This window comes from Corvus kubaryi, unplaced genomic scaffold (assembly GCF_017639235.1).
Source record: "Corvus kubaryi isolate FWS band 111438036 unplaced genomic scaffold, C.kubaryi_AGA036_p1.0 75, whole genome shotgun sequence".
In the NCBI taxonomy this organism is placed as follows: Eukaryota; Metazoa; Chordata; class Aves; order Passeriformes; family Corvidae; genus Corvus; species Corvus kubaryi.
In genome coordinates this window covers 645,676-757,816 of record NW_024582062.1, presented here as the reverse complement: position 1 = coordinate 757,816, position 112,141 = coordinate 645,676, and the positions used below count along the sequence as shown (strand labels likewise).

The window sequence follows — 112,141 nt, the reverse complement described above, 5'->3', positions numbered from 1 at the left end:
GGAAGGAAGGAAGGAAGGAAGGAAGGAAGGAAGGAAGGAAGGAACTGGGATGTCATTCCTGGTTTCAGCATGGATCCAGGTGCATCAGTCCAGCTGATGGGATGTCCAGGATCCTGGGGACACCACCCAGGCTTGAGGGGGTCCTTTTTATGGACAGGGTTCCCCATTGTCAGGATATTTTCTCAGTTTCTATGCAGATCAGCTGTCATGGATGTTCTTTCAGACCTTTCTGGAAATGGGTCAGAGGCTTTGTGGATCACTGGTGACCTTGATTCCCCTTATAATCCCTGCCTAATTCCCAGCCTTATTCCTGCACTTGTGCTGTGCTTGTCTCCAGGAGCATGAACAAGGATGTTTGTCCCAGGATAGTGCTGCCCTACCTCCACATGGCCCCTTCTCCAGCCACATCTTTTTCTTTCTCATGGCGCGTTATCAACAATCCCTGCCTGTTATTACCAACAGCCCTTGGCTGGCTCCACAGCCACCCTGCTCTCAGTGTTTGAGACATACACATTTATTTCCTGGAATTCTGCATCCCAGGGGCTCCAGTGGAACCTTCCAGAGCTGCGGGAAGGGGCAGGTTATGGAGCCCTCCAGGTGATCCCAGGGGAGTTGAGAAACCCCAGAACCGCAAGCACTCCTTACCAGCTCATCAAAGGCTGGCAGGGTCGTGGGTTTCCCTGTCCTTGGCTTTAATTTAGAATCACAGACAATTCTGGATTGGAAGGGACCTCCAAGGGGGTCCTCCATCGAGTCCAGTTCTTGAATGGCCTGTACAGGGATTGAAGCCACAACTTTGGCATTATCAGGACCATGCTCCAACCAACTGGGCTGATTTCACTTAATTCCTTTGTTTTAAGCATCATCCCTGGATCTTGGTGGTGAGTCTGACCCTGGAGTACAGGGGCTGTGTCTGAGCTGAGCCTATTCCAACAGCAGCAGCCGCTGGAATTGTGCCCCGAGTGCCAGGAGGTGGGGGCGATGTGTCTGTGAGGGTCTGTCTGCAGTCATGGGGGACAAAAATCTTCCTCAGGAGCCAGCAAGAGCTGAAAAATCTCCCTGAGAGGCTGAAACTGAATTTCCAGTTGCTGCCCTCTTACATTTTCATGATGTGGGATGGTTTTTTGGGAGCAGGGGACAGAGGTGTTGGGGTTTGTTTGTTGTGGTGTTTTTCTTGGTTTTGTTTGGGTTTTTTTCCCCACAAACAAAAGCCTCTAAGTTGGATACATGGAGAAGAGGACATAGATTTCCTTTGAAGCTTGACCTGTTAATTGCCCTCCTGTATTTCTAAAGTGAAAGTTGTTTCTCTCAAGGTTTTCACAAGCTCTTTTCTGTTGTGAACAAACTCTGGGGTTTGGGGCTGAATTATTAAAATGGCTGCATCAAGTATGTGCGGCCTTTTTTTTAAGTTAGGTGATTCTTAAGCTGCACCTGTAAACTATTTGAGCTTCATTGCATTCAGCTTGCCTTTAATTATGCAGGTATGGCATCTTTTGAAGTATTTTTGCTTTTCTGTGTGGTGCCTGGAAGGAGCAAACTGGGATCTGTGGCACTGAGCTCTGTGATTGACTTTCTCTCTCACCTGTTGTAACAATCCTGTGCCTTTTTACCCACCCATGACTAATTTCAACAGTTTTGAAGAGGCATTAAAATCTATAACAAAGTTTGCACAAAGGGTTCCTTGTATGGCAATTATACATTGTTTGTTATCGAATAGATTAATTATGTTGAGGCAGCAGTGAGTTCCTGTACTGGCCCTACTGTTGAGGAATACAGGTACCAGGGGACTTATGCCATGTGGGTTGAGGAGTTTTTTGTGTATCGTCAGTTTACTTATGTAGCAGTTTGAAGTCCTGTCACCCTTACTTGGCTCTTCTCAACAACTTTCATGCCTTGAAAACATGGAGCATTAGATGGGGAGGGTGGTGCTGAATCATGTGCTTTGGTAAGGGCCCGGGGGTTTTTATTTCAAAGTACTCTTTGTAAACTCATATTTTGCTACTTTGGTGAGGGAGTGGTGAAGTTTGGAATGGATGGTGTCACTAAATTAGTGACCACATCAGAACTAGGCCAGTCTGCACTGCTTCCAGAGAAACGAAGCCATGTGTCAAGGCGAGGTCATCTGCTGACCCTGAGAAACGAGTTTAATATTGTTCTTAGACCACAAGGAATTTCCACTTATTGTAAGGCTGTCAGGCTGTTTCTGCCCTCCCTGTCAGAGGGACATGAACTTTGTGTGTGCAGACACACTGTAATGGAGTTTTGGGCACTCTGATGATACAGATTATAAAAATAATAAATTGTGAGAATGACTCCTAGACCTGAGGCAGCTCAGATGTATCAAAGCCATGGCACTGAGGTTCTTTGTCAGGTCAAAAATGATAAAGTTAAGGTTTACAGGAAACATTTGTTCTGCTCCATTAGCAGAGTCTTAGGCACATCCTAAGTCACTCTCACGGAGGCAGGGAGTGCCAGCAGGTGGGAATGGAAGTGTGGATTCTGGGGCGTCCAAGGTTAAACACCAAAGGGAGCAGCAGCTGCTCAATGGAGCAGGGACAGCTCGGCAGGTTTGGTTTGTGCCCCGTTCTGAAGTTGTGCCCAGTCATTGAGAAGCCCATCAAATACACTTTGTGTTGCCCTGGAGAGTGTTGGGAACAGTCCTGAGCACAGCAGGAAAACAAGGAGAGCCTGCCAGTAACGCGTGTTCCGGGCAGTTCTTCCAGCAGTTTGCATCACCAATGCCGAGCTCTGACGTGTGGAATCAAGAGGTGCTGTGAGGGTGTTCACAGAGCAGTGCACTGCACAGCAGGGGGAATGTCAGGAGTTCTTGTCACCCATTTTTTTGGGCACAGGGGCAGGAGGGGTTGGGAAGCTGTAGATTACCAGGGAAAGGGAAAATACTCAGCAGCTTCTGAGCACAACCTTGGCTGTATTCTGCAGGATGAGTTGCTTATGGATGCACAAAGGTCTGTGGATCAGGGAATCCTGTTCTCTGAAGAGCAGCAGTAGCGCATCTTGATACCCTCCAGCCTTTCCTCTACTGACTTTATGGGATTTGGGGTGAGAAAAGCCCTTTAGGATCGCCCTGCTCGTGTTCTGTGTCACTGCAGCTACTGCTCTGTGCCTTGAAAAATTTAGATTTATCTGTCAGGTTCCTTTTGAGGGTCTTGAGCTGCAGAAATGAGGTGATGGGCATACTGGGTTAAGTGGTATCTTGCAGGCTGTGGATGTGGGAACTTTGTGCCAGTCCCCTGGCCAGGGCTGCCAGGGGAATCAGGGATCCATTATAAGCCACTCTAGAAGTGTTGCATCCTTGTAAGAGTGAGAGGGTGCAAAGGAGGTGGGGGTGCAGGCGGGGTGCCATCCAGCCTTGGGAAGGCTGATAAGCTGGAACACCATGTCAGGCAACGTTGCTGACTGTAGGGCTTTTGTGTTTGCTCCTGTTGAAGTTTAGAGCATAAATAATGATTATCTGTGCAGTGCTCGGGCTCTGGTCTGTGCTTGGCCCTGTGTCCCAGCCCCCTCTCCCCTCGGCAGGGTCAGGGAGAAGGGAATTAGAGGCGGTGTCTTTGGCTGACACAAACCCGCTGGGGAGGGATGAGAGGAAGGGGGTCTTGGGGGCTGGGTTCAGAGCAAGGTTAGCCAAATATTGGATAAATTAAGCAAGAGAAACAGACAGCTCAGCTTGCAGTGAACTTTTCACCCAGCTAACCTGTTCCTCACCCTGCCTTGCACAGGTGGAGTGCGACTGGAGCACAACCCTTGCTCTCCCTGCCTCCCTTCTTGCTGTGGTAAGGCATGGCCAAGGGGAGAGCATGAACTGTTTTGAATCCAAGAAATATCATAGTTCTGATTTTCATCTTAAGAACCCTGAAGTTAACACCACTAATTGCAGAGGGGTTAGTCCATATTCGCTGCAGGGTAAAGGAGGACTGATAATTACTGGTCATAGAGGATTGGGAAGAAATTCCATGCTGGTCAGGGCAAGGAACAAATGTGAGTGTCTAAACAGGGATGATTAGAGATTCTTTGTGGGAAAACACAAGACTGGTGGGAATTCTGCTGTTTATTTCTCTGACTTTTCTTCTGCATTTGCAGTGCAAGTAAATACAAATAATTGCTGACAGATGTTGTAAAAACATAGCATTATGCTAACCATTAAGGTTAACTTTTTTTGGTTAATAATAGATGCTGATAATTCAACATGGTGTACTTGTCTCAAACTCACATCACCTTGTTGAAATGGGCTGTGCTCCAGAGGCACGTGTGGAACAAGTGCTGGACTTCTTCTCTTGACCCTTCCCTAAATCCCCATTGTCTCCACTCCCTTCTCTCCAGAAATCTCCAAGAAAATTAAAGTTCCTGGATTTTAAGTAGTTGTTCCATCACAATCAGTGCACAGTGGTGAGGCCTGAAGTTTTTGCTCTTCTTTCTTAGACCGTATCTCTGGTTTGTGGTGTGACAGATTTGTTGGAGAGCAATACCTTGTATTGCTTCAATCTTGGGCTGAAAACCACTGTGTTGAAATTGCAACTCTCAAGTTCTGTAATCTTCCTTTTCCCTTTTCTCTCATCATAGGTAAGGAAGGTCTGAAACCAATAGCAGCTCTCTAATGCACAGTATTTCCAGGAGTCCTATATTTTTCTCTGTGTGTGCCTAAATTCCATAAAACTCCAAAAAGTAAAAAAAATTTCTTGTAAAGCCCTCTTAAGAACTCTTAATGGCAATGCACTAGATGCTGGGAACTGTGCGTCTGAAAAGGGAAGAGCAATCTGGAGATAATCCCCGACTTTAGGAAGCAATGAGCCTTCCTGGAACACTGAATAATTTCAGCTTTGCCTCCTGCTCTGCTCCACACACAGGGATGGTTTCCACCCCCATTTTGGATCTGGGAAGTTCTTGGAACTACCTGTAAATGTCTGTTCACACCCAGCTCTTCAGCCACTGCCAGGTTTAGGTGACTGGCTGCAAAGCAGCACTGACAGCATCCAGTATTTTGCCCACAGGTGAGAAGCAAACATGGATTGGGTGCAGAAGGTGTTTTATGTTGGCAGAAAAGGGCCATGGTTCTGCAGTTTGGGAAAAGGGGGTGTGTTAAGTGGAAGGTGTGGAAAAAGGGACTGTGATGTGGTTACTGTTGAGTTCCTGAGCCTGCTGATGCTACTGGTTGTTGATCAGTTTTTCTTCCGAGTTTTTCTTCTCCTGCAGTTGTTTAAGAAGATAAAAGGAGTTCAGACGTGCACAAGGCAGCACCACCTCTGCTGCCCCTTCCCCTGCAAGGACAGGAGCTCTTGGGCAGGTTTGGTGAACCCAGAGAACAGATTCTGTTCAAACTCACTCTGTTGTTTGCGTGGTTTGGGCTGTTGTGTTGTTGCTCTGGTTTGGTTTTGTTTTCTCAGGACGGTTCTGGCCAGCTGATTTTACAACCTGTAGCTTCAAATGCAAATTCCACCCCCGGGGAGGGGACGGGGCAATGACAAGGTCAGTGGTCATCAGATAAGTGAGGCTACTCCTTCTCCAGCAGTTCAGGCAGATTCATCAGAGCTTCAAGTAACATCATAATCTTGCCAAAGACAAATTTGCCTGACCAATCTGTCAGAGTGTATATTCTCCACAAAACTTGCTCCCTTTTCAATGTGTTGGTGAAGCTTCCCAGACCTGTTTGGCCAGTCATGTTGTGGCTCCAAACCCTTGTCATGGCAGGCTGGCAGTTTCTACTGTATTTTTTATTGCCCCTTGAGTGACATCATTTAATGATGAGTCTCTGAGATGATTCATACCAAAAAAGATCTAATAATTGTTACCAGTTATTCAGATCAGTGTTACTGATTTCCCGCATCCTCCCACTGGTCCCTTGAGCTCCCCCACCCACTCGTTTTTCCTAATATTTCCCAGACTTTCTGGCTGTAGGCTCAGTATGCCCTCTTCTGTGTTAAGGTGTAAGTGTCTGGCTCTTCCCAGAGGAACATTTAGGGCTTGGCTGCAGCAGCTTGCATGGGCAGATGTGAGCTGGAATGGAACTGGGAGGTAAAGGGACCACTGGCAGCTCCAGGGAAGCGTCACACAGTGTTTGCAGCACATCCCTGCTCCCTGTGCTGTGCTGGCATTGCTGGCAGGCTCTGAGGTGGCCAGTTCAAAGCTGGCTGAGTGCTGTATCTGCAGGCTACAGGGCTGGGGTCACAGGACCGGGCTGGGATCTCTGGAGCAGTTTGCACAGGACCAGCTCCACACTCCACCAAGGCTCCCGCCAGGAGCAGCCTCATGTGCTGCCACTACGGTTCCTGTGGTTGTCTCTTATCTCACTAATAAAGTTCTTCAACTCATGAGGCTCATTTCTCCAGCACTGTGAGTTGGAATCTACATTGTGCAGTGATTTGTGTGGTCCATACAAACAGCTGCCATTGAGAGGAGTGGGTTTTTCAAGCAGCTCCTCAGTCTGGCCCCTTTTCCTCATCATGTTCTCTTTTCGCATCCTGGTCAAGCATTTTTGCTTGATCTTTGAGTCCCTTCAACATCTGTATTCTCATTTTATTAACTTATTTACTCAGTCTCTCTCTAGTGATTTCTTCTATTGGTAGAAATACACTTGGTTTTGCCCAGAGTGAGTTGGATCTAGAGCCCAGTGATGGAAAAGGGTTCTAGGTACCCACAATGAAATATTTGAGGATGCACTGACATTATGGCAGCTGAAGCTATGAAGTTGATTTTGGAGCTATTTTTTGGCTGTGTTACTGTCTTCTGCAAGGCCTTAAAGAAACTAGGTATACAGATCTACAGAGCTGTCTTAAGCAAGGGAAACAGCTTCACCTTTCCTATTTATTAGGTCCAGGGGTGGATTTTTGGTCCGACTGTTGGTTGTTGGGGGGTGGGAGAGTCAGTAGTTTGAAATTTGTGCTGTCAAAAATTCTTGTACAGGAAGTAAGGAACCCCTTCTGTTGTGGAGCTCATTTGTTCGCTCTTGCTGGTAGGGGCTGGAATGGCAAGAACCAAAAATTAGAGTGTTCTCCCCAGTATTTGCAGGAAGTTCTTTACTTTGCAGACAGTGGGAAGGGAGAATGAAGGGATATTGAGGAAACAGGACACAGAGACAAGGTCTCAGTTAGTGGAGGACCTCTTTGGATGACTAAAAAAACTTCGGTTCATTTCCTAGACTCCAGTTTTTTAAAGGAAAAACCCCTTTTGTTTGAGGTTTTCCAATAGAGGAGATACGAGCATATTGAATGTTTAGAATATTAAAGAAAGGTATCTAACATGAAATCCCAGCCTCACACAGGATTCCTGGATATTCTAGTGAATTTACGGGTTATTTTGGTGCAAATAAGTAAGATGATTTCAAGGCCTGTGCCTTGTTGGTCCTGATTCTGCAGCCTGTGAAGTTCAGCCCCCAGAGAATTTTCTTCTGGAGAGGACTTGGTGTAGCCACCCCTGCGGCTGGGCTGTACCGCTGTTCCCTTCGGGGGGAGGAGCCCTGTGTTGGCCCAGCAGACTGAGCTCCCACAAAAGAGCAACAGAGCTGCCTCTTTCCTCCTTTCTGGAAGAGCGAGTGGATTTATGGCTGTTCTTGTGCGTGCAGTAAAGTTGGCACCGCAGCCCCTCCTGCGTCAGCAGTAGGGCAGTTGAGGGGAAGAAAAGCTTGGAGTAACTTTGCTGTGTTATTTATTATCACTTTGCAGCCCCCTGGAAAATGAACTTTAGAAACTCGTGGGCCGATGGTAACGGCGAACACTGGGAAAAGCCCAGGAATCAGCAAATCCATTGTGTTGCGCTGACAGAAAGATACTGTTACAACACACTTTAGCTGCCAACTTGCTGCAGTCACTCAATCCATCACGGTGGGCTGTGGGATCACAAGCCAGTGAAACTCAGCCTGGCGTGTTATTTTAGTCTTACATGGACTGTGAGATAAACGGGGCATGAACCGGCCCCCTGGCAGGGGGTCGACCCCCGGCGCCCTCATTAAAGTGCCAATCAAAAAGAGTAATGGAAGGGGGAATGGAAAACTGGCTCCTCCAGCCTCGCACTATGCTCAGTCCCAGCAACTTGCACAAGCCAAGGGAAACATTTCTGTTCTGAACAGAAGCCAGGCCTCCAGAAATGCTCCCTGCTCGTCTTGGAGTTCTGAGGCTCCTCCGGTGTCATGTGGTGGAAACCTGTCCCCCATGGCTGGCTGTAAGCACAGGGAAGGTACTCGCTGGGTGCACTCTGGAAAGGTGTGGATGTGCTTTTTGTGGGTGCACAGGCCCTGGGACTGTGTCCGTGGTCACTCAGTGATGGGTTTTCTGTCAGAAGTGGCGCCTAGTTCAGTATTTGTGTGTGCAAAGGTGCAGTGAAACCTCCTCTCTGCCGCAGCACTGCCACCCTCCTGGGAGCCTCAGCAGCTGGTTGGTCTGTCCGAAGTGTGGATTTGGATTCCTGTCCTTTGTGGGGAGATTATTTCCACTGGAACCCACAGCAAATTGACACTGGATAATCTTGGAGTGAATACAGACATAAGGCTGAGGCACACAAGCAGTGCTGAGCTGTCACTGTACCCCTGAGCTCTGCTTTGACAATGGGTGCTGGCCTTTGAGATTGGGACAGTTCCCAGCACTGCTGTGGGAATTCCTGGATGGCCTGAGATGTGTTCTGGATGAGGTATAAATACATATTCTTCTGCATGTTGATTTCCCTCTGGTGTGTGCTCAAAGGAGAGGCAAAAAGGTGTCTGTGGGAAGAAAGGTGAGTGAAGTTGTACGTGTAATGTGGATTTTTAGTGTTTGAAATCAGGAAGCTGAAAGTGGGCGAGTTGGCTCTTAAACTTGCTTATAAATGAGATAAATGCTTATAAACCTCTTATAAATGAGAGCTCTGGTGTGCTCTCAGTGTGATTATGACCTTGGCTGCTGTTTATTTTTGCTCACAAGGTTTTGTCAACAGCACAGAATTTCTCCAGGTAGATTGGTCTGGTTTAAAATAAATTTTTAATGGAGAGGGTCAGCAGGATCAGTTGGGATTAGAGTTAGTGAAGCAAAATGTATGAACAGTAACAACAAAGAATGACGACTGTGAGAATGGAACCTCCTGCCACAAAACAAGGTGGTCCCATGTGAAGGTGACATCTTATTGTCTACTGAGGCTGGTACAGATTAGAGGCACCCAATACAGGGAGGAAGGAAATGTATCCAGGTCTGGAGCCCTCAGCACAGGAAAGACATGGAGCAGGTCCAGAGGAGGCCACAGAGATGCTCCAAAGGCTGGAACCCCTCTGGAGCCAGGCTGGGAGAGCTGGGGGTTACCCGCCTGGAGTAGAGAAGGCTCCAGGGAAACCTTAGAGCCCTTCCAGTATTTCAAAAGGCCTTACTAGAAAGATGAGGACATACTTTTTAACAGGGTCTGCAGCCATAGGAGAAGGGGAAATGGTTTTAACGTAAAGGAGAGTAAACTCAGACCATATAAGGAAGAAAATTTTACAGCGAAGGTGAGGGACAGTCACAGGTTGCCCAGAGCAGTGGTAGATGCCCCATCCATGAAACATCCAAGCCAAACAATTTTATGACTATAAGTAGCATGATTGGAGTCAGCTTTGTACTGAGCCAGGTCAGAAATAATGATTGTACCCATTTATACACAAAATTCTAGAACATTTGCATGTCTGAACTGGGGGCCTAAGGATGCTGTCTCTGGATAATCCTTTGAATGATCATGTAACTGCTATTACACCAGAAATTAAGATATTACACCAGAAATTAAGATGTGTTCTGGCATAGAAGGTAGCGCTGAATAGAATCTTCACATTTCTGGGATGTTTACCTCAAATACTTTTTCCTCCATGCTTTGAGATTCAAAGAAATCCTGAAAAAGGATTAATGGAAGGGCTTAGAATTGCCCATTGGCAGAGGGAAGACAGAGGTGATGCTCCTGCTGCTGGAGCTGCTGAAAGGGCCTGGCCTTGCCAAAAGAAGGCTGGGGGAGAGTCTTGTCATGCAAATGGTGGGTTACTTGTAAAAATTATTTTATTTTTTTCCTCCCATTAAACCTGCATGCAGGCACAGGTTTTTGCTACATCATTACTTTGATACCCAGTGGTTTGTACGGCTGGATGTCGATTGTTTGCCAAAGGCCTTGGAGCAACAGTCCTTAGGAATGGTGAGTCACCCTCCCAGAGCAGAGCAAATGTTTGCTTTTGCAGTGTCTGGAGGGCTGAGGGATAGATGGTATGATGGATTTCTCCTTTATTTGTTAGAATTCCTCTACAGCTGCAGCATGCAGGGGACTTTTTTTGCTGGCATTTTCAGAACCCATTGTTCTGCAGCTCCCGTCCACAGCCCTTGTCCTTTGGGTGACCCAGCCATTTATCCAAAATGGAAATGCACATGGAAGCTGTTTACTTGGCCCGTGGCCTTTCAAAGCTTTTGAGTCAGCCCAGAGCAGGCCTGAGATACAGGGTTGCTCTTACCCACACTTTGTGGAGGGCACAGTGTCGGGCAGTGGAGTGTCAGCTAAAGGGAAGAAAACCCAAAAACCCACACACACACCAACACTGTGTAACACTGTGTTATGTATAAATTATGTATTACTGGCACAGGGTGGGGAGGCCCTGGCACACATTCCCAGAGAAGCTGTGGCTGCCCCTGGATCCCTGGCAGTGTCCAAGGCCAGGCTGAACGGGGCTTGGAGCAACCTGGGATAGTGGAAGGTGGCCCTGCCCGTGGCAGGGGAGGATGGGATGGTCTTTTAAGGTCCTTTCCAGCTCAAACCAATCTGGGATTCTGGGATTCTGATGCTCTGCTCATCATGAGTGTCCCCAGGCCCTGAGCAGAGCTGACCTCTCTAATGGAACTGCAGTTTGTACCCACAGCATTTGTATTTCTGGCCAAAATGTGCAGTAGTTCTACTGAGCAAAACAATATGACTGTTTTTCCCCCCAGTGTTTGTCAGTGGTTAATGAGTAACCTTTTCTTTCTGGCAGGAATCCTTGTCAGATTCTGCCCTCTCCTGCACCGAGGTACAAGCAGGGCTGGTCAAAGACCCAGCTGGGGCTGGGTTTGCCTCACATTCTCCCACTCCAGAAAATCTGCTGCTGGAGAACCATGGAAACTCCATGGTTAGGTCAAACTGCTCCCAGTCCTGTTAACAAAACATTTTCTCGGCCAGGGATTGTTCTGGCAGGGGAAGGCAGGTGGGTTTGTGCTGCCCGGAGCCCTCTGTCAAAGCTGTCAGACCATTTGGGAGGCCACCAGCAGCTGTTAGAAATGGGCTGCAAGAAAGTCAAACCTGTAACATAGGGGGAGTTAGAAGTGCTTTGTCCCAGCGCTGCATTTGATAAAATTAAGCATCATAACATGGAGTAAGAGTGAGCTGTCAAGCTGGAATGCTGCAGCAATCTGGACTGGAATCTGAAGCTCTGGGCACATTTTATTATTTTATTTTATTTTAACTATTGTTTGTTTTATATTTTCTATTTTATTTTATTTTATTGTATTTATTTTCTGAAAAATATGATTGTTCTTTCTTTGCAACAACCCTGCCTTTAGGAAGGTGGAATAGAGGAGTTTGGAACAGAGCCTTTGCTTTTCAAGAGAATTTTGAAGTGTATCTACATTTGGGGGTGGGTGTATATATTGAAGGAGTACAGAAGCATACACATGCACAGTGTTACTGTCAGAAGAAAACTTGTATAAGTGGAGTTTGAGCAGCTCTTAATTAAAATGTGCTTTAATTTTGCTTTGTTGGGATTTTTAAAAATATCTGTGCAGCAACCTGTAATCTAAAGAGAGTATATTCACTGAAACCTGCTTTTTCAGTGTGAGGTACCAGAGGTGAAGTCATTGTGAGAAGCAGGTTCCTCTGAGAAGAAAAACAGAGCAAGGGCTGAGAGGATTTGTCAGCCCAGTGGGTTGTGCCCTGGAGGAAGCAGGTTCGGACTAAACTCTGCTTTAGAGAGAAAAAGAAGTTAAAAAAAATATATAGTTGGGCTAAGATGTTATGAAGTATTTTATTGAAGAGAAAATAGATAAATGTTGAAAAGCATCACGCAGTCTAGGAAATGAGATAGTGAAGAGATCAAAAGGTCCCTGTCACTGGGAAATGGCTGATTATTGCTCTGGTTTGAGATGGGGCCCATTTAGTCACTTAGCTTCTCCCCACAAAAATGTAAACACTGCACTGCTTTGGAAAACAGCCTTTGGGACTGGAGCTGCTCAGATGGCTCATCACACTGAGTTATTTGGACTGTCAAGAGCAGAGGGGAGGGAAGGGTGTTGTTCACATTTGCTCCGTGTTCCCATCACTGCAGGAACCCCTCAAGCTGTAGGAGCTGTTGGGAACAGGATCACTGATGATCCAGCAATGATAGCAAGGAAAAGGGGTTTTCCCTGTGAACATGCCACAGATGCAGAAGGACACCCAGAACTTCATCCCTGGTTTCAGAGCCTGAAAGTATCTTTTTTCCAGTTACTTTCATGTCTTGAGATAGTGAGGACAGTCCCTGTCTCAGGAGTGGGCAGACAAGTTATGCCTGTGTCCTGAGTCAGACTTGGTGACAGGGTCAGTTAGTGGGGTCGGGTGGGGGTGTTCCCAGCAGGGACAGTGTGGACACAGCCCCTGGATTTGTTCACCTTTGCAGGAGCACTGGAGTGAAACTATGGGCCAGGGAAAAGGGCAAGGGAGGAGAGGACAGGAGGAGAGGGCAGGGCATTAAAGGGGAGAAAAGGGGAGGGCAGGAAAAGGGGGAGAAGGACAGCAAAGAAGAGGAAAGGTGGAAAGGATGGAGAAAAGGGAGGACAGGACAGGATGTGACAGGTCAGTAAAGGGGACGAGAGGACTGGGAAAACAGGCAAGGAAAGGGAAGGAGAGTAGAGAAGGAAGATACGGACAGGTGTCATTTCCTCACGTGTCATTTCCATGCTGTGTTGAGTCTCTTTACCAGTTAGAGACAGTTCTTCCTTCCTGCCCCTGCTGAGGTGTTATTTCATCTACTCTTTATTGCACCTTGAAGCTGGACAGGTTTTTTCACACAAATAGCTCTCTGAGTTCACGGCCAAGAGTGCAACTGTTCAATGACTGCTCTGGTGTTTGTACATCATGTCCTTATGGATGGTTACAGACCCCAAGTACTCCATCCATCCCTGGAAATGCTCAACACAGCAGTGAACTACTCCTGTTTTCCCTCCCCACTTTCAGCAGCCAAGTATTTTACAAGAGCTCAGAACTGGTTTCATTCTAACCTTCAGCACCAAAATATCCCCATGTGTCTTCATGAAAGGACTTTACCTTCAAATTACTTTACCTTTTAAAGCTCTACTTACACTGAGTCAAAAGGTTTACAAAATAACACTTTAAAATTTAGGTTACTCGGCAGTTACAGGAGAGTTGTGTGTTCATACCCAAGCCTGGCACCTCCAGGAAGTAAATGTGACACTGAGGGTTCCAGTTCCTGTGGGTTAACATGCTGAAGAGCACTCATTCCTCCCTCTTCAGTGTGGTTACAGTTAATGAGACAAATACTGATGTGATGTACAACACCGGAAAAAAAAACCAACTTGTTATTTTTATTATTTAGAAGTTTACTTCTGAAGATGTTGATAAGCCCAACAAGCTGGTGATCTCCTCTCCCCTCACCCTTCCTCCACCTGAGGGAAGGAAAAATCTGAAGTTAAAGATTCAATTTCCAAGGCTGCTCACTTCAACTACTTCAAAGCCAAGTCAGAAATAGGGGCCTTGAGATGCAGACTGTGAATGTAAAACTGAATCCTCCCTGTATTATTTACCAAAATGCAATTTTTTGTTAAAAAAGAGGCTGACATTTCAGTGCAAGGTCTCCTGTATTTACCTATATTAGTGACTTAAGAGAAGAAACAACAAAAAGCCCACCAAACAACCCAACCAATGCCCCCTAATCACAGTGTTAATGCACCCTAATCATGGTGTTAAAGCTCCAAACCATGGGACACCTGTGCTTCAACAGCTGAAATTAATTCATCATTTTATTTTTTAAAGGTTTATCTACATTCCTGCACTGGGATAATCAGTTTTCTCAAGGAAAAGAAAAAGACAGAGAGAGAGAAGGGCTTGTGTCAGGTAGTGCAGTATGACTCAGTAGAGCTCCTTTAATTTCTTTACACAGTAAACAGACTCATATTTATACCAACACCTGCTGCCGGTCATATTTACATGGACACGTGTACATATATACATGTTAGCAAAATACAGGGCTTCTCCCAGACCCAAAGCTGTGTCAGCTACACCTCTGTTATACAACTGGTGCATAAAAAAGAAAAGCCACCTCTTTTGTTTTCTCTAAATACTAAAATTATGTTTTTTCCTTCTCTAGTCATACAATTCTAGCTCCAGCCTGGTACTTGCAGCTCTTTGTGGCAGTGAGGAAGTGGATTTTCAAGAGTCCAGCTCGAGTTGCTCTTGATTTTCACTGAGTCTCAGCATCAGCTGCTGCTCATAATACAGGCTCTTTGCATAGTTGATTTCTTGGGACAGCTTTACTGCCAGAGCTTCCGATTTCACTTTCACCTGCAGAAAGAAAGGGAATTTTTCTTAATGTGCTCCTGCTGTCAGCTAAAACAGAATAGATTTTAGACTTGAAGTAAGGGACAGAAAGGTTTCAGTGGAGTTTCCTTCTCAGCACTGAGGCTGGAGTAAGGAAGAAGAGAGAGGGAGCACCAGGTGCACACATATTCAAGGGTGAGAGCAGGAACACTGTGCCCTATCTGAGGTTATTTCCTTTGCCTCCCCTCCCACCTTTTATCTTGCTGGTCTGTTTGGAATGTGAACTGACTTGGGTCAGGGGTGAGCTTGTAACTGGGCCTGTAGGACAGCCCCCAAGCAACTACTGTAATGGCACAAAACATAAACACTGGTTCCATCGTTAGAGATCTCACAGTAAAAAAATACTACATGTAGGAGAAGATTAAACAGACAGCAAAGTACCCAAGTTCCATTTATGTGGTAAAGTTAAAAGCCTTTCACAGGTAAATACAAGTTTCTTCCTGTTACTTTCCTGCCTGCAGAAATATTTTAGAGTTTTCCTTTCTTCAGCTTTCTCAGGAGTTTAGGGAGCCACTTCTACAGTCACTGAAACCTGGGCAGCAGCTGTTTTCAGTGCTGACAGAACAAAGCCTGTGACTAAAACACTTTGGTCACAAGGGGAGCACAAGGAGAAAGGGGTGCCAGCTCCTCACCATGGGCCGCTGTTGGGAGGGGCCTGGCATGGCCACACCGCTGCTCGTGTTCACAGCCTTCTTGGTGAGCTGGATGTACACATTCCCGTGGTCCTTGGACACCAGGCAGTGGTACAGGTCATCATACCTGACCTCCAGGAATATGGAATCTCTGTCTGTGCAGTCTCCACTCTTCAGGAAATACACGGCCTTGGAGGAGATGAGCACACAGTAGCTGTCAATGTTCTCCACGGCGATGAAACTGCAACAAAGGAGAAAACATCATTAGCTTAAAGCTGAAAATAGCAAATTAAGCATTGTCTTCACCTGTTCTGTGACCTTCAGAAGTCCGTCAGAAAATGCAGTAGTGCAACATGTACAATTCATCTGTATTTAATTTAAACCGTTTAGAAATGGAGCTGATAAAGGACACTCTCACCTAGTTATAAAAAGATCATGCTGTAAATCAAATATTAGTGCTGCCTGCCTGGCCACCAGCTGTGGGCATTACAGGGACACATAAAAGTGTCCTTTGACAAGGCTTAGGAACAGTAATTTCCTTGCTCTGGAGGACTGCCAAGTCCTAATGCTGAAGTTTAATTGCAACTAACTTCAGTTCTGGAGCTAGCACGTGAAAGGTTTGCAGACATTTATGACAAGAGCATTATCCTGTAACCCTCCTGTGCTTCCCTCCTCCCCACACCTCCCTGCCTTCAAAACCAAAACCAAGTTGAACCTGCTGCCAGGATCAGTAACAGAAAAGAGAAATTAGCTGTTTAACATGGGGTGAGAGGTTAAGCAGCAAGCAGGTTTCCCCAGGGAGATTAGACTGAGTGATGAATAGGAAGAGGGAGAGAAGAGTGAGTTAGGAATATTGAGAGTTATGATGGCTGAAAAGGCTGGTGTGTAAAAGAATAACTGTTAGGTGCAAAAGTGAAGTGGAAGTTGAACACACAAATGCTTCTCCCCCACTTCTGATTTACTACTGAAATGAGCCTCATTAGTGGGGCTTTTAAAATGCTGAAAAAATCAGCAACTTGAATGTGAAATCATAGCTGAGTAATAGAGTAGTGCTAAATAGAGTAATAAAGTTCTGCCAACAGCCCCCAGGGTTGACATGCATCTGTAAAGGAGGATTCTCCTACTGTCAGGCAGCTTCCCAATTGCTGCCCTCTGAGCCACTGCTCGTACAAACCTGCCTGCTGCCCTCACATCCTGCAGAATCCTCCACTGGCTTAGAAATCAGTGACCTTTGTCACTACTTGATGTTTCTGGTAAACAGAAAAGTTCCCCATCTCCAAACCCACCCTTGGCTCTACCAGTTAAATAACACTGTGCACAAACTGCTTCGAGCTGTAGCCAAATAAACCCAGAGCTATAAAAGGTATGTTAATAGCCAAAAATATGGCAAGAGGTCAGGCCATGGTTTCTTTTTGTGGTATAAAAGGATAACTCCAGTAATTCTGTATTCCCAGTCCTCTCAAAGACACTGCTCTGCACTGAAATTACCCTTCCCTCTGTGCTGTGTCCCTGCCCTCGCTCCCCTCACACTGGGAAAGGTGCACACACCAACTCCAGCCCACACTGTAATGTCAGTGCTGAGAAGGGCACAACCAGCCTCATTAAAAAGGGCCTGCAATGTGCTTTGCCCAGCTCTGCCCTTGGATGAAGCTCCAGGATGGGATAAATGAACTGTGTTCCTTTAAGTAAAACAAACTGGGAGAAAAGTGGATTTCAGCTTAGAGGAACCCAGGTGAAAGACAACATTAACAGAGTTCCGGAAACCAGCAGCTGCCCCGCAGTTTTCCATCGGAGTTCAAACGCTTCGGGGCAAGGTTCTGCCTTTGAAATTAGCTAAATAGGATGGAGAGTGACATTTTTTATGAAGTGTCACAGAAAACTTAATTTAAACCCAGAGCAGCAGTACAGCTGCAGAGGAACAGCCTGATGCCCTGGACAGGCACATCAAACACAAGTGTTTGAGGGAGGCCCCGAATCCAACAGGGTCACAATGCCACTGAGCACACCACAGGGAGAAATGGGGCACTGACAGCTGCTCTCAAGTCCAGGGGCAGCACCTGGGCACTGACCATGGGTTGCATTTGCTCTGTAAAAACACCACATGATGCATGTACTTCTCCTTACAAGACTTTTACTGGTGGTATATATTCTGAGGAATGGAAACAGAGGTCAGTGAGTTAACAGAGAAGCCCAGAAACATTAGCTAATTTGTAGTTCAGGCTCTACATTTTGTTCTAAGTTTGAGTCATGCATCATTACCTTTGCTCTTGCCAACTGTTACTTTCTTCTCAGTGTCTAGTTCTTAAAACAGGTATTTTTAACCTTTTCAGATACTACTGCAAGATAGAACTTTTTTTTTTTTAAACCCATACAGCTACACTATTATCTCAAATTAATAAAATGAAAAATTAAATGAAACATGATCCAGTAGAACAAAGTAGAAGCAACCAGATCTCTGGAGAATTTGTGGAGTTTTTAACAACATCAGGAAGTAATTACACTATATTTTCCAGAAGTGAAACAGCAAGCCTAACTGGAAAAAAATGTGGAAACATTTAGTTAGAACAGTAGAGCAAGGTATTAAACCCCCTTTTATGGATTTAACTCTGAAGAAAAATATGCAAATAATCAGGTCTTTAAATGTGTTTCTGATTATGATCCTAGGATAAAAGTCAGAGGCATAATTTTGTACTTATTTTCCATGACAAGAAACACTGTGTTCCTGTTGAATGGTGTTCCTAATGGTGAGAGTCACAGTGAATGAACTGCGTGACTTGATGACAAAGGCCACTGCTCTGCTATGGGCTACACTGGTGATTTTTTTTGGTCACAAATTGCTCTTTCCAGTCTCCCTGCCTAAGAGCCAGACTGAATAGGCACAAAGATCCTGAAAGGAGATGGAAACGGGATACCCCAAGTGTGAACTCACAGGGCCACAATAAGTGCCAGATTGCAAACTCTTCCTCAGGCAGAACCTGAAGTGGCACATGGAGCCTGCCCAGTGACACTGGTGACACCAAGTGACCCTGCTGAACCTGCACCTCCCTCTGCCAGGTCCACCATCAGCAGTTCCGACCCTTTGCCTTGGCAGATGCTCTGATGGGTGACAGACAGAGCATCTGACACCTTCCCCTGACACAGGTGATCAGTAACTGTGGTGGAGATCGGGCAAGTGATGAATTCTGCCTTTAGACCCCAGTCCAACAAACTGACATCCCCTGTAGAATAACAGAATAATTGGGGTTGGAAAAGCCCTCTGAGACCATCAAATCCAACTGTTCCTCCAGCACTGCCCAGGCCACCACTAACCCATGTCCCCGAGTGCCACATCCACATGGCTTTTAAATCCCTCCAGGAATGGTGACTGCACTACTGCCCTGGGCAGCTGTGCCACAGCTTTATGACTTTCCATGAATAAATTTACCCCAATATCCAACCTAAAACTCCCCTGGTGCGACTTCAGGCCGTTTCCTCTCATCCTGTCCCTTGTTCCTGTCACCTGTTCTGTGACAGAAGAGCCTGACTGGCTTCCCCCTCCTGCCAGGGAGTTGTGGAGAGCCAGAAGGTCCCCCATGAGCCTCCTTTTCTCCAGGCTGAGCCCCCCCAGCTCCCTCACACACTCCTGGTGTTCCAGACCCAGCTCTGTTCCCTTCCCTGGACACGCTCCAGCCCCTCAATGTCTTTGTTGTGGTGAGGGCCCAGAACTGAGTATGTGTCTGTGTGCGAAGCAGTTTTAGATGTGAAGACATGATGGCAGCAAACAGAACAGAAGTACTCTGTGTAAGTGGCTATGTACTCACAACTCATCCTGGATGTTGTCTGTCAGTTTGAAGAGCTGCTCCTGTCCCTCTGCTTGGCTCTCCAGGTAGCGGGGCAGGAGCCCCTGGGGTCCCCTGCAACACCGGGGCTTCCGCACTCGCTCTGCCTGGGTCCTGCAGCAAGAGACACACAGAGATCACCTGGTGCAGCCTTTTCTTCCACTGACACCTGTCTGCACACAGAGTTCTAGTCATTTTGAAATATGAGGTGTGACAAAGCCTTCAAAAATCCCAGATCTTCACCCGCATGGCATGTAGATCCTGCAAGACTTGGCTCTGGAAGATACGGTGTCTACTCATACATTTCTATGAGACACACAACCATACAATAATAAAAATAGAAGGATTTTGTCTACAAGGAAGGGGCAAGTAGTTAAATTAGTAGGAAGAAGTAACCTGAGCAGAGTATACTCTCTGAAGATCTGAGGATGTATTTATCAGGAGTTTTACTGATTTGACAGTTTTTTCTCACTGCTCTAGAGAAAGTAAGAGTGCACCAATGGACAGCGCCAGGAGACTGCAAACTCTATGGTTATGGAAATAGGAACATACAGTTAAATTAAGACAGAAGAAAAATCCCCATTAATTAGGGTCCCCACAGCAGGGTTTAACATACTTTACCCTTCTGTATGTTTATTAAAAATGACAATAATAAAGATACACATGTGCGGGCTGACAGCCATCGGAGGTTGATATTGGCCACAGCATTGCAGAACTGCAGGCTCGGTTCCTTCCTTAGCAGTATTTTGTCAAAAAATAATACTCTGAATTCCTTCAAGCTCCTGGAACGCCCCACCCCTGAAGAATTGTGTTACAGGCTCCCAAACCCTGCTTCATTCCCTGTCCCTTCCGAGCAGCATCGCTCTGGGGCTGCTCCATGATATTTCACAGCTCTTCCAGGCTATTGCTGTTACAAATTTCCCGGCCAAATGCACCATTTTGGATTAGTGCTCTCCCTTCCCATCCTGACTCTTTTTAAAAACCCTGCACAAGGAACTCCAGCCTCCAGGGACAGGAAGAAGGTCCCACAGAGCATTACCTTTGCTTTTGAAGCTGCCCACCACCAGGAGAGAGCACTCACCTTCTGGGCTCCATGATCTGCAGATGTTTTCTCTGGAGCCTCATTTCCTTGTCACCTTTCCCCCCCTCAGCACTCCTGTCTCACACCTGAAGCCTGAGCACCCTTTTAAAATTTGTTTTCCTTCAAGTTTTTGACAACCCTGAATGCAGTGGTTAGAGCTGTGCTATTAAAGTACTTTGGATCTGAAGCAAGTCTTCTCTCCTGCCCCTTAAATTCCTTGGACATAAGCAAGATTCACCTGCACCAGATACAGCATTCTTGTCTTTCTGAACCTACACAAGAGGTGAACAAACATGTGCCTGTTTTTACCTATTAGACTCTTATAAAGCAGTAAAAAAAAGTGTTTGCTTCTGTGAATGCAAAATATTAAAACAAAGTTCCAAAGAGATTAAAGAATTCCAACCAGTATAATTCACATCTTGCTGCTTGTCCTACTTACTAACTTCCAAAAGCAGGAAAATAGCAAAAGATCACTAATCTAAGAAGCCCCTGTTGACTGTTAAAACCTCTCTATGCCACCTCTTGACAAGTTCAAAGAGCGACTGTCTGCAGCCTAAGGAGGGTTTTAGTTAACAGTGGCCAATCAATAATGTTTTGCTGAGACACTTTCCATTCTGCATTCAGGAAGGCTGGATAACTGGGACAGAGCAGCTGCACTGTGCAGTGGGTTTTACATGAACCATCCTTCAGACAAACACTCCCCTGTGCCAGCCTCTCTAATATTCTGTAGTACCTTGAGAAGAGGGATCTGAAGCACTGCAAGCAAGACCACCCTAAAAATGGGGATAGAACAGGGCCTTTTAACCCCATAGGGCCTTTTAACCCCATAGACTCTGTAACTACAGGGAACACTGGTTTCTAACGTCTGGCTCAAAGCAGGTCAGAGAGGAAGTACGACTGCTAAAAAGGCACAGGATACCAAATGGATTTCTGAAGGTTTGGCAATTTCTGAGCCAAGGTTTTATGTTTTGGTTTTGTTTTTAAATGAAGAAGCACCGTAGAGTACAAGTTCAGTGTTCACCCTGCCTTCCACGCTCAGACACTGATCCTGGTGATAACAGATCATTCCCTTCTTGTTGGTAAGGCCAGCAGTTCTCCAACCCAATGCCACTGGTGCTGGACCTAAACTGCATTGATTTAGTCCATCACCCCCTTGGCAAACTGCTGTGTTTGGTCTGCACAGCTAAAAACATTCCACACCATTTGATTTTTTTTAATCTAAAAATTTGTTCTACTGTCTCAAGTTACATTCTGTAAATAATAAGCAACCCTGGTGAAATCCCAAAAGCTGCAGATTTGTCAAGCGGAGCGGACGGCAGTGCCCACATCTGGGTTCCATTACCCAGGCACTCAGCAGATCTGCTGATTCCTTTTTAATAAGCACACAAAGGCAATACAAGACAGGAATGCCCTCACGTCTGCCCGGCACAGCAGGGAATGGTGCTGCTGGATGGAGGCACAAAGGGCTGGGAGAGGGTGTTGGGAGGTTGAGATGAACACTGCAGCCCTGTCCTGCTCCAAGCTGAGCACCGGAGCTCTCACCCCAGCTGACTCTGCTCACTGGAACCAGTGCCTGGCATTGACTGGTTGGCTGGCATTTGCTGAGCAGTTCACAGAATCCTTGGGATTCAGCTGGCCAGTTTTAAGCCAGAAGTTTTGTAATCAAACACATCACCAACCTGATGAAGAAAGCGGTCAGGTATTAGTGGGGATAATTACTGACCAACTTAGGTTGAGAAAACTCTCCAAGAAACACCACATTTTCCAGAATCACCTGTCCTTGTTCCTTCACTCCATGTTCGCCCCTATCAGGTACCTACCCCATCAGGTTCCCACCATCAGGTCTGTAGATGTGATTCCTGCAGAGGTGCATAAACACACAGTGGCTTTGAGAACAACAACTGTTACTCATCTTTGAGGGTCTCTTGGACCTCAGAAATTTCCCTGAAGTGTATCCTGAGTACCTTGACAAAAACACTGAATATCAAAAGACATTGATCCGTTAAAAGAAACCACCCCTCTTCTAAAATGATTTAGAAATTATTTACAAATTTACATCTTTCTGTTTCCTGAGTATCACACCCAGAATAATTATTCATAATAATACAACTTTAGGAAATGTAGCGACTTCTGAGAAAAACCAACACGGACAAAACCCCATGACCAACACAGTAATCACTGGATTTCATTTAAAATCTGTATCTGGGGCATTTCTCATCTAGATAAGAGAACAGCACTGGCAACCACAGATCTGTTCAAAAACCCAACCTGAGCATGGACACCCCAAATCTTGCACAAACAACAGCTCTAAGTGCAAGGAGATGGAATTCTGGCACCTGGAACCAGTATTTAATGGACCAGGCTCCTCACAGACTGGACCTGCTGCAGCATCTGCCTGCCAGCCAAGCCCCATGGCCACACCTTGGGGTGCTCCTGGTCATGGGCTCCCTCCCAAGGGATCCTTCAGCCCCAGAGCTACCCCCAAAACTCTCAAGGAATCAGTTTCTTCAGCCACACCCAGTTCTTGCTGCCAAAACTTCAGCAACTGTCACCACCTCATTATTCCAGCCCACTTAAGCAGTAACTTGCTGGTTCTGGTACAGTTAAAATTCAGTGTTTCCATTGTAAACTCTTTTTTTTTTCAGGTTTAAAGCCTGCTCTGGGCTGTAGCTTGGCATACTGACTTTCAGCCTGGGAATGATTTTTATCCCCTTGAAATAATTATAAAACAACCTTAATTCAAACAAAGGAAAATGGCAGGTAATGTAAGACACAATTCAAAAGCTGCTGGCATTTTCAAGAAAAAATAAAATCAAAGTATTACTGGCTCTGGAAAAAGTCTGCTTCCTAAATACAGGGAGTGCTTTGTCTGAGGAGGCTTCAGTGCATTTCAGACATTAAAAGTGACATGATCTGATAAGTTAAGGGAGGAATAACCTTTATCTTCTACCATAAAATACACAATTAAAATACCTGATCCACTTGCTTGAGTTTCAGACTGACTTGCACCTGCAGCCTTCCATGAGGATCACCATCCCACGCACATGATTTCCATGAAATGCAGAATGAGGACGGTGGTTGTGCCACAGACATGATGGGAGGACACTGTGCAAAAAACACTTGGGAGCGCCAGAACCAATTAAATGCTGAACAATGTATGCCCTTAAAAATTGAGTTGAAAACTCAGCCATCACAGTGACAAATTCTCAGTGCTGCAGCCATAGCTTGGGAACACATGGATAACAAACGAAAACAAACATGTGCCACTTGTGATGGGGTCTGTAGTGCACATCACACCTCTGCACAGCACTAAAGATCCACTATTTCCACAATTCTTTCCTCACTGATGCACTTAACTTTGTTTCATGTGCTGAACCCATGTGATGAGCAAGAATATTCCCTGAATTTACTGAGCAGAAGGGGAGAGATAGCACAATTTTGATGTGCCAGCTCTCAGCATCTGAGAAATTTAATGCCTTGGGCCTAACTTCAGGCAAACGTGGCAATCTAGATTCCCTGTTCCCTGGTGATTCTACTGGTGCTCTGTTTCAAGGGGTCAGTGCACCCTGTGCCGGACCTTGGGGTGCAGTTCCCAACAGGCAGGTCACACTGCCTGATCCGAGATCTGGCACAGCCATGGGATTTATTTGCTGGTTCCAACGCAGATGCTGTTAAGGTGTGTTAAAGTGCACACACGGTGGAGTCAGTTGAGTGCTGGATTTGGCATCAGAATGTCTCAGTTAGATGCAAGAATGTGTAAAATCACGAGCCAGACAGCTCCCTGCTGACTGCAGATCTGAGGAAGCTCATATGCACCGTTTATTCCAGCAAATGCATGGAATATATTGTGCTTGTTAAACATGTTCCCAAAATGCTAGTTTCAGGCAGAAACATGCAAATAAATGGTGCCTAGGGTTAAAACCTCCCACTTACAGTCAAATCCCTCCTCTTTGGAGGGATCTCCCAGCTCAGATGCTGCAGACCTTTAGCTGACCCGACATGCCTTTAGGAGAGTACAGCATGCTCAAGGAACAACTGTTTATCATGGAGGTTGTTCCTGCCAGTTTCTTGAGATAGAGCTTTTCTCCCCCCTCCCTTTTCTTTTGTACACCAGATCAAAACAAAATTGAGAATTATTCCTTGGGTTTACAACCTCACCAGGCTCCAAGTTCAAAAGGAATTGAGAAGAGATTAATTAAGACACAACTTAATTATGACATCCATATTACAAATCCAGCATTTGGACAAGGTGTTTGAGCTTGCACTGTAGGCAAAGCACTGACACCAGCTGCACCCAGGGTATCAACCTCTGGCACTTGCCCCACCTCTGCCTGTCACAGTTGTGCAGCAAAACCCGCATTTTCTCAAGCACTTTGGCAACATCAAGCTTAAGAAGTTGACAAAACGTAACACTGCCATCGTAGTTTCCAGTTTCTCCTTGACTTTTACTGTACTCATTACAGGGATATCTGCAGCTGTCGTCTTAAAAAGTTTCTTGTCTAACCAATGTGTTGAAAAATGCTCCCATTCGCCTTCTGACTTGATGTAAAAGATAGTTCTTAGCAGGAATTTCCTGCAAACACCTGTCTGAGAACAGAAGCTGAACATGCCTTAGTGAAACCAAAGTGCCCAGGGCCATAACACTGCTCAGCCTCAGGGTACTGTGGCTTTAAAATATTAAATACTGTCTGCTGCCAGGCAGGGCCCATAGCAAATGGAGCATTGCTCTTATGTCTGTGCCCATGGAATTCCAGATTGGTTTGGGCTGGAAGGGGCCTTAAAGCTCATCCCGTTCTACCCCCTGCCGTGGGCAGGGACACCTTCTCCTATCCCAGGTTGCTCCAAGCCCTGTCCAACCTGGCATTAGACACTGTCAGGGACAGGGAGTCACGTTTATAATGGTCCCATCATTGCTGGTCAAGCAATACCCAGTTGTAGCAAATGCAAACACAGTGACTTTACTTTGAGTATAAAATACTTCAATCTAACAGAAATGCTTCCATGTTGTATTCCTGCCTTTCTGGGAAAGCAAATCTGCTTTGGGGGAAAAAAAAAAACCAGGGGTCCTGCCCAGCATCAGGACAGTGACTCTGGCTGTGCATGAAGGACTGTGTCAATCAACTCTAACGACTGGATGTTTCTTCTCTTTCCAACCCTCCTTTTAAACTTCTCAGTTACTACAACTGGGGCTGCAACAGGTACAGCAAAGTGCTCCAGCACAAACCTCACCCAACAAAAAGCTACTCATGAGGTTTGTTTGATTTTTAAAGTTCACAGTTGCAAGAACAATTCAGATCAACTGGCTGTACTTACAAAACTGATAAAGAGCATTCCACATGTTAACAGCAACATTAGGTGAAAAAATTATCTATAAAAATACCAGCCACGTGCTAAATGAGGTGACATCAAGGCAATAAATAGCTCCATCTGTATGAAACAGTTTGCAGAACAACCCAGAAGACGTATCTGAACAAAAAAGTAACTATGGATGAAGCAGTGCTGAAAAAAAAGTGGGTTGGATTTCTTTTTTTGGTTAAAAAAAAAGATCAGTTTTACATATTTTTCTGCAATCACTTTATAAATCTGCTGCACATTAGAAATCAGACACACATGTATGTTTTTCAAGTACAGAAAGTCGAAGGTTTACATTTTAATAGCAAAGTGCCTATTTGTGAATGGCAGCAGTGTATATTACAGGCAGTGTGAGAGGGTTAAACAGGACAGCCTCGACTCTTTATAAACTTTTGCCCTCTGGATATGTACTCATTGGCTGCTGTACAAGACTCGAGCTGTATTACACGCCTTAACGATATGGTTCAACTGTCGGTCAGGCTCGGGGCTGGCGCTGGGCCAGACCGCAATCAATGGGACACAAACCTCCCCCTTTCAGATCATCACGAAGGCTCATATTATCTCCTTTTTGTCGTGCTGGTTAAATTTATGGAGCAGAACCCCGAAGCTGCATTCCTTGGCCTGGGCCGGCCCACGCGGGCCTCCCTTTGTTTGGTACTGTAAGGAGCGTGCTTTGGAGGATTGTGGGGTTGTTAGTTCAGGCACTGACTGTTTGCTCATGACTGAAATGAAAAGAGTTCAGGGGAAGGGCAAAAGGACAGCACAAGTGTAAAACCCCATCCCAGCAGGCCCTGGGCTCCCATCTACCGCTCCGGCCTGGGAGTGAACACAAAACCTCACGTTAATGACAAAGGGGAAAGCCTCTCTAGTAACAGGTAAACAGCCCGGCTGCACCTGAGCAGCACCTCGAGCTCTCCTGCTTTCAGGCAAGCCTGCAATTGCTACATAAAGATGAACCTCGACTAAGCTGGCTTAAAACACTGCTTAGAAGTGGTATTAGTTTAAAAGCAATGCTGTATCTCTTTGTTTGAAAATAAAACCCATCAGTGCACACAGCCACACAGTTTACTATTTCCACCACTTTAAACACATGGAATAACCTCAGAGAACCCGGTATTTACGATGTAGCATGGAATTCTAATAAGACACAAAAATGAATGGAAATACAGTACAGAGAGAAGATTTTCATTTTGTCTAAAATGGGCATTTCTTACATCTTTATACTTGGTCTGAGGATGAAAAAAATGCACCTCTGGGTAAGCTCAGACACTCTCTACTCAAAGCTTTGTTCCTGTCATAAATAAAGGGCACTTCTTGATCCCACTCCTGACACCATTCTCATTCCAAATCCAAAAGACAGCACTGTAACACCTACAGAGAAGAAATTAGCTCTATACTAGCTGAAACCAGGGCAAGATCACAAACTAAGGATGTAAGAAACCTCGAGTGTGATCTCAAAGGAAAAGCACCAGGAGCAAAGGCAAATGGAAAGACTCAATTCCAAATCCACACAAGAGAAGCAAATACATACATGGGAAACCCCAAGGACTCTCAGTGTTGTGTAAGAATAGAAGGTGCCTGTGGACTCATTCTTCAGCATGGATATTCAAAAAATATCCACCCTTACCTTCATCATTATTAAGACATTCCCAAGAAGCCACTCCAGACCTGCTGTACCAGACTTCACCCCTGTGGTCCCAGCACAGCTGTCTCTGTCCAGCAGGTCACACAGTCACTGCACTGGTGAGCAGCTCCTGTCACTTGTGCCTTAGAAATAAGAACATAAACAAACCCTACACTCCTATTGCACTACACCAGTTTCATCTTTCCTGCTATTTTTATGAACTGAAAATCCTAGAAAAAGGGCTAGAAGAGATTATGAAAACTCACAGAATGTATGAGATGTTTCTCAGTGCCAGAGCCCAAGCCCGACACTGGCCACAGCCTGATGGGCTGTCCCAGTACATTCCAGCAGACACGGCTGGCTTGAATAAGCCTTTGTTCTTTCCTGGTGGGCAGACGCTCCCTACTTATCCCACCTCGTTCTGAGCAGGCAGATTTGTGAATTGGAACTGCGAACTCTTTACGGCCCAGTCTTCGATGACTTTTTAGTAGGTTCTGCAGATGGTCATGCATGAATATAATTTTTTTTTCTTTTCCAAAGACTCTCCAATTCTATTCTAGGAGGCAGCAATGCAGACTAATTAAATCTGCAGCTCTCTGGAATTGTTTCCACCCAAGGCAAGTGTTACACAGAATACATGAAACAGCAGCATCCTTTAGCAGAGATGCTGTGATCTAAAAAAATCACATGAATGCCTGAAAACAGGAAACATGCAAAACAGGAAGAAGTGTTTCTTTTACTTTTTGGTCTTTGTGTCCTAAAGCTTTGGATGAAATAGAAGATAATTAGAACATGCAGGCTCTAGAAATACAAGTATTTCCAGAAGACATAAAACTTTTTCCCTGTCTAGCTGCATTCCTTTGAGTTAACAGCTAAATACTGTGAAGTGGGCACACAGAATAAGAATTCCACTTTGTGAAGCAAATATTTCATGTCATGTGAAGTTCAAGTATCCAACAAAGGATTTATCTGCTCTTTTCAGAAGGAAGTTCATAATTGCTTCTATTTCTGATGGACTACACCGGACCAACGTTAGAGTGTCTTGGATTTAACTGAACTGGAAGACATTAGTCACCTACTGCAAATGTCTGTGTGTCCTAAGAAACTTTCCCATGGCCTCCAGAAGTGTTGCACTGGAAAGGGAGCAAGTTCTGTACCCATGATGTCTGTTTTCAGCCAGCTCTCCTTTCCTACCTGACGAGACTAACACCAAGCAATGCATTTCCCTCGCTAATGTGCACCTTTTCCAGACCAGTTACCGCATACAGTAACATCAAGCTGAATCTGAACCCAGATTTCTGCATTCAACCCAGCCCAGGCAACGGTTTAAGTCTAACAGGAGCTGGACATGGCTCACTGCATGCAGCACCTTTCACCAGGGATGGAAAGGCTCCTGCCCTTACTTGTAACATATTTGGAGGGTGTGGAGGCCACCACAGTAAGAACTCTGCATTCATTCATCCTTTTGAAATTATTTATTGCTATTAATGAATGGATATCTAAAGAAAAAGACGATTTAACATTTTATGCTTGGGTAACTCCTCAGCATTGCTCACTTCAATGTTTTCCATTTTCATGATCTGTCCTCCCCTTGCAACATTCCCTTCCGGTGCCTCTGTCCCTTGAGCAGAGTCTGAAAGCATCCAGGGTATCTTTCTGCCCTCAAATATCAAGTTAAACACTAATGTTCTAGTGGGAAATCCTTCTTACTCACAGAATAGATGCTGGGATTTAGAATGACAGCCAGTCTCTCACAAAGTCTCCCTGTTTAATGCCAACGGACATGTCACCACTGGAGAACCCAGTGCCTGCACAGTTTTCTTAAGCCAGGTTTTTGTTCAGTTTAATACATTTTCTGAAGGTAAAGCAAAAAGGCTTAAACAGTAAAAGTTACACAAGCCTTAACTAAAGATTTAGCCCTCCTTGTTGGAATTTGTTGGAACCATCTACAGCTTCTTTCTTAAATGTAGGGTGCATGAAACGCCAGAGGTACAACGCGAGGGAGCTGAACAGCCTCAGCAACTTAAACCCTTGAGCTTGAAAAAGTGTCTTTTTACAAACAGATAACAGGGCTGTTTGGGGGTTTTCCTGTCTCAGACACTGCTACTCTAAGTCTAGCTCGTAAGCCCCAGAGACTAATCAAGGTAACATATGTAAAGTGTGAGACCTGTATGATTAAACATTGCCCAATGCAAGCCCATAATTGCTTATTTTTTTCCAAAAACCTCCTATTACATAAAAATACTCCTATAGGCAGATATGAAAGGAACCACATCTATATAATATTAATGTAGGGTTATGTTGCTTCTCTAGGTTCAAACACCATGAGTTTTACTTCCTTCCAAATAGTTAAACTGAGTCAAGTTCAGAAAAGAGAACAATGACAACTGAGTATTTAGTAGTGCTGATCCCTAGGAACAGCCTCCTGGAAACATTATTCAGACATACAGTGGGTATTTGCAGTAATGCACAAAAATGTGTTAAGAGTTTGGGCACCAATCCCACTCAACCCTCTAAAAAGGAAAGGGAGAGGGATGTGTCAGTGCAGTTTGGGTTCTCCAAACCATCTGACTTTTACTGCGCACAAACAATGGACAGTGTATTGTTCTAGAAACTGTGACACTTTTATACATGAGGCTCTAGGATTACAGACTGCGTAATAAAATATGATTAAGCAAACTCAATGTTTTAAAACTTCATCTTTCTTTTACTGTATCCTGTGGATTACAAAAGAAACCCAATGAAAACTAACTACATGCATCATTTCTTCAGCCATGCATAGCAAATCCTGTTTTATTGTGAAGAACAGAGCCTGTAAGTCCCAAGAAATTATCCTTCAGCTCTTTGTTCCAGGAGGGAGGGCAAAGGGAACAAACTGTGAGATGCCCAGCCTGTCAGTGCTGGTGGAGGACACAAAAAAAAAGGAAAGAAAAGCTGCCTCCCTGTATTTCATTCTCACACAGAGGTACTCAGGCTTGACTTCACTTTCCTTTATTTCTATAATTTTTTTAGAAAATTTTGAAAAATTTTGAAAAAACTTTGAAAATTTTATTTTTATTTCTTCAAATACTAAGTTTTATTAGCCACTGTATGAGTACGTTGAGCTTCCGAAGTGCAGGGAAATGTGGGGTGGCATCGCACCCCATCCTCAGTTCTCCTAACTTTGGGCACTCCAGAACAGTCATCACAAGCCTCAGCTGCTTGAATTCCTTCCAAAAAGCTTTAAGGGGAAGTTGATTTTCCCCTTAGGAAGAGTGAGCATGCAAAGCAATCTTGACAGATTCCACTCCCAGGCAAACATAATCACTACTTGACTGACAAAAAGCGCTACTAGTTTCTTGATGCACAGCATAAGACTTGTGCAAAATGAGATCTGAGTAGAAACAAGAAAAAAAACTAACACATTCTTACAGAGAGCTATAGAAAAGAGAACCAACTAGAAGCCAGAAGTGTCTTATGAAAGAAGCACTCCTTGAATAGAAAAAGGAACAGAGAACCACTTTCTGTTCATTCTAAAGGCAGCTTCATTTATTTAGAAATCATTTTAAGTCTTAGATGATGGATTACTGCATCTTTCTAGTTTAGAAACTAAATTAGCTGAGGTGCATTTTCAGAAAGAAATTAAGGTTTTGAGATTAAATCAGCCACACTGAAAAGAAACAGGGCTGCATTTGGGGAACTGCTTCTCCCACAAGGAAATCCACATTTACTTATGCAACAAGCAAGAGCAGACACTTCAAGAACAGTGCCAGTATCTCCAAATGAACTACAGAAAGCTACCAGTGATAAAATAAAACTTAACAGAAGAATACTGAGCAGGTGAGACTGGTCACAGAAGAAGAAGCATCTACTGAGGTGCTGCTAAATGTGTAGACACAAACCCAGGTTTGCTTAACTACAAGGATCTAGTGATATAAAACTACATTTGGAGGACAAATTAAGAAGCACTTAAAACCCCAGGGAGGACACTGAAGTACTGAAGGACCTGAAGAGGTCAGAAATATGACAGGAAATTAAATGGGGTTCAACCTACAACATTGCATTTCTGGGGAAAAATAACCCAGAACACAAATGTGAAATGACAAGGAGATACCTGCAAAGCAGTAAAATCAAACAAAACATACAGAAAACCTCTTGGGGCAAAACAGCAAGCAGAAAAATAGGCATCAGTTTGCAATGGGATATGGCAGTAAAACCATGACAATTCTGGGTGGCTTGCAGAGCACAGCTTGTCCCAGAGCAGAGGAATGACGGGCCCTTTTCACACCACAGTGATGGGAACCTGCAGATGGGGAATTTCAAAGCATCTCCACAAAAGCAGGGGAACAATCTGGATATCAGCTAATGACAGAAGAATGTAAACCACAAAATCCAGTTGGACAGTAACTGAGCATGGGAGGCTGAGCTGACACTGAGGAAAAGCCCATGGCTACAGCTGTGCAACAAGGACAAATCTGCTCAAAGAAAACAGATTATCATGAAGACCTGTTATCCCACTGGGAGAAAGAAAATAGGATGTGAAGGAAATCACACTGCTGAAGTAATTAATTGATTAGACTGATAAATACATTTTTTTCTCTGGCTTCTAGGAAAATCTCAGGAAGGGCTTACCAGGAGAATAACAACATCCCCTTGACCAGAATCATGGCCCATACATGACTGACATTATTGTAAAGAGTTGTAAAGTCAGAGCTAGATCAAGTCCAAGGTCAGGACCAAATCTGAGGCACATACAGAAGTGTAAAGGTTCAAGCAATATATACTGTAAAACCTGAGAACCTCGTGGCAATATATTGGCTGAGTTGGTCTCCATACAATTATGTACATATTTCCTACTTCTCCTTGGTGTCACTGATACTCATGCTCTCAACCACACTACTTTTGACCTCACAAGGCAAATCACGGCTAACAGAGAGATGCATGCAAAAAGGCAAAAAAAATCAAATTAAATCACCTTCTTTTGACATTGTGTCAAACTTTGCAACCTCACTGCACAACTCCAAGTGATGAGCAAAGGAACAACTAGCACAGGCTGCTGCTTTCCACATGAAGTACATTTAAAAGAATAAAATATTTACATAACAATCTTCTGTGACCATTAATGGCTTTCCAATCTCAAACTATTCTTTACTAATAACAGTCTACTTCATGGACAGAATTCGTCAGAATTGAGGAGGTCATGGAGTTATCTCCTTACTTCTAATTTTCACATCATGACTCAAAAAAGAACACAAACCCTTGCAGCAACAGTCCAAGAATAATCTTAAACTTGCACTGACCTGGCAGAAGCCTGAAAGAAAGCCATAAAGAGAGTTTCCTGTACTAATTCTTAGGTTAGACACACATCTAAATATAAACGTTCTTTACTTGTGCTGTACCAGGATGTAAAACACGTTTCTAAGCGAGAGCTCTCCAAGCATATCCAGAGACATAACAGCTTTCCTGTTTTGAACTGGGCTTTAAAGACTTTTGGCAGTATATGAAAAATATGGAAATAATCAGAACTGTTGTATGTAACACTGGAGTACTTGGAACACATAAAACCCACTCAATAAAGGTATCAAATCATAGACATTAACTGTTTATAAATTAGAGGTATACTGCACTTTCACCAACTGCTTTATGCTCTCTTCTGCATTAAATTTAGAAGTAGTAGGGCAGCTTTATGATTAGATAGTAAGTTTGTAAGATTAGCCTTTAAAAAGTCCAGTCTAAAGTCAGATTTAAAAATATTTTCTTGCACTTTAAACCAATCACCTTTGAAACTACCCCCTTAAGGTCTAAACCCATCACCTGTGCCTCAGCCATGCTGATCTGGCTCCCTGTTCCCAACACATGGCGTGTGCCAGCTGCAGGAGTTCCAACACAAATCAACACATTTCAAGACAAAAAAGACTCATATCCATGTAGCCTGATCACAGGAACACATGCTGCAGACTGTTGATTGCATTCATGAACTTTGCTGGAATTAAACTATGTCTTTTAGGAAAGCCAACAACCTCAATTAAAATTCTTCATCCCACTCAAATCTGATCCAATGGTTAAAGTCAAGCAGCTGAAATTCAGAGCTTTTTTTAAAATTCAACCATGTAATTAGAGAATTGCAATGGGCCTGTAATTTACAGTTACATATCCTGCTATTTAAATGCAACTGCAATTAACTGGCTGAGTCAGCTTTGCAGCAGCACCAGGAGCGTGCACAGGGTAAGGTCACACAGCTCTTGTCACGCTTATGAACTCAGTCTTCAGGTGTGCAAAACTACACTGGAGACCAGCTCCTCCCATGCACATTCAGTCACATCCATCAGGGAAGGCTGCTCTTGTGTGCCGAGCTTGGAAGAGCCAACACAGCCCAGCACACTCCAACCGGAGCCAGCAGCTCGGGCTTGGAACGTTATTCTCCTCTGATTCCAAACCACACATACTTGAGCAGTTACAAACGCGGCAGGGGGATAGTGGTACACGGCAGCCCAGAAAACAGACAAACCCTTTGTTGTGTGGGGCTTTTTAAACCCCTAAAAGAACAATTTGGCTCCTTCATTATATAAGTACATAAAACCCACACACCAAACAAAACATGAGTGCAAGGTTGCTTACAGATGGAGGTGGCATTTTGGTCCCACCCCACTCCTTACACTACCTACATGTTCTCAAGTACATTTGTTTAGCTAAAAAAAGTTTTGATCGGACTTTTGTAGACTGGAGAACTGTAGTAACTGAGTAACCTTGAGAAAGGTCGGGGCTTTTTTCCCTTTTTTTTTTTTTTTTTCCTTTCCTCTTGTAAAAGGTTGTTGGGTCAGAAACTCAACTGTGTGTAGATAAAATAAAATAAAATAAAATAAAATAAAATAAAATAAAATAAAATCAGTAAAAAATAAGATAAAATAAAATCATTTTACAGTGCTCATGCATGACAAAAGGATTTCAAAATCTAGTGGAAGCAAAAGCATGGTTCAGCTCATCTGTCCTAACCTCTTCTCTGAACTGACAGTTAGCAAGGCAAAGAGAAATATTTCCCAAAGGAAATACAAGCCCAAGATCAGGCTGGCTGGAGACCCTCTTGCCCTCTCTCTCCTGGCTGGTGTCCAGTTTGGCAACTATTGGTAACACCTACTGCATACAGGCTGTATCTCACAGAAGCGTGTCAAAACAAGAATTTTAAGAGTATTTTTATCTTGAAACAAATTACAATAGACACACAGCTCAACCAGACATCCAGCTAACAGCACAGCCAGGTGTGCTTCTCCCCACCTTTACATAAATCAGTCAACCTGTACAGTCACAAAATTAAGACATGTGCAAGCGAAACACTGGATGCGTTTTCTCAGGGATGCACTGAGAGTTCTCATTTAATTTTGTGCATGCAAATATACTTACCAAATTTCAATCCTTGACCTCTTGGTTTTACAAATCAGGGTAAGTCCCAAATATGTAATACATACATGTACAAACTTCCATTTTCAGAACAAAGCCCACCTAAGGTCATTCTTCAGGCTTCCTTCAACTCACTCACACTTAAACTTATTTTTTACTGAAACCCTGATGTAGACCCTTCAGAATCCAAGAGCGGCATAATAAAACACAGGAAATGGAAAAGCCAAATGGGAAGACAAAACAAGCAGAAAACCCAGCATTTTTCAGACATTTTTCACCAAGCTTTCTGACAATAAAACCTGCTTAGGGTTTTCTTTCACTTCTTCAGCAGACGGGTCTAGTGTACATAGAACAGGACTTCTTGGCATAGTAATACAAAGCAAACTTTTGGCCACAAAGAGCACAAAAACTCTTCTCTCAGAGCAGCCCTTTCAGAACTTGGCCCTTTCCCTCTGCCACACTCACAGTCAGTGCTAATGAACATTTATTTATTTTAAGCAAAACCATCATTACTTTGCTGAGGCCACATTACACCAGTAACTGAGCACAGGAAGAAGCCAAAGCATCTGTCCTGACGTGCTGATCCCTCACACAGAGGAGGATGGTCCCATGCACATAAGGGCACACAGCCACTCCCTTTCATAACTGAGAATTTTGCACAAAATGAAAATTAGAAAATAGTGACACTATATTGATGACAGAACTCTTCAAACCTTTCAAGAGCTGTTTTTCTACAGTGAAATGAAAACTGGAGGTAGAGCAAGGAGAACTCCTTCATTTCAACTCTGTGTGAGGATTTAGTGGTAGAAGTTTAACCTTACTACCATACAGCCTTTCTAAAACCTTTGCTTTATCTAATGCTGTAGCTTAATAATTCCTGTTTTACGTTGCAGATTTTTCGGGCAAATTTCACTCTTGTTAGAGTATCAACAAATGCCATCTATCAAACAAAAAGCAAATGGAATTAAATGGGCTGATAACAGCTTATGTTAACCTTGATTATTGTTGCTTTGCTTGCAGAAAGACAATCGGTTCAGAAGTTGCAGCAGGCACTGATACACAGTTTTATAGTATTATTCACTAGAAATCCCAACTGGTGGCTGACCTGGGGCCGCTCAGGGTCGCAGTGTCCCTCACTGCCTGTGCGGTTTCCGACGCGAAATCCAGCGCTCCTGCCACAGGTTTGGTGACAGTGCCCACCAGCCCCTTCCCCAGGCCGGATATGAAACCACTGACCCCTCCTTCTGTTTTCACACCTTCCACTGTCGACGTTATGACACTTGTCAATCCTCCAATGATACCTGGCAAAGACAAGAGCAGCAGAGAAGTCCAGAATTACTGGCTCTAGAACGTACAGAACCTCATCCACCTGACGGCTCTCTGTCTACAGAGTTTATTGTGCATTTAATTTAATACACACTGTTTCAAACTTAATTACATTAACCAGTAACTTTACTTTGTATGTAGTATACACATGCATATGTACAGACAATAATATCCCATAGAAAAATATTTAATTCATCACTAAATATATGTATTTAAAAATATTTCTATACTGGTTCACTTCCAGCAGCACTTACCAAGAGTCCTCATCCATTGCACAGGTTAACTGGTTACTTAGGATGTGACTAAATTCTATCACCACGAAAGCTGGTACAACTTGAGACAGAAAACAGTAGAATGCATTTCTCCACTGGACGAAGTCAATTATTTTAAACTGGCACTTTAAGTGTCTTTAAAGTCAGTTTCAATGACTAACTGTGATGCTGCCAACAGATATTTTTGTGCACATTTCCCTTCCTGCAAACATCAGTGCTCTGAGAAATCAAGCACCTACTGAAGTTTCAAAAGACTTGGAACAGTTCACATTGTCTGAGAACACACTTTAGAGATTTCATATCTCCGTGATTAAAAGATAGTTTCTAGTGCCCTGGCTCAAGCACTCACCTGCCCAGCTTCCAGCAGGCAAGGGCTCCTCTGAGGTCTGTAACTCAAGTACAGACCACGCAAATCTCAACAGCCAAACTCAAAAAGCACAAAGTATTTAAATCTCTCCTCTTGAGTAACTATAGTTTATGATTAAATCCTGTCTGTTGAAATGTAGTAATTAGCAGTTCCTTTCTTTTTTCAAAAAACTGAATGGGAAGCATTTAAAAATGCCACAGACTTAGGATTAGAACAGCCACACTAATTACTGGATAATACAACACAGTTAAGTGCTTTCATAATGGACTTTTCAGCAAAGACTCACATATTTTGGATTTCCCGTGTTTCTACCAATTTATGTCAGACTGTACAGCACACTGGTGTGAGAGGAACCTTTCATGATCCATTTCATACCTACAGTGTCTCTGTATGACCAAAGCAAAAAGACTTTTCTCAGCATAGAAAAGATCCTCTTTTACTGAAAGCCAAATCAGCTTTGCACAGGCTGCAACAGTTACACTGTGAGAATAATATTTAAACAAACTGAGTCAAGATGATGCAAAATATAAATATTTGATTTAAACTTGGCTTGTATTGATTTAACGTTCTTCAACAGATAAATCATGAACTAAATCGATGTGAAGTTCTGGCCAAATTAAAACTAGTCCACTGCCTTTTATACAAGTCCATGTCTCTAGTTCTTAGTACACTGAAAAAAACCACGAAATAACCCAACTGGTGAAATGTAACTTTAAACTGATGTACTGATTCCAAGGAAACTCAGGTTTCTGGAACTAAAAGCAAACATAAGAAAGCTACAACCCAGCCATACTAACATTTTATTTTAATGTCTGGCCCTCAAAAAAACCCTGTGTATTTCATGCTTCTACAAAGAAATGGATGTTCTGGATGAATTTTCTTTGCAATTTCATTTTAATTTGCAAAAAAAAAATTTACTTCCAGTTACATGTGAAAAGCCCTGATTAAATGTAGTTTCTGTTGACTTGAAAACCAAACAAATGCCCCCCCCCGACCTGCCAGTACTGAAACTCAAGCATAAAGCCTCTGATAGCTCCACTGCCCAGGCTTCCAGCAAACACGCAGCAGTAACAATCACTGTTCTTTGCAATCTGATCATCCCTTTTAAGAGAGAAATGAATTGAGATTACAGCTAAGGATTACCATGTGCAAGTCCATGGATTCCAGCTACAAGGTGTTCTCCACTGGTTGCAGCATGATATCGGATGTATTCCCGCTCCGTCTGATGTCTGTTATCCATGGTCTTTCCCAAACCATCTGACAAAGTCCCAGCAAACTGCAAGAGAAGAACCTTTTCCGTTATTAAAAGAACAAAAGCTGTTTCTCCTAAGTAGATTCATTGCAGAAAATACCTAAATCCTACTTGTGAAATGCACATTTATACAAATCATTTTGATACATAACGAAATCTGTCCAATCCTTTTGCCATGGAGAACGCTCAGAACTACATCAACACATACAACGGTGGTGACAAGGAGGTGCACCAATTACTGTGGCCAAGCCAAAACAAACCAAGTCTGTGAAAGATGTACCAAAAGCAATGCCAATGACCCAACTGCGACCCCTCAAAACCTCAAAGGAATGCTATTTAGATACAAAGCTTTTCCTCTGAAAAAATATGTGCAAAGCTTCAAGGCAAATATGCCTGTCATGAAACTAAAACATTTTTAAGAGTGAATTAAATTCTTTTTAGTAACTCAGGGTAGAAGTGGCTGTGTTGTAGAAGGAGTGGGAGCCAGGCCACACTCACAGCATGACATGGGGAGATCCCTGACAGGATTCCAAGCTGTGCTGGGAGGTGTTGTCCTGGTTTAAAGGACAGGTGTCTGCCAAGGAAGACGGGAACCTCCCTCGGAATGGAAAATATGACCCCCTTTTCCTCCAAATTATTCTAACTTTGAAATTACAGGGCTTTCAGGCAAAGATATGGGAAAAGGAATAACAGTTCTTTACTAGCATGTATAACAAGGCAAGTAACAACAACAACAGCAGCAACAACAAACAGAACCAGAGACCCAGTGCCGGCCTCTATCGGCCGCAGGCGCTTCCCCCTCGGTGCAGTTCCACTCACGGCCGGCAGGGGCGCTGCTGGCTCCCGGCCGGGCAGGGCAGGTGCGGTGATTCCCCCGCGCCTGCAGGGGGCGCTGTGGCGCGAGCTCAGCTGCCTCTCCCACACATGGTAACGCCGGGCACAGCCGGCAAGAGAGAGAAAAAGGGGCTCCTGCTGCAAACTCACGGGGGAGGGAGGGATGGAGCAGGTCTCAGTGCTCCTCTGGGTCGTGAAATGAACTGGTGCAGGAACCTCGGAGCAGCAGGCTGGAACAGCAGAGGCGGGCACACACAGGGTAGTAAACAAAGCGTAGCAGAAACTCTGCGGCCGCACCAGGAGCCGCAGGGGTCGGGCGGACAGAGGGTGTCGGGTTGAAGTGTAGCAAGAAACCCGAAGCAGTGGTAGAAAAACAGTGGGGCTGGGCAGTGGCAGCTGGGCTCCGACAAACAGCCGGGAGATGTTCCATCGGTGGGGCTCGGAGCTTGGCGTGCCGGGTTTTTCCCCTAAGGCACCCGAGCAGATGGTGAGGGTCCTTTCCAGTGAGATCAGGTGTTGATAAGGTCCCAGTTAAACGGTCGCTCTTATGAGCGAAGCCCCAGTAGGAGAAGCAGTAAAAGACGGAACTCCGCCGTGGCAGCGAATTCTCCCCGCAACAACCGCAGCCCAGCCGTCTCCCCGACCCGAGAGCTAGAGCTAGGAGCTGAGCCCTAGAGATATCTCTCGGTATCTCTGCCCTTCCCAAGAGAAAGTCCCCCCCAGTTAAGAGGGTAGCCAACTGCACCCTTCCCAGTCCTCCTCCTCCCAGCACATCTTTTGTCTCTCTTAAGTATCATCATCATCTCCTCTTAGGCAACAAATGGGAGAAAATTCCCTGAGAGAAAGCACAAAAAAAGAAAAATCCTAACCTCCAACAAGTGTCCACAGGTACCATACTAAAGGCCCAGGGGCAACCCCGAGTGTGTGTGTGTGGAGCATTTTGACTCCTTACACTTCCCTTGAACAGTGTGGGGAGACATGCTCATGGATGAAAGGGAACATTATGTCCAAACAGGATTTGTTCCGAGAACTCTAACCATTGCTGTGTGCGAGTCAATGAAAAAGCACCAAATAAAAACGATCTACTGTGATCTGCTGACCTTTAGTCTGATGTAATTAGATAGAAACCAGAAGCCTGGTGGAAGGAGGGAGGCAAGAAAAGGAGACAGAAAACCTGAAACTTTGCCTTTATTCAGGATGTTACTATAGAAAAGGGCTCCTAGCAGGAATTTTCCTGGAATACTTTCCAAACACTAGCTGGGTTTTGATTAAATGTAGTTGGACACCTCCTGTATCACTTTCAACTACTATCAGCATTCTTACCTCCTTTCAATAAATGAACAAACTTCATCCTCTCCACCCCTGCGGAAGGAAAGATCATTTAAAGCTTTGTTGCATCTTTCACTGGGCCAGGTGCCCCAGGAATGTCACTCAGGATGCTGAAGTCCCTGGTGTCCTGCATGACTACAGCTCTTCCAGGACAAGGATTTCATTGTGTGAGGACCTGCCTATGTCTCAAGGACCATCTCCTCTGCACCCACAGCAGCTACCTTTGCAGAGGTAAAACTCCTCCGTGGCTCAGGTGTGCACCAGAGGACAACTTAGACCTGGTGTGAAACCCTGATACACTGAAGATTAAAAAAGAACTGGACAAACAGTTCATTTACGGGCCCAATGCCACAATGAAGTTCCCCTCATTTTTCTGCCATTTCTTCCAAGGCTGTGTTTCTTTTTCACTAATGACACTATGTCCCAGTTTGAAAAACTCCTTTTGAGCTTAAAGACAAACAACTCCAGTGGCTCCAATTATCTAAACAAGTAGATTTTAACAACAGGGATGAAAATGAAATCCCATGACCTTTCTTGAGACTTGATCATATGGACACTAAACAGAACATAGTGGTCAAGGTCTGAGTTACTTCTGACCTTGTTGTGAACTTAATGTAGATGCTGTGAACTTAATGTAGATGCTATTTTTAAAAAAAATTATCCTAGAAATACAAACCAACCTGAAGTTATTTATGAACTGTGTTTAAGATTAGGGGTTTTTCTGGAAAAATACTTTGCTTATGAGGATTAGAGTAGTTGCTATAGAAACTGAAAGGCTCAACAGGTCTTCAAATCAAACCTCGTTACAAGACCTGAAAATTATTTTTCAAGAACACATTTTGGAAGTTACAGTCGTGCATGACTGGACAATCAGCCAAGCAGGAATAAACCAACTTATTGATGAGAATTGGTAATGTCTCTTTACAGCTTTCCCCCCCCTGCACCCACACTGTCCAGCTCCACTACCCCAGCTCTTCCTGTGAATACAATCCAGTCTTTCCTCAAATTGCCCTTCCTCCATGACACATAATCTGACACCTAATGGTCCACAGCAGTCCTGTTTGTGTGTAGACATAATTTTAATGTAATAGTGCATTTTTCTTAGTAAGGAGGAAAAAGGAAAAAATCCCATGCACACAGTTTAAAAGTCGAACTCCATTAGCTATAAACCCAAAGTTAAACAGGGACATTTTTGTTTGTGTTATTTAGAAAATAGCACTGAATTACAGCTGTAAGCAAGATAATTTAAGGATTTTAATGTACCAAATGTACCATGAAATGTTTCCATTTTGCCCTGATTCAGGTGACAAAATCTGAACTCACAACATGTTAGTTACAAGACATGAACTTCGTGTTGAATTACTTTTTGATGCGGCTCCTCATCCCCTCTCCCCAGGACTGTTTGTTTTCTGGCCTCATTTATTAAAGACTGAAGCCAAACTTTTGTCACCATCTGCACCATTTGTACCCAAACCAAGGGGTTTCCGCAGGGAGCACAGTGAGTCAGTCCCTCCTGAGCCATTTCCAGCTGGGACCAGTCCCCTCCTGCTCTTCGGTGCAGAGTTTACCAATTAGAGGTGAAATGCCAGGGAAGATAAAACAAAGGGATGTTCCACAGGCATTAGCAAGTGATGGGAAGGGCTGCTGGGCAAGGGGGTAAAGGTTTAGACTCGTATTTGAATAAAGATTCAGACTGTGGTGTCTGAATTACCCTGATTCCTGATCTGAACCACATCCATCCATATCACCCATTACAGGTAATACCACCTGAGTGAAATACCTGCTGGGGATCACAACTTGACACTTTTTTAAACTTTTCTGTGCACCTCAGAAATACCTTCCTTGAAATGGTTTCTGAAGTCTATTTCGACTAATAGGATTGTATCTACTATACAATAGGAAAATTAAAGATTTCTAACATAAAAAACCCACAACCAACCAAACACCTGCACAACACCTCCTGTCCAGTCTGTGTAGGTTATAATCACTTTACTGAGAACAAGTTCCTCAGCAGTTACTTCTGGATCAGAAACCTAAACAAGCGTTAGAAATGTAAGCAGTTTAAGTCCAGCTTAAACTCTGAAGGGAGATTTGAACAAGCTGAAGCACAAAAGCAGGCTGCTTCCGCCCCCCTCCCCCTCCCGTCTTGCTTTTAGATACCTCCTTTGGGGAGTGCAATATCAGCTGCTGAGGTTGAGGTTTTAAGACTCCTGAAAGAGCAGAGATGGTGCCTTATTGAGGTGTTAACCCGGTTACACAGCAAATCGGCTCCAGATAAACAAAGGTGACACCAAAAGTGCGACCCACCCTTGTCTTCCTCAGCTTTTGTTAATAAGGTGTGACCTGGTAACTTCAAAGCCTACTCAAGACCATGTAAATGCCAACATAACTAAACACAACAGTCTTCGGAACAAACATGAAACTAATCAAGGGACTTGTAAAAAAACAGCTCCCCCTTCTCTACCCTAATTTTCATAATGAGTTCTTTGTCTACTTGCTGATGAAAAAAAGAAATGAGTCACTTGGTCTTTTATCTCTGCATTTTCCCCACTTCAGACATCCCTTGCCTTGAAACAGGACTGCAACACAATACATTAGTTTCAGCTAAGGGAAGTTACCTGCTTCCAGACCAAAAGGCTCCCAGTGTTTCTGGATGAAGCAAGTCTGCACAAGGCACACGTAGAAGTGGGTGTTTTATTTGTCAATTTGGCCTCTCCAGAGGGGAATAGGAGCCTTCCAGACTACTGCTTAAAAGCTCTGTCATTTCAGGTACTTAAAATATTTCAACTTACCATCAGTACATACTGTTTAATGCTTTGTCTTATCGTTTTTGCCTGGACAGAAGGAGAACCCCTCCTAAAAGCCCCAGGCAGCTGAGCATTCATCCACCTTCATTCACAAGACACCCTCTGTCTCCTCTCACCCTTTTTGTCCCCAAAGCACATGGTTCTTTCTTCATTTTCCTTCTACAGAGGGACACTGATCTTTTCTTTCAGGTCTACACTCTAAAGACACTTGGATCCCTGGTTTTCATCCCACACCGGTTCATGGAAGATATGAAGCTACTGACTGGTAACATACTGCAAGCAGAAAACATTCCCCACTGCACTTCAGCCTACCTGATCTAACATAAACTCATCCTCCTGAGAAGGGTGAAATATGACATTTTCCTCCAAATCCCAGGACACTATGCTACTGTGCACACTATCTTTGGATGAGCATGCTAACCACTCTCAGCACTTCACAATCATTGAAGATGTTAATACACTTCTGCAAGCCTGGGGCTCAGCCTCCTCCTCTGCAGACTCAAGTAAATCAATGATTCATCACTTCTTGCTTTACATTTACACAGTGTCACCAATCAATACTAACTACTCACCAAGATCTGCAAAAGCAGATTAAATACTATCTGTACAAGAAACTAATCTATTCATGTTTTGGATAATTTGCTGTGTTTGTTTTTAAAGGCACAGTAATTAAGGAAGTTTTGCCACAAAAACCTTTTACCACTGACTACATATCCCTGCTGTTTCAAGCAATAGAAGAAAAACAAAACCACCTATATATACAATGTTTGTGAACCAAAGCTGGTGCCAAACAATAAGGCTTATGGGGCACAAAAAGAATTCAAAGCAAATGGAAACTCGACTTTGGACTGCCTGTTCCCTCTAAGCCAGATGCATGAAGCACACAGCATGGAAATAAGGTTTTAGTCATCTTTTAAAGTCTTTTTAAGTTCTTGGCGCTGCCTGGTTCTCTAAGGACATCCCAAAAGGATAAATACACAATTATGACCTGAGTCCAAACATTCCATTGTAGTTCTAGCATCAGAGAATGGTACATTTACAAATATAATTGACTGAGCAAAGCAGAACATTCCAAGATGGAATGTTAAGGGCGAAAGTGATGACATTAATTCTGGATCAGTTAAAACTTCTGTGCAAACCTCACAATGAACTGTGTTTAAATCAGAAAACACAGGGTTTATTTGGTTCTCATCTTTGCTTTGCAGATGTCATTTAGAAAGGAGTTCAGTCCTTCATGTTCACTTGCCTTGTAGCAACATCATTAAAAATCACCTTTATTTCCTACAACTCTACAACCTGTTAAAGGTATTTTAGAGGAAGCCAATTTTTATGCTGTTGTCTGTCAGTAAATTAAAACAGTTCAAAATTAAGCACTTGCCTATAGAGACAAAAAGTCCTCAGAGTGTACATGTTCTAGGCTAAGGAGACATATATACATGCTGTTAGGATTTGTGGTTTAAAAGGGTCATCTTCAAACCTTGCTTCTATTCTTTGGAAAGTGCAAAAGTCAAAAAGCCATGCAGGATTCTTGGATATACACAAGGACTGGGTGCAGTGGGACAGATAAACTTGTCCAGTAAATTTGCAGCCTAAGTTTTCCTGCTTTTACTTCAACGTCTCAGGATTGATATGTATTTCTGTGACTTACCATAAAAATAACTTTTAGAGCAGCTTCTTTGCTCATCAATACATACATTGTTATAGAGTGGAAGCAGTACATATTTCGTTTTACAAACTGGCCACCAGTAAGCACAGACAACAAACAGCTTCATCCCTTCCTATCACTGTGGTCAATGGTGTATTATACTGGGACTAAAAAGTAAAATGCTTTTATTTGAAAACACAACAGGTGTTTGTTTGTCAGGTTTCAAAGGCCTACTGGTCTGAAGCTGTTCCCCAAAACACTTTTGCTATGGCTTTGGTCAGTCTCTTAAGAATTACCTGGGGCATTTTAGCAGGAAAGTTTGTGAATTCAGTTAAATTTATATGCTCTAGACTTTTACACTTTCCTTTACACATCGAGACAGACCGAAGTCAACTCTTTGATCCAGTCCTAACCAGAAAGGACAGTTCAGGCCGAGCCCCCAAAGCATTTATAACCCAGCCAAGCTGTGCAAAGAGAAACGAGTCCTGGTACTCTGAACAGCACCAACAGAGTCTTAATTTAGAAAATACTAAATCAGCAAAAAGCGATAATCAGCTTCTCATTTTCAGAGCAACATAAACTTTGACCCTCTCCAAATTACTGACAACCACGAGGAGCCGACAGCTTTTCCCACTGAACGTGCTCCTTGAGATTTCCTGCAGCATTCCCCACCCGCATTTATGTCATTTGCCCAAAGTAAAGGAGCTTTAATTAGCTCACATCTCATCGTTAACTGAGCTTCCTAATGCATCCTGACACGGGCTGCTGGCAGCCGCGGGAACCCCTGATGGGCCGGCTGTGAGGAGCCTGATTAGCCGGGTATCCCAGGGGAGCCCCGCTGTTCCCACCCCGCCATGCCCCAGGAGCTGGGTCGCTTCCCTCCGGGACCTCCTGGGAAGCCGCACCAGCAGGTGCCCGCTGGCAATAGTTTTGTGTTACAGGGCAGAATGAGTGATCCCTGCAGGAACCGCCGGCTGTTTTCACAGACACAGAAGGCAGTCAAAAGTCCACAGCATGAACTTGGAATGACCCCAATTGCAGAGTCACTGGCGGGTTCATCTGGAGGACAACTGTGCTTTATTAAACAACTAATACTCTTAACAGATAATTCCCCGCCCCCCGGCCTTAACTCTTACCAAGCCGAGTTTGTTTATTTTTTGGGAATGGAATTATTTGCCCTCCTTCACCCCCTTCCTTAAATATATCGAAAAACAGAGAGAAGGCCTGAGGAGATCCAGTGCCTTGAGTTAATAGGTAACAACAAAGTATTCAGAGGGGGCACTTTAGGTTTGGTTTTAACATCATCTTTACCAGCTCTGTTGATCTTGATTTCCAAAAGCATTTCCATCTGCGCTAACTGCAGCACTCGGGCTCTTTCCAACCAGTTTCTTTTTCTGCCATGACCACCTGTGACCACACTTGGGATCTGATAGAACCTCCTGTTTAAAAACTAACAGGTTTTCCATGTTCTACTAGATATTTTGAAGGAAACCCCATGCAAGCACATTAACTGGACCTGCCACCCCGCCCGCGTGTGTGTATGTGTGTAAATAGTGAACAACTCTGTGAGTTGTTTGGATCTTCTGGTACAGCTTGGCCTTCTCCCCTGGCCATAGAAACACTATTTTCACTTCTCAGGGATACACAGCTAAGGAACTTCAAGTTTAAGTCTGTACTATTTAACATTTTCTACAGAACTCTACAACTTTAAATACACAGTAGGGAGGTGCAGTCAGCCATTTATCAAGACTGAAATGATGAATTTCAAACCCACACCCCATTTTTTCTCCTTCAGATGCTAATGGTGATACATGGGATAGATCTGCCTGTCCGCCTGACATGTAACCACTCAAAAACTGCAGGTTAAAACGAAATTTCATTTCATCTATATAAAATATAGATGAAATAATAAGCACGGGAAATGCTTATTTCCAGTGTCACAGTTTATGACTTGGCAACTCTTTGCATACCTCATTTTAAATTCTCCTTTGCTCACTGAATTCTCCAATGAGTCAGCAAAACAGCAATGGTGCATTTTATTTTCCAGGAAAATCAGCTGGTAAACCCCATTTTTTTGAAATGAAGCTGTAAAGCAGGTGTAAAACTAAAGGCTCTCTAATCCCTCTTTTTTTCAGTTGTCAAATGGTCACCTGTACATTCCTCTATCCAGCTGTGCATCTTCATGTGTGCAGTTGCTGCATTGTTGCAGGACTCTCATTATCAACTGAGCAGTTTCTCCTGGGTAAGGCTCATTCAAAGCTGCCACCAATTTGCTTCTGAATGGGGCACACTGAGGATGTCAAGTCCACATCAAACCAGTTCTTCCCACAAAATATATCACCGTTTCTGTTCAATCTACCCATGCCCATTTCTCCACATAAAAATACACTGGAGTAAAGTGTGTTCACTTTGTGCAAGAAGCTTTGTAAAAGAAAGGCTGAATTTAACCCAAACTGAGACGAAAACTTTCAACCTGGCTGCTGGCCAGACACATTTTATCCCATGGTACAAATGAAAACCAGGAAGAACAAAATAATACTTCAAACTTCTCAAAGATGATCCTTTATCCCAAAACCTCTTTCAAAGATACTAATTACAGATACCAGATGTTCTGCACATTAAAACTGACACTTTCCATGGCTTTTGATTGCCACTAATTGGCCATAAAACTTGCTGTCTTTTCAAACTGGCAGGAAATGGGGAAATGGCCTCATCTGTAATGTTGCTCCAGTACTTAACATTTCTGCCTGGGAATTTCAATTGCTTTCCATCTCATAATCTGCACATTTTGATACAGATTCTCACTGCTCGCACGAACCTGCACATGAGCTGCTTATCTGTGGATGAAATGCAAGTTAAACTGAAGATGACCTGCAGTGCCACCTGCACAGGCTGCAGGAGCTTCTACGCTACACTGGGGAAGATTACACTGAAGAAAACACAGAAGAAGCTACATTTGACCCAAACTGTATGAATCACTTTTGTAATAGAAAAAATTATGGTAGATGCTGCTAAATCCCACTACTTCAATACCTCAACTACCCTTTGTAAGGGATGAACACCAGCTTTCCTGAATGAAAACCCAAATTCTAAACTGTAAAATTGCCCAGAAAGATGACATGTATTCCAGCCTTCCTCACCTTTATCCAGTGAGACTGACAGTAACCACACACATTCTGCTCTTAGGAGTCAAGGAGAAGAGCAGACAATCAAACAAAAATCATGAAAATATAGAATGGTAGGAAACTCAGCAAACTCAGAATCCAAACACCACCATGACCTCTCTACAGCATCACTTGATGATTCTGTTTAAGACTCTTCGGAGGAAAACACCACCATGTATTTCTTTCTCAGGCTTCATATACAAAGGCTTTTGTTAGAAGTTCCCTAACACCAAGATATTATTTTATTTACAGCTACTTCATTGGCATTTTGAGCTAATGAAGCTAGAGCTGAACTGCAGTGACTCCAAAAATGGGAGAATGGCAGTTGTTCTTGCTTCTGAATGGTATCAAAGAGGAGTGGTTGGTTACATGAACTAAGAAACTTTAAACAAAAGGGAACCATCGGCTTTGATTGTTTTAGAAAGCTTTCTGTCTGTTTTTGGGTAGAGCCTGCTCAAACTGCACCTTCCTTCTGTGCTCTGCTACAGCCACTTCTCATTGCATTTACTGCCAACTTTGTTAAAATTAACATTCATGTGAGTCAAACACTTGTTCAAGGTTTGTTTTTAAATAATCCCTTTATTACTTCCTCTTTATTTTCCATTCAGTTATCTTTATTTTCCTGTCACTGCCAACCACCTGAGATTCTGCTTTGATTTATCTTACAAGGAGGGTTAAAACTCCCATTTCCCTTTCTGTTGCTTTCATGCTTCTGTTCTACAAATGCCCAAACACTCACCTGAAACAGTATTTGCATCCTTACTAGTCCTAAAGTTTTCTTACCCGGTTCTAACATGCCACGTCTTTTCCTACCTCTGTTAAGCACCTAAGCACCTCTGCCATCAGTCTGAACTCAGCTGAAATAAACAGATGGAGTGAAAGTCCAGGGAAGAAAGGTTCATCAGCCATAAAAGAAAACAAACACCCAAATGCAATTTGTTGCAACTCCCCTCTAGGGAAGTTTTAGCATCTCAGGTGCCTGATTCTGGAAGGAAGCCTGTCTCTCAGAACCCTGCATGCTTCCAAAAAACCTAACGGGGAAATGCAGCTGTGACTGATGGTTTACCTTTCCTTAAGAAGCCTAATTAAACTGGAAACTTCAAAGTTCAATATGAAAATTAAGCTCTTTCATTAAGTTCATTAAATTATTTTTCTCAAGAGGAAGGGAAGGACACACCAATTATTTCCATCCTATATCCTAACCTCAGAGTCATAACAGAGACACTACTATGTGCTCATAATTCCTAAAAGATAGAATTCATGGTAGAACGAAATCGGCCACATTAAATACAGTACTGGCAAGCTTTGAATCTTTTCAATCCTTTACCACCAGGACTTTCACTATGTCAGCACAACACCTATTTGCCAGTAATAGATACAACCACACTTATTTTTCTATTTGGAGAACACAGGCTACAGAACAGTTTTGGTCAGCTGCTAATTCAGTGTTCAATATTCATTTCTAATTGAAACACATCTGAAACAGGAACAATTTAGGATTTAGTTCTATCATGCCTAACAGGGGAAATAAAAAAAGTGTGGATGCCAAGAATGTGTGACGTTTCTACGCATATGGCAACTACAGAAGGCTCCATTCAGAGGGAATGAAATTCCCTCAGGTGTCTATATTTAGGATCAAAGAACTTTTTAAAATACAGAACTTGGGAGTCTCCAAGGGATAAAAACTACAAAACTGTCTGTAGTGAACTTTATTTAACCTAAGGGTTTGTGCCAATTTAAATACACCACAGCTCTCCACTTGAAAGAAGGCATTACCCACTGCATGCTCAGAAATGCATGGAAAAGCCATTACAAGGATAATCAGCACAACTATAAAATAGAAAAGCAATAAAATGACAAAACCAGATACAACTCCAATAGCTTACTTCTTGATTCAGTTGAGCAGTGTTACTTTAAAAGCCATGATTATAGTATTCCTCTTCGTTTATCTACTCACACCTTAATAGCTAACTCATCTTAAAATCTAGGATAGATTTTTATTTTAGACACTTCGTAAGTCAGGTACTCAAACAACCAAAATGGAGATTTTCTCCCAACCCTCAGTGCCTGTGCAGGACACAGGCTCCTCTAGTTTTGACTCCTTTAATTACCAGATCCACAGAATAAGCTGCAAAGACAAGAGCCCTCTGTGGCACAGCTGAATCAGGTGAAAATTTATGCAGTGAAAATATACCTAAAAATACCTTCCCAGAGCACCAACAGCAAGATGAAAATGACCTATTGTTTCAGTTTTGTTTCTCTTGACTAACTCAAATTGTTTTTTCTCTCCACGTAATTTTCTTTACCAATACTTCACATATCCTAGATACACTCATAAGGCACACACAAGGTAGAACAGAAAGTAAAAGACAAAGTTCTGTGCTGTACCATGTACATAACACATCACAAACTGTACTTGAAATGCCAATTTTTTTATCATACGGACATTCTGGGCTTAATTTTCAAGCACATTTAAATGCCTGAAAGCAGTGCAACACATAAGGAAGAATTCAACCTGACTATTTGGAGCCTTTTTTACCATTGTCTTCTATGCATCAGAATGAAGATTCAACCTTTGGAAGGAAGACTCATCAAGGAGCTCCACAATGTACTACTAAGCCTTCTTAAATTACAGATTGCTCTCCTTGTTCCAAAAGGACAAATACATAAACCATATAAAAAGCTTTGAAAAGGGAACTGTGTGAGACTTGCATCACAGAGACATTTCTGATATATCAAGGAGAAAGAAAAAAAATACCTGGGAAGACATGGCGTGATTTTCAAAGGTATAAATGGGGAGCAGGCACTCAGCTCCTGTTGAATTTTGAAAGGAACTGAGCATCCAACTGCCCTTCTGCCTTTGAAAATCTTCCTTCACAAACCCCTTGGTTACAAATGACTCCAAAGTTCAAGGAATGACCTTGCCCTTGTGGGAAACAGAGGAAGGCTCGTGCCTTTTAAAGGAAGATTTATGAGACTGTTGCTGCAGATGTGACTGTGATGAGGAAACAACACTTTACAGAAAGGAAATTCTAAAGAAACATACTCTATTGGGTGGAGTGGATGGGTCACCAGAGACTACAACCACGAGGAGAAAGCATGGACAAAAGTACTCATTTGCAGACAGATACAGCTGCCTTCCAGAAGCTCAGCAAGTCTCCTATCAGACTGCCTGGATCAGCTTGTATTTGCAGTGCTGAGAATTACAGAACCACCGACTAGGAGATTGAGACAGGAATATCAACATGGCATTTTGTTTGAATTTCTTGAAATTGTGGAAAATAGGCTAATGCTGCAAACAAGATAATTATGACAGAGAATGTGCATGTCATCTTTCTTCATAGCTCAGCTCTCCGGGTCAGACCCAGCTGTGCACTTGGTGATGGTCTAGGTTTGATAATGTTAGTCTCGAGCTCTCTTTAATTATAGAGACTCTGAATCTTCTGAATCACCTTTTTCCACTAAGGAGGGGAAAAAGCAGATTTCCTTGTATACAAGTAAGTGGGAAAGGTTGTTAAAGGATGAACCATGACAATACACACATACAAAGTTACCCACTTGGAAAATGAAAATAATAGAAAGTAAAGAATTTTCACAAAACCAAACTTAGCAACACATCCTTGTGTCAAAAAAGCATTACTGCAGTTGTACCCATGAAGGGTTGTGCAGACACAACATGTATGTTTGCTCAGCATCAAGTACGGCATCAACCATGATCCAAACCTCTTCCTATTTCTAACTCCTGCCTCAGATCATCCCTCTCTTGGGCACTAAATACAGTAATTTTCACTGATATAACTGAATTCTCTCAGCTGTTATCAGGAAGGACAAAACAGTGTTCACCATGCAGAGACTTTAGAATTAAACCACAGATAAATACAAAGCAATCTAGAAATTCCTTAGTTTGTTGCTATGTGGCACAAAAACCCCCAAACCTCAAGAGTCAGCATAATTGCTATTCACATCAGCTTAATCACTTCTCAAAAATAACAGCTAACAACTCCTGTTATACTAAATAACCCCTTAAATACTCCACCTTCCTCTAGTGCTCTCTCTCTCTTCTGTATGTAGATTACATACACAATTTAACACAGCTTTGTTCATTTGCATGTAAGAGCAAATTATTTCTCATTTTGGTTAACTGTTGATTCAACCTGCAAGTATCTGTACAGCAGTAATAGGGTTTTGAGTGGTCCACTGACTCCTGTTTCTGGCATCTCTGGGATGTATAAAAAGCATTTATGAAAAACAAAATCTACATTTCAAACACCATTTTTACAAAACAAACAGGACATAAAGCAATTTAAGCATGGTCAATAGTTCTATTTGACTTCTTGCCTATTTTTTGCTTATTGTTATAGCAAACTTTATTATCACAATTTTTACCTTTGCAGCAGAGTTTGATACTCCATGAGTGACATTTCTAATGAGACCACCCACATTGCCATACTTTATAAGTCCAGTAACACCTTCTGAGACATCATTCAGTAGACCCATTGGGTTGCCAAGGAAATCCACAGAACCTAGAATCCTTGCTGCCTGACTCAGCAGCTCCTGTAAAATCAAGAGGAAGAATGAAGTATTTCTTATGGATCACATTAACATGAGCAAGGTTGATGGAAAAAAAAAAACCATCCCACCCACAACAGAAGCTTCTGCCAACCCAGGTAGGTTTACTGGAGAAAGCAACACACAAATACCAGTAAAATTAACAATAGTTTCATCTTAAAATGCAGTGTATTCTTAGAATTCTTCTGGGATACTACTTCTCCATATACCAAAGAAGCAAAACAGCACTAACACTTAATAGTCAGGAAAGAGCTCCCATATCCTTGGTGGAGAACTCCTCAACCAAGAGAAGTTCAACCTTTGCCACGACATAATCTCCATCGCACTGACCTCCTGAAAGTGTTTCAGAATGTCATTAATGATGAACTCCTGAGTTTCATATGGATGGACTCGAGTGAAAGGATCCAGATTAATCACAGCATCTTCAAATCGGATCAGAGGGAATCCCAGTGTGCTTTTCAATGCCTGAGTAAATAAAAGATATTGCCACTGTAATTCTTTTCTCTGCTTTTCATTCAGAGCATCCAAGTGAATTTACCTTTAAATGGGTAACAAACCAAAATTCTCTGAAGCTGCTGGAGTTCTCTACCACTGCAGTGTGGACACTTTGATACAGAGAGCAATCACCCACAAATCTTTTAATTTTAAGTATTGATTCCTTTTTAGCACTGTATTTCTTCAATAACTCAAGAGTCACTAACCTTCCCAAATGCAATCTGTTTCCCACACCTGATAGGAGTATTTCAAACCAAAATGTGTCTAAGATTCCATATATAACTTTGCTATACTGTTCTAATCTTCAATTAAACCAACCCTAAATGAATTTCCTTGACAAAACTGGCTATTTTCCACTCTGCTGAACTTCTGTGAAGGGATTAAATGTCAGGATGAGCTGAAGTAACATACATAATTTACTGTAAGCCTGTGGCTCATATCTTAACATTATATGGTGTACAGAAATTCTTTAAACTAGCTTTTCCCATTATTTTGCAAGGAAGAAAACTAAGATTGTCATTAGCTCATAGGCCATACGTACCTTGTACAATTTATATACAAAAAACTACATTTCAGGTGGACAAGCTGTACATCTAAAGATACACACATGAATAAAACGATTTTGGAAAAAAAATTGTAAAAAATCTAATTTTTTAAGACAGAAAGAGTCTTCTTCTTCTTCAGGTCTTTATAATGGCATCTGTACACTCACCAACATCAGACACACTGAAGAAGGCAAGAAGCCTCACACTGATATCTTTACACATTAATCACCAAAGCTGCCTGGTATAGGGAACACGAGTTTTTGTGCCATCTGCAGGCAATTAAGGCAAGTTACAGGTCTGAGTTAAGTCTGCGAGTAAGAAAAGAGCTATTTATTTTTTCAGTAAATGGATGACCAACCAGAGTAGTCCTCATTATTCACTTGGGTAGGAAGTAATTTCCTGTTTAACTATCAGATATTATATAAGGCAACTTTGTTAATACTGGTACCTAATAAAAATAATCTGTCTACACCAAATTACCAGACAGCCAAGTCCAAGCCAGAAACATCAGAGGTAGTTAGAAAAACTTCCACAAAGGCTCTACGGTGATTATTCTCTCCCTCCTACCCTGAACTTTCCTGTGCTACAGAACTGAATGGAACTCTTTCTGTGAAAGTCAATATACAGAATATGTAGGGACTGTTAACATTATGGGGGAAAAGGTATACGCCAAGTTTTCTCTTGAGAACACTGCTGACAGCTGCCAAGATGGATCCATGTGCAATCCTGTACCAAGGGTGGTAGGAAATCCAAACAAAACAGTGCACAGTGCTGGGCTCTTAAAGGCACTCACCACTAACTCTGTTTCCTCAGTCTGCATTTCAGCTAATGGCATTACAAGGGTTTTTGTGTTGAAGCTAAAGTGCAAACACATATTCAGGACTATTATTTATGCTGCTATTATTTAGTGGTAAGGACTATCACGGCTAAGGAATATCATACCTAGGAATATCACAGGCAAGGAATATCCCAGCTAGCTATTGAACTGTCCTCTGCATAAGGATTTGGTAAAAGCAATACAAGAATGCACGACTGGTGATCTTCTGGATCATCTTGGTAAGACTCCATGACAGACATTCATTACACAAAACTAAACTTCTTTAGAAGCTTTCTCATCATGATGTCCTTAATATCAAGGACAAAAAAGCCCAGCTGGTATCTCCGTTTTGGTTTTTTGAAAAGGCAGCAGCTCAGTTCCTCCAGAATAGGGAGGGTTTTTCATGGTTTGGTTGGTTGGTTTTGTTTCAGCTCTCCCACCTTGTAGGAAAGCAGTTGTATTAGCTCAGAGAGAACTGAAATATTTCTGACTGAAATGCTAAATTAATCATTTTTGAAGTGGAAACTCACTGCTGCCACTTTATTGTGTCCAGGAATTGTGCGTTCTAACACACGATTTGGGAACACTGGATGAGACTATGTTCTGGCTAGAATCTGGAATCCTTGGTTCACTTACCAACTGTGCCAGATTTATGACCATATGAATCAGTCTCAATTTACTTTAATTTTTGACCATATTGCACAGTGCTCATGCAAATTCTCCAATTCCAATGAAACAACATTTTTTGGATGAAAACACTCAGAGTTGTCCTGTATTTCTGTTCTCTAAGTTGAGTAACTTCTTATTTTATGATAGAAATTCCCTTCAAGCTCTTTACACTTCCATTATTGCAACTAAGGTCCTCTGTAAAGCAGTGAGTCATTAGGTCCAGCTGGCTGTGCTTCAACTGAAATTACAAAAATTAAGTACTATTACAGAAGAGACTGGAAATTATGCTAATTAAATGTCAGAAGTTGCTGAAACTTCTATTACTTGTAACTTAGATAATGCAAAAGTAAATGGAAACTAAAGAGTATTAAGTTAAAGCTTCTGTTCCCTTTTCTTTCTCTTTACTGGAAGCCCACTCTGAGAAGGCATTGGTGTACCTTGAGATCCAAAGGGAGCTTGTTGGAAGTGAAGACACTCAACTTGATTTGAGGCACACTGATTTTCAGATTTTCAAAGTAGTATCGTTTTTGTCCTCCGCCTTGTTCAACAACCTTCTCATGGAGGTTCTCATCATACTTTTCAACCTCTGCATCCAGACAAAACACAGGAATCAGAACCAATTAAAGATAAATAAGTATGGGGTTAGGAATGCACACTCTGTTAAGAGTTAACAATCCTCTGTACAAATAAAAACTATGTGTGACTGCTGGTGTAGCCAGCAAAATTACTCATGCCTTGTGACATGAAGTTGACCTCTGAAGCTCAAGAATTTTTGTCAGATTGCTCTGCATCTCTAAAACCTGTTAAGTGAGCTCACTTCTAATTTATCTTTATCAGCACACAGAAACAAGGAGATAACACATGACCATGCAATGTTCCTACTGTGCCGTTGTGATCTTACAGTCTGTTTTCCTCTCTCTACTTTCTCTGTAATTCCCTACGCACTCAACTAAGAATATAATGTACAAAGAAAGCTTTCAATTATTCACTACACAATGGACAAAATGCCTACATGGAAGACATCCAATAAATCAATTTACATGGAGAGTGACTCAAATTCGGTCGACATTAACAGGCTCATGTTATTTGTAAGAGCACCTGGGTGGTGTCAGGAAGCAGGGGAAAGACGAAAGATGACCAAGTCTTATGAACTCAGACTTATGAACAATAAAACATGCTGACTGTAAATGAGAAAATTATTTTTGTCTGAATCTTGGATGGCATCAGCATCAGTGGATAAACTACAAATAATGTACAGTAAGGAAAAAAAATAGCAAAAGCAACAGGGTAAACCAGAACAAAGGGCAGATTAGTTAAAAGGCTAAGAGCAAGACTCAAAATTTTTACTTCTTCCTCATCATTAGAGATCTAAGTTTGTAAGTCCTCTGTGAAATGCAATACTGTTATTTTTCCAGAGACAATTCAGAGGATAGTGTGGATTAGCAAGACAGAACTCTGGAGCATCACTTGTAGGCTTGGTCCCATTTGGAATCATGCCAAAAATAATTACTTTCTTGTGACAGTTATTATGTAATAGTACACAGGCTACTGCATAATAGAAGTGATATTTTCAATTGCCACTCCAAACCAAACATTTCATAAAGTTTCCAAAGCACAGATAAACACTAAAATAGGAGGATTAGAATAGCATCTATGAGATCAGAAGATTGAGAAGGTCTGTCTTGCCTCATTGAATGAAAGAAAACTTACATTACAATTAAAACCAGGGGTATGGATGCCACAACAAAGGTCAGACAAAATTTTCTTGCACTGAAGCAAGAGGAACTGCCCAAGGAACAAATTAACACAGATCCCACTTCTAGCCCTGGGTTAAATAAACAAACTAAACAAATCACTAAACAAAGTGGCTTGCTAAATTAATAACACAATTTCTTTTATCCCAATTTAGATGAATCCAGATACAGGAACTGAAAACGAATACTGAACTCCTTCAAGAGACAGGCTGTACTTGGGCAATCACCTGAGCTCTGCAACAGGCATTAACACCCATGAACAGCTTCACAGGGGCCACTGAAGCATTTCCAGCTCTGTTCAAGAGTGGGAGGTTCCAAACAGCCAAGAGTGTGCTGGTGTTTTCTACTTATTTTATATGCAAAGATCATAATACTTCTGTACACTGTAAATCTGGGCTGTGCAATTTTATACCACACCTGATTCCGACTGGTCGTAGCCAAAGAAACTCAACAGCTTCAGAAGTAGTTTCTCCTCAATTTGAACTGTGAACTTTCGGGCAGTGATCATCAGATGCTACAGAAATAAACAAGTCTCATTTTACAGCATTAACACCAGAAATATAATCCATGTAAGCTATTAAAAAGGACAACGTGCTCTATTCCAGTGGAATATTTCACTTAAGTGGATTTGTAGCAAGACTCCCACCTTCAAAATGTCTTTGGTAGCTTTCTTCACTTCAAGTTATCTACAACTAGTGAAGATTATTTCAATTTTCTGGAAGGCATTGTGCTTTATTACCTAATCCTAACACTTCAAAATCTTAGCTGCATTTCCAACACTGGAATCAGCTGCTTTTCAAAACAGAGTTAAAATACATGCGTGAAGACTCCAAGTGAGAAAGTAAGTCTTGACAACCAACTCAGTTTTGCTCTCACAATACATACCACAGTTGGTGGATAAATTTATAACCAACGTTTCCAAAAGGCTGCAGTGCACAGAACAGGGTTTATGCAGCAAGATAACAGCTTATCAGAGAGAATTTATAACCTTGTACTCAACTCCTGAAGAGCAAAAAACACAGATATTCTGGTTCACTGTGCTACAGTTCTCAGGAGAGAATAACTACCTTGAAAAATAAGGTCACAGACATGGACAGACAGGGGTCTGGACTGATTTTTTATATTTTTAAACATATTTATTACCCTGTTCATCACTGTGCTGTAGCTTTAAACACCACAAATGTGAGAAGGTGGACACTGTGTCCTTTAAGCTTCAGAACTGATTCAACAAAGTGTATTTCATAAACCACTGAATTCAGATTACAAGTAAAAATTAAGAACAGGAAAGGTCATTTAAGCAAAGTAATACCTATGTTGCACGAACAAAAACATTGTGGTTTACCTTGTATATATCGGTCAGTGCACTTTTACTGGGAAATTTCATGGCATTGACTTGCACAGCAGGCCCAGGGTCCAGGGGCTCATTCTCACTCATCCTGGGCGTCAGAAAGAGCATAAAAGGCCGTGTGGTGCCAATAAGTTGGTTGTCCACCTACACAGTGGACAGAAAACAGAATTGAAACTCCAGTGATATTTAGGAATTAAAGTCTCAGTCACACAGCTCTAAACATTTTTCAAACCTATTATGACTCAAAAAACCGAAGAAGACCCATGAATAAATGAATTTGTTTCAAAATGGCAAGTACCTGTATATCATGCACACTGAGCTCTAGCACCTGACTGGTCGAGAGCTGAGTGTAATGGACATTAATTCCGGTGAGGCTTGCAAACACAAGCTCTTCAGGGACTTTGCTGACCAAAGACAATCCTATTCCACCTTCCAGTTTCACAAGCACCTGAGAAAAAAAGGGGAAAAAAATCCACCACTAACAAACCAACACTGAGAAAACCTGTGATATCAAATACATATTTCTGCAAAGAAGTTATTTTTTTAGGATAATCTCCAGAGAGACTGAGCAGCATTGAATTAGTCTTAGAATCAAGAGGGTTAAGGCATATTAACCCAAATTCTGAGAAGGAGAAGTTGTAGCAGGAAAAGCTACAAGTTCATAACACGAGGTCATCATCAGGAGAAGTTACTGACCATCATCCCCCCCTGAAATGTAGAAAGGAAAATGAAAATGAAAAAGAGAAGTACTAGTTGTCATATCTTACTTCTAACTCCTGCTCTGTATCAGGATTTTTGAACTTCCGCAGATCTTGTTCCGTAACTGGAAGCTCTTCTCCTTCACTGAATGAACGATCATTTCTACGTTGGTTAAAATCCGTTATCTGAAAACAAGTGAATTACTACAAGATCCCTTTTGTATATATAAATAACAGCTACATTGTCCTACCTTAGAAAATTATCTTTTTAAAAAAATAAGGACAAGGAAAACTTCTGTAGTACCTGTTTCTGGCTTATGATATTCCCACCCCCTTCATGTCATTACAAAGGCAGTTATTCATAAGGATTTGAAGACGTAATACAGAAAAAGAGTATTTCCAGTATAAGCAAATAATGAACTAGATCCTAGTTAATGAAGGACTGTCACCTGCAGAACTCTAGTTGGCCCATCTGGGATGACTCTCACAGCCAGTATTCCTGAGCCAGGCCTCATCTTTTGGTTTGTGAACTTCTGTTCAGGTGGAACTGGCCCCAAAAGTTCAAGTGAGGTATCAGGACCTAGAACAACTTCAGCTCCATCATGAAGACCCTGTATTCCTCCCTTTGCCTGAAGAAAGAAAAAAGAGTAAGGAAAGAAAATTAACTAACTAAGTGATAGGTAAATACTTCAGATGACTATTTACATATATTAATTTAAAATTGTATTTTACTTTCCTCTCCTTATTCTTCGGAATGAAAAGAAGAGCAATCCAGAGCATTTTACTTGATATTATTAAAGTTTCTGGTAACTAATGTTTAATCAGTTGGCAGCTAAAAGAAACAGCCAAGATCAATAATTAAGTAATTGATAATTAGGTGGGTAATTGATAGTTAAGTGGGAATTAAGTATTCCCACTGCACATTTAAAACTGAAGCTATCACATCATCAAAGGACGTTGGAAAGTCCTTCCTGAAGAGTTTTCAAAAACGATAGGAAGCTTTTTAAAAGACGAACCCTGGACCTGCAGATGAGAATGTAAATCCTTACTGAGTCAACATCTAAAGACATGAATACAGAGCTTTTTTAGATGCTTCAAGTAGTTACTTACTAAGCTGCAGTAATTTGATCACGAAATGATCAATATAGTATCAGGGTACTAACTAAAAGACTTTTTTAATTTCTAATTATTAGTGCAAGATCTTCTGTTATTTGAAATTAATAAGAACATTCAAATATAAACCTAAAACATAAGCTGTTTGCACAAGTTTGCTTTGCTCTGTATTCTGAATTTGCCTCAAACCTTTTGGTTCACTTCAATACTAAGCCCAAATGACTTTGTCATCTACATCAGCAACAAACAAAACAGGTTCAACATATAATCAGTACTGACCTGGACAACAAGTCCATGGATACCACAGGCCAGCTTCCCATCCCGAAAGCTCCACGTCTGGGTCGTACTGCGTCGTCGATCCGGCCTTCTCAGCATCAAGGGCTCATACCTGCAGGGGACACTCCAGTGCTCAGAGGATGTACCTCAGCACTTTTACTCTGCACCTGGGTTAATGCTGAACATTTACTTTGTCCCAGCTCATTTTTCTAATCTCTCTTCTGAAGTGCTCTGTCTACAGTCACCTGCTGGAAAGGCATCAGCCATGCTTTTACAAGTACTTCCAAGTCACACAGGTGACCATGAGGTTTGTTTATAAAACCAGGTAAAATCCAGCTCTTTCACATGCCTTCAGAACAATGTCTTTCCCTATTCAGAGAATATCATATTAAGTATGTTTTCAAAGACACAGTTAGAAACCCCCATCAGTTTCCTGAGGAACTGCATTTCAATACCTGTTATCTGTGACAGCTGCCAGGCCTGCGATATCTAAAATCATACTGGAGTCCTCGGAGCGAGGAGAAGGTTTGTGGGGGTTATGAGGAACTGAAGAACCTTCATGGCAAAGCATTCCTGTGTCTGTCATTCTCCAGAGCTGGGATCGCTTTCCTGGCTCCTGTTGCAGAAAAATTCAACATTTAAATATAATATGGAGCAAATATTTTTTTCTGTTTTTCTATCAGAGGCTTTGAATTATAATTCTTGGAATGACTTGCATATATTTAACTTCAAAGCCCTGAATTAGAATTAGGAACTAGTTTGGATAAAGACTTCTGATTGAACTCTGATATTCAATGAATACGTAACAGCGGCTAGATGCAGAGCTGCATTTACAAGCTGTTTGCTAAACTCAGCAATATTTAAACACAGTTTCTATTTCTTAAGAGCTGCAGAAACAGATGACTTGGCTTACACTGCTCCCAAAAAGGGAGCATGTCCTACCTTGTAACTTCATGAGAATATCTAACACACAACTACCACATTCAGTTGTCTGGGAGGCATTTACAACCTTCCTTACTACTTTATTCCAATTCCCTTTTCTGTCACCTTTACCCCTATAAAAGTCTTACACGGGAAGCACTACCACAACTCAAAAAAACCCATCACTTTGGAGTCTCTCTCTACCCTTTAGAAGTTAGAACTTTTTTTTTAATGTTCTCCTACTCGCAAGCATTTGATTTTACTTCAGCACACAGCAACAATAGTATAAAACAGTAGTATAAAAAAAAAGTCAAATTGTACCTTCTTTTTCAGCAAAACTCGTTGAGTCTTTGGAGAAACATCAAGGACAAGCTCTGCATTTGCAGCATCCTTATTTGAAGTAACTGGTCTTACACTTGGCTCCTGTAACCTGGAACACCAAGAGAACAGCATCACGTTTGTTCAGAGTAGCAGCTTCTTTTGTAGAGTGAATTAGATCTGCACCAAAATTCAAACTGGAAGTTTACACTTCCAATACAGCCCATAAGACTAACATTTAAATTGGGGTTTTTTCCCCTCTTGTTAGGAATTACCAGGGCAAGCTGGTAACTTGAGTACATTCTTAAAAGGGGCTTTGATTTCTCACCAGAACTCGGAACTTCACAGGCAAAACAGATGAATTACAAAGACAGTTTTCTACCTCATATTGAGGAAAGTAACGAAGTCCTGTATCAATCTCCCAGAGCTGTTTTCAGCAGCATATAAACTAGTGCAAGCTTAATCTCACAGGCATGTTGTAAATAGGTGTGACTTGTGGTAAAGTGTCCTTTATACAACAAAGGAAATTAAGTCCCCAGAGGGGACCCCAAACATCCAGACTCTTCCGAGACCACATCGACCATACAGTGGGGTCACAGCAGATGCCAGATGCTAAATCCTTCTCACTGTGTGACAGAATAAACAGTGTCAAGCTGCACCTCTAAAGCAAAAGTACTATGTCCAAATGAGGTAAAATACACAAATTACCAACACCCAGACAACTTCAGAATCTGGCATTTCTTCTGCTAGCTACAAGGTAGACAGAAGTTTAACTCCATGTGAAAAACTCTTGAATGGCAACCATTAAGAGAATAATAATTTGATATTAATTAATTAAAGCTTAATGTGAACGTTAAAAATATTTCCATCAACAGATATAAAGAATTACCCTGAGAAAGTATATGTAGCAGCTATATAGATGAAGTTTTCATAGTAAAGCTGTTTGGCGTCTTGGAAGTCATTCATGCAGCAGACAACTTCTGAGGAGCCTGCTCCTTTCACTGTCAGCATGATGAAGGGAGGCAGGACTGGCTCATCCCATGCGTAATCCAGAGAGGTCATGGGCTTCACCTCAGTGGACAGCCTGGGCTCCACCACCCCATGCTGCTTAAACACAACTGGGACCTGTAACAGTTAGGAAGGAGGAGTTTGTTCATACAGGAATTGTTCATCACACAGACTTTTTGCTATCATTTGCTCATTTACTAGGAGTTGATGACTGAAACACGTTCAGATAACTTCTTTTTTTCCCCCCCAATCATTTCATATGTATATTCTTCCATTCAGGTCTCAATTAAATAGAGTCTTAAAGGGATGAGAAACATCATCTTTGCTTGTATCTGTCATCTGTGGTTCAAAATGTCTGCAGTCCCATGGCAGCATCTCAAACCCTGCTAATCTAAATTATGAGACTAGAACAGATTAAGTATCATCACTCTCATTGGTAATACTTCTCTTCCTTGTAAGACTTCTAAAGCACTCATGAAAGCCACAATGTTACCACTATTATTTGAAAAAGATTAAGCAGCTGTGTGCTACCAGTTTTTACTAGAACTTCAGAAAATTACAATTATTACAGACAAATACACAGACAATAATGTTTGTTTCATGACACAAGTTAGTCAGCTCCCACTTCTAATAAATACAGAAGAACTTCTACTTTTTTTACTGAAAGTAGTAAAGGGAAAAAATATGGGGCTTGGTTCTTTTACCTTAGAAAAATTGTCAATGCGGAAAGGTGGCGGTAACTGGTCGGTGTCACTGAACGCAATGCGGTACGTGGCTCCTTGAAGGGTAATTTCTACTCTTAAGAAGTAACATTTTCCCAGGGTGTCCCTGAACAAGAACACAGTAAAAGACAGGTAAACTTCTGATCTGCATTATCTGCAGTGTTAAACAGCTGCTTCTATCAAAACACAGCAGCTGCAGAAGATTTATAGGTCACAGCTACCTCATATTAATGTGGAACGAATTGTTCTTGTTGACCTCAAAGCCCCCAGACCAAATGCAGTTTGGGATATCCATTAGCCTCACACACAACAGCTGATCATAATCATTCCGTGGCCAGTGGAACACAACACTGGAACCAGGGAGGGTGGAAATATAGCCGTCAGGATTGGATGTTCCCTAGGAACAGAAATTGGTAAATAATTGGTAAATAATCCCAGCACTGAAAAATCCACTATTAACCTATACACCTCTCAGATACAAACGCAGCCATTTTTCTGTCAGGTGGATGCTGCTATTGGAATAATGAGAAAGATCCTCATAATCAGCCAACAATACTTTAAAGAACAATGCCTGCTCTTCTTGGTAAACAGTTTCTGTGACTAAGTACAATACTGTACTAAAAAGTCACCACCAGGAAGCTTCTTACCCGACCTCTGGCAAATTCCCGCTGAACAAAGGCCAGTTTGTAGCTTGATTTATTGTCTAACAGGTACCGGGGAGCGAAGGTGACCATGCAGGTGTCAATATAACGGCCTCTGCCTTTTTTAACATCAATACCTAGTAATAAAAACAAGGTGAAAATAAAGCTATTATTTACAAAAGAAAAAGACAGCTGCCACAATATATTTCAGAGAACACAAGTTACTTCTTGGGTTCCTGACATGCACTCTCTGTGCCACACCACTGACTTGCATTGGAAAATCATTTTAAATAGTAAAAGACATCTGTTACCCTGTATTTCTCAAGTACAACTTAGATACTGAAGATAACTGAAGATAAAAAAACACAAAACAATTCCCAATCACAAGTACATCAACGCAAGTAATTATTTCACTTTTAAACATATGAAAAATTCCTCGAAAATCACTGTGGAGTAACTTCCAGACTCTCAACTAATTTAAAACCAAAACCTGCTTGTACTTTATGTACACCAGGAGCACAAGGACTCCAGAAGCTGCATTCCTGCACATCAGCCTATGCAGACACTGCTAAGCAAAACCCACAGACACAGCACACGGCTGACCAGTTACAGTACACAGACACTCAAATTAATCAGAGTAATGTCATGGGATTTAAAATGCACTTGGAATTAACATATAAGGGGAATAAAAACACAGAAGCAGACAGAACAGTTTGACAATGTAGTTATTAACACTCGATGAAACGTAAAATTAAAAAGAACTGCAAACTAATTTTTAAGCTAATAAAATTTACAACAAATATATAAAATTACTTAGAATACTATCTTTTGTTTGATGATTTTCTCTGGACCCTCAAATGCCTTTAAGAAGATATGTTTCTCTGCTGCAATTGTTCTGTTTCTGGTGTCACTGACATTGTATCTCACCAAGAGTTCCACAGGATTTTCAGATGTTCCCATCAGCACCTACCAATGTTATAGATGAGGCCTGGCCGGTTTCCATGCTGGATCACCTTAAGGGCTCTGACACCACTCCCACCATCCAGGGAGAAACCCTGGCACCAGCCAGGCATGCCTTCAGGATGGATTCCTTTTCCAACCCTCATTGTGCAACTAAGGGTAAGAAGAAAACACAAAGATTTACTAATTTAAATGAAGGATCAGGTAGCAACATGATGCTGGTGATCAAACACATGCCCAGATAGAAAAAGAACATCTGTGTCTGGATATAAAAACATTTGAAGCCATGATAAATCTCTTACTGAGCGACTCATTCTGCATGTCTGCTATAAACCCTTTCAACACATTAGTAAGGTGTCAATGGCCATGTCCTGTAAAAAGCTTGGCAATTTCCAGACTGATTAATCATGACAGCATTTGTGTGTCCTTTATCTTTGAAATTTAAAACAAAAAAATTTGAAATAAATTGAGACATGACAGAATTGGCTAACCAAGCAGCTTTCAGTAGGAAATGTCTAAGAATCCAGTATGCTCAATACAGTATTAAAAAACTTAATAATTTAAGAGGTCATCTTAATATTTTCATCTTTGTAAGGTTCCTCCTGATTGCCCTTCTTACTTACAAGTTTGGCTGTTCTTTATCAGCATAACAGAACAGCAGTGGGCTGAGACTTCTAGCAAGCTCATGCTCTTCGAATTGACCAGCCGCATCTGTTTTTGCATTATCTTGTCTGAAGATAAGTGGCAATCCTTTAAGTAAACACAGAAGAAAAGAGTGTTAAACTACACATCACCTTTGTACAAATTAACATGAGAATGGTAAAAATTTCAAATTAAGGAACAACCCAAAATATTTTTGTTGTAGTATTAGCCATTACTGTGCATTACTGTGCATCTAGTTTTTCATCTAACCTGCTTAAAACAGCTGCTCACAGCTGCAGATCATGATACTGGCCCATGCAGACCTGAAAGTGCCAGTGGAAGTTCACACAGACTCACTGCAATTCAGACCCGTTGCCTTCTCAAGGTATCTCGGTCTTCGAAAACCACAAATTTTAACAGTGATCTAATCTATATTGATTTATTTAGAGGTACAATAGCTCATGTTTGAAAATCTGTAATACAGCAACCCAATGGCTAAGTTATCTCCTGTAACATGCATCAAACAGTAGCTGCTGGCACTATTAAAAATATAAATTCCTGCAACCTTTATTCCTCTTAAATAGTGTTTAAAAGCTTTATTTGGCTAGAAAGCAAATCAAAATACTACAGGAAAACCTTATTTCCCACTTCGTTACAACAAAACTTGCCTGTTTTGTTGATTAACCAATACGGAGCTGAAATTAGTATTTTTAGAGAGCCCTCAGCACGACACACAATCCGTATGGTCAGATTTAGCAGCCGCTTATTGACATCGTACAATCGCATCCGCACCATGTAGTTTTGTGTCCCAGGAGGAATCAACAGCTCTTTGCAGATTGGGAAGTTTTCTAGCAATACCCCTATGAAACAAAACAAAGCAGAGCAAAATAAAACATCACCCACACAAACATGAGTTTTTGATAAGCACTGAAGTTGGTGTTTCATGTAACTTGATCTTCCTGAATATTTCATGGAGCTCACCCTGATCAACTTTTAAATATACCCACTATGGTAAACTCTGACCTCATGAAGAAATGCCTCAATTTAAGTCACAAACAGCAAAACAAGTTCTGTAAGGGACCCTGATTAGGGCTAATTATTGCTTCAGGCATTACAGGTCTAACCAGTGTTGAATAACTCCATACATACTCTCAACACCAATTATTTCTGTCAGAAAGAAAAGAGCAAAACCACCCAAAACATTAGGAACTTATTTGATTTATTCCCCTCTTTACCACTGTTCTCTCCAGTTTCCACTCTCAGGAAAACCAGAGCTGAACAAGGAATATCCTAAGTGACAGCTGACAGATTTGGGGGAATGATGGCAGTATTGGGTTGGTTTTTTTCCAGTGTGTACACTTCGTTACTAAAAATAAGAAGCCCTGCAACCCAATGAAACCATCATTTAAATGCTTTCTATTTTTCCATTTTTCCATTCTGTGCCATAGTTCCTTGCAGAAACAAGTTCCCTGGAGGTACAGAGAGGAGCAGCAAATAGTCCCTGAGCAAGAGCCTTACCAAGCTCAATGTTCTGGGCTGTGTCAGCCGTGTGCAAGGCAGCCTCTTTGCCAGGCTTCAGTGTCCCACTGATGGGCAAACCCTTCACGTAGAATTCCAGCTCACAAGGCAGCAGGTTGCAGATTACCACCGTTGGCAGGAGATAAATGGTATGCCCAGGCTGCCTGAAAATCTGCTTAGCACTGTCAGAGAATATGCTGGAAGGCATGTAATCTGGGTAATTTTCTTTCTTTATAGCCACACAAAACCTGGGAATGCCAACATACATGAGAAGTCAATGAATTTGACACAATAATTAAACCCTGTCTTTCCATATTGCACTAAGTCCTCAAAGATGCTCTAACTTCAGGATTGATGAGAAAAACAGTATTTAGAGTTGTTCTCCACATAATCACTTTGCAGCTCATTATAAGGTACTTTGTATTTATATCTGACGTTAAGACAACATGAGTTTTCTGATTTTAATCGAAGACTTAATTTAGTTCCCCAAAAACTGGTCTATTTAGAGACCTAACAGAAAATGGCTATTAGAGATTGCCACCTTTAAAACCAACTTTCATAAACTTGCAAAAGCATGTTCTTTACTACTACTATTAAAAACAGATTTTTAACTATTGAAGTAAACTATAATCATGTACTTAAACATAAATGCTGAATGTGTCCTTCTTCCCAGTAGATATATCTTTGCTCTGACCACTTGACACTTCAGTTTTTCATTAGTTAAGGTAAAAAATTGAGTTGGTAAACTTTCATTTTAAATAATTAGTTTATTTTCCTCCCTGTGATACATTCAAAAACAGTGTATTAGGAAATGAACTATGAAACTGACATAGAGCAGTAACCATATGGTGTGCAAAGGTCATTTCCTGACACAACTTCATAATCCCTATCCTAGTATTTCCTAAATTCAGAGCAACCCTAAAGCAATCATATCAGAAAACTACAAAATTCCATTAAGTCCTCACTATGCAGAGAAATTTTGGCCTCAGAACCGAGCACAGGACATTGAGGATAAAGAGTAAGTATTTGTGAACACTCTTTTGGCAAACCCCTCATTACCCTCAGTGAGACAGAGTAGTTAATTTAATGTAAGTTCACATTCTATTTTCTAACTTTCTCTTTTTTTTACAATAAATATTCATAGTGTGCTTTATATTCTCAGAGGTTTAACAGCACTGTCAGAAGGGCTTCCAGGAGCCCTGCAGAAACAGAGCAGCTACACTTCACTGCTTCACTGCAGATCCAATAAAACATCCCACTAAACTGCAGCAGCTTTCATCTCTAAGCATTCTCTTTCCTGTTATTTACTTTCACAGGATTTCATTTATCAGAGCTTACAGAAAAAGAACTGGGCTTTAATTACCTGAAAAACCGGCTGTTTTCGGACTCCATGGAATGACACTCCCTCTTGCTGCTGCACACCTCTGCTGCCTTCTGGACGTTAGTCCAGTGAATCGGAGCCTTACAGAAGAACACTCCCATTCCTTTGGGCCTGGCTTGCAAACGCCAGGATGTGAGATGTAATGGAATAGCAAAGGAATCTCCTGGCATAACTGCTGGAAGGACTACAGGCTCTGCAACCAGAGAAGAAATCACACATATTAAAAGAGGCCCCTTTACTGAAAACAGTAAAATTTTGAAGTAGTAAGTCTCAAATTTTTAATGCAACACGTTTAATTTTAATATAAATCACTTCCTGCTTTATTCATGTTTCAAACACCAACCTGGTATTTTCAGCTCTATTAACAATCTGGCAGCAGACTAATGTCAGCGTGTAAATCTGAAACAGCCTAAAAACTTGTTGGTATTCCAATTCTTTAGTGAAAACGCTTGTTTCAAAAAACCTCGTTCTACAAACATTCTGGGTACATTACCAGCATATCATTACATTTCTACTCTAAACCTTTGCATGGTAACAGCAAAACCTTCCAGACTGCTGCTGTAAGAGACAACTTTGCTACATACAGAAATAAGTTTTAGTCTTTACAGAATGTCAGCTTTCCCTGTTTATCCGAACAGCAACAAAAAATCCTACTGGGCTCTCTAGTTCACCTTGCTGACTGTTTTCTTCTTAACCTGACCCATTTCCTGTCCAGGGAGGTCTATTCTGGTATGAAACATTACAGATGGTGGTGAATCTTCCTGGGGAGGAAGCTGAACTCCCCACAGTATATAGGGACTGCTATAGGAACATGGGTCACAGGAGTTTACAGCACTTACTGTCAGGGGCAGAAGGACTGTCCAGTCGCAGTTCCATTGGAGATTCCAGCTTGTTCTTCACCATCAAGGCTGAGCGCACTGTTATCACCTTCCGGGCGCTCCCCTCCATGGTAACTTCAAACACCACACGAACTGGAGGCAATGAAGAAAACTGGAAGATATTTAAAAGCATTAAAAAGCTCAGGTAATGAATATATCTAGAAGAGGGACACCTCCCTTATGAAGCACTAACTGCTGGAGAAAAATTTGCCAACTGAATCCAACCATGTGCAACTCATAAGGTGTATAAATAGTTTCATAATGGTGCTTTATAATCCTGTACCTCCTCCTCAAAGAACAGTAAAATTATGAAAAAGCAATTCCACACATCACTAACTCTGTTACGTTTCTCAAAATGATGCAAGTTCAAATAAGAGCAATATAGATCCTAAGAGGTGAACTTTACACATCATCTTTCTATTATATTATTTAATAAATCCATGTAGTTTGAAGTCTAAGACTCATAAAATTACCGATCACTCACCACTCCTATCTGTCAAAACTGAAAAATAAGGTAGAGCTTTCTTAAAATATTCATGCTTTCTTCACTCACAGCTGCCCTTCTACTGTGGTGTTTTACCTTGTACATTACACAAAGCCATGGCCACTTTGATCCTGAAAACAACATTTAATATGCGTTTACATGCTAGAATTCACATATTAGAATTTAAGACCCATTTTTCAAACATTTATACTGGTGAGGAATGGTAAGTCATAAGTATTTGTTCTGATTTGAAAGTGCATTTTGTTTGCCTAAATTTTGTTTCCTTTCTATTGAAAAGGTTCTAGAAGGATGGAAAAGCCAGTTCACTTGTAGAGTTACCCTACTCTTACTTAAGTAGCTCTCAAAAAAATGAAAATATATACTCACGTAGACTTGTGGATGTATTATATTTGTTCTACTTATTGGGCTTCCAAGCTGGGAGGAAAGTAAACAAGAAGGTTAAAGAAGTTAAACTTTTAAGATGCTGCTCTCAGCTCTAATACAAAACTTTACTACAGAAGAATAAACTTTCATCACATTGTGTTTCTGATCTTCAGTGCAACTTGGAATCACATCAGAACTAGATTAGCAAAGCCTGTTTGTAATACTGCTTTGCAAAGAAATGAAGCTTAAGGAGGTTTTGTTGTAAAGAAAAATTCTACAGGAAATGTTGCTGGACAGCAATTCTCATTAATTTGCATCCTTTTCCTTCAACATTCAAGTTACAGAGAGATGATCCTTTTTATGCTTCAATATAAAAACTCAGAAACAATTCAAGTAAGAGACCACTGGCTCTTGTCAGCAGTATCAAATCAAATTTAATTCTGTTTTATATCAAGAAGATCTCAACCTCCTATTTGTCCAGTGCTCAACAACTAGCTAGTCTCAGTAGCTAGTCTCTGAACTTAGCTAGTCTTGAAATCCACAAGACCATTTTTATCAGTGAGCCTCCACCAAATGCCAGCCTGCTGATTATTACAACTGCATTTTCCCTTCATGACAAGTGTATTTTGTCTACAGAGCCACATACTTCAAAAACAATCTCCAGGCTTACAGGAAATTGCCAGTGTTGTTTATTTTAAGCAAATTAAATACATGAAAAGCATTCTTGCAATAAAAGAAATAAAAGTAGCTGCTGAAATGCTGCGTTGATTTAAAGCTCAGTCTCCACGAGCGCATGGCCTGTCACTAATACATTCATTCTGTCACTGGAAGCTCTGCCTGCCAAGGACAGATTAACTGATGACTGCTCTGGCTGTGGTTTGGTTACACAGTATTGCCAGTTAGGAAGCCAGCATCTCCAAGCTCTCCCAACCCAGGCTAACTGGAAAGAGGACAATCTCATACAACAGATGCTTTGAGATTAAAATCTTGCAGACATCATTACTCTTACATGACATATTCTTTTAAAACACTCAAAATCAGAACTTACAGTAGAAGAGGAGGAGTTCTTATCTGGTGCAGCATATCGGAAAAATGTTCCAACTTTGTCTACAGACACTGGACTCACTTCTTCCCAGCCATTTACTCTCACTTGCAACTGATGAATCCTTAGATCATGTGTGTGTCTACCAGGTTAGATCAAGTTAAATTACTATTAAGCATTGTTATACAGAGTAAACACCAAACAGTTCAAACCACAAACATCCTATGGATTCTCATAAAAGAATCTCACTGAAGCATTAAAAAGTCTCAAGTTTTTCCATTTCATGGATAGATGGACCTGATTTTATGTCTAATTACTGCACCTTCCCGAAGGAACACACAGACACATAACTATATCACAAAAAAAAAAAAAAAAAAAGCATGCTACACATTTGTTAACAAGCTCTAGTTCTTACCTTTGATAACAACCAACACTGCCCCAACAGTCCTTTAAAATAAAGGACATTGATTTGTAACTGAGACCCCCAAGTCCTTCTAAAAGCTTATAATGATCCAACTCAGATAAAGGAATAGCTTCCACCAATAGCAACAGTTGCTGCTTTACCAGAGAAATTATAATTTCACTCTATACAAGAGTATTAAAAATAAACACTAAACATTAACAGGAGATTTTGAAGAAATCCACTTCTAATGTGACACCTGCCAGCGCCCTCACAACTATGAACCTGTGTGTTCCATACACGAGACTGTCAGAACATCTCATGGCCTGGTCCCTTCACCTGTGTCTGAGTTTTCCTCTGGCTTCAAACTCAAATGGAACCTCTTCCCCAGTGATAACCTCTTGCCATTCACTGACGTTATGGGCATCATCCAGCAACGTCCCATTTTCCTCAGGAACAACACCTGGACTCCCACTGTGAGATAGGGCAGCCCTGTGAAGAGAATCACAGCATTTTACAAACTGACTACTTCAAGTTGACTACTTCAAGTTAGTCCTGCAATGAACACAATCACACCATGAATGTACGTGACTGGTTTCCACACTCTGCTGGGTCTCTTGAAAAACAGAATCTTTTGTTTAATAATAAAACTATCTCAGCGTCAAAGAAAAGGCTCTTAACTGAGTAAAACTGGGAGTTGCCTACAGGTCTCTGCAAAACAAAAGCACTGAAAACAACAGGGTCTGGCTCACATGGAAGAGGTGCCAGACAAATACGTCTGAAGTGATCCCCCAAGAGCTGCTTACCGGGTTGGGGTCGTAGTCAGGGTGGCAAACCAGAGAGTGCACCCAGTGTGATTCCTCAGAGCAAAGGGGACAAACGGCTGCCTGCGTTTTGGGGTCTTCATTTCAGCTACAAAACAGAACAGAGACTTGTCTGAATGCACATGAGAAATTCATTCATCAGATGTTAATGTGGGATGAGATACAATGACTGGAGAACCACAACCTGCTCTAACTAAAGAAAAACAAAGAAACAGGACATCCAGATTACTTACAAAGTTTTCACAACTAGTAATTACTACAGGAATGGTACAAAGCAAACAGACATTCTTCCCCTACATCAACCCCGCCTTGGAACTGAACTTAATCTACATGTTCTTTTGTTTGTTTTTATCAAGTCTTGTAAAATACTATGCCTCCAGTTACACCTAACACGTAGAAAACCTAACTAAAAACCCAAGCATGATGAGTAATCTTTTATATACATCCAAATGCTCATGAAATACTAAAGACACATTCACTTAAAATTAAGATTTATGCTGCATTTAATGTAACAAATACAGTTACATTAAAGGTAACAGGTTAGCCAGTACCCCCTTTAAATGGGACTTTTATTCTCAAAGCCTGAACAAGTAGAAATATTTTCCAATACAGGATAAAGCCTACTAAAATACGGAAAATCATTTGAGAGCAACCAAAGGCAATCTGGTTTTGTTAACCTGTTGGGACAGCAATATGCCAGAAGACGATACTTCACCTCCCATGTTTGCCTTTTTCCAAGCACAAATTTCTAACAGGCACAAGTGTTACTCTCATCTTCCACACTGCAGTGCATGAAATCTGTGAAAATACTTACTGTGTTTGGACAGAGAAAAACCCCTGTCCGAGTCCAGTAATTTACTTAAAAAGGAATATAAATGGCTGCTACCTCAATACACACATCTTTGGTATAAGAGAAGTGGAAAGAAGGCACACACAACAAATCAGCTGCTTAAAGAAAAGGTAAGACAGAAATCTCTTTCCCAGACCTGAAGTCACTCCAAAAGGTTTCCAGAGGCAAGGAGGGGTGATGTGGGGAGGGCAGGAAAGTTTTGAAGGAGTTACTGATGACGACAGACAACTTTCTTCCAAATCAACAAACTCCTATGTACTCTCATGTTGTCCACGGAGACTTAAAGCTTACAGAGAAAGTTCTTTCCAATTAAATAGCAAGAAGATGAAATCTTTGAAAATCAAAGCTCTGATTTTTGCCAAAAGCAGATACATGTTCTAAGTGTTGAGTTTCACTTTATATCATTTTTTGGCTAGCCCAGGTTCTACAAAATTAGACCAGAAGCCAAATGAACTTTTACTCTGGTGTTTAATCGATTGCCAATTTATCTTTGGAGACTTTTAAAAAAGAATTTTTGGGACTATGGCCTGATTTTCAAAAGAAATATAGAAGTTGAGTTTTGAGACTACTGCCTGAAAAAAAAAGGCTATCATTACCAGGAGGATTTTTTCATAATTAATTTAGTAATTTAGCTGCAACCCCTACTAAAAGCCAAGCAATAAATATTAGATGTTTTGCTGTTCGGTTGATTTTGGGGGGGGGGGGGGAAAAACCAACAGAAAAATACTTCAGAAACATAAATCCAAAATTTTCCATTTTGTTGTTTTGTTTTTTTTAACTCAGAGAAAATATTTCTAAGGGGCACTCAAACAGGCAACAGATGTAGATTTCCAGAGAGCTCTCTCTTCTCCCATCCACTAACTTTTTTGCAGGGCTATGTATTTATCAAGTGTGCTGTTTGTCTTCCATAATGTCAAAAATTGAAAAATCTTACTTCATACTGCATGGTTTTGCCCAAAACCTATCCTGTCAAATAGAACCCAAACAAATTAACAAATTATTTATTAGGAATGCTTACTGAAAACAGCCTGTTCTTCTGAAGGCATCTGAAAGTTTTAAGTACCTAAATATGCTAAATTAGGCATAAATATGTATATTGAACATAATGGTGGATATTTTTAGAATATAAATTAAATACTGTGATATTACTATGCTATTTTTAATCACACTGTACTTTCCCTCTAGAAAAGAGACACTGAACAGTCAACAATTCACATAACCTTCCTCACAAAGACAGTTCTCCTACATGGGGTTACATTTCTCCATTCTTTCCTGAAGGACCCAGAGAATGACAGGACAAAATACTAAATTTAGCAGCCTAAAAGAAAAGTAGCTGTTATGTTATTTGGCTTGAGGGTTTTTTGGGTTTTGATTATTTTTAATTATAGAGGCCAATCCACCAGCAAGTCCCACATACAGCACAGTATTTATTGTGCAAGAGCCTTTCAAAGAAAAAAGCACCTTTTGGTGTCTGTGTGCTGTACAGTACCTCTAGCATAGATCTGATGCTCTAGGTTAGTCAAACTGGCTGTACTCCTAGTTCTAAGGTAGACAAGAGGAAGGCCTGGCAGACAGGAAAGACAAAGTTAGCAGGTAAGAAAACCCATACAAATACAGGTAGATTTTCCCCTGCATGCATAAGGGAAGATATACATCATGCAATTATGAGTCTCTACCCATTTGCTTGCACTAAGCTGGCATTTGAATTGTTAAAATTCCTTCTAGAAGGAACTCTGGGAGAAAAAAGGATGAAAAGACCTGCCACATGTCAAGAACTATTACTCAGGTGATTATTTCACAAAGAAAACAGCATTTTTTTAGAGAAACTCAGTTATTTAGGTCTTTGAGGTACAGAAAGAAAAAGATCCTCTCTGAACTGCACACAGCCTAAACTCAACACTCTGATTTAATCCTTGACATGAGAGTCACTCATTAACTGAGAGTGGCAGACAGAAAGGAAGCAGAACTAGCAGTACAAAGCTCTTACTCAAAGCTAAGCAGCCAGAAAGCTTTTTGTTTTGAAAGAACTGAATATAATTGAACAGAAACAGCTTTTTTGTCTTTTTTTTTTTTTTTTTGCCAAACATCTCTAACAAATCACTGTATGCTGGGAAGCCAAAATACTTATGTTTGTAATACATTAGACAGATGACCATGTGTGTCAAGACTGTTTCAAATAAAGTGTGATTAATGACCAACATACTCTGCCCAAAACATGGGGGATCCACCGAAGAACCCGACCAGTCTTCTGAGCTGATTACATTCACTTCTTTGTCCTGTTTACAGTAATCTTCCATCCAGGACTGCTTGGTACATGTGTATTGCTCTAGAGGAATGTAAGCACAGACAGTGTCTCCAAGGTGGCAGTAAACGAAATAATTGGAAAGTGTGTCAAATTCATCACACTCAAGTTACTCCACTTTAATGGTAGAAGTTATACTTCACTGCTTTTTCTGTGAGTCACTTACGTAAGTTAAAGACAAACAACAGCTCATAAAATCACAGCAATGTCTTAAAAAACAAATATATCCCAAAGATTTTATTTTTAAAAAAAGCTTTCAGTGGAATTTCATGTTCTTGATACTCCTATATCAATCTAAGAGCTCTACCTGCCGAGACAATTAACCTTAGATATTTTCATGTCAGAAGCACTTCCTAGGGTTTTGGGGTTGCTTCTTTTAAGAGGCACATGCACATTCCTGCCTAAGTATCAAGACATTAATTGAGTCCTCTGGCACACAGCCTCACCACTTGTCATCACTGGTTTTAAAAAGCATAATCTTCAGAATCATTGATTTGCTTCTTCTCCTGCCACCTTGGCTCCCCTCTTTCTGCCAACCCCCCAGGTTCTCCTTGGGGGACAAAGGAGACCAAGGCAGGTTTTTTTGTTATATCTGCAATCTCAGCTGTTGACATTTTCTTTACTGTGTCCACCAAATAATTCTGAATGAGCAACAATATTCCTGGGAAATGCACACAATTAGAGCTCCACAACACAGAAGCTCACATGAAATTGGAGCTAACGATGAACAAAATATTTTGGTTTCCAGAGGTGGGAACTGACAGCTCAGGTGCTCAGAAACTGAAGAACTGAAATGAGTAGCTACCCACTACATCTGTCAATGTACTGAAAAATGATGAGCTTATCAAAATATTTTTAAGCCCTGTGAAGTATGGAAAGCTTTAGATGAAAGCCTGTTTCTGATTAAAAATAAATTTCAAATAACATACAAATTTGATAGAATTCATATGACCAGAGAAAGAATTCCTACTAGCCTCTAAAATATGCAGCTCATGTCTTTACACTTTCACAACATCTGATAGAACACGGGCTGCCTAAACACACACCTGGTACAGTATCCTGGGAAGTATGGAGGGACTTGAGCCGATCCCGCTCCCTCCACAGGATGCCAACAGTTTAACTAGAGATATCTGTCATTTTCAGTAGTGAAAACCAGACTGTAGAGTGCTGCTCTCAGGGAATATTCCCACATACCTATGAGAACAGAGGTGATGTTTATATCCAGGCGTGGTTTGGCCTTCACTTCCAGCTTCAGGCGGGAAGGGTGGAGGCGGCTTGAAGCTTGCTGTTGCCAAGACACTGAACACGGCCACGGCTCAATAAATGGCTCCCAGCCTGAGAGAAACACAAACCATGACCTCTGCTACACGCATGGAGGCCACACTGGAATGCTCTTTACATATATAATAATGAAACTCTAATAATTAGATCCTTTACTTTTAATCTGTGTTCAAGATGAAGTTGCAAACCTATGGATTTAATACCTATTACAAATTTGGTCCAGCTCCTGCATTCAGACCATGTATACCATATGTAGGGTCTTGCAGAAATATCTTAATTCCAATTAAAGAACTAGAAGGCAATTACCGCTCTATATTTAAGCTAGCTGGAATTAAGTTCTCTCAAACAGCTTCGACAATGACTTTCACACAATTATACGTAAGCTGGCTATTATTCAGTATCTCAAAGGATAAAGATCTAGAAGCTTTTAAAAAAAACCACCCTACATATTTTTAAAAACAAAGTATTTTTTAAAAACAAAAAATTTACCTTGTTATTGACAGATAATTTCTGAGTGCTTGTCACCAATTATGTAACAGAAAATTTAGTTTCTCAGTTAAAAAACCCCACACAACTAGATTACTTCTTTTGTCAGTATCATTGAGGCCTAACTTGGTTTTTAACATCTAAAATATAAATTGTGATTGTCTTCTTATGTTAATCCTTTGTCTTCAGCCTAATCACCTGCCCTCACATGCTTTTCCTTCCTGAAAAATGTAATCAACTGAATGCACCAAACAGTCAAAGAGAAGAGAGACAAGAATGCAGAGACAGCTTGTTGTAAAAGTGTTGTTTTGGTGAATAACCTTTCTATGCAATTCCATCTGAAAACTTGAGTGCTACTTTCATATCAGCAAAATCTCTACTTTCCACATTCCTCCGACTGATCTCAAATCAGGGTATCTTGTCTAGGATCACAGTCTCACACACACAGAGTCCCAAAAGTCAACCTTTCCCCATTCCCTTAAAGGCATTTCCTGTAGTAGGAAAGGCTGTTTCCTAAATTTAAATAAGAAGACAACAACTCCCCAGGTATTTCACCTGAAAGCTCACGGTTGTAATAATCTCCAGACAGGGTAAAATGAGCGTAACCTTCAGGGCTGGTTCTCAAATGTTGGAGAAAATTCAAACCTGGGGGAAAAAAACCCATGTGACATTTAAACTAATGCAAAACAATCAAGCTTCCTGATTTTGTGAACTGTCAAGTAAGCAATGGAAGGTTTTGTCTTGTCTTTTAAACTGAAACGGTACAAAAAGCCTATCATAATACTCTTCAAATAACATTTGCAGATAGCCACATCTTACAATACAGAGCCTCCCTAGGATTCTGCTCAGGACAGATTCCATTTGTTATGTAATGTCAAAAAGGGAAACCAGAATCTTAACCCTACAAAGACTGTAATCTTAAAACCAAAACTTAAACCAAAGAGAACTAAAGAAAAAAGAACCCCCAAAATCCCCCATAACCACCACCAAGACACTGTCAGTTGAAATTTGACAAGTCCTGACAAACAAGAGCATGGTGCTGAACACACCCAGAACTGACAGTCATTTTATACAAGGCAGAACCAAAAACTCACGTGAAAAGGTTAATTCAGCCAGGGGAACATCACAGTCCATGCAGTCATCTATAAAGCAGATGCAAACACTTTCTGCCTTTATTTCCACCCCAGAGATGAACTGGAGAGGCACAATCCCCTGGCTATCTCGACCAGAAGAGGTCTGGGAAACTGATTTCAGAGGTTCAGCATTCTTAAACAGCCAACTTGCTGCTTTTTTCAAGTCACCTTAGATGAAAGCAAACAACCAAGCAATCATCATCTACTTTCTCAATGAAACGTACTTAGTAAAAAACATATAGAAGAAAACTAATTCCCTCTCTCTTAAGAAAATATTCTCAACAGTACCTTGAATATGCTCTATTTTGTAACATAAATATGAGAAGAATATAAAGACATTGGTATTTCCTAAGAGTAAGAAATGTATTTTGAAGTTTGCAAAAGTAATAAAAATCTGTAACATTATGCATGCCTATAGATAAGGTGGGAAGCATGATAGTGCTAAAGGAAAAGAATCACTTGTGTTATAGCTTTGTCTTCTTTTCATGTACTGCACGTAGAAATAGAGAAATACGATTTTAAAAGGGAGAGATGAAAACACATGCTCTCAAGAGGAAGAGATGGATAATAGCGAGAAATTGGCCCACCATAAAAAATTACCAACCTGAACACAACTAAAACTCCCAAACAAAAATATACTCAAGCGCCCCACACATGACATCCCAAGGGTAGGAAGAATCCTTGCAGGGTGGATTTTACGCAGTAGCAGAACAGGAAGAAGAATGTTTAAGATTACAGGCCAACACAGAGCCAAAGACATTCTAAAGAAGAAAACAGGGCTTGTGCATCGCCACCTGACAGTCTACAGGCTTTACTCAGTTGCAATTAAGGTAAGATGAACAATGTGCAAGCCCCTGCTGAGAATATCTGATGTTACCTTGGCAGATCAAAAGAGCTTTACGACAATCTTCCATACTGAATCCCAGCTCCTGGAGGCGAGCCAGCTGGACCTCTGGAATGAACAGTTAACCACGCATAAATCCTTGACAGTTATCTACTTGTTTTCATTTCTAGAATCAAGATACATCTGTATGTATCTATATGTAGAAAAAGCACATGATTCAACACTGCTTTTACATTTTTTATAATATCATCAAGACAATGCCATCATTAAACAGCTCTAACCAACAAAGGGTCTTACACCATGACGGTATCAACATCTTTTGTGTTAAGCATATAGATTAGCTTCACCTTGTAGAAACCTCCTTTAGATATAAAAAAGGGCTTCACTCCAACAGTGAAAAACATACCAAGAACAGGATCCAGCACACGTTTGGATCCATCTCTGGTTTCATGTGCCAAGGAAGCCTCATTTTCCAGTGCTGAACTGGAGGCATCAGCAGCATTCCCAGCACTTGAGGCAGCCGAGTCAGGCAGAGCTGCACTTGTCTGTTGGGGAATTGACTTTGCAATCGCCAAAAAGAGTTGAACATCATTGTAGGACAGTCTGATATCCAGTGCTTGCAACTGAATCTAAATGAAAAATTAAAATATAAGATTCACTTGCCTTTTTCTACACATTCTTCTTACATACTTTAGATATTAATGAAGCTTTTCCCAAAGAAGACAAAATTTAGGGTTAAAATCTGATCACCATGCTGTTTTAAAGATCCAATAATAAAATTATCGAAGTTGTTATAATTTACCAACAACCAACAGCATTACTTTTCAGGGAAAAGAAGTTTTACTTTGATATAATGGTAAAAAAAGTCTCTAAATATAATTCCTCTCTAATATGTCCTAACAAGTAGAAACAGAAAATACAGAAAAGTATCTTTTTCTTTCAGATATTAGTAACTATCTAACATGCCTACATAATCAGCCTACTTCTTTCCCCCACTATTAAACTCTGTAACATATCCCAGAAATCACTCTTTCATTACCACTAAGAGCATTTTCTGCATGCTTGTTTCTTTTCCTTTTCAGGAAAAAATTACCTTATTCTCTTCTTATGCATTTGAAAGTCTTCTATTAAATCCTTGGGCATAAAAATATCTCTGCTAGTATTCTCTACTGCATATCATTTTATTCAGGCCTTTAACATTACCTCTAGAATAGGGGGAAAATCTTCACTATTGAAAGCATCCAGCAGTCCTGAACCACTTGGGTAGGAAGAATTCCCAATAAGTTCCATATGAATTTGTACTGGATCGATAATTGACAGTGCAGTCTCTTGCTCATTTCCTAACCGGCATGAAAACACCTAAAAGTTGCAAATTATTTTTAAAAAATTACGAATTGAGAGAACAGGCCTGGCAAGAACTAGCAGTATTTTGAGGTTGCAGTCAAGTCTTACAATGTTTTAACAGAAACAATATAAAACTGTTCCTAAAACTGCTGTAAAATGAGACCATTTGGTGAGAAACTAACAAACTTCAAAAAGCATCTGTGGACTATTCCTTTTGTGTCTATACATTTATAGTAAAGCATCTTCACAAACTCCTCTAATTTTAGATGTTTTACAGAAGCAAATTTATTTTTCTTACCTCAATGCCAAACAAACTGCCAGAGAAAGGACGATCTAACAACTTGGGCTTGTAAGTGAGAACAGTTGTTCCCTTCAGAATAATTGCATTGGTATCGAAGCAGGATATGTCTTCAACAACCACAAATTCAGTTCCTTAACCAAACAAAATGACAAATAATAAACAGGGCAGTTGGCAATATCATTAAGCTACTTTCAGCATTTACAGCAGGTTTCTTGATTTCCTTTAACAGACCTGGTTTTACACCAGCACATGGCTTTTAATGAGAAAAACTCCTGCAAAAGCACTAGAGAAGAGCATGTTTACCTGTCACATTGACCTTGACTTCCAGCTGCTTTTCTGCTGTCACAGGGAGCGAGGAACGTTTGGTAACTACTCCACTTTTCACAGTTTTGGGAACTACAGTTGTGTCACTGATGCAGGTTCGCTGCCGGGATGAATGGGGTTTTTCCCGCTTTTTGGTATCTCCAGGAGTATATAAAAAGTCATGAACCAGTAACAACCAGTCAAATATCAGGAAGACACGAAGATTGTTCAGAACAACTGTGAAACTGGAGGAATCCTTAGTAGACCTTTTAAGAAGAGAGAAGCACACAGGTGAACTTTACAACCTACAGATATTTAAAATCATGCTGAATACTGTCGGTATCTAGTAAGAATTATGTGGCATTTTATAGGGATACACTTAGTTTACAGAGTGTCTGGCCTTTAAAATACACATACATACATATATATATACACACACACATATATATATTTAAACGGATTGAAATTCAACAATTTGCTGTACCCACAGAAACCCAACACATCTTAACCGCACAAATTCTAAGCCATAATGGTACAGGAGATGAACTGAAAAACTACGTAACAGGAAATTTATAAAAGCTCCTTTAACACACTTACATTATCAATATTAATTTGCAAAATTTCAAATTTTGAAACTTTTTATTATCATTTTATGTCTGCTGGGTATCAAACCTAACATTCTGTGTGTGAAACTCAGACCAGCTCCAAGGTAAGAGGTACAGCATGAATTTCCTCTCACACCCTGACAGCATTTTGCAGCACAGGAAGCTGCTCTGTCATTCAGAAAAAATGTCAGCCTGCCTGAGCTCCCAGCATCCCATCCTGAAGGTCTGGCTAGGAGGGATAAAGTGTTTGGCTTCATGATCTGGAATACCAGTTACATTTGATCATGCTAACTGGAAAATCATCTAAGTACTTAAATATCATGAAGCAATTTTCAATCCAGCACACTGTGAACTATAAAATCTCCAAAGAACTGTGGTGCCTTAGCGGGGAGCAGCCTCTGCCTGAGCTGCTTCCAACAGCAAAAGCCTATAACCCTCCCTGGCTCTCCAGGATATTTCAAGAGGCACCAGCCAGTACAACACTATCACTGAGTTCTGCCAACCCTTACATCTACTGCCAAGGATGCTCTCACCACTAAAAACAGACCACATGCTGCTGTGGCTGAAATTTAAAAGCACAACGCTTGGGAAGAAGATTTCTGAAACTCTCACTCACAAACCAGATTAGGCTGTACCTTGCAAACTCACTAAGTGTGTCTAATCTAGGCACCTACTGACTCAACAGTTCTGTGAAAACCATCTGGGTTTTTTTAGGGTTTATTTTTTAGTAAATCCCATTTTAGTTATATTCAAATTGAAATGTTGGTTTCTTTCTGAACACATTTTTTTAGGTACCTAAAACCACAATGCAGCATCCAAATCTTAAAAAAAATTTCTCTCAGTTGCCAAGTTTCTTTGGTTGGTTTTTATGAACAAATATCTTCAAAATTCTCTACTGGACTAAAACAATCCACAATTTTTTTCTACATTATTCCTGCAACTGTTTCAGAGGGCATCATAATTATATGAGAGTGAGAAAGCTGAGCTTGGTCAGCAAATCTGATCAGAAGTGAAAGTAACATCTCTAGTCATCTCAGTTCACCCTCTTTTTTGTTAGTTAACATTCCTCAGAAAAACACCATGCTGAGAAGGTAAATACTGACATTATTCTTTATATTCCCAATTTCAACACTAAATTAGATCAAAACAGATAAGAAAAAACAAACATGGTAGGATAGAACACAGAAGAGAATACAGAGATTGTTTTTGAAAGAGGTGCCACTTCTGTCTGTATTTGATGCTCTCAGAAAACCACATGTGACACCTGCTGGGAAACAGCTTTTGTGCAACTTACAGTAAAAATTCTACAAACTGGTTTTATGCACACATGTGATAGGCCAGACTTATCAAGCTTTAAGCGCTAGTGATTTTAATAGTATTTCAAACCTTCATCTGATCCATTACACGTTCAAACCTAAATTTTACTGCAACAACTGAAAAGAAAAAAATCCAACAACTTCCAGAGAATGAGTAACTGCAGATTTCAATCTATCACGTACCACTGATCACCCCAAAAAAGTCATCAGATTGAAATACAAAGCCAGCAAGTTTATTTACAATAATAACAGGTGTATTAAAACCAGGACAGTCCTGATTATGTCATTATTAAAAACAAACAAATCCCAGAATTACCAACCTGAAATGCAATTCAATCTGGATTGCTCCCGGGCTACTGGTGTTCTTTGATGACTGAAAGATGCAACTGAAGACATTTGGGGGGGCATGTAGCATATTTCTGTCCAGCATAACGAGTGTCAAAGGCCATCATGGAATGAGAGACCAGATTTACAGACTTTGTTCCATTTGAAGAGCTTTCAAAAAGCAACTTGGATTTCTTAAAATCAAACCTGGGAGAATAAGAAGCAAAACAACACACTGAAGAGACTTACGGTTTATTTATTCCTTGGAGTAATTTATTTTACAAGTACAGCACACTGCTGAAATCTTTCATTTAGGTATTTTCTAAAACAACTACAATCATATCCCATGTCACAGGGATAGAAAATAGGTCTATACTACATGTAATAATATCTTCCACTGATGAAAACCCTTCTGGATTAAAAACACCCCAACAAGCCAACACAGCAGAAATCTGCTTTTTTAAACCCTCCCTCATATCACTTTCTTAATTAAAATACTGTTTCTCTTGGGCAAGTCAACTGATCACTGGATTGTTATTTCAAGGACAACTGGAAAGACAGACGGTATCGTTTGAACAGTGTTATTCCCTTTCATCTTTCAGAGCAGCTCAAACTCTCAGTTTGGACTCTAATTAAGAAATTCTATTTCACTGCATTATTAAACTGTAATTCCACATATTATTTCAATTCTTGTCCTGTATCTCTCAATATAAGCACAGTATTTAGGATAAGGTATTCAGTAAGAGAAGAACATTCATACCTGGCTAAAGAGCTGCATCCATCTTTCCCCTTTGGATCCATCAGTTCCAGGCTCACATTAACCATGTCAATGAGGAATGACATGGAAGTATACACTTCTCCGCTCAAAACTGTCTGAAAGTGGAAAACACCAACATTCTTTTTCAGAGCATCTGTTTAACTTTCATCTCTGAATTAAACTGCATTTTAGAAAAATGCAAACAGTTTTTGTGTGGTGTCCTTCTTTTCCAAAGAGTTTCATTAACCATTACTGGGGAAATGTAACATTTCACAACAGTGTGGCCTTTACCTTGAAAATAAAATGACCATTAATCCATTTTCACACTACTGGTCTAGAGCTTCTTTGTACTTAAAATATTGCTGTCATCAGCAAAATCAGCAAACCCCCCCAGACATTTCAAGAGAATTTCAGCTGCACATAGATCCTTACAAGAATTCTTGGATCCTGCAAGTCATAGGGACGCATGAATTCCTCGATGGGCTCCCCAAGGTTGTTCTCCAGCAGCCCACGGATCAGTTTGTACTTGTTCAGATCCAGAGAGCAGTGCACTGAGGACAGGCTGCCGTGGATTGAAATGTCTGCGACGGCGTGACTCAGCTCCCTGCAACAAAGGGGAAACCTCAGCATTTCCAGGAGCTCCAACACAGCAGGGCAAAACCTTTAGGATACAACAAAAGGCATTTAAAACACTGCTGTAGGTGACAGCATAAGGCAACCCTGTTTAAACTCACTTGTCCAAGTTTCTCTCTACTTTTAACTTCAGTCTGAAGGGTTCTGTGAGCAGGCTCCCTCCTGTCTGCCTCACCAAGTAGGATGGAAAGCTCAAATCCACACTGGTATCTTCCACAGCCTTGGAATACTCTCTCTCGTATCTTTCGGCAGCAAAGATATCCATGTCCTGCAGATCAACCACAATGCAGTCTAAGAGGCAGATGTGATCCTCTGCAAGTGCACAGGAGATAACACATTAAGGAAGAAAAATAGAATCTGTACAAAACTAATGCAACTTACTTTTAAAATGAAATTTAATTTAGTCTCAATTTTATTCAATTTTTAATTTTCTTTTATTCATATTTATCAATATCTGTAACTACCAGATACCAAGCTCATTTGCAGGTAAATGTAAATTCTTTATTAGGAGTCCAAGTACACTCCTTGTATATCTGCAATATGCATCTCAAAACACATCCAATTTGCAGGACTGCTCTTCCAGAAACTGAACTACAACTCCCTAAGCCTTTACGCTGCAAAAATCAGCCTTAAAGCTCAGAAATAATTTCTTCTCCAGCCTGCAATCTTCAGACCCAGAGCCTAATACTTTTTCAGTGTCACATAAGATATAAGCAATATGTCACTGTACTATTTCACAGGACAAAAGAAGCACCATGGAATTTCTACTGCTCTCACATACCTGGGCTCTCAGGGTTTGGGACAACAGGCAGCTTTGACGGCTGCCCTTGCTGCTTACTCGATGTGCTCACTGTAGGTTCATTCTTCAGCCTATAAATGTTTGTTCCTGATGATTTTTTCATGACTAATCCTTCCATTGCTACTTTGGACTCATCAGCACTTGTCTTCTTCATGCTATGTTTTGGGGTCCCCAAAGGAGAGGAAAACTGAACTGAATCCTGCTAATGAGAGAAATTTTGTAATTAACATTAGATTTTTAATTTCAATTGTAAGGAACCAATGCACCAAGGTTCAAGCTGCAACAAATTTCTGTCAAAATTAAGTATGTTACTGGAATGCCAGTATCTTCTGCTGTAGAAAGATGGCCAAACTTTTCTCCTATAGCCTTAACAGCAGATGAGAACATTTTCTTTGTAAAAAAGTTCACTTCAGCAACCTTCCCCAAAAAGCTGTGGAATCTTTTCAGTGAGAAACTAATTCAAAAGCAGAGGGTTTTGCATAAAACACAAACACTGTCATGTAAATGAAATTCATATCAAAATGGAGGGGTAAAACTGTCAAGATATTAAACATTTCTGCAGAATAAAGACTACTAAATATTTAAAGCTGTTTTTCAGGTGATGAAAATAACATATGCCATTATTTTTGCAAGATCATGTCAGCAACTTCATATCTTATTAGAGTACGTGAACTAACACTTCCAAACATGCACATTTTATGCACTTCAAATACTTCAGTTGTCACACCAAAATGTGTCCCAAAATTCTCCTGCAGTTTAAGGTTGGATAAATCCCTACACTTAGTGGTAAATTCCTCACAGGTGAAAAAAGAAAAGCTCATTTATATTGATGTAAAACATTTTAGACATCTCCCCACCACCACATATCCAGTGGAAATCCATGAGCTGTCTTGCATCAAAAACCAACAACTCTCCCTAGGAAAAGAGTCACATAAACATTAGGAATTTCTTTTCCCAAAAATCCTGCGTGACCAATCTGATAGCCTTCTGTGATGGAGTGGCCCCAACCACCCTGTGATATGTCTGGTGGAAGAGATCTACATACCACCTGTATACTCCAAAGTTCATTTTGGGATTCATCTGTCCTGATTTCAGTTAATTAACCTCATGCCCCACATGCAGGCAGCAATCATCTTTAGTGATTTACTCACCCCTTACTCCAATATTGCTCACTTTGCCCCTGGCTCCTGTATTGTTACTATCATTTCCCACCTTCCTTCTGTATCCAGCTTCTGATGTCACATCAATCCCTACCACAAACTTCCCTTTCTGGTTTTAATTGTTAATATTTTCTGGCCTTACATGGTTTTTAAATATTAGAAAAAAATTGGAAAAATTAATTGCAATCATAATCAAGGATTTCAAGAAAAAAAAATTGATGACATTAACTTCATACTGTAAAGACAAGACTGAAAAGTACATGCAAAGGAAAATCATCACATCATCTATAAATCTATAAATATGTGCAATTAAATCCAAATTAGCAGCTCCTCAGACATGCATAAAGAGCACACCACAAAAAATTTACATCCAGTTCTAATAGAATGCAGCAAAATCTTTAGAATGGGAACATAATTTTTAATAAATGAAGTAATGTTTTAAAGTGCTAAATTCCAGAAGAATATTTTCTCTTTTTTAGAATGAATGAGGAGCACCCGAACACTGCTATAAAGATGTGAAATACCTCAAATAAAACAGGATCCTTGTATGCATTGCCTTGTAAAATCCGATCCTCAAAAATAAACATAGGACAGAGGAAAAATGAAAACAAAAGCAACAAAAAAAGCGCCAAACCCCACCTAATCCCATTTCAAACACCTACATTTCTACAGTGCTACAAAACACAGTATTTTTAGGCTGAAATAAAATTATTGTGCACACTTTCTTTAATTTATAACATCAATTTAGGAGTCTACTGCTTACGAACCTTTACTTACATCAACACACTACAGCACAGGAAACAACTCAACATCACAGTCCACTAGTTCCTTACAGCAAAAACACAGGTAGGTACAAGTCAGATCAAGGCAACAGACACACCACAAAACCACTGCAGCAATTTAGTCCATCTAACTTCTAATTCCTTCAAAATGGAATTAGGGGGTTCCCAGACAACTCCTTACTTTGCTGAATAGGTTAGATATAGAAAGCCATCCAAGATGGATCTTCCTTAGCTCAAATTTTGTGGCTGCATCTCTCAAGAGCAGCACCAGCTACTCCTGTCCTGTGCCTTGCCACGTGTGCAAACACTGGAAACCTTTCCCAAGGTTTCACCTCATCGAAGCAACTACACACACTCAGTTTCACCAAGAGCACAAAAATAAAATAAAACCCAATTCTATTCTCCAGTGCATTTGAACAAGTCTCAGCCAACACAGACCCCTGTTTTCTGCCACTCACACTGTGGATATGGTGAGTGGTAAAGAGCTGGAGTTACCAAACAGGGTGAGCTGAAAGCCCATCCTGGTCCCAACATTCAGGTGTGTACCCAGCTGGGTCCTGCTTCCTCACCAGAGCAGCTGGAGCAAGTTCAGCCTCCTTTCTTCCCTCCATTCTCTCAAAACACAGTTCAGTCTCCCCTCTGCCCCAATGCCTCAGACAATAAGCCCAAGGCAGGAAGGGCAGCGCAGCACAATCAACAGCAAGGCAAATCCGTAAGATCTGCCAGCATGCTGCCACAGACTCTCATTACCAGAAATATAAAGTCAATATATAAAGTAAAATGCAAGAATCATTTACAATTTTGATTTAGAAATAAAATGCATAAAAACTAGCAAAACTACAAACTGCTAAATTAAGAAGTAATGTTCCTACCTTGTTCTTTAATGAAAAGGTACCCGACACTCCTGCAAACAGGAATCTGTTCTTCACTTTCAGTTTTCCCAGATTAGCTACAATAAGACTGTTAGACTTGGAGCTCTCAGGTATAAGCAGAACAGGAGCCCCAGCTTCAATATCAAGAAGAACTCGGGAAGCTCGCTGGGCTTTATCTCTCACCTGGGAAGAGCAAAAATACATTTTAAAAAGTAATTACAAAAATTGCAGAAAGCAGGTGATTATTTCCCACTGATGAGTACTGAACTCAGGATCATGACCCCTTGATTTACAAAATTAAGATAAGGTAAGAGTTTATACCAAACAAAAACAACAACAAAGCAACCAAAAAAACCCCCTCAAACTCTTGTTTTAGGCAGAGAATAAAGGCTCATTAAAAAAGTATTATGATGCAAACAGGAAAAACCTGCGCAACAGGTGCAGCCCTCAGGAGTAACACATCCTTTCACCCCTGAACTAAGAGGTAGAACAGACACTACCCAACTCACTATATAACAAATTACTTAAGAAAAATTATTTACAAAAAGCAAAACCCCATCATTTAGAACAGATGTTTCAAAATCAGATTCAAACTTCCCACCTAGTGCACAATGAAGCATTTTAATATCCAAATATTCACTGTCTTTCCTTCAATTATGAGAAGCTTCTATTAAATGAAGACTATTGACTACATTAATTACTCCCACATTAGGTCATGTGGTCTATGGCTGTCCTGACTATTGAAACATTCTATCATGCCCTATATACTCTATTATATAGAGTATTGATATACTCTGTCTTGATATACTCTATCATGCTCTATATTCTCTATATTGATATATTCAATCTTGCTCTATAATCTCTATATTGATACACTCTACCATGCAGAAGTTCTGATTTTCTCAGCCTACCAGCCATCAAACTAATCAGAGACATACACCTGAGTGGAACAGAACTTCTCACTTGGCTCTCCTAAGTCAGGTATTATTATATCTGGTGGACAGTGGAGAATAAGACAAGATAATGCCTTGACCCTTTTTGTCCAGCACATCCTGCAGAATCCAGGTGCCAAAGTTTTAAGTAATGTGCAAATCTGGTATTCTGCACTTTCAAACAGCAGCAGAATGGTCCTAACTAAGGTCTCCTGACTACAAGATGAGCCTGAGAAATCTCTACCAACACCAAAACTCTAAAACCTCCCACCATTTCAACTCATTTGAGATGATGCATTAACGTAAATTATATATTGCATTTCAACTGGAAAAAACAGGCTGGGAAAGAATAGAAAAAAGGCCCAGACATACTGTTTGTCCCTCAATTGCTGCTCTCTGCCGCCCCAAGACATCTTGGAGCTGAGTAAAATGCTGGATGAAAGACACCACCTCGGCCTGGAAGCGCTGGGTGTGCACATACTGGACAGAGGCCATACGCAGGGTCACACAGATGTCACACTCCCTCTGCAGCAGTGGATCTGGCCTCCCGTATCTGTGAGAAGGGTTCAAAGTCAAAATTTACCAATCTTCAATACATTTTACAAGCAGCACTAGACATTTTGCTGCATTCAAAATAGCAATATAGAGGATTTAACTAATATTCACAGCATGTCATTAACACTATTGCAGTTGCAGACATGAAAACTCAGGTTTGTATTACTTCCTTCTAAATTTTGTACGTTTAAGTGCTGCTGAGTTTTAATTAAGCAAACAGGAAAATTCTACATTTGGAATGTACCTTTAATCTTTGCATACCAGTTAGACCTTTGGTGATTTTATATCAGAACCGTGGCTTTTAAGGTAAGTACTCTACTGCAGGATAATGTGTACATTCAATTCTGAATCAGCATGCTGTCATATTTGAAATTAATTCCGTAACACTACTTGGATAATTTCTAATCTGATTAATTGGAGAACCAGGAAACATCACAGGATAAGAACTATTGCTTTAAACAAAACAAAGAAATTCAAGTTTACAGTATGACAAAAGCAAACCCCTAATTCCAAAATTAAGGAGCAATGGAAAATCTATTTCATCAGGTGAATACCTCTTCCAACTTTTAAAAAACAACTGTTTTAGCTAGGAACAAACTATCATGTAAATACTTTCAAGAACAGCTTTAAAGGGAAATAAAAAACTACTTTTCCATTTTTTTTGTACATTGCAGGACAAAGGTAAGTTAAAAATCTCAAGTTTATGACTGGAAATATTTTAAGTCCCACTTAAGTCCCAAGAGGCCAAAGCAGAATCATGCAGCCCTGACAGTTGTAGGCTTGGGTTTTGTGGGTTTGTTTGACTTTTTTTTTGGTTTTTTTGCGGGGAGTGTGTTGGAAGTTAATGGAGTACCAAGCTAATATTGAGTAACAAGAAGTTTAAATTCATACTTAAAGATTTGGAAAATGAGTGCTTCTTCACCACTTGTAGTGAAACGTTCTCTGTAAAATTCTCCATGAGCTGTAAGATCACTTAAGGACAGACTTCCAATACTTCCCTGCAAGGCTAAATCTCCCTCTGAAAAACAAAGGGCAGACAATCGGGATCCACAAACACAGATCAGTTACTAAACCCCAAAAGCTTCTATTAGTGGGATAGCATCCTTACAAGTAATTAAGTACATCAATTCAATTAAACATTAAACTTTGTGTTCAAAGAAAATCACGTCCTTCTGCTACAAAGGTTGTATTAACCCACACATTACTCTAGGCTTTACACACATCACGTGATCACACCACTTTGATTTGTGAAACTTAGATGCAACTCCTTTTTTTCCTCTAAAACAGTAATAAAAACTAATGTTCTGCTCTGTGAAAGTGAAGCATTAAAATCACAGCCAATCTCAGCTACAATGATGAAAGGTGACAACTGGGAGGGATGCCAGGATTTAAAACAAACCCTGAAAAAGCAGAGGAAGAAGCAGTGGGAGGAGAATGTGCATTTTGCCCAAGAAAAACACACAAAAACCCAATGAGGACCAAAATAAAAACATTTAAAATCGTAATTCCAGTGCACACCTCATCTTACTTTAAGCTGCAAACAAACCGGACCCTTCAATCTACTCACCAATCACTTCCAAGTGAGCTGCAAGTTTTGCCACACTGGCTTTAGCAAGCTCACTGGTTGCCTTATTCAGGACTAAGGATAAAGAATGGACCTGGTCAAACAAAACAGGAACAAATTGGTATGAAACAACATGACTTCAGAGCTTGAACATCTTGTTTAGCTTTTTTTCAAGACAATTGCACTGTAACACATGAATGGCACACAACAATTATCTGATCAGGAGACACTGAAGGAGAGCAACATTTTTACTGCCTTGTTTGCACATTAATGGGTCTCCCAAGCTATTCAGAATTATCAGGCCAAGAAGAAATCCCAGCACTGTTACCTTCATGTTCTTCTCTTTCAAGATTTGTCACATGTAAATTAAGACTGCAGGGCCTCTGGGCAAAGACTATATTATATACACATACATAATGTGCTTATATATACAAATATGTTTATACATACAGATGTATAAACATATATGGATATATATTTATAAAATATAGAATTTTTTTGCATAAATAAATTCCATAGTACCTAGAACAGCACAGTGCCAATTGCAGCATGTTAGGTCTTTAATACTGAAGCAACCTTTTCATTCAAGAGAGGGACACAGAACAAGGGAGCCAAGCACTTTGCAAATGTTCTGCTTTTCAGTAACTCCTCTATAACTCCTTTTTTGTTTCTTTTAACTACATCTACACCCATTTTAAATCTGTTTCTGCATTTATGTATACTCCCCACTAGAATATAAGACACTTGATGTAAATGTCACCTTAAGTTTCTATAAACCAGAAGTTTTATGACAGACAATCCCATTACTGTTTTGCATCTCAAGTATACCTTTAGATCCAGTTTAGTGTTTACAGGCTCTTGGGCTTGAGAAGCTGACAAGGAATTTATTTCTGATTTGATTGTCTGCTGAGTATCTTCAGGCTGTGGCTTCATAGCATGGTTATCAGCAGTGGATCCAATCCCAAAGAAATCCAGTATCACTACCCAAGTTTGCAAAGTTATTAACACATCTAGACAATTAAAATCAACATCTACACTACGATTAATTTTGTTATAGCGAGAAGAAAATTCAGGATGTTTCCTATCCACTAGAAATATATTGATATGAACTAATGAATCATCAAAGTTACTTTTTCCACAGGGCAACTTGGATCTGTCTGCTGATGGAGAAGGAGGTGGAGTCAGAGGATACTCAGAATCAGCATCTTCTTTTTGCTTCTTACGGGAGGCACAAACTGGTCTTTGGTACAGCTGAAAGACATTAGGTGCTTCTTCCATATGGGAAGGGAGGGACCGTGGCATATCTGGATATTCTGCATTGGATACTGAGGGACAGGACTGTGAAAGATATTCCTTATGTGCTAAATTGGACGGTTTGGGTGCTCCACGGGACACCATGAGGTTCTTATACTTTGAGTCTGGTTTCTTTTCCAGGAGATCTTCCATCAGCAGGGAACGTAAGGCAATCTGAATGGACAAGGTCTGAGGGTGATCTTTGGCAAACTCAACATCAAAATCCTGAAACTTAAGGCTCACGAGACCTTGTGCCCCAAGTGTGAGATCACCACTTAACTGAACCTGGAGCTCTGAGATGTGAAAGTTTGCTTGAATCTGAGTAAAAGATTTTGTTTCCCTGATAGCTAAGGGCTTGTTTGGAACAGAATTAAAACTAGAGTGGCTGAATAAACCATTTTCCTTCCGTTCACTCAAGAATTCTGTGGCTGTACTATGAAGTGATGCTGAAGGAGAACTAAGACCAGCTGGAGATGTAGAAGTGGTTGAAAACTTGTTCAAGTCTTCACTGTAAATTAAATTATCCAGAGTCTGAAGGACTTGTTCATACACATGTTTTGCTAACACCACCTACAACATAGAGAAAAGAAACAATCCTCACATTGGAGCTCTATATATTAATAGAATTAATACATGTATGTTAAAACTCATAAGTGGTATGCCAGCCCACAAAAATTTTAAATTCATCCAAGAAAAAAACAATCCAAAACAAGGTATAATGCAAAACTGAAGCAAAACAGTTCTTCTGTATTAGCTCTGCAAGATGACACCACCTAGAAACACATGGGATGGGATCCTAGAATAGGATACCTTGTATCCCTGGGCAAAAACCATCCACACAGAGTTAGTTAAAAATAATTCACCCCCTGAGCTTACACAGTAATATATGAAACAAACATTCCACTTAGCCATCATTGCTTGTCTCCTTAGCATTAGAAGTTTCAGTTTCCTCTATTTAAAACCTCTGCTCCTGCACAGATTTTTTTCAAGGTAATGGCATTTTAATGCTTAGTTTCAACTAGAACTGCAAATAAACTTACTTGGACAGTGACACATTTACTTTTCCTTCTGTGTTCAAGATAAGCAAAAGTTATACTAATTCATTAAGACGTCTAAAATGCCCCCAAACAAGGTTAAATATTGGTCATTATTATCATGACTTAAGACTGTCTCTTTTAATCACGTATATAAGGATCAGATTTCTAAACTATCAACATGTTAAACCTGAAGATACTGGCCTGAAAAATACTTATCTTCTATGCAGGGAAATACTTTTATATTGATAGTGGAAATACTACACTTCTGTACCTGAAGAGGGTTCACAAATTTCCCTTCAATCTTCATGATGCTTGATATTCCAAACTCTTCATTACACAGAGGGAAAGTTAAATCCAAATCTTTCTCTAGTGGTATCTTTTCCAATTTAAACTGGATGGTGGTATTATTCAGAATGTGGAAAGCTTTAAGAGAAAGTGAAATTAAAACAACATTAGAATAAGTGAACTGATTATCCCATAAATACTGTATGGAGGAAGTAACAAGGTAGCTATTGAACTTGCTCAGAATGTGAGCAATGCTGGACTAAGGTTGTGTGGTTATGTTTTGCTCAATTTCTGCATAAAAGGCACCATTCAGTTTTTGCTTAGGAGACCAAAAAAAGATATAAATACAATAACTAGCCCATTGTCATTAAAACTGACCAATGTATTTTAGTAGGATGGGTGAAGCAGAATATAAATTAGACCTATGGTCAATACACATTTTTGACACATATACTACTCACATTATAATAATTAAGACTCCTCTGATTCACATACCATGGCCTTTATGTAATGATTCAAAGAAGTCATGACGAGTAAAATGAGTTTCTTCCTGGCTGGTAATGCTGGCAGGACCTGAGGAAGAATGTGGTCCATGGGGTATCTCACTTGCAGGCTCCTTCTTGTTTGTAAATTGACTACTATTTAATGAATACATCTTAATATCTTTAATTTCAACTTGCAGCCTATCACTTGTAGACTCATCTTCTCCTGGTACAAAATTCTGAATAGATATTTGTCCTAGATGACCTACAAGCAATTCAGAGCTACCAGGCTTTCGAGGTATGGAGACAATTGGCGATTCAATGTTTACATTTAATATAAGCTTGATAGTATCAGTTTTGAGGGGCTGTGATCCAAATGCATTGCCTTCATTATCTTCTGCACTGGCAACATCTCTTGATCGTGGTATGGTATCAAACAAAGAAACCATTTCACTGTATTCAGCAGTTTTAGTTGCCAAGACTGTAGTAACTTTTGAAGCTGCACTTTTCAACATGCTGCGGAAATTCTCTTCCAGCTCATCCATGGACAAAGTCAGTTCTTTCAAAAATTTGGCTGAGTGGTTGTAGTGCAAGGAAGCCATTTTGAGGTTGAGAAAACACTCTTCTTTTGACTTTTCTGTGAAAGTGAAACTTAAAGCATCTGGAAGGCTATTTCCATCATCAAGCCTAAAAAATAAAGATTCAAAGAAATTTACATCGCCAATGAGATTTTCATACCTCCCTGTGTTCCCTATGCTCACCACGTACTGGTTCTTTACATTGTCTTGGGTCAGATCCATAAGGTGAAGGCATCCAAGAGAGCCATTCACATCCAGTTTACTACACATGGAGACATTGACTTTGGTGCCACCAATACTGGCTGTTGCAATTTTTCTGCCATATTTTTCTCCATTTGCCATGCCAACTGTCCTGAGGAGAAGAACATTTAACCAGTGAATATCGACCGCTACCTCTGTGTTCTGTGCGTAAGTAGACTGGAATGTTTCCTGTTCCCGCCAACCTCTCTCCAAGTCAGCTATTAAAGGCTGAGGACTAGAATCTTCTTTCTCCTTGGGGAAAGATTTCTGGAGGAACCCAATCAGTTCAACAATAGTCTCTGGGTTAAGGATGATATCCAGGTTGTTCACCTGTACAGAGATCACCTGCAGACTGCTATCCAAGTTCATCGATGGGCATTCTGCACTCACAAACTGATACTCCAACTTTATCAAGGACTCTTGATCTTTTCCATTGTTACCAAGTGAGGTGCTGGAGGCTGTAGTGCATCTCTCTGCCAAACCAGCTACATCAATGGGACGTGCATCTTGTGATCCAGAAACTGGGGATTGAGCCCTGCTGTCTCGAAGGCTTCCTGTTGGCACATCAAAGCTCAGGTTCTTATGAGAAGCCATCAAAAGATCAAAATCTGTTCCATATGTTTGCATAGTATCAACCAGTAACAGGCCATGGACAGTCAGGGACACCTCTGCATCATAAGGCCTTTTCACAAAATGGGCATTGGTGCCAAAAACTTTGAGCACAGAGATGTATCGCCCGTTACTCTCAACACCCAGCTGCATACAGTTTACTTTGAACTCAGCCAAAAGCAGCTGGGATTCAACAAGAACTTCCCGGGTGTGTTGTTCCAGCATGACAACACTCTGTGTTAGATTCATTACAGAATCATGCAAACTGCCAAACTGGTCTACCTCTGCAAAAATCTTGTCTTTCCCTAAATGTAGGGCATCTGAAGACTTAGCTTCAGATGTACTCAGCAGTGTCAAACAGTTCTTCAGAGCCAAGATTTTGTCTTCATTGATGTGAATTTTCAAGTCTGGCAAATTGCCAGACAAGACGGCTCCTGGGTATTTTGGGTCAGATGTGTATATCAGTCTGCGCTCCAGCTGCAGGTGAACATTGAATTTTTCTACCACATGAGTTGGACCCACATCACTATCCTGCACATGCTTCCAGTTGTCTTTCACTCGGCCCACCATGATCTGAAGGTCCATAAAAGAAAGTGTGTATCTCTCATACATTTTTTTACTCATTAAGTGTGCCTGTAGTTGCTCTTCACTTATTTCTACTCCAGTAAATTCAGACACTTTGGTGCCACTATTGGTGTTGGATTCTGGTGGTGGAGTATTGGGAGGAGTTGCAAGAGGTGTTTTATATTCCTCATCACTCAACTCATTGACTTCTGAAGAAATGGCACCTGCACTCCTCCTAGAGTCTTCTGCGGATTAAAAAAACAGTAAACAAACAAACAAACCAACATATTCTCCTCCCTCCTGAGATGTTTTCTATCATTATCTGATCATCCTGTATGAAGTCCTATTTTTTTTAACACAGAGCATATCTGGTACTGTCCTTGCCTCCTTCCACTGTCACTTCTTTTTTCCTCAACAAGAAACCTACTATACTTCTACATTCACAGAAGTGTCAGTCACAATGCAGTATAGAAGCTATTCAAAGACACTATTGTCTCATTTTTAACCCACTTACTACAAGATTTACTTTTAACCAAGTCAAAAAAAGAACTCTGCCCACACAATTCTTACGATCCTCGAAACCAAATGAAAGGTAAGAGCTACTTAACTATTTTTATCATCAGAAAGTTTTGTCCAACTGGCTTTATTGCCTGATATGAACTTTCATTTTATTATCTTAAGAAAAGGATTCTTTTCTACTTTACAAAGCAGGAACACCCCTCAAAAACTTCCTTGTACTTTTTTACCTGTTTTTTTTAAGCTCTGACTTTCTGAAAGAAGATATTAAAAAAAGGAAAGCTGCAATAATTCTAGATCATACCTTGAGAATTTGTGAGTAATATTCTTCCCAGATCTACAACAACTAACACAGGATCCACAAATCTGAAATCATCAGGAAAGATCACCTGAGGGGCAAAGATATCAAGGCACACAGTCCAGCTATTGCTGTTTTCCTGAAAGTTAAGAAGAAAGATATAATAGCCCATAAGAAAACAAATTTAAAAAGCCATGTGAAACATCTAATTAGCCACTTTTTCTTGTGATGAGCTGACTGTCACGAACTCCAGCCACACTCAGGTTTGGTACCTTGTTAAACCACAGACTCCCACTGCAGTCAATAAAGAAACATTTTCAGCAGGTGAAAACACCCCCTGCACCCTCAAGCCTGGACTGACTAACAGCAAAAGGAATCTACACCACCCCCTGGAAAACTCCCATCCTGCTCACACAAACAACAACAAACCTCATTCTTTAGCGCTCCTAGTCCTAAACCGAAAGGCTAAAAGTCCACCTAGACATTTTGGGGGCAAAAACTTACAATGAAGTCTCCAACTAATAAACGATCGATCGTTTGTCTGATTTCAGCTTTTGTCTGCATTTTCAGCTTGTTGTACTGTCTTCTGGCAGCTTCAGCCACTCTTGCCTCTAACTCAGATTGATAACCAAAACCTGCACAAGAGAGGGAAAACTGACTAGGTATAACTTTGTTCACCCAGTATTGAATCAGAAGAAAAAATGGAAGAGAAAAAATAAAAGATTTATTTTAAATTTTAGCAGTAAAATACAAAACAGGAAAACACAGCAGGTGAAAGCCACTGCCTGTGCCTATTCACCAGGCTGCTGCACAGAAAAAAGGAAGTATCTAAGCACAAAACAAATAATCCCACTAAAAAAAACACTCCCCAAACCTTTTTCTGGTCTTTATTTCACAGACCTTCAGCCCAAGTAATTAAATTTGAGGAAGAAAGAAAGGGTGCTAAGTATGGCCACAGAGGAAATTCTAACTAAACATTAAGATGTGCCTATGTAGGCAGTGGTTTTTTGTTTGGTTGGGTGGTTTATTTTAAACTTGAATATTCATGGAATAATCTCACCTTGTGAGAAAAGGCATGACACACACCTTTATGCCAGGTAACTTGAATCTTTTGGTATTTACCATAATCAGCAGAAAAATAATTCGTATTTCAAGAACATTTTAATGTTCCTAATGTCGCTTACTGTCACCTCTCATTTCCTCAAAAACTGAACTTTAACAACCAAAACTGCAAAGGTGGCCACTTTAGAGTGTTACAGGGTTAGGTACTAGATCTTGTTGCCCTTAGAAATTTATGGAACCAGTATGCTCAAATCTAAAACTCAAGGTATCTCAAGAAGCCATAACAAAGGGCAGTCTTTATCTAATCAACAGAAGAGATACAACAGGAACCAGAATACTATTTCCTCTGTATGATTACTATAGAAATACTCTTTCAACTGCCCTCTCAAAAAAACTCCATCAGTTTCCAGAACGCATTACAGGAACAACTCCCCTCTCTTTATTTATGCATTTTAATTTAGGGGGCATGAACATCCACCATGGGGTATAGCAGCAACTTGCAATTTTAAAGCAGAAGTTGCAGGAGCCTGCCAAAGCAAAACCCCTGATTGAATTAAAGAACAAACAAAAAAACAAAACCCTCCAGAGAAGACTTGGAATACTGCTAAATTTGAACTTAAAGATTCTTTGATTAGTGCTTTATATTTCTAAGAATGAAAATAAATAAAAATCAAAACCAAGAAAAGATGTAAATCCACCAACCCCACCAAAAAAACACATTAAAGGTTAACCTGAGGAATGAACCCTTCCCTTGTAGAAGAAGTCAGCTACTTTCTTAATGGCTTGTGGATTGTAAATAATATTTAGAGGTCTGGTACTGACTTCCAGGTGTCTCTCAAAAGTGCTGTGAATTGGATTTCTTTCATAAAGCATCTCAAATACTGGGGCATCAGGATCTGCAACTGAATAAAAAAAGAGTTACAAAAAGCAGCTATAAAAAAACCCCAAAACAAACAAATAGACAAAACCAAAAAACAACTCCCAAAGAATTTAATAACTGATTTTTAACTGGTAGTACTGGGTGAGTAGAAGTTTCTAAGAATTCTTCAGTAACAGAAAAGGAAGTAACATGTTCAACTTCTACAATCAACAGAATTCAACAAGGTTATATATACAAAAACATACGTATAATTGGGGTCCTAATGTTGAATTCCTACTAATTTCTTTTTAAACCAAAACTAAGAGTAAGGGCAACACCTATTGTCTTGAAAGACATCGTTTCTTCCTTTCTTTAAAGTCAACCTGCATGCACCCTTACATCTGAACAAAGCTTCTATGATTTTATCTTTACCATTTGCAAAAAGCATTTGCATTAATTCAAACTCTAGGCACTTAGTTTTGAAATTTCTCGTTTTTTAGTAATTATGTCATCAAACATAAAATGAAATCTTTACCAGTGTTCTCATTAGTCATTTCTGAGGACAAACTTTGGAGTCCAAAGGAAGACATGCAGCCAACCTCTTTTTGCTAATAAGAATTTAAAAGAAAAAGATTGTTTAGATAAAATCAACCAAGCCACCTGATAATAAGCGTAAGTCTTTTCTGTTGAAGTATATGTATAGTCTGAGATTATTATATGCATTTTTTTCCCTGACATGGTCAAATGAAAGAAGGCAAACACTCTCCACTCCTGCAGCAGACAGGCTGAACACTGAAGTGCAAATTGCAATCAGTACAAAATACACAAGAAATCCGCATGGCATTGGATTCAAATTTTGTTCGCTCAGAAGAGAAATTGAAATATTTTCTAGAATTTATTTCTGCATTTAGTGTACCAGTATGCAGGTGAAATAGAACCATTCCTTGGGCCACAGAGCTTTATGGAAAAGAACAATCACTGATTAAGCAGCAATGTTGATTGTTCCAAAAATCAAATGTTGTTTAACAAATTATCTTCTTCCCAACACACATAACTGACAGGTTAAAGTCACAAGCATACAGAGTAAAAAATGAAGAGTTCTACAAATTATATTTGGAAAGAGAGAGAAAAAGTAAATTCAACAGGTGGAAACTTTTCCTCAAGACTTTTGTGTTCCCTTTCTGGGATAAGAAATGTTTTGAGTTGAGTTTTGGAGTACAATTATTTTCATACACAATTATGCATCCCACAAAGTAACTTATAGGGTTTTTTTCACCTACAGGATTTGGGAAAACAAGAACAGGAAATATGGTCCCTTCTGTTGCCAAATCCCTCAGGAAAAGACCACCAAGCTGAACTTTGAGAAGGGAAGACTTTCTGCGAGGAAGGGATTCAGCCAAGATCTTTACACCTGGAATATAAATACATAGAATTATTTTGTTTCTTTTAGTACAGCATACATTTTATTTAAATTTTATGAATAAAAATATACTGTCCAACAAATAAGTATTTTTGAAGTCTTTATATATATTAATTTCTACTAAAAAATTTAACATGGAAATTTGTTATATAGTACAATAATTGTGAGGCAGCTCTGGTCTTTTTTAAGAAAGACCAGAAACGGGCTTAATACCTGAAAACTCCAGCTGCATAAAAGCTGTCTCTTCAGCATGCACTACCTTCTTCTTCCCATGCAACAGAGTAAAAGAGCCACCCTGCAGCTGTAGATTTAACTTAGCAAAAACATGATCTCTCTTGGTAAAGGTATTCATGCTGGAAGCATCTGCAGCAGGGTCAAAAAATTCATCCGCACCTAATAAAAAACAAAACCAAAACCAACATGTTAAATAAATTAAATTTCTGGAGGGCTACTGAAGAACAAGAAAGTTCCTGCGAATATGAAAATAAAGATGTCTCCAGCTCTCAGGGGGAAAAATAGAAACAAGAAATAGACCAGATATACCTTTTTCCTTTAAAAACCTGAATATTCCATAGAACTCTTTTATTTCAATCAAGGTAATGTAAGCCTGAATTTACAAAGACCCCAACAACCCAGTACTATTCCTGTTACACCCAGTCATATGACCTCTCACACACACTTGAACAGAAAAGGTCCCAAAGCTCTTTGCCACAAATGACAGTAACAGGGGAAGCAAATGTATTCCACGTATCGCTTTGGAAATAAGCGGGTATCCAAGTACCAACATACTGCCCAGGGTGTTCAGCTTTAGGCAAGCTCTGCTGCCTGGGTCCATCAGCTGACAGAGAATCCTTTAACAGTACAGGCCCAGAGCCCTTTCTGCGTACCTGGACCAGCTATCAAACCATGGGAGCAAACCCTGTGTGTCCATACCCAGTATGTCTTCTGGATTCCACTGTTCCTTCGGGTCTGGCAGCAGCCCTTCAAAAGGTTCACCCTCATAAGTCTGCTGAGCATATCCATACCAACCTCCCCAGCCAGGAAACCACGACTGCAGGTACTGCAGCATCCCAGTGCTGCTGCCATGGGCGGGTTCTGCCGGAGGGGAGCCTCCAATGGAATCAGGCAAGGGCTCTTTAACACTCTGTGTCCGAACATTCAAGACATAACACGTTACTGCTGCTGAGTGAGAGAGTATCACCAGTGTACAAAAACCACCCCAACAGAAGCACAATTCCATCTCCAATTTACTCAGCACTCCAGCAGTGATATTCTCAATGAATACTCAGCCTAGAGGAGAGCAGCAGCAAAGAAGTAACAAACATAATTACTTAACTGCTGTGTATTCATATGAACATATAAATATGCATATGATTATGCATATATGAAGCCATACATCACTGTTTAAATCTTAGTCTAGAAACACTAAACCAAAGAAGAAGTCACTTCACACCATAAAGCACAGCTCTACATTTTAACATTTGTATTTACAAGAGATGATATTGTGTTGTTATGGAGATTAGTTTATATTTAATGAAGTGTGTTCCCCAAGTAATTTCTGTGAGGCTCACTTCTGGCACCTGTTTATTTCAGGAAAATATTCACTACAGGCCTTGGTTTCCACTCTGTTGTTTTTAAGATGCGGAGTACCTGACCTAGGAATTCTGGCAAGGATCCTGCTGGGGAAGATCATCATATGACAAGACAAAAGATTTCACTGTGCAAGTGACACAACCGTAAAGACTGCAGGAACTGAGCATTTCTGCAATTTTAGCATTAATGCCACACTTCTAAATCAAAGAAAATACCTGATAAGGCTGTCCAGCAGAACACTACCTCAGATAATCACTTAAAGATTGCAAACATTACACTGTATGGAGAATGCTCTCACCTCAGCTAAGTCATGAAATTTATTATGAACTATCTCATACAGAACCTTCAATTCTTCATAAGTCTGCTCATCCTCAATACGATGCATTTGTGCCTGGAAAGACAAAAAAGGTGAAGTACCTGCATTCAAGGAGTACAGAATCTTGTTCACAAACATGTCAAGTATCTCTGCACTGAGTTAGGGACTCGTAGAAAAAACTAAGATGGCATTAATGATCATATCCAAGTGCCTCAGCACACAAAAATTAATGAAAGCCATGTAGGCAATTGTAACATTGACATTTCCCCGAATTATAAATAAACCTTATTTGCATTGTAAAATACACTATTTTACCACTGTACAAAATTCACAACTATATCCTCCTATTACAAATAAGAAGCAAGATTTGCAGAACAAAAATTAAACCAGGGAAAATAAATTGATTTAACAGAATGCCTTGCTTAGCCAGGGGCAAAAAAAGCTTCTGTCTTGAATAAAGAAGGTGAAGGAAATGAACTGGGTAAATTAGGGCAATGTAGTATTCATAGTCAGTTACTCAGACATGTTGTCTTCTCTGTACTGATTAACAAGTTATTTGTGGGAACTGACAATTCACCCAAGTCTAAAAAAACTATCATGAAACAACAAAGCAAAAGACATTTTTCTAGTCCACTGCCATTAACCTTGTTACATTTCACAGCTCTGCTGAACACAATACAAGCTCTATGAGACCTGGCTTCGCTAGGTACTATAAAAATTTTCTGTATATTGACCTACTCCTACAGTTCATCTCCAAATTACATAAGTAAGGACCACATACAACTTAAAAGTAACAGCAGAATTGCACCTTTAATTAATACAGGTGAGGTACATGGTGCCCTGAACTGATTTAAAGCAAAAGTCCCAATATACCTAAACATAAAAAGCAGCTAATTGTAGTTCATGGGTTTTTTCTTTCTGAAGTAGGTCATAGGTTCATTATTAGGGGCATTAAATTCTTCATCCTCAAATCAACTTGGAAAAACAAAACAAATAAAAAACCCCAACAAAACCCGCCAAATAACCCCAAACACACTGTCAAGTAGCCACAATTTTTCCCAATTCTCTACCAAAGCATATGGGTAGACACATCTCTGGTATTTAAATACCTTTTGGATCTACAGAGAACATGAGTTAAGAAAGCATGTCACCAACTGTCACAGGCATTCTATAGCAGTTAACGCTATTTTTGGTGAACACTGGTTACAGCTCAAAAACCAATCAGCTTTTTGCAGTGCAAAACAAAAACACATGAACCCTGCAGCACGCACACCTCCCACAAGCCCAGGTTTCATCATTAAAATCTCAGCTGTGGTCAGCAGACAGTCTGTTCAGTGAAAACAGACTGCAGTACAACTAAAGATGTTTCTTATCTTGCCCAGGTTTTAAACATGAAAAGATGAAACAAACCAAATGTAAGATGATTAATCATCACTGTAGAAGAAACTCAAGTCTAAATACCTGGTCTGCAGCAGACAGTGGTTCCCCCTTCAGCTTGCTGTAGTACAAGTCTGTGTAGGACACTGCATCCCGGGCCCGATGCAGCGCGAACTGCCAGGTGGAACGTTGCCTCTGCTCCCTGATCTCCGAAAGATTTGCATTCAGGGCAAAGATCCACCATTCCCGGCAGCTGGAACAATTTTCAATTGCTGTATTACCAGTATCTCATTTAAAAAAACCTAACCCAAGTCCATATCCAACTGGTGAAAGGTGCAGGAAACACAGTGAAAAGCAATGGGCCAACGGCCAGGAAAAGCAGTAGCACTGGAGCCAGCACAGATGGGCTGGTCCTACAGACTGTAGGACGATACTCCCCAGGGTCCCACCACTCCAATGGGATTTAGTCCAGCTGCCACATATCAGGCACAGACAACAAAATTTAGAGTTACACAGACTGGATTGAAAGCCTCCGGTAAGGATAATTTTACGTCTGAATTACATCTGAGTATTTAAAACTCATTTATGAGGTAGGGGAACAAAACATGAAAACTGAATCTCTAACATATTGTTATTATGTACATTTTTGTATTTGTCTCATCTAGTTTTTCTAATATAGCTTGTAATACCCTATTGACAACACCACATATGGAGATGTACTTACTTCTCTGTTACTGTAACCTTTGGTTTCCACTTCCTGAATTTAAGCTGTTGTTCCTTTCTAGCCAGTTCCTTTAAAAATCCCATGATCTGCTGATACTGCATCTTTTAGTGAAACAACACACAGATCAGTGAGGTGATACTGGAGTGTTTTCCCAGGAAAAGAAGAGGAAAAAACCAGTGGCCTGCACATGGTGCAGGATTAGGATTATAACAATTCTGTTCCCCAATGTGACACATCTTCTCCCAGCAACTAGTAGTTCATGTGTGACATTCGATTTACAGCTTTATTTACAAAAACACAGAATGAAATCTTCCATGTCAGGTTATCAACATAACATCAGCTGCTATTGTACATTGCACAGATCAAACCCCCCCACATGCACCCTTCCTATTACTACAATAAACAAACAACAATTTAATTCTTTTTGCAGTAATTGGTTTCAGTAAAATAAATAAATAATTTTGAATGCTTGACTTTAGAACAACCTATTCAATATATCTCTTTGAGCTGCCTCTCAAATAAAATCTTTCAGAGAGTATTAATGTTAGGCTACAATAATAGCATTTAAGCTGTCACAAACACCGCCAGTTTTATGCTATCTGTTCCAGTTACTGGCAGGTAAATGGTTGCTATTTACCTGGGAGAGCTTCAGGGGTATCGTCTCAAGCTGAATGTCACATTCCAGGCGTGGAGCATGGCGGGATCTTAAAGGCTCCTTAGAACAATTTCTCTTGAGAAGAGCAGAAGTGCAGACAGGCTCCATGATGTAATTATGATCACGACTTTCCATACTTCTATCCATTGCTTCCTGGGGGTTACAAGCAAATTACTCTCTAAGAAATGAGTGTACAACAGTGTCGTGGTGTCATTAGGATGCACTGGTTTCATGTACTAGAATGTACTTTACTAGCAGGCCAGTCCATTGGAAAAAATTTATTGAACATGTTCTCTCCTCAAAAGTAAAACAAGCTATTTCACAGCACAGCCTTTGTGGATCGCACATGTATCCTATCACTAAAGCATGAAACCATAGACTTCTGTTGCTCTTAAAAGACCAAATCCAATAAATTCTACACCAGTCAGGTCTGCAGTACAGAAAGGAGAGTAACAACTACCTCTCTTTCGTATGCAAAACTTCTCTCATGTACCTGTAGCTGCCCAGGAGGAAGGTCACCCAGTAAAGTGCAACTGGTATCCCAATAAACACTGAAATCAGCAACATCCATCTGTTTTTTCCGCATCAGCTTTTCCACCTGGAGTAGAAGAAGTGGAGTAAAGTCAAGATCACACACCATGTGCCATGTAGTTTTTAGTTCTACATACCAAATAAAAAAGACGAAATGCTCAATTTATTACAACAACCAAAAGGTTATTAAAATGCCATGTTTTACTGAGTATTTACTAGCACCCATAAAACGCAGCATCCCATCTGAGCTGCTCTTGTATGCACAAGTTGCACTTACTGGTTCAAACACTGCATTTTGCATTGACACATTTTTGATGCAGACGCCAAACGCAAATGGCTGTGAGGGATTTGTGACACCATCTTCAAACCTCAAATGCACATCCTGGATTTTTAACTGGATAAAAAAAAGACATTACTAAAGATACTATTTACATCATTATGGCAGACAGTAGTACTTTTCATTAATGCTGGAGCAATTTAATACCTAATTTCTTCAATTTTCCAATTAATTTCTACTAGATATTTAACCTAAGAGAAACCCTATTCCTCATTTCTGTTTTTGTACTCCCCGGTTCTACCTTCTCTTCAGACACCATCAGACCCTGCCCTTCTCCCAAAAATGAGCCACTTTCCCAACACACTGTACCACTGTACTTTTTTTGCTATCCTACAATTATTCTCCATTTTAAAGGCAAATGTGTAACTGCCAACCACTCGAAAGCACAGACTTACTTCGATGTTTTCTACAATTCTCGTGACTACAGATGCGGTAACTGAGTACCAGTAAGACTCCCCTTTCTGTTGTTGTTCTTTCTGTAAGAGCAAACATGGATAAACATTACTAACCACTGTAACAGCTGGTGAGGAGACAATATACTTTGTTACACTGAAATCACTGTTAACAGGGATAAAGAAAAAATAAACAGGTTAAGATATTTACATATCTCCGACATATGTGCGACATACAACATAATGGTGAGGGGCGGTAGGGCAGAAATTGTACTACGTCAGTCAGCATGTACAAATCAAGTTCTAACTCCATTTCCCGTGCATTTGTTCTCTCTCATTAGGAGACTTAGAGTACAATCCATCCACCACAGACGTTTCTTCACCATGAAACACAAGCTTGACTCACCTTCCATTTTTCTTCAAGTGCCAGCAGAAGGGCTTTCTTGTACTCTCTCTCTTGCAACTTTTCCCTTTCCTCATCAAACTCTTCTCTTTTTTCTGGTGCACCAATTAAGTGCAGTTTTGAAACAGATATCACCCATGGATCCACATGTGGACGATAAAAAGGGATCTGTAGTGTTATTTTGCCAATGAAACCTGAATAAACAAAACAGACACACTATCAGATTCCTGTGAAAATTTACTTTATCACCCTTAAAAATCCTCAAGGAAAAAGTGATGTAAAAAACAAACAAGCTAGAACAGAAATAACCTAAAAATCAGGCTACCTCATTTGTTCAAGCCTCTGACTCACAGGTCCCCTAAAACATGCAATACTTCCTGTTTAGAAACATCTGTCCTGCATACACAAGCAAAATACAAACCTGCCTTTACTTCAAATGGTAATTCCAGCTCCTTTAAGGCATCTTTTTTTAGTGGCAAGTTTTCCAATTCAACAGCACCTATACAAAGCAGAAGAAAAAGACAAGTCTGCTAAATAAAACTATGTTAAAGAAAGCCAACTTTACAACTCTAAGCTTAAAATGACAGGCATTGTTTGCGTTTTTTTAAAATTAAATGGGATTTAACGAGAACAGACAACCTACCACTTCGGATTGTGTTACAATCACAACGGTTACTTGATACACTTGTTAATTTTTCAATGTCATGTGCTCAAACTACTTGATGAGGTCATCCAGAAGGAATCTTCTGTGAGGCTCTAGACCTGAACTTTGTTGTAGCCACAGACAAAACCTCTCCTTATTGTCTTTTCAAAAGAGATACTTATTTTCTTAGTATTGTAAAAAGCACACACAGAAAAGCCTTGGAGTATTACAAAACATTCTCACCAGAAGCAGCAGATAACAGCGGCAAAGGGTGAACAAAAAGCATTGATTTGAGGACTCTGTACAAAGTACAAAACTCGTGGATGCAACATGACACAAACCAGATTACAGGGAGTAACTACGAGCAATAAAAGGAGGTAAGAGGCTGGAGGACACTTCTGCCATGGTCCCTCGACAGGAAAGTTGCTGCACAGTACCAAGAAAGAATGACATAAATTCAACATGCTAAGACAGCTAAGCATACTTCTGAAAATTTTATGTAAATTGGTTTAAGAATGTTGATAAAAAGCAACAAAGAACATAAGGTCATTTACTATTTATTGCAAAGTTCTGGCACCAAACTCTGTATTAAAACGGTTTATATAAACATTAAACACAATATTAAGTGATTATTTCTATTCCACCTTCCAGTTATTACAAAAACATAACACTTTTCTAAATCACAATATGAAAACAGTACAGAAAATACCACAAAGCCTCCCTCACCCTTTAGAAGTGCCACTGAAAGTTGGTCTGTGTTCAGGTTATTGACATATTTGCCCAAGTAGGTGTTAAGGACCCAGGCTACCAATCCTTCCAACATGACTGTCCTAGAAGAGGAAAACTAACGCTTTTCTGTCATTTTCTGGATTTCTCTTCCATAATTAGTCTCAGTCTGAAAGAAAAAACCAAGAAAATTATTGTCAGAAATATCCACTCTCAACACAAGAATTGTCACTTCAATTCCTGCCGTGATCTAGCTAAAGAAAAGTAAAAGCACTAAGGATTGATTTCTACCTTAAAAAAGCTTTATCCTATGACCTTTAAGTGTCAAATCAGCTTCATATAGAGATCTGGTGATTACACACCACTCCCATTTGCACATAAAGTTCACCTTTCCATCATTTTTCTAACCAAAACATTACATCTTGTTGCAATAATCAACAAGGCAAATCTACAATCCTCCTCCAGAAAAGGAAAGGCCAAAATTCCGTGCTGAAGTTTGCACTGGCCTTCTCTGCTGTCCGTATTTTCACCATGCTGGGTTTAGCAGCCTGGTCTGAAGTAACAGCCTGAAGCCAACTGTATTTTTGTAGAATTCTTACACTACATCCGTGAAGCAACTCACCCTACTCAACCCCTTTTTGGGAGAGCGTGTGTGTGGGAAGTAATCAGATACGAGCCCCAAAAATAGTTCATCAACAGTTACTCCAACAGGTTTTCAAAGTGGCAGCAGAGATTATTGCACTGAAGAGGGAAAAAGCTACATTAGAGAAGCACCACTGGTCACGCTCCTGAACATTCCCCTTCACTCTTCTCCAGCCATTTCTGTTTCAACTTCTGTGGTAATCAGAGCATTAAAATCCCGAAGTCCCTGTTCAACTTTTTAACCACTGAATTGCAAAACTAACTACTCATAGCTCCTGCAAGGGCAGGGTGAAGCTGGTACAGTAAGGAAAAAGTATGCAGGCCATTTCTTGAGGTTAGAATGGAATAAATGTATCAATTTTGTGTTTAAAAAACTCTCCCAATCCCATGTACCTGCCTAAACCATTGAATTCTACAAAGCAGAAAAGCAAAATACATTCTTTATTTACAGCTGACAGTAGAAGGAAATGACAACTTCAAGAGTCGCATTTTAAATTTTGCATTAAGATTTAGAGTTTTCTCATTATGACGCTCGCTTGATTCTAGGCAGCCCCATTTAAACTTTTATTTCTTTTTTAAAAAGGTAGTGAAAATATTTAACTAATAGTTAAATTAAATAACCAGAACCTAGGAAGTAATGAAAGGTTTCTTCTAAGGGCTGAAAGTGAAACTAGGCTGTCCTGAAGAATGAAACAGAAAATAGCACAGGCAAGTCCGATTCAACTCAGGCATGTGACTTCACATAAAATGTGTTTAACAGTTTTGCCTTTGTAAAATTTCTCAACAATTTTCCAAAACAATACTATTATTCCACAAAATAAAGACTAAGCATTCATTCTCTTGGGTCACCAAGCTTATATTGTAGGTTTTTATTCTAATAAAAGTGGTAACAAGCTCAAGATCAAACAAAAGCATATACAGTCATCTTTGTTACACCGTCATTAAAAAAAAAAGTCAATTAAAAAAGGAATCTCCCGGTGTTTGGAACCAAAGCAGAGAAAAGATCTTGAAGAAACATTTAAGCACAGCAGAGATCAACATCCCAGTGACTGAAACCCTCTGGTGCATGAACCATACCTGAAGTCACCCTAAAAACTGTAAATAAAGTACATCATATCCTTAACCTAAACTCGTGGGACATAACTAACCATATAGGACTCTTTCAAATGTTTTAAGGCTTTTATATTTTTAGCTCTGTAGTGCACTGCTGAGCTTCCCAGTGCTGCCCTGGGAATTAAAACAAGGCACGTATTTTCAATGACAGTTTTGTAATTTCCTTAACACACACAGTACAAAAAGAACCGTCAGGGTGAGAACCAAAGCCCAAACCAGGCCCTGGCTCAAAGCGAGCTCCTTTTTTGCTGAAAAAAGGATGCAATATTCCGCAGGGGGAGGCAGAGCAAGCCCTGCAGCCGCGGAGCCGGGGCAGGTGTCAGGGCAGCAGCCGGAAGGCCGGGGGGCTCTTGCAGCGCCCCGGTACCCAAAACCGGGCGGGAAGGAGCCTCCGGGGCAGTGCCGGGGACACGAGGCATCGGCAGCAGAGACCTGTGTGCTCGCACCGCGTGCCGGGGAGGAAGCGAAAGGTCACCTTGCCCGGCAGAGCGGGACGGACCCCGGGGGAGCCCCGCGGAGCATGAGGCGGCGAACGGCCCGCGCCGGGCGGGGAAGCCCTGAGGGACTCCCAGGCCCCAGCGCGAGGCTGAGACCCCCGCGGCCGGGCCAGCGCTGCCCTCCCCGCCCCGCGGTGGGCGCAAGGACCCGGACGCACCGCGGCCGCCCCTCGCCCACCCACCCCGGGGCGGGGCGGGGCGCCGCTAGCGGCGTGCGGCAGGGAGGGGCCCCTCATGCCGGACCCGCAGAGAGGGAGCGGCGGCTGACGCAGGAGGGAAGGGCAGCGGGGCCGAGGGTACCCCGAGTCCTCCCTGTGCCCCCCGGGGGCCCCCTCGGGAGCCCCGGACTCACCTGCGCTGCGAGCGGGGGGCGGCGGGCGCCAGGCCGTCGCGGGGGCGCGCCCGGGTGCGAGAGCGCCGAGCGATCGATGGGGCGGCGGCACCGCCCCCTGCGGGCGGGGCCCGGTAACGCCCCTGGGGCGGGGCCCGGACCGCGGCCAGACAGGGGAGGCCAGGCCAGGCCCGGCCCGGCCCGCGGGAATGGGCTGAAAACGGGCGGGTTTGGGGTCGAAAAGCGACCGGGGCCCGCGCAGGGCCCTGGGCCAGCCAGGCTGAAGAGAAGCAGCGGCAGAGGCCCCCGCAGTCAGTGCCCCGCAGGCTGCAGGAGCAGCGGCTCCTCAGTAACAACCTCAGCGCGCTCGGCCAGCTGCGATAGGTAACCTGTGCAGTGAGAGAGCCACGCTGAAATCCGAATTTTGTTTAATAAAGAGGTCAGGAAACTTGACGATACATATATCTATAAAAAGATATGTTTCTCGTTTTGGTTTGGTTTTTTCATACTTTGTATAAGCAAATGCAGGCTCATTTTTCCTACTTCAACATAAAACATGGCTTTTCTCTCTGTGACAGCTCCTTAATTTGAAAACTCAGTAAATTAACTATTTTAACAGGATCCTCTTTTTTAACGTTTTTAAACTTCTTCAAAAATCTTCCTTTGCTGCTTCAATATGGCGCCAATAATGGGAGCTGACGGAGAAAAAATGACAGAAATATTACGGCACAAGAGGTTCAAAGTGCTGTGAAAAATTATGTTCTTGCCTAAATCCTTCAGTTCTGTAGTAGTTTCAATGTGCCCATTTTCAAAGTCCTGAAACTACCTTCAAGTGTAAGTTTAGTATACATTTGTAAAAAGTTTCTTCATAGTAGAACTACAGACCTGTTTGTCAGTTCCCAGTTCCAGAAATAATATCAGCAACCTCATAACTTTTGTGGAAGTTTAAAATCTGTATTTTCAAAATCTGAATACTCTTTTGTAGCAATAGAATAAATGTTATTCCAAAAGATCTTTTTACGTCTCAGGCCTCAGAAACAACCACTGTGTCTATCTTGAAATAGATTAGGACAGTTCAGTGGGAAGTACAGCGATCACATAGTCCAACAGTGTTTTTATGGCATAAAACAAGAGTTACGTGTCATTGTATGACTTCACTCCCATGGGATTCAGACTCTGGATTGCAGATTCTGGTTGAACACAGCCACCACAATTGACAGTTAAATCACAGATGTAAAATATAATTATGGGAAGTGGGTTTCTAAATATTGGCTTCCAAACCACTTAATTCAAGGAGAACCTCCACTAATTTTCTGTAAGAGGTGGTTGGAGCTCCAGCGTCATCAAGCAGTGAAGGAGAACAGGATTTTCAGGTTCTGCGGTTTCAGTAAATTCCGTTTATTACGGATGATGCTCTGCCACCTGAGGGCAGTGAGCTATCTGACAAAGATAATCACAGGGATCTGCTCTAATAGTCACTGAACACAGGGAAAATACTTTGGATTTATGGTTTACCTCAAAAATGAGGTCAGGATCAATTGGGGAAACATGTTACATCAGCCAGGACACAAAGGTGACAAACTCTAGAGTTGTCAACAAAAGGAACTTACTTCCTACTCCAAGATAACAACAGTTCTATCTAGGTTTTCC

The 112,141-nt window shown here is 40.9% G+C and overlaps 1 protein-coding gene across 1 annotated transcript; it reads right to left on the bottom strand.

Annotated features, from left to right (window-relative positions):
* Positions 1-13,495: 13,495 nt before the first annotated feature.
* On the bottom strand, positions 13,496-110,554 carry VPS13D (vacuolar protein sorting 13 homolog D). The gene is given in 71 exon segments (XM_042051386.1): positions 13,496-14,505; positions 15,174-15,414; positions 18,974-19,105; positions 35,528-35,723; positions 37,531-37,663; positions 51,805-51,972; positions 52,318-52,452; positions 54,951-55,099; positions 56,685-56,781; positions 57,610-57,759; positions 57,914-58,063; positions 58,383-58,499; positions 58,763-58,942; positions 59,706-59,814; positions 60,158-60,318; positions 60,945-61,053; positions 61,831-62,066; positions 62,654-62,777; positions 62,893-63,068; positions 63,319-63,449; positions 64,283-64,425; positions 64,896-65,022; positions 65,583-65,774; positions 66,433-66,680; positions 67,796-68,006; positions 68,653-68,803; positions 69,563-69,610; positions 70,608-70,743; positions 71,341-71,493; positions 71,808-71,913; positions 74,165-74,239; positions 74,879-75,001; positions 76,172-76,312; positions 77,300-77,389; positions 77,839-78,045; positions 78,755-78,829; positions 79,128-79,350; positions 79,925-80,080; positions 80,364-80,497; positions 80,670-80,935; positions 82,911-82,991; positions 82,993-83,121; positions 83,675-83,787; positions 84,104-84,275; positions 84,406-84,616; positions 85,086-85,305; positions 87,918-88,100; positions 89,222-89,402; positions 90,296-90,422; positions 90,972-91,062; positions 91,797-92,831; positions 93,570-93,721; positions 94,079-96,301; positions 96,877-97,009; positions 97,375-97,505; positions 98,664-98,834; positions 99,327-99,399; positions 100,072-100,202; positions 100,425-100,604; positions 101,145-101,355; positions 102,103-102,195; positions 103,582-103,750; positions 104,222-104,322; positions 104,859-105,029; positions 105,370-105,474; positions 105,685-105,801; positions 106,140-106,220; positions 106,543-106,733; positions 106,961-107,038; positions 107,909-108,077; positions 110,513-110,554. Coding segments are annotated over 70 exon segments (13,182 nt in total). The 5' UTR covers positions 108,006-108,077; positions 110,513-110,554; the 3' UTR covers positions 13,496-14,373.
* Between the last annotated feature and the right edge of the window lie 1,587 nt (positions 110,555-112,141).